The sequence below is a fragment of the Sorghum bicolor genome, chromosome 2 (assembly GCF_000003195.3).
Source record: "Sorghum bicolor cultivar BTx623 chromosome 2, Sorghum_bicolor_NCBIv3, whole genome shotgun sequence".
NCBI lineage: Eukaryota > Viridiplantae > Streptophyta > Magnoliopsida > Poales > Poaceae > Sorghum > Sorghum bicolor.
In genome coordinates this window covers 25792132-25936310 of record NC_012871.2, presented here as the reverse complement: position 1 = coordinate 25936310, position 144179 = coordinate 25792132, and the positions used below count along the sequence as shown (strand labels likewise).

Here is a 144179-nt window from a genome sequence, read left to right as displayed (position 1 = left end):
CAATCTAGAAGTGTCCAGAAGACACGAGAACGATCGGGAGACCGGACGGGCTCGGGGGCAGGGCGCCCGCCCTCCCCCCTTGGGTGCCCGCCCTGGCCAGGAGTCCAATCAGGACCCGTCTCATGGATTATGCTCCACCGACCTAAAGGATCAAGGAAAACCGTGCGATCAATGTCGGTTTGATCCGACGGCCCAAATTCACTTGAGAGGACTATATAATCAAGGCCTCTCCACCCTAGGGGGAGAGAGGAGAAATCATTATTAGAGGTAGCCATCAAAGTTAGGGTTTAGACATCTCTCCCACAGAGAATTAGAATTAGCTACTACCTAATCCTTCAAGTTTAGAGGATTGATTAGATAGCAATTAGAGAAGTAGAGCCTAGTCCTCTGGATTCGGATCTTCGCTAATAAAGATTGGTATTATTTCATATCTTTCTCTAGTACTTTGTTCTAATTGCATTATGTCTCTTTTTATTATGATCTTAGTTTGCTCTAGTTCTATATTTGATATAGTTATGATTGATAATAAGTTTATATATAAGTTTGCAAAGCGCTTAGCTCTTGACGCGCGGGAGTTAAGTGGTAGATCACATGTGGGCGTGGTGCTTAGATGTTATTTACCTACAACTATATCCTATTGGCCGGGTCGTGTGGTAGTTCGCGATAGTGACAGCTTCGTTGATTCTTATATAGTCCACCCTCTGTTGATAGGACAGGCAGAAATTGTATTGCGGAGTAAGTCTTGCGATGCTCTGATTTACTTTAGAAATGTTCCTTATACATGAATGAAGAGTCTTTTATGCTATATATGATCTTGTAGATAACTAGAGTAGGTTATGACTTAGTAGATAGTAGATAACTTAGAATCCATTCTCTAGCTAATCTGACGTCACCTTACATATATGAGGAGTAGTCTATTTTCTAATCGTTGTATTATTTACCAAAGAGCTTATACTTCATTATCATTATTATTATGGCTTACCCCCCTACCAAAGTATGTGACTGTGTGACGAGTTCCTCATTAGTAATCATATTCTTGCAAGTTTATCTCTAGTCTATGCCTTGATAGATTTTATCCTTATCTCCATTTAATCCTTTTTCTCTTAGGCAAAATTATAAATAACGATACCTGGAATACTTACCGGCTAAAATGCTACAATGATGTGTTTTATCTGTGCGCTTGCGGATAGAATAGATTATTTTCTAGAGAGCCTTTAATTCATAAATACCTTTGTACACTCTGGCGCCATGCTGGGGATGACAACCTAGTATCTAAGTGGTGTTAGCTAGTGTCAACAAGCATTTCTGGCGCCGCTGCCAGGGACCACACAAAAGGGGAACACATAGGGAGCGGTAAGGAAAGTCAGGAAGTCAGTCAAGGTTATTCACATAAAATATTAGACTAGACTATGGAGAAATAATTGCATAAAAACAGCTACTAAGTGAGAAATCATAACAAGGCACCTCTGCTTTGGCAGGTTCACCCTGTTATTTTTCTATGTTTATATTTTTATACAGGGTACATCAGGATTAACTTTGGTACATTCAACTCTTCATCATTAGAACCAAAGCAATCAAGAAAGAAAGAAGAAGCTATCTACCAACTGCTGAAGCTATGGCACAAAAGACCCTACGAGAATTCTCTGCTCCAAGACTTGAGAACATTCCAACTGGTCCAAGATTTGCAGTACAAGAAGGGAGCACCCGAGTTCGAGCTCAAGTCAGGCCTCATCAATTTGGTACAAGCTACTGTTGATATTTGGTAACGCAGTAAAGAAATGATCCGCAAGCGCACGGATATCGGTGAGCATTTCACCCAGGAGGTTTTTCAGAGTATCGTATTTATATTTTTACCACTGGGAGAAAGGGTGCATCTGACTAACCAAATCTATTGCTACTATCCCTTTAGGGTACAAAGAATGTTTCTCGATGTGAGTGATGTATAGAGAAGACTGCAACCGTAGTCTCGTTCTAACCTTGGTAAGGATGATCTACTGTTCTATTGGGGAGGCTCACGGAATCTAGACAACACAAAGGATGTTCGACCCGCACCTATAAACCTACCCGTCCTGCTAACAAGATATGGGATACAAAGGTAACTCGGAAATGTCACGTTCCTCACTACTACCACGGTCTAGCTAGTCAGAGGATATCTATGAGTACCCTAGCCTAAACACCACGTTTACGCTAGCAAGTGATTACTCTAATACTCAACCGAAAGAGGATTAAATAAACTCATAAACCAAATAACAATAAAACAAGAACATACTAGCATTAGAAGTCGAATTACTGAAGAATCTTAGAAGCAAGCCTCGGGTTAGGAGACTTGATCCCGTAGGTACAACTCGGAGTAGACACCGACAGGCCGGCCTTCCTCCGATCCACACCTCCACTCTATCTCTCTCAATCTAGTAGAAACTAGAAGATCTATTTCTACTTTACATTGGTTGCTAATCCTAAAAAGAAATATTATTTAGAGAAGAGGTTTTCCTTCGAGGGCACCCCTCAATCTATATGATAATTTCTTGTCTTCTCCAGGGGGCAGAGGGGTCTCCTTATATAGTCCTCCTCCTCTATGCGTTTTTGGGGCGGTAGGCGATGTGGTACTATGTTTTCCTTGATCCAATAGGTCGGTGGAACATCGTGTGCGAAGAGAGTCCCGAACAGGATCCAGCAGGGGGCGGGCGCCCTGGGCCTGGCCCCTTTCTGCCTCCGCTTCCTTCCCGTGGCTTCTGGAGTCTTCTAGATGGTAGAAAATTGCGCGGTGCGTTGATATCTCTATGTAATCCCGACATGTGGGCCTTTCTTCCTTATTTCCTGATAACCCCCTACAGAAATAGACAAACACCAAAACTCGTGGAATTCTGTCAGATAAAACCCTAAGTCTAGATGTTGATTTCATTTGGATTCTTTTCTTTGTTTATTTGATAATTAAATTTGATACTTAAGGACTGTCAACAAACTCCCCCAAGCTTACCTCTTGCTCGTCCCTGAGCAAGGTGAACTCAAGAGTTTCTGCAGTGGTTTCATGCCTTAAAAGTACACACGCATTCAAGTAAGATCTCATCTCTGAGTTAGAATAAACTGTTAAGACTTAAAACTTACTCATTTTACCTTTCACCATGGGGCTTGTAACCGTCACTTGTGTCTTGAGCAGTTAAAAGATAGAACAGTCAAGTCAAGCGCCATGTCTCTTATTCTTGATCAGCTATAGCTCTGGGGTTTTTGCAAATTTTCAAATAAAACTCAGAGATTCCTTATATGACTCTCTCAGATCTCTCTTTTGTGGTATTTCTGGATCCTTACCAAGACAGTAATGGTATATGCCTTCTCTCAAAGTATGTGGTATTTTTTGGTATGAGGCATAGTGATATTGCCTTCTCTCTCACCCTACTCTAATAAGGTTCTGATATCTGGAGCTCATAGGTGGGAGACAGCTAATACATACTTACAAGACATTTATTGCATAGTCAAACCATGGATCCAGAGAAATAAGTCAATAAGTCAAATCAAGATGTGCATGTGTGGCGAATGAATGGTGTATGGTGATGATGGTGATAATAATGGTGAAAGTCTAATTCTACTTTTGCTCTTTTGAGGGGATACATACCTTCCTTGCTTGTTGAACCTTTTTAGGGAGAATGAGATACTCTATATTTTCTTTTTCTTTCCTCTCAGGTGGGTATCTTGTACCCCTAATTCTACTGTCGGACACTTGTCCATTTTTACCTCTCGTCTTACTTTTTCTTTTCTTTCGAGGTTCCGGGCACTTGCCCCTTTTTATTTCCTCGTATTTTTCCTCTCTTTTTTTTAGAGCACTCATCTCCTTAAATAATATAGCAAGTGGTAGTAACAAAGATAACTCGAGCATTTATTTCACAGGGAATAACAGGGATAGGAAAATATTTTTGGCTATTCTCTCCGGATTAGGAGTAGAATAATTTCGGGTGAATGTGGAGATGGAAATGAGTGGATATATGTGGATGGTACTTCTGGAGTAGAAGTAGCATGTATGAGTGAAAGTGCAAGTGAATCTTGATTTTAACCACATGACAAGCTCCTAAGGGTCTACACAGCTTGACCACACTCAATGCTCATAAGCAGTAAAAAGTAAATATGTGGCTCAAAGTCTAGCCAGCATGTATATATGGCTATGGTAGGAATTTAAACTCTCATCATATAGGAACTCATCATGTGTTATTTTAAAGATTTTTCAAAGATAAAATTCTCCAGAATTCTAGCATCTCTAGGAACAGATAAACAGCAGCTCAACCTTCCCATATCATATCCGTTAACGACTTAGACTTTTAGATCAAGTACTCTTCCCACGAGTTCAGGTTTAGAGCAAATCTTACTTCATAACAGTCATGCCTAAACTTGATAGAGATTTCAATTTTTAGAACTAGTCATGGCAGAGCAACTATTCATCATTTCCATGTGAGAGTTTATCATGAGGGTTCATAGCAAATTTTATTTATTTATTTATTTAGCAAACTAAGCAAAAATATATAAAAGCATAAAATCTTTATTTGGGTTTTCATGATTATGCATCTTTTATTATTTGAGTAAAGTATAAACGCGAGTAGAAACACTTAGCTGGATAAATGGGGTGCTCTCCCCCAAGCTGGATTTTGACGTAATTTCTTCTGATGTAGCTAGTAGGTGGTGGAGGTGTATTTGAATGTCGGCAGCACCCTGACATCGATCAGGATGTCCTCCGTCTGCTAGTCTTCTTTGATCCTTGAATTCTGTGGAGCTCAAATATACAACAAAGCTTTGTGGAACTGGTTAAGTGTTAGCATAAATATCTAGCCTTTATCATGTTGAGCCTCCTCAATAAATGTTACTTATTTAGCAGGATCATGCACTTCTTATTTTTATATTTTTTATTGTAAGATGAAAACTTATTTATTTTATTTTTATGCCACCACAGTGAATGTACTTATGGGTTTTATGCCATGAGCATACTCACATGGGGCTTACTATTTTTTAACATTTTTATTTTCTTTTTAAGATAGCATGAACCTGATTAACTAAGCAAACTATTAAATGGAAAAGGATAACTACCAAGTTTACCTCCTGGCAAGGCGTTCGGTGTTTTTAAATCCTCCGAATGGGATTCCTTGTGTTTGTAGTCGGTGGTTCCGGCGGCGCCTCCTCTTTGTGTATAGCTATCTTCTCTCTCCACACCTGACTCGGTGCTACAGTCTCCTCAGGACAGTTCTGTTCAAGCTATATGTCTTCAGACCTTATCACTTCTCCTTCGTAGTCTACCTATCCGTCCTTGATGATTTGCTTCCTCTGGTTGCGGTTGTGTTGTCTTCTTCTTGTCCTGACCTGCTTAGAATCTTCAACTATATAGTTAGAATCATTAAAGTAGTGGCGTACCTTCTTAGAGGGGAAGTGCATGTGGACTTCTCCGGTTCCATTATAGATGATGGCTTTGATAGTATTTGAGGAACGGTCTTCCAAGGATGGTAGGTGGATCATACTCGTCTTCTACCATGTCAATGATCTAAAAATCATCTGGAGCTGAATATATATTGGTTGTAGGGGCATGGTTCCATGCAGGAGCTGATAAGTGACTGCGGCCATTATGTTATCATCAGATCCGGTGTCGTAGAGTGTCTTGTGAAAAGAGTATCCATTGATTGCGCACTCGATGCTTGGAACACTAGGGTCGTCCTTCTTGATCAAGAAAGGTGACTTGAGTCGACGATCTTGACCTCCTTAAGCTGCAGTGACCATCTTAGCTGACTCGGTCCACATTTGCTTGTTCCTGTTCCTCCTGTTGGTCCTCTTCCTTGGTTCATGTCGGGGTTGCTCTGAAGTTTGTGTAGTCTTGTTCTTGAAGGAAAGTCTCCTTCTTCCCCTTGATGTAGAAACTGATCTTGGCAGCATTAGCATAGATGACAGCTCTGGTGTTTAGGAATGGCCTCCCTAAGATGATGGGTGCCCTCTCCTCAGTACCAGTCTCTATCACCACGACGTTTGCTGGAGCGTACAAGGTACCAACTCGGACATAGAGGTTCTTCAATATTTCCTTTGGGAAACTAAGTGTCTGATCTCCATTGTGTTTGTGCTCGTAGATCCCGGTTCTTCACTTGGTGGAATCTTGGAGTTGTAAAACTCCTCCATATTTTGTTTGATGTGTACCTATTCATAGAGACAAGGCAGAGATCAAGTGCATGGGCCCTGTTGGTGGAAAACACCAACAGAACCAAAAGTGTATTTGTTCTTCTCTAACCTTAAGCATAGTGAGCAAGACAAAGTTGATGGATCGTGAGTGTAGTATTTGAAACATTTGTCAGATCAGATTGCTTGACCTAATGGAAAGATAATCTATCTATATATATGTTTTGTTTATATCTTCCAAAGATTGAATGTGCAACATATTAGCTTATATGATTAGGGGCGTGGGTTCACGAAGGTAATACTAAGAACAAAGATTAAAGGACTAAACATGTTGAATTAATTGGGTTGGTTAATTTGGAGTTACAAATCATACATGTTTGTCTCTTTATCTTACGTGAACGCCAGAACCAAGGAGAAGCTTATAAAAGCGATAGTCAAGTACCTTAAGATGTTACCTTACTTGAAGAGTGATGGTATAGTATCACCTTGTGGAAGCTTTCCTTTCTTAGCGGTTGTGCATCGTGTTTGTGGCACCCTCCATGAATCATCTCTTATGAGCTACGTCTTTCTTGTGCAAATTGTTAAACTTCATGTGTCTCCTTTATCTCCAATGAGTTTGTATCTCAGGACTTCCCAGGTCGATATTGAAAGTTTTCCTGCAGGGGTTAGTCCAACAAAATATCCAATATCTACTATAGCATACTATCAGCTCAAAAATCAACCTAGACACCATGTCTAATTTGATTTAGGAGGGCATTTTAACCTAAGCACCATGCTTAATTTAAAATCCCTTGGAAGTAAGATCATCATTCCTAAACTAAGCACCATGCTTATTTAATAGATAAATGAAACTATTCCAAACCTAGACATATACTAAAGCAAATAAAGGTAGCATGAGAGCATTTATAGAGATCTACTTAAGTGGAGATGAAGTAGTGTAATTAGTATTTAACAAATTGAGCATGTCTCAAAGGTAAGGACAACCAACATAGGAACATGGCAAATGTTGTTTTATGTAAAGTACTCCCCCAAGCTTGAATTTTGCAAAATTCAAGATTGGATGAATTTAATTCAATGTTGCATGATGATTGGTTGGGCATACCTTGCGCTTGTCATTCCTCGGATCTTCTTGCTCCGATCCTAGAAAGGTTAATGACACGAATACCCGAAGGAATATTTCTACAATTATCTTTATATGCTCAATACACAAGGCAATGTTGCAAAAAATTAGAAGTTCATGTCACAATCTGATAGGTGCTTGTTTTAGGACACTAAGCTTGTCCTTGGGAAACCATCAAGTTATGTTGGTGAAGTGGTTTCCCCTCCAACACCTACCTATATCAAGATCAACTCAACGAGATCTGCAATATTTATTATAGACATATGCATCGACAACCGCCCTTTCAAAGTTTTTATAAATAGAAAGGAAGAGGGGGTTGGAGATCTCAAATGTGGTAAGGATGGAGAGACCAATTGATTGGGGAGATGTTTTATATGAGCAAGGACTTGGTAAGGTATTTATGAAATAACTTCTATGCTCACTGTTGTTTCTCTCATTCTCAATCTCCAAGGATGATTCTTCATGAATGCTTAAAATTCCTCTAGGATTGTCTCTCAAGTTTGTTTTATCCATCCATTCAATGGTGATAGCACATGGATTTTTAATGCCCTCTAGCCATTAATGTTGCTCTTCTCGATCCTCCTTGTGGTCTTGGTGACTCTTATGCATGGGATGTCTAGAGAGATTCATAGGATCATCGGGAGGTTCAAGAGAAAGATCATAGTAGAAATTATTAGGCTCAAGGATGGATTGGATAGCCGAATCATGGGATTGGAATGTTTGGAAATCGGCTATTGAAACTTCCTTTCCTTGTTTGGGAGATGATTCCTTCTCTATCTCTAAGATTTTTCTATGAAGACTAGTGCAAGAAGGATGTCCACGAATGAAGACATACCTTCCTTTACTAATAGATAAAGAAAGAAGAACTCTACCAAAGGTTATATGATTAAGATCAATGTGAAAATATCAAGAAAAAACATGGTCTTGTAGGGCTAGGTCTAAACCAGAATTTATTGAAAGATTAAAAGATTCCCTGGGTGTAGCTAAAAGTGCATTATCTTCCTGATTAAAAGATAGGACCTTAGCTATAGAAAAGGGTTGGTTTTGACCTATTGCAATCAACTCCAGACACAGATCATAATTAGGGGCAGGACGTGTTGACTCCCATGGTCTATGGCTGGTCTCCGAAGGTGCAAAGAATTCAATAATAGGTATGGAATTTGAGTTATCCATAAAGATAAAAATAAAAAGATAAAAGAATAAAAGTATAAAAGTATAATACAAGATAATAGCAAGACTCAAAGTTATCTCAGCAAACCGTCTTTCTCCCCGGCAACGGCGCCAGAAATGCTTGTTGATATTTGGTAACGCAGTAAGGAAATGATCCGCAAGCGCACGGATATCGGTGAGCATTTCACCCGGGAGGTTTTCCAGAGTATCGTATTTATATTTTTACCACTGGGAGAAAGGGTGCATCTAACTAACCAAATCTATTGCTACTATCCCTTTAGGCTACAAAGAATGTTTCTCGATGTGAGTGATGTATAGAGAAGACTGCAACCGTAGTCTTGTTCTAACCTTGGTAAGGATGATCTACTGTTCTATTGGGGAGGCTCACGGAATCTAGACAACACAAAGGATGTTCGACCCGCACCTATAAACCTACCCGTCCTGCTAACAAGATATGGGATACAAAGGTAACTCGGAAATGTCACGTTCCTCGCTACAACCACGGTCCAGCTAGTCAGGGGATATCTATGAGTACCCTAGCCTAAACACCACGTTTATGCTAGCAAGTGATTACTCTAATACTCAACCGGAAGAGGATTAAAGTAAACTCATAAACCAAAGAATAATAAAACAAGAACTTACTAGCATTAGAAGTCGAATTACTGAAGAATCTTAGAAGCAAGCCTCGGGTTAGGAGACTTGATCCCGTAGGTACAACTCGGAGTAGACACCGACAGGCCGGCCTTCCTCCGATCCACACCTCCACTCTATCTCTCTCAATCTAGTAGAAACTAGAAGATCTATTTCTACTTTACATTGGTTGCTAATCCTAAAAAGAAATATTATTTAGAGAAGAGGTTTTCCTTCGAGGGCACCCCTCAATCTCTATGATAATTTCTTGTCTTCTCCAGGGGCCAGGGGGGTCTCCTTATATAGTCCTCCTCCTCTATGCGTTTTTGGGTCGGTAGGCGATGTGGTACTATGTTTTCCTTGATCCAATAGGTTGGTGGAACATCGTGTGCGAAGAGAGTCCCGAACAGGATCCAGCAGGGGGCGGGCGCCCAGGTCACCAGGGCGTGCGCCCTGGGCCTAGCCCCTTTCGGCCTCCGATTCCTTCCCGTGGCTTCTGGAGTCTTCTAGATGGTAGAAAATTGCGCGGTGCGTTGATATCTCTATGTAATCCCGACATGTGGGCCTTTCTTCCTTATTTCCTGATAACCCCCTACAGAAATAGACAAACACCAAAACTCGTGGAATTCTGTCAGATAAAACCCTAAGTCTAGATGTTGATTTCATTTGGATCCTTTTCTTTGTTTATTTGATAATTAAATTTGATACTTAAGGACCGTCAACAGCTACACAATTCCGTGGAAAGGCACATGAAGATGCTAGTGCACACTTGTAGAATTTCTTAGAGATTGGAAGCACAATCCGCATCAACGGAGTTGACAAAGACGTCATACTGCTTCGCCTCTTTCCATTCTCGCTAGAAGGGAAAGCAAGGAAATGGTTCTACACCCATCAAGATAACATCAACAACTGGATGAACTTGTCAGATGCCTTTCTATCAAAGTTTTTGTCGCAGAACCGACCAAATTATAAGAGTTCAAGTGTAGAAACGATCGGCCAACAATCAAGTTTCCAAACTTGAGCCCATATAATCCCGGTAGTCAATCGAAATCATGAAGGACTTCAAACCAACTTGCAACAAACCAAGATCATAATAATTCAGCACAACACAGCGAATGTTACATAGTCATTCATTGCCATCGAAGCGGCACCACATCGGAGTTATTAAGTTATTACAACACATGTTCGAAGTAGCGGAAGCAAAATAATTACACACACTTGTTCAAAGTTCAGTTCACAAGTTCTTGTTATTGCCAGAGTCTCATGCCATCCATCCAAAAGTAGCAGGTACGAGTTTGTTAGAGAACCGTGCCCAATAGTTAGTCCTCATCCCCAGCGGGATGGAGACAGGTCTTGCAGAAGCCGTCATAAAAGATGTCATCTACAACAGGTGGGAATAACCCTGAGTACGAGAATGTACTCAGCTAGACTTACCCGTCTAGTAAAAAAATAAAAGACGCCAAGGATCATGCAAGGCTAACATCAAGTGGAGTTGGTTGACTCAACATTTGCCAAAAGCTTACATTATAACTAAGTTATTGTGAGAGCCCCATATTTATTCAATATCAGCCTACCACTAGATTAGCACCTGTACTAAAGCACTTCACTTTATTATTACAAGCAATAATAACCATATCAAGTTCATCATATGTTCTTCCTTGCCATCATCATTATCATGAACCAAGTTCATTAGTGAATGCTATGTTTGCCGCTGCTCTGTCAAGTTCTCACTGACCGGGAGAGACGGCGATTCGAATCGAATTCCTATCCAGCTGGAGTGGTATTCCTAGCACTCACCCAAGCATCCCCCGTCGGAGAGCCAATGGGTCACCTTTTGTACGACTCAGGAATCGCGGCTCCGGTCAGCGCCGCACTCCCAGGGCTACCACTCTGCCAGGGAGGTCAGGAATTTTAACTCACCTGCCTTTGGGCTTACGCCAATGGTCCCCCGCACACCGCACTTCCTCCGGTAGTGCGCACTTTATACTTGCCGGTCTTCCGGCCTGAGTCATATTACTCGGCTTCGCGGTCGGAACGAGTTATCCGGCCAACTAAGTGTCAGGCATGCGTTCAACATGATAAGAGGACGTACAACGGTCGGTCCTTAGCTGCCACAGACGGAGTTACTACAACCTTGCAAAACTCCACCCGGCTTAAGTCAAATTAATCCGGTTTCACCCACGATAGCACATATAGTCTATCGTGATCCGACACAACCCTATATCACGCTGGTGACAGGAAATCACTCGGCTTCTACCGATTAAGCATGGCTAAGCTGCTACTCGATCCTAACTCTACAACCAGGGTAGGGTAAGTTATCTGGACAAGGATGGAGTAAAGTGCAGCAAAGGTTTCATCACAACTCCTATACTTAATGCATCAATAAATATAACATATTCAAGTAAACTTTTGAAAGTAAAGGGAGACTTAGGATGCTCCGGGGCTTGCCTTTCACGAACGAGGCTGGCTCGTGGTTCGGGCACTCAACTTCTTCTTCGGGCTCCTCGAGTCTGGCTGGCTGGACCTCCACCTCCTGGCTGCCCTCCTGGCCTTCGGGGTTCGCTTGGAGCTCGAAGGAAGCGGTCGCGTCCGATGCACCTATTGCATGCTCAACTAATAAGATGATGCATAAAAGAGGATGAATGCTTGACACATAAATAAACTCACTGGACACACATTTACGGAGTAACGGTTATAACAGTTCACACAAGGTAGTAAGTTAACTGATCAGAATCTACCAAGTACTAGAACAGCAAGCATCACATAACAGGATTAGCTCAGTAAACAGGTCATAACTAGTGCTAGACAGATCCAACAAACATGAGTGAAGACATGCTGGAAAGCTCATGAAATTGTCTACAAATCATCTTTAAACATCACAGCAAGATTCATAAGTTAAACAAGCCATTTAAACAAAGTTCCAGGTTCTGTCCCAGAAAAACAGACAGTACCCATTTCTGGAACCCAACTTGGCACAGCCATAACTTTCAAACTACTGGACCAATTGATCCCAAATTTAAACCACAGCTAGCTCATGAAGTTTACAACAACTTTGATTTAGACAAGCTCCCCAGAAAACTCAGATATCAATAAGTAAAAGTTGAATTACTCCCTTGCTGTCCAGAACAGCCTTTAACCCACCAATTAATTATTTAAAGACATAGCCAAAGCATAAACAGTGTCAACCACATGACTTATAAGCACAAGCATATCACAAGGTTACCAGATCAACATATGTTAACCCCTAGATATTTAATAATGATGCATTTAACCATTTAATTCTATAAAAGGACTTAATTATAAGATACTAGCAAATGTGCTCAGAAAAATCTACAAAAATTACAGAAGCACATGTATAGCATTGTGACATTCCCATAAAAATTTCAAAGCAATTGCACATACCAAATTAAAGATATGCATTTAATATGTGACAAGGTGTGTATTTCATAAATTCAGAAACATGACTTACATTGTGCCAAACAACAGATTTCAGATTATTTACATATTAAGAATATTTACCGCCAAAGTAGAGCACCAGCATAAGCACCAATTATTTTATATGATTTAATTAAGGAAACAAGACAAATCTCAAACATAAATTACATATCAAAGCTGCAGTACTCCACAAATCATGAAATATTTATCAAAGCCTTCTAGTACCACATAGAGACTACCATAAAAATTTCATAGCAAAATAAGCAGTATAACAAGAGATATGAATTTACTCATGAATAACAAGATTAAATCCTAATAAATATTTTTCTCAGAAAACATGGTTCATTTTATATTTTTATTAAATACTAGCCATCTCAAGGAATACCACAAAATTGGTTTCACAATTTTTGGATCTCAGAAACTGGAGATATGATTTTTGTAAGAAAGCCAAAAATTAGGATTTGAATAAAAGAAAAGGAGGGAAGTGAGGTGACACTGACAATGGACCCCGCATGTCAGGGTCATCTTCCTCACCGCCGAGGCGACTCTCGCCGGCGATTTCTCCGCGACAGTGAGGTCTCCGGCCAAACCAAGGGCACCATTGTGATCCCCAGACTCTAGCGACTCGATTGACCCCCTTTTCCCCACGGCGGAGCCACCGGAAATGGCTCGCCGTCGATCATGGCGGCTCGGCGGAGGTACTCGGCGTTACGCCGGAGCCCTCAGGCCGCTAGAGCGTGACCTAGGGTTTCCTACAGCACCAGCGGACTACGGCGAAGCTTCCTAGGTACGCGGCTTGGCTTGAAACGTCGTGGAATGTGCTGGCCACGGAAGACCCCAACTCCGACGGAAACACGGCGGCGCTGCGCATCGTGTCCGGCGACGGTGGGTGCGGTAGAGCGTCCACCGAGAGGTGCAACCGCTAGCTAAGGACCTAAGCTACCTCTAGAACCTAACCAAAGGAGATGGGAGGCTCCGAGGAGCCCAGCATTGAGTTCGCCGGAAAAGATGGTCACGGCGACCCGATTTGGGGGAAGAAGGAAATGGCGGCTCACCGGTGGGTTTCGCGGCGAGCTAGAGGGTGGAGAGTGGAGAGCGGCTCACGGTGGAGCTATGGGTGGAGTTTGGTGGACTGCGATGCAGCGAGGAGCGCACACGAGCTCGCCGGAGTGAGCTCGCGACGGTGAGCTCGCTGCGGGCGCGCTTCTGGCGAGAGAGGCGAGGCAGAGATTAAATGGACGCGTCCACTCCGCTCGGGGCGTCGCCGTGGAGGACATGCGCACGCTGGAAGCTGACGAGCGGGGCCAGGAGCGGCGTATGGGTGCCAAATGTCGCCGTTGCTCTGTCGCCGGTCGGCCACGTCGGCGAGCTCGCGTCTGATTCAGAGAACACGATGACCGACTGACAGAGCGACTTCAGCAACGAATAACTCCCAAACCAGCCTGAGTTAGAAGATGATGTAGTTGACAAAGTTGGAGTTCCAATCGAGTTCTACAACATTGTCAACTAGAGCAAAAGCCTGATCGTCCTTGATTGAGAGATATAGAGTTTTCAAAACCGATCGAGCAAACTGTTTTCATTCCAGGACTTAGAAAAATTTCCTAAGTGTTGGAAACAGCCCCAAATCTTCCTTGTGGGTCAATTTTGAGCTAGATGTGGTCATTTTCATGAGATGTCTATAAAACAACTTTTGTTCCTTATAAAATTTTCTACAACTTTTCTGTAGAAAGTTTTGACATGCAAACAATTTATGAAACACTTTTTAAAAGCCTAAGCAAAAGAGGTTTCTAGAGCCTATTTGTATAAGTATGACTTATGTGATTATTTTGGAGAAGTGATCAACATGAACATTGTTCCCAAGGTTGAGTTAAGCAAAGATAAACTAAGTACCAAGGCATAGAGCATAAACACAAGCATGGTTCACTCAAGCATAAGCATAGGAAGACTACTTAAACAATTTAAATCACATATTTGCATGGAATGACATGGCTCAAGATAGATGATGATCATGATATGCTTGAATAGATGATGATGCTCATGCTATGCATATGATTTATGCAACCATAACACTGGGGTGTTACAGTTTTCCCCAATGGGCAAGACAGCTGCCTTAAGAAGAAATATTGTCAGTTTCCAACAGCTGAAGACATAACCATTCAAGAAGCATGAGAGCGTTTTCAAGGATACATATCAGATTGTCCTCACCATGGAATGGCCACATGGTTACTTATGCAGACCTTTTGCCATGGATTAACCCAAGTGGCATCTTCTTCCTCGTGGTTACTCCACAACACTTTGTAGAATTTAACCACACGATTACGAGTCACCCGTTCCCTGCGGTCAAGAACCGCTACAGGTTTTTCTTCATACACCAAGTCCGACTTCAACTTGATATCCCGAACTTCCACTCTTTCCTCTGGAACACGAAGGCACTTCTTTAGCTGTGATACGTGGAAGACAGGGAAAATAGCTCGAAGCGCAACTGGAAGTTGAACTTTGTACGCCACATTCCCTTTCCTTTCGAGAATCCGATAAGGTCCCACATAACGAGGTGCAAGCTTTCGCTTGACTCCGAACCTTTGTACACCCTTCATCGGAGACACCTTGATATACACATGGTCACCAACTGAAAACTCAATCGGCTTCCTTCTTTTGTCGGCATAACTTTTCTGACGAGCTTGAGCAGCTTCTAGATGTTGCTGGATGGTACGGACTTGCTGCTCTGCTTCGTTCATGAAATTGATGCCATAATACCTTCGCTCTCCAACTTCTACACAATTCAACGGGGTTCGACACTTTCGACCGTACAGGGCTTCAAATGGAGCCATCTTGATACTCTCCTGATAACTGTTGTTATAAGAGAACTCAGCTAATGGCAACCACTTAACCCAGAACCTTTAGAAGAAAGAGCACACGCCCTCAACATATCTTCTAGGATTTGGTTAACCCTTTCAGTTTGACCTGCTGTTTGGGGATGATAAGCAGAGCTACGGACTAAATGAGTGCCAATCTGCTCATGCAGACATTCCCAAAAACGAGCAGTGAACTGTGGTCCACAATCTGATATGATTGTTCGAGGCACACCATATTGACAAACAATGTGTTCGAAATACAACTCCGCATATTGATGTGGACGATAGTCAGTTCAAACTGGAATAAAACGAGCAACCTTGGTCAAACGATCTACAATCACCCAGATAGAGTCGTAACCCTTAACAGAAGTTGGGAGTCCAACGATGAAATCCATGCTGACTTCTTCCCATTTCCAACCAGGAATTGACAAGGGTTGAAGCAAACCAGCATTCATGTGAACGACCTTCACACGACAACAATTGTCACAACGAGCGACAAAAGCAGCAATCTCCTTTTTCATCTTTGTCCACCAAAACAAAGGTTTCAGAACCTGATACATCTTGCTACTACCAGGATGGATAGACAATTTGGATGAATGAGCTTTAGATAAGATCTGATTTCGTAGCTCACGGTCTTTGGGGACCACTAGTCGATCCTTGAACCAAAGAATTCCGTACTCATCGACCCTGAAATGCTTGGTTTCTCCTTTATTTTTCTCTTTATATGGTGGATGCCTACATCTGTTTGCTGCAATTCGATGACTCGATTGCGAATAGTACTCTCTAGAGAAATCTGGTTGAGCACAAGTGGATGCATAAGATGTGACAACAACGGATCTTCCACTTAGATAGAGTGGCAGTGCGCTTTCCGACTCAAAGCATCCGCCACCACGTTTGCCTTGCCCGGATGATAGTGCACTTGTAGATTGTAATCTTTAATCAACTCAAGCCACCGTCATTGCCGCATGTTCAGTTCAGGTTGAGCGAAGATATACTTGAGGCTCTTATGATCGGTGTAGATATTACACAGATTACCCAGCAAATAGTGCCTCCAGATTTTCAAAGCATGAACAACTGCTGCCAATTCTAAGTCATGAGTAGGGTAATTGACCACATGCATTCGAAGTTGGCGTGAGGCATACGCGATAACGCGGCCTTCTTGCATCAACACACAGCCTAGACCAATGCCTGACGCGTCACAAAAGACATCGAAGGGCTTTTCGAGATCAGGTTGAGCTAGGACAGGAGCTGATGTCAGCAATGTCCTCAACTTGTGGAAAGCCTCCTCACACTCAGGCGTCCACACAAACTTGTCATCTTTTTGAAGTAGACGAGTCATAGGCTTGGATATTTTTGAAAATTCCGGAATGAATCGACGATAATACCCAGCCAGACCGAGAAAACTCCGAACCTCGTGTACCGAAGTTGGAACCTTCCAATCCAGCACTTCTTGCACCTTAGCTAGATCCACTGATATGCCTTCTTCAGATAAGACGTGGCCCAAGAAAGGTACTTTCTTCAGCCAAAACTCGCATTTGCTGAACTTGGCATAAAGTTGATGCTCACGCAAACGCGACAACACTATACGCAGATGCTCTGCATGCTCCTCTTCATTGCAACAATATATTAAGATATCATCAATGAAGACTACCACAAACTTGTCCAATTCGGGCATGAACACCAAATTCATGAGATACATGAAATGAGCAGGTGCATTTGTAAGACCGAAGGACATGACGAGATACTCATACAACCCATACCTCGTCGAGAAAGCTGTCTTAGGTACATCTTCAGGACGGATCTTGATCTGATGGTACCCAGATCGCAAATCAATCTTGGAGAATACCTTGGCTTTAGACAACTGATCAAACAAAATATCAATGCGAGGAAGAGGGTATTTATTCTTGATGGTCACCGCATTTAGGGGACGATAGTCCACACACATGCGCAAAGATTGATCCTTCTTCTTCACAAAGATAGCCGGACAACCCCATGGAGAAGAACTAGGACGGATAAGACCCTTCTTCAACAACTCATTCAGCTGGGTCTTAAGCTCAGCTAGCTCATTGGGTGGCATTCTATAAGGTCTTCTAGAGATAGGAGCGGTACCTGGAATCAATTCAATTTTGAACTCCACATCCCGATCCAGAGGAAGCCCGGGCAAATCATCAGGAAATACATCCGGGAACTCACACACCACCGGAACGTCCTGAATAGCCTTAGATGTAACTGCATTCATAGTGCTATGGATTTGAATATCACGAGGGAGTTGCACTAGAAATGCATCCTTGGTATTCGGGTCTTTCAACATCACTACACGAGTGGTGGTGTCGACAAGAACTCCATTACCACTCATCCACTTCATCCCCAGAATTACATCTATGCCCACACCGGGTAGAACAACCAAATTAGCAAGAAACTGATAGCCTCCTATTTCCAGAGTTGCCCCCAAAACCAATTGATTGGTGGAAATATCATTTCCAGCAGCACTAATACAATAACTGCCCTTATCAAGTGTAAATGCCTTGAGATTATGCTTAGACACAAATTTGGAACTCACAAAAGAATGTGATGCTCCTGAATCAAAAAGCACAAGTGCATCACATTGGTTAACCAGAAACTTACCAGCCGTAACTACCTCACCAGCAGGGATTGCTTCCACAGTGGTGTAGTGAACACGCCCCTGACAGATGTTTCGTTGATTGACCTTCTTTCGCGGGTAAGGACAGTTGCTCTGCCAATGCCCGGTCTGATTGCAGTTCCAGCACGGACGGTTGGCAGGTGGAGTCTTGGCATAGTTGGGACCTGTGTTACCCCTAGGAAGAGCAATGGAGTAACCCTTGCGGAAACCCGTCTTTGCCTCATTCTTCTTCACAGGTGGGCGATACCGCTAGTTAGGAGTTGGAGCACGAACCGGTGGTCTAGCTACCACTGGAGCCTTGGACTGAGATGCCCATGCCCCGGCTTCAAAAGCCCTCTTGCGAGTCTTGGTCGCAGTGTACACAGTATTATAGTTCTCTTGGGTAAGAGCATCACTGACAAACTCATTGAAAGTTGCACACTTAGTGCGGCCCATAGTCTTCAGCAACTTGGGGCCAAGACCCCGTTTGAAGCTAGCAATCTTCTTCGCCTCAGTGTTCACAAACTCAGGAGCGTATCTCAACAAATGATTGAAAGCATGCAAATACTCCTTCATAGTTTTGTTGCCCTGAGTCAACTGCATAAACTCGGTATGCTTCATCTCCATGACACCAGGAGGAATGAAATGCCCCTTGAAAGCCTCACGGAAAATATTCCAGTCAAGCACAGTGTCAGCTGGAAGAGCTTCCCGATACTGATTCCACCAGATGCCTGCTGGACCTTGCAGTTGATGAGGTGCATACTCTGCCTTCAAATCTTCCGTCAACCGCAGCAAGCGGAACTTTTGTTCCACCGTGTTCAGCCATTCTTCAGCTTGAAGGGGTTCTTCAGCTTCTCTGAAAGGTGGGGGTTTCGTATCCATGAAGTCCTTGAAGCTACTATACTGGTTAGAAGCTGGCCCTTCATGTGCATTACGACCACCCAGATTCGCCATCCGATTGATGGTCTCAGTGAGCATCCTCTGATTTTCCACCATCATTTGTATTAGCTCAGCTAGATTTGGTGGTGGAGGAGGGGGTGGATTCATGTTTGCACGCTGTTCCACACCTCGGGTGCCACGAGGCATCTGTAAAGACAAAGTCAGTGAGCATTGATGATGACAAGATTTGCCACAAAAGAACTTATATTTATGCCTGAAAGTATTCGAGAGAATAGCTTTACAGAAAAGGCACAATAATTCAATTCCACAAAACAACATCACCAATCCAACACATGACAGAGATATTCACAATATGCACCACAACGGAAAACATCATCATAACATAACGAACATGTTAAGATTGCACATTGGGTCCATAAAGTTATTACACCATCACAGCACATGCCATGAGTCAAGGTCAAAGTTCTGGATTACAACATTGGTACAAAAGCATCACCGCTAGCTGCCAGACTACAGAAGATCCTCACATAACACTACCCACTACTCCCTACACTCTAGACTCGTCGTCCGAGTCAGCGTCGAAGATCGCCTCTCCATCCTCGTCGCTAACTGGCTCAAGCTCCTCGTCCTCCACGTCCTCGTGCAAGGGTGGTGCAGCCGCTGCTGGTCCATCGACCTCCATACCATCATCATCGGCCACAATCACCTGAGGTCCCACCTCTAGATACACGGGTATAGGGCGAGGAATAGGGTGTAGCAAGTTGTTGAGACGGTGAATCTCCACAAGACCAGCCTCAATCTGATCCTACAGATAGTTCTCCCGCTCAAGAGACTGAATTCGGTGCATCTCCCATGCCCGGCGCCTATTCTCCAACACGCGGAGTGCAGTGTCCCTCTCACGAGTGATCTGCACCAAGCGCTCCTGCACTGTCTCCCTCTCTCGATCCAACTGACTCATCTGATCCTGCTTATGATCTCTCTCCCTAATGGCCTTCACCCACTGCTGCCTACAGTACTCCGCAATGTCTTCCCAGTCATTGCGGTCCTTCTGAGCTTGCTCCAAGAGTCTAGCTTGCTTGCGAAACTTGCGAGCACGCTTTTCAGCCTTCCATTGCATCTCCTGAGTCTGGTGAACAGCCACCATCACCTGTGCATAGGTGCCCTCTCGCTGACTGATCAGCTTGAGCACAGCCATCGTAGCACTCATAGCAGGACTAGAACTATCAGCTCGCTCTCCCCTGCCTCGGACCAAAGCACAACCATCAGTCTATTTCCACTCCGCTGCTGCTGGGTCAGCACGGGGAATTGAGGCCGCTGGTCCTCCTGTCAGCTCATCGCCACACCTCTGACAGATATCGAGTAGGATAGTCTGGGCTGCAACCTGAGCTGCCTCCCAAGGAGTCTGCCCGTCTGAGCTACAGGTCCACCCTGTCCATGCAGGCTTGCCCCCATGTGGAGGGACAACTTCCTGCACAGCAAACCACTGCAACTCTCCTGTCATATCCAACTCCCACCAAGAATACTGAGGTGGCTCAGTATACCCTACCGACTGTAGCACTCTCCAGAGCAAGGTAGGAGTGCCAAACTCGCTCAAGAAAGTGTCACTGGGACCGGGTGAAGCAGGTGCGTCCATCTGTGGAAAAGAATAGGAATACCATGGGTGAAAGAGGATTAGTTTAAGCAACATTTATTTAATTAAAAGGGATGACATTGTAAGGGAAGGAGTAGACAGAATGTAAGTGTGAATGTGACATGATGCATGCACGAACCGTACGTCCTCACAAACTTAGAAAATTAATATTCTAATGGATATACGGTGGCATACATTCGTCTCTCGATACGATAACTAGTGATTTACACGTGCGCTGTTAGAGTACCTACAGAAAACTTCATTTCAGCCCAACAGTTCCCAATATATCACTCAAGAAAGCAGTAAACTAAGTGTACATTGCTTGGACATGTCCAACATGCACAAACAATGACACCACAGCTACCCGAGAAATTAAATACTCCCCAATTAAGTTTTTTTCGTGGTTCCATGGTTTTGACATGTAACCACTCCAGAAGACCACCGCGAACACTCCCCTAGACCGCCGTTTGGACGATCATGCTCTCACAGCTCACACTTACCAGAGCGTAGGTGCGACGTTGCATAATTTAAATCTAGCGACATATGTGGCTAATTCATATATGAAGGCTACCTCCACCATTAGACCACAGGGTAGCGTAGTGCGGTCATCACACATCCATACCTGAGTACTGCCGGAGATGGAAAAATTAAACCCCCCAAGTCAGTACTTAAATAGCCACCTATAGTCCTTATATGGGCAAGGAGGATTCGACCACTGGCATAACATAAGTATTGTTTTACCATTTTATTTAGAAACTCTTATGTTTTCTTTTTAAATACACAACCACTGCATTTATAATGCTGAACTTGCTCCAATACCAGCTGTCACAGAACCGACCAAATTATAAGAGTTCAAGTGTAGAAACGATCGGCCAGCAATCAAGTTTCCAAACTTGAGCCCATATAATCCCGGTAGTCAATCAAAATCATGAAGGACTTCAAACCAACTTGCAACAAACCAAGATCGTAATAATTCAGCACAACACAACGGTTACATAGTCATTCATTGCCGTCGAAGCGGCACCACATCAGAGTTATTAAGTTATTACAACACATGTTTGAAGTAGCGGAAGTAAAATAATTACACACACTTGTTCAAAGTTCAGTTCACAAGTTCTTGTTATTGCCAGAGTCTCATGCCATCCATCCAAAAGCAGCAGGTACGAGTTTGTTAGAGAACCGTGCCCAACGATTAGTCCTCATCCCTAGCGGGATGGAGACAGGTCTTGCAGAAGCCGTCATAAAAGATGTCATCTACAACAGGTGGGAATAACCCTGAGTACGAGAATGTACTCAGCTAGACTTACCCGTCTAGTAAAAACATAAAAGACGCCAAGGATCATGCAAGGCTAACATCAAGTGGAGTTGGTTGACTCAACATTTGCCAAAAGCTTACATTATAACTAAGTTATTGTGAGAGCCCCATATTTATTCAATATCAGCCTACCACTAGATTAGCACCTGTACTAAAGCACTTCACTTTATTATTACAAGCAATAATAACCATATCAAGTTCATCATATGTTCTTCCTTGCTATCATCATGTAACATCCCTGATGTTACGGTTACTAAAAACGGATCATGTCATCATGAGCATTGCAAATCATAATTGTTAAAGCACATTAGTATGCATCAATTTAAAATAAGTTTACTTTGAGTGCTTGTGCTTAGGGAATTAAAGTGTACTTACATTGTGTTGGATGCTTGTGTTGGATGCTAAAACCCTAGGGTGAAAAATTTCCGAAGAGCTAAGGGGGGAAAACCCTGATTTTTTGAACCTTAGAACTGCCCCCTTTTGTGTAATTCAAAAACTAAGCCAAATTTGAGGTTGAGTTCAAAAGCAAAGTTGTAGCTCTTGGCAAGATGTACAACTTTGGTGTTTTGAGTTTTTGAAGTTTCAATACAAAATTCAAAGTAATTTTGAAAATACAGATTTCCGAAAAGTGTCCCCTTTTCCAAATTAAACCCCCAATTCAAAATCCATTTGGAATTTGGAAAAGTGGACAACATGAAAGTTGTAGAGCACAAAAAGTTGAGCAACTTTCATGTTGGGAGTTTTTCAAGTTGTTTAGGAAAAACAAAAGTAATTTTGGAAACCCTGTTTTGTCCCCAAATCAAAAATTTGAATTTCTTTGATTTGAGTTTGATTTTCAAACTGTTTTGGCCAAATTCACCCTGTTACACTCAAAATCAGCTCTGGTCACCAAAACATGTTTTGTAGCTTATAAAATTTGGAACAACTTTTGTTTTGACACAAATTTGACTCCAGTTCAAATTTCGGCTGAATTTCACAAAATTCAGAAAAGAGGGGATAAGGGTTGCTACAGTGACCCGATAGGGATCACTAGCTCCCTGTCCAACGCGGCCGCCGTGCGCGCAGCACCGCGAGCGCCCGTGCGGGCACGCAGCTGCCTGCTTGCCTGCGTCGCCAGGCAACGTGGACGCCCTCGGCTCATCTCCTTCTCCCCTTTGAGCACCAGCGTGGGCGCCGCCGCGCGTCTCCCCTGTTCTGAGCCAGAGAACCCGACGAGCTTCTCTTTGCAATTCACCGCAACCAATCCTTCCCGAGCTAAATTGACCGGTCCATAGCATCCGCCACCTCCTTGCGAACCCAGTGCACCTCCGAGCTCACTCCCTAGTCCACTCAATCGCCGGAACACCCCCTCTCTTCTCCAACTCCGGCCAGGGTCGCCGCCGAGGAATCCTTCACGTGGACACGCTGCTCCAGTCGGTACCACGCCTTGAAGGCGGTCGTTTCGAGCTCTTCTTGTTTCCCCGGTGCTCATGCGCTCGTTTTCCCTCCTTGGACGTGAACAGGGCCACCGAGACGACCTCACCGGAGCCAGAGCTCCCGCCCGACGACACTGCTCCCGTCACCAGCGGCTTCAGCTGCTTCCCCGCGCCTTGCAGCGTGAGCACCACTCTTTCCAATTCCCGCGGAAGCTCGCTAGGCCACCCGTTTACACTCTACCGGGCCCTAGTGGCCGGCCGGCGGTCGGCCAGGGCGGCCGCCGCCTTTCGCGTGGCCGAGGTAGGAGAAGGACGGTAGAGCGTCCTCAGGCCGTACCTCTGGAGTCGCAAGCTCAAGGCGCAGCCGATGCGCACCCTGGTGTGGGGCTGGGACCTCACCAGCGGCAGCCGGGAGCGCGGCAGGGCCGCCGTCTGCGAGGGAGACGGAGCTGACGAGCGGGGCCCGCTCGTCAGTGTCCACGAGAGAGGAGGGGAGCGCGCGCGCGACGCCCGCATGGGCCGGACCAGGGGTCCGCCTGCGCAGCGCCGTTGTGGGCCGCAGCGCGCGCAGGAGATCGCTCCCAGGCCGACTTGGGCTGTGTCCCAGTGGGCCGCCTGCGCAGCAGTGGTGTTTTTCTTTTTCCTTTTTGATTAAAATTGCTTGATGTTTGAAATTGTGTAATAAATCAGGTGCTAATCCAAAAATCATGGAAATTTTTGTGTAGATTCTCTGAAATAAATAGAACCCAAGAAAAATATTAAGTTCTGTTTTCTGGTAGTTTACATGTTTGTAAAAATTTGCTCTTTTAACTAATGAATAAAACTTCTAGGAATTTTAATAATTTATTTGTATGTCCAAAAATCACCAAAAATTGTGGGGAGCCTCTGGATATTATTCCCTGGCTCCACACAAAATTTGGTGGCATTTGGATAATGTTTGATTAGAATACTAATAAACCCTTATTTAGTACTTAAATAATAATTCCAAAATAATTAAATAGTGATTATTTAAATCCTCATAATTAGGGTTGAGTGATTTTGGGATTGTGTGATGACCTAAGGTCATTAACCCTAATGACCTTTGGCATTTAATTATTATTTAGCCTTAATGCTTAATTACTGTCATTAGTAATTAATTAAGAATTAATTAAGGTAAATAGGTTTAATAATTACTTAATGTAAGATAATTATGAATTAAGTAAAGTCTTAATTTACAGATGAAACCTCTTGGGTAAAAATATTAAGTTATTAAACAACTTTATTTAGTGACAATTCTGTATTGCATTAAATAGGCAAATCGTACTTAATTCGGTCCATCTTGCATATTTGCCATACGCATATCATAAGCATTCATCATTTTGCGTATAGTGTCCGTGACCGAAGGAGCGCCCGTTGAACCAAACCCTGAGGTCGGTGCTCCGTTCGAGGAAGTCGGATCCGAGACTTGGGAAGTCTCCGAGGGTCCCTCTCTGCCCTGCAACCAAGGCAAGCCCCGGATGCATTAACCCCTCCTTGGATGTTTTAAATCTTTTATCACTTATGAATTGAAAATGCTGCATTAGGTAGTTGAGAATTGGGTTAACCTACTTGCTGCATTTACTACCTTGATATTTGTTATCCTGTCCTTGACACCTGTTTTATTTTAAAACTGCGTAGCGATGCTTAGCCCTGCTACTAGATAGGTTTTCAAACAAGAAAGTTTGAAGGGTTGTTGTGGGATACACTTATGGCCAATGATATTTCAACTTGAGACCGGTCGGTGGACTTGCTTTAAGAATGGAGTCTTAAAGTAGTGTCTCCAACTGTGTCGGTTAAGGACCGGTCCGTTGATGGCCTGCTGGGTTGAGAATTTATAGTACTAGCCACTTGCCACGGGTAAGCCCGGTCTCGTGATCCCTCGACGCGAACAGCTACTCGCGCACTGGGAGTGGAAAGATGGCGAGAGTAGTGTGTACCCACCTTACGGATCTGAGATGACCGGAAAACATCTAGATCGGCTGTAGGATGGTGGGGTACTGTGCTCTCGGGTGCCGCGAACCTGGTCAAATTTGGGGAGAGCTTGATTTGGGTTGATATATGCAAGATTTGGTTCTACATATGTCGGGTGGTTAGGAACTCCAGCTGGATTGCTAAGCGATTCGAATCGTCGTTGCTCCCCGATTGGGAGACTCAATTCCTTCGACCCTCATCGTAGTTAAATATGCAACTAAGTGATATAATGAGAAAGGGGAAAATGTCTCATGAGGTTCGGATCCCAATTCCCGGACTCATAGCGACATGAAGCTATGACCATCAATAAATAATACTTAATGATAGGATTAGGAACTCACGGGTTCGTCTGTGGGGAACAACTAGTTAGACTATCCTCGAATTCTTCTGCCCCCGCAAGGGAGGAATTCAGGGTAAAACTTGAAAATAAGGATGCACTACTAGTAAGCTTTCCCGCAAAACACTTTGGCTCCTTGCTCAGCCACACCTTGTCTACCCTAAGCCTGCATCCCTAAATTCTCCTCTTTTTCTGTCGGATAAGTCTTGTTGAGTACTCCCGTACTCAGGGTTTCAATACCCCTGTTGCAGGTGAAGCTCAGGAGCCGACTTGTTTCGGACCCTGTTGTGTGACCGTCGTCGAGGTTGACGACGAAGAAGAGTGAGCGTGACCCATGGGTAGGGTCTGTAAATTTGTTTTGTCTCTACTAAAGTTTAAGTTGCTCCGCTGGACCAGGCTTGTAATAACACTCTGTTATTTGGAAGAACTCCTTTTGTAAATTATGTTATGTAATACTTCCGCTGTTTCACTCTGAAATACTATTTTGGTCTTGTGTCGTTGTGTTACTGCTTTATCTTCGCAACGAATGATCCTGGTGTTAAGGTGGCCACTTGCTATCCTGTAAGGGCGAGAAGAAGCAGTTCTCGTTGTTGACCATTATCAGTGGTCAGGACGAGTCAGCTTGGTACACCACAGGTAGCAGTGGAATGAGCGCACAGTAAGACTCATCGGACTTCTAAAGTGGGAGGACTCCCGGCATCACCGTCAGAGGTCCTTAGGACAATGGCAGGTGCCGGTGGGCCCAAACACTTAGGGGGTTCTGCCACACATCATTATCATGAACCAAGTTCATTAGTGAATGCTACGTTTGCCGCTGCTCTGTCAAGTTCTCACTGACCGGGAGAGACGGCGATTCGAATCGAATTCCTATCCAGCTGGAGGGGTATTCCTAGCACTCACCCAAGCATCCCCCGTCGAGAGCCAATAGGTCACCTTTGGTACGACTCAGGAATTGCGGCTCCGATCAGCGCCGCACTCCCAGGGCTACCACTCTGCCAGGGAGGTCAGGAATTTTAACTCACCTGCCTTTGGGCTTACGCCAATGGTCCCCCGCACACCGCACTTCCTCCGGTAGTGCGCACTTTATACTTGCCGGTCTTCCGGCCTGAGTCATATTACTCGGCTTCGCGGTCGGAACGAGTTATCCAGCCAACTAAGTGTCAGGCATGCGTTCAACATGACAAGAGGACGTACAACGGTCGGTCCTTAGCTGCCACAGACGGAGTTACTACAACCTTGCAAAACTCCGCCCTGCTTAAGTCAAATTAATCCGGTTCCACCCACGATAGCACATATAGTCCATCGTGATCCGACACAACCCTATATCGCGCAGGTGACAGGAAATCACCCGACTTCTACCGATTAAGCATGGCTAAGCTGCTACTCGATCCTAACTCTACAACCAGGGTAGGGTAAGTTATCTGGACAAGGATGGAGTAAAGTGCAGCAAAGGTTTCATCACAACTCCTATACTTAATGCATCAATAAATATAACATATTCAAGTAAACTTTTGAAAGTAAAGGGAGACTTAGGATGCTCCGGGGCTTGCCTTTCACGAACGAGGCTGGCTCGTGGTTTGGGCACTCAACTTCTTCTTCGGGCTCCTCGAGTCCGACTAGCTGGACCTCCACCTCCTGGCTGCCCTCCTGGCCTTCGGGGTTCGCTTGGAGCTCGAAGGAAGCGGTCGCGTCCGATGCACCTATTGCATGCTCAACTAATAAGATGATGCATAAAAGAGGATGAATGCTTGACACATAAATAAACTCACTGGACACGCATTTACGGAGTAATGGTTATAACAGTTCACACAAGGTAGTAAGTTAACTGATCAGAATCTACCAAGTACTAGAACAGCAAGCATCACATAACAGGATTAGCTCAGTAAACAGGTCATAACTAGTGCTAGGCAGATCCAACAAACATGAGTGAAGACATTCTGGAAAGCTCATGAAATTGTCTACAAATCATCTTTAAACATCACAGCAAGATTCATAAGTTAAACAAGCCATTTAAACAAAGTTCCAGGTTCTGTCCCAGAAAAACAAAGAGTACCCATTTCTGGAACCCAACTTGGAACAGCCATAACTTTCAAACTACTGGACCAATTGATCCCAAATTTAAACCACAGCTAGCTCATGAAGTTTACAACAACTTTGATTTAGACAAGTTCCCCAGAAAACTCAGATATCAATAAGTAAAAGTTGAATTACTCCCTTGCTGTCCAGAACAGCCTTTAACCCACCAATTAATTATTTAAAGACATAGCCAAAGCATAAATAGTGTCAACCACATGACTTATAAGCACAAGCATATCACAAGGTTACCAGATCGACATATGTTAACCCCTAGATATTTAATAATGATGCATTTAACCATTTAATTCTATAAAAGGACTTAATTATAAGATACTAGCAAATGTGCTCAGAAAACTCTACAAAAATTACAGAAGCACATGTATAGCATTGTGACATTCCCATAAAAATTTCAAAGCAATTGCACATACCAAATTAAAGATATGCATTTAATATGTGACAAGGTGTGTATTACATAAATTCAGAAACATGACTTACATTGTGCCAAACAACAGATTTCAGATTATTTACATATTAAGAATACCATAAACAAGTTTACCACCAAAGTAGAGCACCAGCATAAGCACCAATTATTTTATATGATTTAATTAAGGAAACAAGCCAAATCTCAAACATAAATTACATATCAAAGCTGCAGTATTCCAAAAATCATGAAATATTTATCAAAGCCTTCTAGTACCACACAGAGACTACCATAAAAATTTCGTAGCAAAATAAGCAGTATAACAAGAGATATAAATTTACTCATGAATAACAAGATTAAATCCTAATAAATATTTTTCTCAGAAAACATGGTTCATTTTATATTTTTATTAAAAACTAGCCATCTCAAGGAATACCAAAAAATTGGTTTCACAATTTTTGGATCCCAGAAACTGGAGATATGATTTTTGTAAGAAAGCCAAAAATCAGGATTTGAATAAAAGAAAAGGAGGGAAGTGAGGTGACACTAACAGTGGACCCCGCATGTCAGGGTCATCTTCCTCACCGCCGAGGCGACTCTCGCCGGCGATTTCTCCGCGACGGCGAGGTCTCCGGCCAAACCAAGGGCACCATTGTGATCCCCAGACTCTAGCGACTCGATTGACCCCCTTTTCCCCACGGCGGAGCCACCAGAAATGGCTCGCCGTCGATCATGGCGGCTCGGCGGAGGTGCTCGGCGTTACACCGGAGCCCTCAGGCCGGTAGAGCGTGACCTAGGGTTTCCTACAGCACCAGCGGACTACGGCGAAGCTTCCAAGGTACGCGGCTTGGCTTGAAACGTCGTGGAACGTGCTGGCCACGGAAGACCCCAACTCCGGCGGAAACACGGCGGCGCTGCGCATCGTGTCCGGCGACGGTGGGTGCGGTAGAGCGTCCACCGAGAGGTGCAACCGCTAGCTAAGGACCTAAGCTACCTCTAGAACCTAACCAAAGGAGATGGGAGGCTCCGAGGAGCCCAGCATTGAGTTCGCCGGAAAAGATGGTCACGGCGACCTGATTTGGGGGAAGAAGGAAATGGCGGCTCACCGGTGGGTTTCCCGGCGAGCTAGAGGGTGGAGAGTGGAGAGCGGCTCACGGCGGAGCTATGGGTGGAGTTTGGTGCATTGCTATGCAGCGAGGAGCACACACGAGCTTGCCGGAGTGAGCTCGCGACGGTGAGCTCGCTGCAGGCGCGCTTCTGGCGAGAGAGGCGAGGCAGAGAGGAAATGGACGCGTCCACTCTGCTCAGGGCGTCGCCGTGGAGGACATGCGCACGCTGGAAGCTAACGAGCGGGGCCAGGAGCGGCGTACGGGTGCCAAATGTCGCCGTTGCTCTGTCGCCGGTCGGCCACGTCGGCGAGCTCGCGTCTGATTCAGAGAACACGATGACCGACTGACAGAGCGACTTCAGCAACGAATAACTCCCAAACCAGCCTGAGTTAGAAGATGATGCAGTTGACAAAGTTAGAGTTCCAATCGAGTTCTACAACATTGTCAACTATAGCAAAAGTCAGATCGGCCTGGATTGAGAGATATAGAGTTTTCAAAACCGATCGAGCAAACTGTTTTCATTCCAGGACTTGGAAAAATTTCCCAAGTGTTGGAAACAGCCCCAAATCTGCCTTGTGGATCAATTTTGAGCTAGATGTGGTCATTTTAATGAGATGGCTATAAAACAACTTTTGTTCCTTATAAAATTTTCTACAACTTTGCTGTAAAAAGTTTTGACATGCAAATATTTTATGAAACACTTTTTAAAAGCCTAAGCAAAAGAGGTTTCTAGAGCCTATTTGTATAAGTATGACTTATGTGATTATTTTGGAGAAGTGATCAACATGAACATTGTTCCCAAGGTTGAGTTAAGCATAGATAAACTAAGTACCAAGGCATAGAGCATAAACACAAGCATGGTTCACTCAAGCATAAGCATAGGAAGACTACTTAAACAATTTAAATCACATATTTGCATGGAATGACATGGCTCAAGATAGATGATGATCATGATATGCTTGAATAGATGATGATGCTCATGCTATGCATATGATTTATGCAACCATAACACTGGGGTGTTACAGTTTTTCCCAATGGGCAAGACAACTGCCTTAAGAAGAAATATTGTCAGTTTCCAACAGCTGAAGACATAAACCATTCAAGAAGCATGGGAGCGTTTTCAAGGATACATATCATATTGTCCTCACCATGGAATGGCCACATGGTTACTTATGCAGACCTTTTGCCCTGGATTAACCCAAAAGGCTCGTGAGTGCCTAGATGCATCTGCTAAAGGATCATTCTTGGAGCTTACAAATGGAAAAGCAGAGATACTTTTGGATAAGATAGCAGAAAACCAAAGCTGGTTCCAAGATAAAGCTCAACAATGTCATCAAACTGAAGAAATACCAGAAGAAGTAAATTCACTATCAACCAAGATGGAAAATTTGCTCCATTGGATTGACCAGAGGGCCAAGTTCAAAGAAGATCAAAGGGCCATTGAGACAGCATACAAATATCAACCTACCTCAAGTCAACCCAATAGCAAAGGTATGAATTCAGGTAATACTTTCAAGCAACTTTCATTAAAAGATATAATTGCTCAACAAATAAAAACTAATGATAGAGTTAAACAAAGGCTAGATAACAAATGTATCATCTCTAAAAGATATACACAATAAAATGGATTTTCTATTAACTGCCTTTGATGAGCAAAACATTCTTAATAAAAGGGTAGAGCTTAAATTAATAGAGCTAGCTGCTGCATTGCCTGTTGCCACTAACGTTGAGCAGGTAAAGAACATAACTACTAGAGGAGGCAAAGCCACCAGGGATCCCCCATACCCAAAAGAAAAATAGAGAACATCAGCACCAGTGCAACCAGCAGTAATAGAAGAAGAAAGCCCAGTTGAAGCAGAAGATCTGCTACAACCACCAAGTACTAGAGAAATGAGGAAAGATTTTTATGACACCAACTATTTGCCATTTCCCAGAAGAAACAGAGGACTGCAGTCGGATGAGCAGTTTGGTAAGTTTATAGAGGTCATTCAGAAATTATATGTCAACATACCTCTACTTGATGCCATACAGGTACCCACATATGCAAAGTACATTACAGATATTCTTAACAAGAAGAGACCACTGCCCACCACTAAGGTTATCAAGCTGACAGAAGAATGTAGTGTGGCCATCCTCAACAAACCACCAAGGAAGAAGAAGGATCTAGGATGTCTCACTATTGATTGCTCAATCAGAAACCAACACTTCAACAATGCACTTTGTGATCTCGGAGCAAGTGTCAGTGTGATGCCAACATCAGTCTACGAGAAGCTTGAGCATACGACCCTAGAACCAACATCAATGTGCCTACAACTAGCAGATCAATCAGTTCGACATCCGTTGGGCATTGCCAAAAACATTCCAGTCAAGATAAGAGATTTTCTTGTGCCAGTAGACTTCGTGGTACTGGACATGAGTCCTGACTCAAAAGTGTCCATCATCCTTGGAAGGCCATTTCTGAGCACTGCCAATGCCCACATTGATGTCGGGAAGGGAGAAATCAAGTTCAACATAAATGGAAAAGAAGTACACTTCACAGCCCAGACCAGAGAGAGACTCTACAGTGAAGGAAGTTCATGAAGAAGAACCACTGGAGACACCATATCCGGAGGAAGGTAATTCATAAGATTAAAAGATTTGGAGGTCTAGCTTGGGGGACCTAAAAATCCCAAACCCTCACCATGAGGTAAATCGGTATTTATCTGCATCATCAAATTTCTGCATATTTAATTCTTGCATTATCCATATTTATTCATAGCATTATCAAAAAGCCCCATATAAGTAATATTTGTGGTGTGTAACAACCCACATTTATTAATTATTGTGGAGGCACAAAAATATTTTTCCATGATCATTTTCAATAAGTTTTAATTCTCATAGCTTTTCCTGCATTATATTTAATCAACCTTCTAGAAACATGACCCATACCCCTTGGGTCCCACATGTCATACACCACACCTCACACACATCCCATCACATTATTTGATCCACCAACATATCTCCACTCACCAGCACTTTTCCACCGACTAACCACCACCATTAAACTATTATTCTGCGTAAGAGCCAAGCAAAGGAGGGAGTGGAGAAAAGGCAGCCAGGATGGCCACCAAAGCTGGGCGCCCACCCACCTATAGAGGGCGCCCGCCCTGTCCCCCTTTCCTCCTATAAATTACCACCTCCTGCCTCCATCTCCATCACACTAGCCTCCTAGAAAACCACGCAAGTTTCAGTTTCCAGAGAAGGAGCTCTTGTAGTGAAGAAAGAAGAGAGTAGAGGGGAAGAGAAGAGTGGAAGAGAGGTTGGTAGTCTCTGAGTAAGAGAGTGAGGTTCACCTAGTAAGTAGTGATCCCGCTGTCCAAAGCGGAAGTAAAAGTTGTTTAGGGGGAGGTGCTGCCAAAATAAAAACTTATCTTAAGCGACTAACCCCTGGACTACTGACATTTCGGACAGCTGACCCCTAACATTTTCTCTCACATTTTCCACTAGTTGTGTGTGTGTCAACTTTTGTCTACAGGATGTTTAAGAAGGTGAAGAACGCAGGGAAGGTCCTCAAGAACATAGGTACAAGGAGTTCATCCCGACACTCCTCAGAGATCAGCGTCGACCCAACACCCACGCAAGCTCTGCCATCTTCATCTAATCCACAAGTCAAGGTCCTCCTCAAGATATGAGACATTGGACTGAAGACCCGCAGAGAAAAGGAAGTTTACCAGCAGCTAAAGAACAAAGATTTCATTCACACCCCCCCTCTTGATCCTATCTTGCTACAAGAAACAGGTATGGATACTGAATTCGATTTGATTTTCTAGATGGTGGGATGGACAAATTTTTGGAACATAACTGAGCTGGGTTCCCGTCTTCTCACCCTTGAATTTCTTTGCACATTACAATACTATGAGGGGGAATTGCTTTTCGGATGTTTAAACAGGACATTATGTTGTCTTGGAGAGAACTGAGCGACCATCTCGGTTTGTCTTCAAGATGCATCTTGAACATTGACTCCGACTTACCCAATTTTGAGAGACACCAGTTCTGGAAAGGGATATCTAGAGATGAGTTTTATAGTCAAGCCCGAACCAGTGACATGGAACACCCCACTCTTAGGATGTTCCACAAATGACTTGGATACAATCTTTTCTATCGTGATGATATTAGAAAAGTAAGAGTAGGAGATTTACAACTTCTATATGCTGCTATAAATAAAGTACCCACTTCACCTGTTACACTTTTGGTTTCTCATTGGCTTAGTGTACCTAGACTTCTGGGACCAGTAGGGTGTACTTCACTTATCACTCGTCTAGCCTCTAGTCTTCATTTGCTAGAAAACTCATCATTGGAATTCATAGACGAGTTACGAATATATCATGGATATGACACTTTTAGGCAAGCTTGGATGTTAAAGAAAGAGGGGAACATAATGTATATGTTATACGATAATAAAGGCAAGATTCGGTTACCTAACCCGAACCTTGGCCTCTATGTTGTTCAAAATTATTTGATTGAAATTGCAGTGACACCGGTAAACCAGAGAGCTCCACAACGAGTGGCATCCGAAAGCATGACCACCCATCAAGAACGCACCTGGTATGGAGCTGATCCCGGGCCGGAAGAAGCAGCGCACCTGCATTATTGCGACTACAACCCTTGAGTCCTTCGGGACACACGGGTTCGACATGCTCAACCACAAGAGCCAACACAAGAGACATGGTAGGAGAGCCAAGATCACCAGTGGACAAACCCGCCTTTCCATACGGGCAGGTACTCCACTGATCCATATGGAGCTTCAGGATCCAGATCTCCGCTCCAATTCGATGCAGGACGATATTCCGACGCCTCTTATGCTTTCACAAACGACTACTACCAAGAGGCCGGCACTTTCTTCACCCGTACCGACAACACCCTCCTCGACATCTAGAATACGCAAGCAGAACATGGACGACTCCTGGAACAGCAACAAAAATGGAACCAGGACCACGCCACTGCAGTACAAGAACTGAGACAAGACACCACAACAATGAACGACAACATCACCACCATGATGCAATTCTGGAACATTAGGTAAGACCGACAACAACATCCAGCTTGGGAGAGTTCTTTCCCATTTTGTCAAGTAAGTTTTTATTTGCTCTTCTTATTTATTCTTTTCTGTTTTAGTGTCTTGATTATATATAAGAAAAACTTAGAAAACCCAATAAATATTTTCTTGCTTTAATTTACTGCATTCTATAAACATGAAAACAAAATAAAAAGAGTGTGTGGACAAGTGTGCTTATTTATCTGCCAAGAGTTAATCTCTAGAAAAATAAAAAGACCAAAAAGATGCTTGATGGAAATGATGAACAGTTGCTTTGTTTGCTTACTTTCAAGTACCTAGCTTTTATATTAGAGTTCTTCTAGGAATTACTAAAACTAAAATTGCTATCTATGGGAAACATAAAACTAAAGTCTAGGTAAGAGAAAGGCATGATATAAATTTGAGCTACTGTTTATCTTGTTCCTAATACACTAAGTTCTAGAGATTTATTTTGAAAAACTTGCAAATCACATGATGAGTTCCTAGCATGACAAAATTCCTACCATAGCCATACTTGCTATAACATCTTTTACTATATTCACATTGAGTTTGATCGAGCTGTGTAGACCCTTAGGAACTTTTCATGTGGTTAAATTAAGATATTCACTTGCACACATCAACTACACCATTCACCACCATTCATTAAAACTGCTAAAAATATTATCACTCACTGTCCCAAGTGTTGTTATTCTCTCTCTCTAAAAAGATTCAATGCAGAAGAGGCATGGGTTATGCAAAAATATGCGAGGAAATAAAAAGGGGCAAGTGCCTGGGAACCTCGATAAAGAAAGAAAAAGAGTGAGACGAGAGGTAAAAATGGACAAGTGTCTGGAGTAGAATTAGGGGTACAAAGATGCCCACTTGAGCGGAAAAAATGGACAAGTGTCCGATAGTAGAATTAGGGGTATCTACTACCCACCTGAAAAAATGAGAGAAAAAGATAGCCCATGTTCTCCCAATGCAAAGATCAAAGAAGAGGAGAGATAGCAATATAAGGAGCAATGAGAAGTAAGTTTTATCATTACTTATATATTTTTACCATCACTATCATTTACTCCACCACACATGCACATCTTGATTTAATTATATGCTGAGTTCCTTTGGATCCATGGCTCGATTAGACAACATATGAGCTGTTTTTCACTCCTATGAGCTCCACTTAAATATTCCATTAGCTATAGGTAAGTGAAATTTTGGTAAGGATCCACAAATACCACATATAGAGAGACTTGAGAGAATCATTGCTGGGGACTCTGAGTTTTATTTTTGAAAACTTATGAAAAATTCTGGAACAAAAGTGAAGTATAGATAGGAGGAATAGTGCTTGACTTAATTATTTTGTCTTTCGATTACTTAAGACTTAAGTGCAGGTACTAAGCTCTATAACACTTCACTCTAATCTGGAAGAATTTTTATGTGAAAGCATGTGTGCCTGTCAGAAAAGAAAACATCGAAGCAACTCCTGATCCATCTGAGTTTAGCTGTTTGCTCAGGGACGAGCAAAGGATAAGCTTGGGGGAGTTTGTTGACGGTCCTTAAGTACTAAATTTAACCATCAATTATACATGGAAAAGGATCCAAATGAAACAAACATCTAGAATTAGGGTTTTATCTGACAGAATCCCACGAGCTTTGGTGTTTATCTATTTCTGCAGGGGGTTATCAGAAAATATGGAGAGAAGGCCCACATGTCATGTTTACATCGAGATAATTACGTGCCGCCTAATTTTCCTCAATCTAGAAGAGTCCAGAAGCCATGGGAATGAACGGGAGACCGGAAGGGCTCGGGGGCAGGGCGCCCACCCTCCCCCCTTGGGTGCCCGCCCTGGCCAGGAGTCCAATCAGGACCCGTCTCGCCGATTATGCTCCACCGACCTAAAGGATCAAGGAAAACCGTGCGATCAATGTCGGTTTGATCCGACGACCCAAATTCACTTGAAAGGACTATATAATCAAGGCCTCTCCACCGCAGGGGGAGAGAGGAGAAATCATTATCAGAGGTAGCCATCAAAGTTAGGGTTTAGACATCTCTCCCATAGAGAATTAGAATTAGCTACTCCCTAATCCTTCAAGTTTAGAGGATTGATTAGATAGAATTAGAGAAGTAGAGCCTAGTGCTCTGGATTCGGATCTTCGCTAATAAAGATTGGTATTATTTCATATCTTTCTCTAGTACTTTGTTCTAATTGCATTATGTCTCTATTTATTATGATCTTAGTTTGCTCTAGTTCTATATTTGTTATGGTTATGATTGATAATAAGTTTATGTATAAGTTTGCAAAGCGCTTAGCTCTTGACGCGCGGGAGTTAAGTGGTAGATCACATGTGGGCGTGGTGCTTAGATGTTATTTACCTGCAAATGTATCCTATTGGCCGGGTCGTGTGGTAGTTCGCGATAGTGACAGCTTCTTTGATTCTTATATAGTCCACCCTCCGTTGATAGGACAGGCAGAATTTGTATTGCAGAGTAAGTCTTGTGATGCTCTGATTTACTTTAGCAATGTTCCTTATACATGAATGAAGAGTCTTTTATGCTATATATGATCTTGTAGATAACTAGAGTAGGTTCTGACTTAGTAGATAGTAGATAACTTAGAATCCATTTGTTGACGGTTCTTAATGCTCACATTTAACCATCAACTAATCATGGAAAAGGATCCAAATGCAACCAACACCCAAACTTAGGGTTTTATCTGACAGAATTCCACGAGTTTTGGTGTTTGTCTATTTCTGCAGGGGGTTATCTGGAAATACGGAGGAAAGGCCCACACGTCGGGTTTACATAGATATATTAACGTGCCGCAAAATTTTCTATCATCTAGAAGACTCCAGAAGCCACGGGAACGAAGCGAAGGCCGAACGGGGCCTGGCCCGGGGCGCCCGCCCAGCTATAGAGTCCAAACAGGAGCCGTTTCGTGGATTACGCTCCACCAACCTAATGGATCAAGGAAAACCATGCGATTAATGTCAGTTTGATCCGACGGCCCAGATTCATCTGAAAAGACTATATAAGCAAGGCCCCCTGGCCCCTGGAGATCATACCTCTTCTACAGAATCAAAGGTAGGGTTTCAATTCTTCATCCAAGTAGAGAGGATCCCTCTAGTTCATCTAGTTCTAGCTCTAGTTCATCTAGTTCTAGTTCATCTAGTTCTAATTCTAGTTCCTCTAGTTCTAGTTTTAGTTAGTTCTAGTTGTAATCTAGAAAATAGGGAGAGAGAAGAGGAGAGCGGAGGAGGAGCCGGATCTGTCGAATCTTTCTTAACATTATTCTTTTGCAGCAACTGGTTCGTTCTTCATCGTTCTCCAAGTTCTTCAATTCATAATTCCTGAGTTCTTTAATTACTTTTATTTACATTCAAGTTATTTATTGGATTCCTGCTTGCATCAAGTGCTCTAGTCTTTATAACGCTAGAGTAGTAATTAATAGATTAGACGTGGTGTTTAGTCTTGCAATTACCTGGAATTGCACCCAATCCTACGGATTGTTGTGGTAGCCCTAGGGTAATGATAGCTCTAACGGTCGACGTATTCCACCTCGTTCGGATCGGTGTTTGTAGGACCGTTGTCAGAGCCTCCTAGTCCCCTTCTCATCTCTTTCTGTGGTTAGTGTTCTGATGTCCCGAAATAAATAATCTTTGAAGTAATTGTTGATTCTTAGATCAACTAGAGAACTCTCAGGAAACTTCCTCTCTTCCCACCAAAAATAATTATATAGTTATCCTTGGGCGATCTTGATTCTTAATTAGTATACTCATGTTCCCTGTGGAAAATCGATACTCTGGAATACTCCCGGGTGAAAGCTACATCGGTATCCGTACGCTTGCGGATTTTTCTGTTTACGTTTAAAATACCGAACAAGCTTTCTGGCGCCGTAGCCGGGGAACTGTAGCTGTGCTAGTTTCGAACCAAGTCATCCGTGTATCCTTTTTCTTTTCCTTTTTTACCACACTCACCTTACCATTTTCACCACACCACATGGATTTCTCTCTAAGCATTAATTAGCATGGAATTTATTTCATAGACACTTCATTTACTCCATGCTCATATGCAACATCTTCCCAATCTTTTAGTCTCTCCAACATCACCACATTTGAGATCTCCAACCCCCTCATCCTTTCTATTTATAAAAACTTTAAAAGGGCGGTTGTCGATACATATGTCTATAATAAATATTGCAGATCTCGTTGAGTTGATCTTGATATAGGTCAGCATTGGAGGGGAAACCACTTCGCCGACATAAATTGATGGTTTCCCAAGGAGAAGCTTAGTGTCCTAAAATAAGCACTGATTAGATCGTAACATGAGCTTTTAATTATATGCAACATTACCTTGTGTATTGAGCATATAAGGATAATTGTAAAAAATTCCTTCGGGTATTCTTGTCACTAACCTTTCCACGATTGGAGCAAGAAGATCGGATGAATGACAAGCACAAGGTATGTCCAACCAATCATCATACAACTTTGAATTAAATTCATCCAAACTTGAATTTTGCAAAATTCAAGCTTGGGGGAGTACTTTACATAAAAACATCCTTTGCCATGTTGCTATGTTGGTTGTCCCTACCTTTGAGACATGCTCAATTTGTTAAATACTAATCACACTACTTCATCTCCACTTGAGTAGATCTCTATAAATGTTCTCATGCTACCTTTATTTGCTTTAGTATATGTCTAGGTTTGGAGTAGTTTCATTTATCTCTTAATTAAGCATGGTGCTTAGTTAGGAATGTTGATCTTACTTCCAAGGGATTTTAAATTAAGCATGGTGCTTAGGTTAAAATGCCCTCCTAAATCAAATTAGACATGGTGTCTAGGTTGATTTTTGAGCCGATAGTATGCTATAGTAGATATTGAATATTTTGTAGGACTAACCCCTGCAGGAAAACTTTCAATATCGACCTGGGAAGTCCTGAGGTAAACACACATTGGAGACAAAGAGAGAGGCACATGAAGGTTAACAATTTACACAAGGAAGGCATAGCTCACAAGAGATGATCCATGGATGGTGCCACAAACACGATGCACAACCGCTAAAAAAGGAAAGCTTCCACAAGGTGATACTGTACCATCACCCTTCAAGTAAGGTAACATTTTAAGGTACTTGACTATCATTTCTTTTTATAAGCTTCTCTTTGGTTCTGGCGTTCACATGAATAAAAGAGACAAACATGTATGATTTACAACTCTAGATTAACCAACCCAGTCGATTCAATATGTTTAGTCCTTCCACCTTTGTGATCCCACACTCCTAATCATATGAACTAAAATGTTGCACACTCAATCTTTGGAAGATATATATATAAAAAATAATAATAATAAGTATAGATAGATTATCTTTCCATTAGGTTGAGCGATCTGATCTGACAAATACTTTAAACACTACACTCATGATCTTATTATCCATCAACTTTGTCTTGCTCACTATGCTTAAGGTTAGAGAAGAACAAATACACTTTTTGTTCTGTTGGTGTTTTCCACCAACAGGGCCCATGCACTTGATCTCTGCCTTGTCTCTATGAGCAGGTACACTTCGAGCAAAATATGAAGGACTTTTACAACTCCCAGACTCCACCAAGTGAAGAACCTAGATCTACAAGCACAAACACACTGGATATACTAGACACTCAGGCAATCACTGCCCTGAGATGCTTGAGGACGTAGCTACTGGAGTAAATCCATTGTGGAAGTAATTACTGACCTTCTCCCGGTCAAGAGAGACAATCTAGGATGCCCCGTCATCCCGATCTCCATCGGCATGGTGGACTTCCTAGAAGCACTCTGCGACTTTGGCTCCAGCGTTAACATTATGCCTAGGGTACTCTATGAAAAATTATTTACGCATCCTTTACTAGAAACAACCATGTGTTTGCAGCCTGCAGATCATACGCTAAGTTTCCCAAAGGGAATATTGAAGAACCTCTGCGTTCGAGTTGGTACCTTGTACGCCCCAGCAGACTTCGTGGTGATAGAGACCGGTTCTGATGAGAGGGCAACCATCATCCTAGGGAGGCCATTCCTGAACACCTCAGGCGCTATCATCTACGCTAGTGCTGCCTAGATCAGTTTCTACATCAAGGAAAAGAAGGAGACATTTTCCTTCGAGAACAAGATTACACAAATCTCAGAGCAATCCCGACATGAACCAAGGAAGAGGACCAACAGGAGGAACAGGAACAAGCAAATGTGGATCAAGTCAACTAAGATGGTCACTCTAGTTCAACGAGGTCAAGATCGTCGACTTAAGTCACCGTTCCTAACCAAAAAGGACGACCCAGTCACCTATCAGCTCCTGTTCGGAACCATGCCCCTAAAACCGACATACATTCAGCTCGAGTTGGTAGATCAGACATTCCAAAAGGTTGAAGGTTATTGACATAGGAGAAGACGAGTACGATCCACCCATCATCCTTAGGAGACCGTTCCTTAGCACCGTTAAAGCAATCATCTACATTGGAACCAAAGAAGTCCATAGGCACTTCCCCTCTGAGAAGGTACGCCACCATTTTACTAACCCTAAATATATAGTTGAAGACTCTAAGCAGGTCAAGATAAGAAGAAGACGACGCAACCGCAACCAGAGGAGGCAAATCATCAAGGACAGATGGGCAGACCACGAAGGAAAAGTAGTAAGGTCTGAAGACATACAACTTCAACAGAACTGTCTTGAGGAGACCATAGCACCGAGTCAGGTGTGTAGAGAGAAGATAGTTATACATGAAGAGGAGGCGCCGCCGGAACCACCGACTACGCCATCCAACGAATCCCAGGATGACTGAGAAAACGAAGAGTCCCGTTCAGAGGACTTAAAAACACCGAACGCTTTGCCAAGAGGTAAACTTGGTAGTTATCCTTTTCCTTTCAATTATTTAAAATAGTTTGCTTAGTTAATCAGGTTCATATCATCTTGAAACGAAAATAAAAATGTTAAAGATAGTAAGCCCCATGTGAGTATGCTCATGGCATAAAACTCATAAGTACATTCACAGTGGTGGCATAAAAATAAAATAAATATATTTATGTGCTATAAAAATGAAAATATAAAAATAAATTTATGATCCTACCAAAGATAGTAATATTTATTGAGGAGGCTCAACATGATAAAGGCTAGATATTTATGCTAACACTTAACTAGTTCCACAAAGCTTTGTTGTCTATTTGAGCTCCACACAATTCAAGGATCAAAGAAGACTAGCAGACGCTAATCGCTGTCAGGGTGCTGCCGACATTCAAATATACCTCCGCCACCTGCTAGCTACATCAGGAGGAATTATGTCAAAATCCAGCTTGGGGGAGAGCACCCCCATTTATCCAGCTAAGTATTCTACTCACATTTATACTTTACTCAAATAATAAAAAGATGCATAATCATAAAAACCCAAATAAAGATTTTGTACTTATATATATCTTTGCTTAGTTTGCTAAATAAATAAATAAATAAAGTTTGCTATGAACCCTCATGATAAGCTCTCACATGGAAATGATGAATAGTTGCTCTGCCATGACTAATTCTCAAAATTGAAATCTCTCTCAAGTTTAGGCATGACTGTTATTAATTAAGATTTGCTCTAAACCAGAACTTGTGGGAAGAGTACTTGATCTAATGTCTAAGTCGTTAACGAATACGATATGGGAAGGTTGAGCTGATGTTTATCTGTTCCTAAAGATGCTAGATTTCTGGAGAATTTTATCTTTGAAAATATTTAAAATGTTGTATGATGAGTTCATGTATGATGAGAGTTTAAAATCCTACCATAGCCATATATACATGCTTATTAGACTATGAACCATCCATTTACTTTTTACTGCTTATGAGCATTGAGTGTGGTCAAGCTGTGTAGACCTTTAGGAGCTTGTCATGTGGTTAAAATCAAGATTCACTTGCACGTTCACTCATACATGCTGCTTCTACTCCGGAAGTACGCATCCACATACATCCACTCATTTCCATCTCCAGAACTACCCAAAAATATTCTACTCCTAATCCGGGAGAGAATAGCCAAAAACATTTCTGTTTTTCCCCTATGAAATAAATGCTCAAGTTATTTTAGTTACTACCACTTGCTACATTATTTAAGGAGATGAGTGCTCTAAAAAAAAGAGATACGAGGAAATAAAAAGGGGCAAGTGCCCGGAACCTCGAAAGAAAAGAAAAAGTGAGGCGAGAGGTAAAAATGGACAAGTGTCCGACAGTAGAATTAAGGGTACAAGATACCCACTTCAGAGAAAAGAAAAAGAAAATATAGAGCATCTTATTCTCCTCAAAAAGTTTCAAAAGAGCAAGAAAGGTATGTATCCCCTCAAAAGAGCACAAGTAGAATTAGACTTTCACCATTGTTATCACTATCATTACATACATCATTCATTCGCCACACATGCACATCTTGATTTGACTTATTGACTTGTTACTCTAGATCCATGGTTTGACTATGCAATAAATGTCTTGTAAGTACGTATACTTTATCTCCCACCTATGAGCTCCAGATATCAAAAGCCTTATTAGAGAGGGGTGAGGGAGAAGGCAATGCCACTATGCCTCATACCAAAAATACCACATACTTTGAGAGAAGGCATACACCATTACTGCCTTGGTAAGGATCCAGAAATACCACAAAAGAGAGACTAGAGAGAGTCATACAAGGAATCTGTGAGTTTTATTTGAAAATCTACAAAAACTCCAGAGCTATAGTTAATCGAAGAACAAGAGACATGGCGATTGACTAGACCGTTCTATCTTTTAATTGCTCAAGACACGAGTGACAGTTGCAAGCCCCATGGTGGAAGGTAAAATGAGTAAGTTTAAATCTTAACAGTTTACCCTAACCTAGAGATGAGATCTTGTTTGAACGCATGTGTACCGTAAAATTTTAAAAGGTATTGCAGCAACTTCTGATCCATTTTTAAGTCTATCCTTGCTCAGGGACGAGCAAGAGGTAAGCTTGGGGGACTTTGTTAATGGTCCTTAAGTATCAAATTTAATTATCAAATAAACAAAGAAAAGGATCCAAATGAAATCAACATCTAGACTTAGGGTTTTATTTGACAGAATTCCACGAGTTTTGGTGTTTGTCTATTTCTACAGGGGGTTATCAGGAAATACGGAAGAAAGGCCCACACGTCGGGATTACATAGAGATATCAACATGCCGCGCAATTATCTTACATCTAGAAGACTCCAGAAGCCACGGGAACAAAGCGGAGGCAAAACGGGGCCTAGCCCTAGGCGCCCGCCCACCTCTAGAGTCCAATCAGGACTCTCTTTCGGGATTACGCTCCACCGACCTAAAGGATCAAGGATAACTGTTCAATCAATGTCGATTTGATCCAACGGCCCATATTCACTTGGAGGGACTATAAAACCAGACCCCCTAGCCCCTGGAGGAGAGAGCCTCTCAACCCTAATTCATTATTCATCAAGGGAGAAGAAGCCTCTGATCAAGCCTAGAGCCACCACATCAATTAGACATCTAGATTAGCATAGCTACATAGGATTAGAACTAGAAGGAGTCAATCTTCGATTGGTTTCCAGATTTGTCAAGAGGATTCTTGGTAATTCTCTAATTGTTCATCTTTGTTCTTCAATATTATGAATATGACTTTGTTCTACTTCAATATATTGCTTATGACTTTGCTCTACTTGTTTATATTCAAGATTATATTGTTCTTAGTTTATCATAGTTATATACTTGGCTTAGTTAGATTGGATCTATATATATGTTTAGGATCGTATAGCGTTTATCCATCGGATCCATGGGTAAATGATAGATATTGTGTAGGCGTGGTGCTTATACCGTATTTATCTGCGATTGTACCCAATATGCCAGATCGCGGGGTAGTTCGTGATAGTGACAGCTTCATTGATTCTTATATAGTCCCCCTCTCGTGTATTGGACTGGCAGAGCAACATTATTACAGGGGAGTGATTAAGATGTTTCTCATATTCCTTGCTAATATCACTATGCATGGGTGTAGTCTTGTCTCACAATGATTGCTAAGTATGCTTGCACTAACTATGATAATGCTAGACTGTATAGTTGAGAATAACTTAGGAAATATTCTTGTAGTTCGTTCTAATACCATGCTAATGACTTGCTAGAATATCTAATTGAGGTGCTTATCATATTTATTATGTGGCTAAGTTATGCTGATCAGATTAATTACCTTTGTCACTATTCATTACTTCATATATCTTTCAAGTGACACTTATCCCTGTATGAAAGAGTTAGATAAATGTTCTCAATTATACATGCAATGATAGATACTCAATCTCGTATTCCATTCTATAATCAACGTTGATGATTACTAGTCCCTTCCCAGTGGTAAAAATATAGATAACGATACCTGGAATACTTCCTGGTTAAAATGCTACATCGGTATTAATCTGTGCACTTGCAGATCCCATTCATTATTTATTTAGATGAGCAATTGCATATTTCAATACCGCGTCTCTCATGTCATGCTAGGGATGACAACTTGGCTTAAGTGGTATGAGGGATAGGTTTGGCATTTTTGGCACCGTTATCAGAATTAGAAAACTAAGTCTACTTTTGGTAATGATGTTAAGAATACCCAACAGCTTCTGGAGTCTTCTAGATGTAAGATAATTGCGCGGTTCGTTAATATCTCTATGTAATCCTGACGTGTGGGCCTTTCTTTCGTATTTCCTGATAACCCCCTGAAGAAATAGACAAACACCAAAACTCGTGGAATTCTATCAGATAAAACCCTAAGTCTGGATGTCGATTGCATTTGGATCCTTTTCTTTATTTATTTGATAAGTAAATTTGATACTTAAGGACCGTCAACAAACTCTCCCAAACTTACATCTTGCTCGTCCCTGAGCAAGGATAATCTCAGCGATGAACCAGAAGTTGTTGCAATACCTTTTAAAAATTGACGGTTCACATGTTTTTAAATGAGGTCTCATCTCTGAGTTAGAGTAAACTATCAAGACTTAAAACTTACTTACTTTACCTTTTACCATGGGACTTGTAACCATTACTTCTGTCTTGAGTAGTTAAAAGATTGAACAGTCTAATCAAGTGCCATGTCTCTTATTCTTGATCAGCTATAGCTCTGGAGTTTTTGCAGATTTTCAAATAAAACTCAGAGATTCCTTGTATGACTCTCTCAGATCTCCCTTTTGTGGTATTTCTGGATCCTTACCAAGGCAGTGATGGTATATGCCTTCTCTCAAAATATGTAGTATTTGTGGTATAAAGCATAGTAACATTGTCTTCTCTCTCACCCTATTCTAATAAAGCTTTTGATATCTAGAGCTCATAGGTGGGAGATAAAGTATACATACTTACAAGACATTTATTGCATAATCAAACCATGGATCCAAAGAAACAAGTCAATAAGTCAAATCAAGATGTGCATGTGTGGCGAATGAATGGTGTATGGTGATGGTGGTGATAACAATGGTGAAAGTTTAATTCTACTTTTGCTCTTTTGAGGGGATATATACCTTCCTTGCTCTTTTGAAACTTTTTTGAGGAAAATGAGATGCTGTATATTTTCTTTTTCTTTCCTCTCAGGTGGGTGTTGGGCATTCTTAACGTCACTACCAAAAGTAGACTTAGTTTTCTAATTCTGATAGCGGTGCCAAAAATGCCAAACCTATCCCTCAAATCACTTAAGCCAAGTTGTCATCCCCAGCATGACATGAGAGACGCGGTATTGAAATATGCAATTGCTCTTCTAAATATATAATGAATGGGATCTGCAAGCGCACAGATTAATACCGATGTAGCATTTTAACCGGGAAGTATTCCAGGTATCGTTATTTATATTTTTACCACTGGGAAGGGATTACCAATCATCAATATTGATTATAGAATAGAATATGAGATTGAGTATCTATCGTTGCATGTATAATTGAGAACATTTATCTAACTCTTTCATACAGGGGTAAGTGTCACATAAAAGATATATGAAGTAATGAATAGTGACAAAGATAATTAATCTGATTAGCATAACTTATCCACATAATAAATATGACAAACACATCAATTAGATATTCTAGAAAGTCATTAGCATGGTATTAGAACGAACTACAAGAATATTTCCTAAGTTATTCTCAACTATATAGTCTAACATTATCATAGTTAGTGCAAGCATAATTAGCAATCATTGTGAGACAAGACTACGCCCATGCATAGTGATATTATCAAGGTAAATGAGAAACATAGCAATCACTCTCCTATAATAATGTTGCTCTGCCTGCCCAATACACGAGAGGGGGACTATATAAGAATCAATGAAGCTGTCACTATCACGAACTACCCCTTGATCTGACATATTGGGTACAATCAGAGATAAATACGGTATAAGCACCACGGCTACACAATATCTATCATTTACCCATGGATCCGATGGATAAAGTCATACGATCCTAAACATGTATATAGATCCAATCTAACTAAGCCAAGTATATAACTATGATAAACTAAGAACAATACAATCTTGAATATAAGCAAGTAGAGCAAAGTCATAAGCAATATATTGAAGTAGAACAAAGTCATATTCATAATACTGAAGAACAAAGATGATTAGAAGAACAATTAGAAGAACAATTAGAGAATTACCAAGAATCCTCTTGATAGATCCGGAAACCAATCGAACATTGACTCCTTCTAGTTCTAATCCTATGTAGCTATGCTAATCTAGATGTCTAATTGATGTGGTGGCTCTAGGCTTGAACAGAGGCTTCTTCTCCCTTGAGGAATAATGAATTAGGGTTGAGAGGCTCTCTCCTCCAGGGGCCAGGGGGTCTGGTTTTATAGTCCCTTCAAGTGAATATGGGCCGTTGGATCAAACCGACATTGATTGAACGGTTATCCTTGATCCTTTAGGTCGGTGGAGATCTTTCCCGAAAGAGAGTCCTGATCCAACTCCAAGAGGGGGTGGGCGCCTAGTGCCTGGCCTCGTTCGGCCTCCGCTTCCTTCCCGTGGCTTCTGGAGTCTTCTAGATGTAAGATAATTGTGCGGCACATTGATATCTCTAGGTAATCCCGACATGTGGGCCTTTCTTCCTTATTTCCTGATAACCCCCTGCAGAAATAGACAAACACCAAAACTCGTGGAATTCTGTCAGATAAAACCCTAAGTCTAGATGTTGAGTTCATTTGGATCCTTTTCTTTGTTTATTTGTTAATTAAATTTGATACTTAAGGACCGTCAACATACTCACCCAAGCTTACCTCTTGCTCGTCCCTGAGCAAGGATAATTTCAGTGATGAATCAGAAGTTGTTGCAATACTTTTAAAAATTGACGGTACACATGCTTTTAAATAGGATCTCATCTCTGAGTTAGAGTAAACTGTCAAGACTTAAAACTTATTCATTTTACCTTTCACCATGGGACTTGTAACCGTCACTTCTGTCTTGAGTAGTTAAAAGATAGAACGGTCTAGCCAAGTGCCATGTCTCTTATTCTTGATCCGCTATAGCTCTGGAGTTTTTGTAGATTTTCAAATAAAACTCAGAGATTCCTTGTATGACTCTCTCATATCTCTCTTTTGTGGTATTTCTGGATCCTTACCAAGGCAGTGATGGTATATGCCTTCTCTCAAGATATGTGGTATTTGTGGTATAAGGCATAGTGACATTACCTTCTCTCTCACCCTACTCTAATAAGGCTTGATATCTGGAGCTCATAGGTGGGAGATAAAATATACATACTCACAAGACATATATTGTATAGTCAAACCATGGATCCAAAGAAACAAATCAATAAGTCAAATCAAGATGTGCATGTGTGGCGAATGAATGGTGTATGGTGATGATGGTGATAACAATGGTGGAAGTCTAATTCTACTTTTTCTCTTTGAGGGAATACATACCTTCCTTGCTCTCTGAAACTTTGTGAGGAGAATGAGATGCTCTATCTTTTCTTTTTCTTTCCTCTCAGGTGGGTATCTTGTACCCCTAATTCTACTATCGGACACTTGTCCATTTTTACCTCTCGTCTCACTTTTTCTTTTCTTTTGAGGTTCCGGGCACTTGTCCCTTTTTATTTCCTCGTATACTTTTTTTTAGAGCACTCATCTCTTGAGATAATATAGCAAGTGATAGTAATAAGATAACTTGAGCATTTATTTCATAGGGGAAACAGAAATATTTTTGGCCATTCTCTCCCGGATTAGGAGTAGAATATTTTTGGGTGGTTCTGGAGATGGAAATGGATGGATATATGTGGATGGTACTTCCGGAGTAGAAGTAGCATGTGTGAATGAATGTGCAAGTGAATCTTGATTTAACCACATGACAAGCTCCTAAGGGTCTACACAGCTTGACCACACTCAATGCTCATAAGCAGCAAAAAGTAAATGTGTGGCTCAAAATCTAGCAAGCATGTATATATGGCTGTGGTAGGAATTTAAACTCTCATCATACAGGAACTCATCATGTGCTATTTTAAAGATTTTAAAAGATAAAATTCTCTAGAATTTCTAGCATCTCTAGGAACAGATAAACAGCAGCCCAACCTTTCCATATCGTATCCGTTAACAACTTAGACTTCAGATCAAGTTTTCATCCCACAAGTTTAGGTTTAGAGCAAGCTTTAAAATATAACAGTTATATCTAAACTAGTGAGAGAACTTCAAATTTGCAAATTAGGCAGAGCAACTATTCATCATATCCATGCTAGAGTTTTATTATTAAGATTCAGATTAGCATAGCCACTTTATTTATTTATTAAACATACTAAGCAAAAGACATATATATAAGCATAAAATCTTTATTTTGTTTTCCATAGTAATGTATATTTTAATATAGTATAAGTATAAAGATTGAAATACTTAGCGGGATAAATGGGGGTGCTCTCACCCTAGCTGAATTTTGACGTAATTTCTCTTGATGTAGCTAGCAAGTGGCAGAGGTGTATTTGAAAGTCGGCAGTATCCTGACAGCGATTAGAATGTCCTCTGTCTGCTAGTCTTCTTGATTCTTAAATTCTGTGGAGCTCAAATAGACAACAAAGCTTGTGGAACTGATTAAGTGTTAGCATAAATATCTAGCCTTTATCATATTGAGCCTCCTTAATATACTCGCTATTTTTATATTTTCGTTTTATAAAGCAGAAAAGAAATATTTATTTTACTTTTATGCCACCACAGTGAATGTACTTATGGGTTTTATGCCACCCGTATACTCACATGGGGCTAACTGTTTTTTAACATTTTTCTTTTCTTTTTAGGATAGTATAAACATAACTAATTAAGTAAACTATTTTAAATAATTGAAAGAGAAAGGATAACTACCAAGTTTACCTCTTGGCATGGCGTTCGGTGTTTTTAAGTCCTCCGAACGGGACTCTTTGTTTTCTCAGTCGTCCTGGGAGTCATTGGGTGGCGGAGTCGATACTTTCGGCGGTGCCTCTTGTTCATGTATGGTTATCTTTTCTCTCCACACCTGACTCGGTGCTACGGTCTCCTCTGGATAATTCTGTTTAAACTATACGTCTTCTGACCTTACAACTTCTCCTTCATAGTCTGCCCATCCGTCCTTGATGATTTCCCTCCTCTGGTTGCGGTTGCGTCGTCTTCTTCTGACCTACTTAGAGTCTTCAATGATATAGTTAGGGTCAATAAAATAGCGGCGTACCTTCTCTGAGGGGAAGTGCATATGGACTTCTCCAGTTCCAATGTAGATGATTGCTTTAACGGTGTTGAGGAACGGTCTTCTAAGGATGATGGGCGGATCGTATTCGTCTTCTCCCATGTCAATAACCTGAAAGTCTGTGTAGACAAAATGATCGTCTATTTTGATAGGGACATCAGTTACTATTCCTTTAACTTCTTGAAATGTCTGATCTGCCATCTGGAGGTGAATGTATGTTGGTTTTAAGGGCATGGTTCCGAACAAGAGCCGATAGGTGACTGCGGCCATTATGTTGACGCCCGATCTGGTGTCGCAAGTCGTCTTGTAGAAGTTGTATCCATTTATGGAGCAATAGATGCTTGGCATTCTTGGGTCATCCTTCTTGGTCAGAAACGGTGACTTAAGTTGGTGATCTTGGCCTCCATGAACTGCAGTGACCATCTTAGCTAACTCGGTCCACACTTGCTTGTTCATGTTCCTCCTGTTGGTCCTCTTCCTTGATTCACGTCTGGATTGATCAGGAATTTGTGTAGTCTTGTTCTTGAAGAAAAATGTCTCCTTTCTCCCTTTGATGTACAAACTGATCTTGGCAGCGCTAGCATAGATAACAGCTCCTGAGGTGTTTAAGAATGCCCTTCCTAAGATGATGGGTGCCCTCTCATCATTTCCGGTCTCTATCACCACGAAATCTGCTAGGGCGTATAAGGTACTAACTCGGACACAAAGGTTCTTCAATATTCCTTTTGGAAAACTTAATGCCTGATCTGCAAACTGCAAACACATGGTTGTCTCTAATAAAGGATATGTAAAGAACTTTTAATAGAGTACCCTGGGCATAATGTTGACGCTAGAGCCAAAGTCGCAGAGTGCTTCTGGAAAGTCCACCATGCCGATGGAGATTGGGATGACGGGGCGTCCTGGATCGCCTCTCTTGACCGGCAGAAGTTCAGTAGTGAATTCAGTGACGGGGTTACTCCAGTTATTACCTGCATCAAACATATCTACAAGATTTGCAGATTCTAATCCTTTCGGTTGTGATGGTATACCGGGGTTAGTAGCAGGAACAGCAGCAGCTATTTGATTTAACTGAGATTCAATCATTTTATTAAAGCTAATTTGATTCTTGATGGCAGTATTGAAATTATCCATTCTATTATTTATAATTTCTAGCATTTATCATTAGATGCCAATTTCTTAGATAGGTTATCCATTAGCTTTCCTTGATTAGACAATAACTCTCTCAGAGGTGGAAAATTATTATTATTGTTGTAAGAATTATTACCTTGATAATTACCTGAGTAGTTAGGCCTCTGTTGATTCCAACCTTGATTTTGTTGAGGACGGTTATAGTAGTAGTAGTTGTTGTTGTTATTGTTGATGTAGTTCACATCATCAAGCATCTTAGGGCAGTGATTGCCTGAGTGTCCAGTATCTCCACACTCCTCACAAGTCATGTGACAGTCGTAGATGTGCATAACTTCCTTCTTATCTCCAGCTCTATCGTCGAGCTTCTTCATGAGCAGGTCTAGCTTTGTAGACAGCATGTCTACCTCCTTGAGCTGATGCATACCTCCACCTTTCTTGCGTGTCTGGGTCGTCTCTTCATTCCAGCCTTGGTTGGACGCCATCTTCTCCACAAGAGTTGTGGCTTGTGATATGGTAAGTGATAGGAATGCTCCTCCAGCTGCAGCATCCATGGTTTCTCGGGCACTGTTGCCGAGCCCATGATAAAACGTCTGCATTAGTAGCCAACTCTCCATTCCATGATGGGGACATTCTAGGATGTAGTCTTGGAAGCGCTCCCATGCTTCTAGAATATATTCATCATCTTGTTGCTGAAAACTTGTAATCTTCCCACGGAGAGCATTGGTCTTGCCCATGGGAAAGAACTTAGCCAGAAAGTTTGTTGAGCAGAGTGCCCATGTAGTATTCTTCTCCTTTGTAGCATAGAACCACTGCTTCGCTCTCCCCAACAGTGAGAATGGGAAGAGGCGAAGTAGTATACATCTCTAGGGACTCTTGATATGGTGAATGTGCTGCAAATCTCCAGGAAGTGCTGGAGATGAGCACTAGCATCTTCGTGTGCCTTCCCACAGAACTGGTTGGATTGCACCATGTTGATAAGTCCAGGCTTGAGCTCAAAGTTGTCATCGATCTCTGTAGCAGGTCCAGTGCGGATGTTGTCCGTAGTGGGAGCTGAGAACTCACGGATCGATTTGTTCGCCATAGCTTCGAACTCTGAAGACAAGTTCCAATGATCTTCTTGATTGGATGAAGCTTCTTGCTTTCTTGAGCTTGGCTCTTGTTTTTTTGAATAATGCTTCAGGATTGTCAACAAAATTTCCTAGAAGATGTCTTCTATTCATACATTCCCCTGCATAAGATAAAATAGAGAAATATCGGGGTAAAACTGTTTGAGAGAATTAATAAGCTCAATCACATTAGTGATGCGAATGATAACTCAAAATTCTATATCCATTCCTGATTAGTAATCAACCTTCCCCGGCAACGGCGCCAAAAATGCTTGTTGGGCATTCTTAACGTCACTACCAAAAGTAGACTTAGTTTTCTAATTCTGATAGCGGTGCCAAAAATGTCAAACCTATCCCTCATATCACTTAAGCTAAGTTGTCATCCCCAGCATGACATGAGAGACGCGGTATTGAAATATGCAATTGCTCTTCTAAATATATAATGAATGGGATCTGCAAGCGCACAGATTAATACCGATGTAGCATTTTAACCGAGAAGTATTCCAGGTATCGTTATTTATATTTTTACCACTGGGAAGGGATTAGCAATCATCAATATTGATTATAGAATAGAATATGAGATTGAGTATCTATCATTGCATGTATAATTGAGAACATTTATCTAACTCTTTCATACAGGGGTAAGTGTCACATAAAAGATATATGAAGTAATGAATAGTGACAAAGATAATTAATCTGATCAGCATAACTAAGCCACATAATAAATATGATAAGCACCTCAATTAGATATTCTAGAAAGTCATTAGCATGGTATTAGAACGAACTACAAGAATATTTCCTAAGTTATTCTCAATTATATAGTCTAGCGTTATCATAGTTAGTGCAAGCATACTTAGCAATCATTGAGAGACAAGACTACGCCCATGCATAGTGATATTATCAAGGTAAATGAGAAACATAGCAATCATTCCCTTGTAATAATGTTGCTCTGCCAGCCCAATAACAAGAGGGGGACTATATAAGAATCAATGAAGCTGTCACTATCACGAACTACCCCACGATCTGGCATATTGGGTACAATCGCAGATAAATATGGTATAAGCACCATGCCTACACAATATCTAACATTTACTCATGGATCCGATGGATAAAAGCTATACGATCATAAACATATATATAGATCAAATCTAACTAAGCCAAGTATATAACTATGATAAACTAAGAACAATATAATCTTGAATATAAGCAAGTAGAGCAAAGTCATAAGCAATATATTGAAGTTGAACAAAGTCATATTCATAATATTGAAGAACAAATATGATTAGAAGAACAACTACAAGAACAATTAGAGAATTACCACCAATCCTCGTGACAGATCCGGAAACCAATCAAAGATTGACTCCTTCTAGTTCTAATCCTATGTAGCTATGCTAATCTAGATGTCTAATTGATGTGGTGGCTCTAGGCTTGATCAGAGGCTTCTTCTCCCTTGAGGAATAATGAATTAGGGTTGAGAGGTTCTCTCCTCCAAGGGCCAGGGGGTCTGGTTTTCTAGTCCCTTCAAGTGAATATGGGCCGTTGGATCTAACCGACATTGATTGAACGGTTATCCATGATCCTTTAGGTCAGTAGAGATCTTTCCCGAAAGAGAGTCCTAATCCAACTCCAGGAGGGGGCGGGTGCCCAGTTCCTAGCCCCGTTCGGCCTCCACTTCCTTCCCGTGGCTTCTGGAGTCTTCTAGATATAAGATAATTGCGCGGCACGTTGATATCTCTATGTAATCCCGACGTGTGGGCCTTTCTTCCTTATTTCCTGATAACCCCCTGCAGAAATAGACAAACACAAAAACTCATGGAATTCTATCAGATAAAACCCTAAGTTTAGATGTTGATTTCATTTGGATCCTTTTCTTTGTTTATTTGTTAATTAAATTTGATACTTAAGGACCGTCAACAGTGGGTATCTTGTACCCCCAATTCTACTGTCGGACACTTGTCCATTTTTACCTCTCGTCTCACTTTTTCTTTTCTTTCGAGGTTCCGGGCACTTGCCCCTTTTTATTTCCTCGTATCTATCTCTTTTTTTTAGAGCACTCATATCCTGAAATAATATAGCAAGTGGTAGTAAGCAAGATAACTTGAGCATTTATTTCACAAGGAAATACAGAAATATTTTTGGCTATTCTCTCCCGAATTAGGAGTAAAATATTTTTAGGTGGTTCTGGAGATGGAAATGGGTGGATATATGTGGATACGTACTTCCGGAGTGGAAGCAGTATATGTGAATGAACGTGCAAGTGAATCTTGATTTAACCATATGACAAGCTCCTAAGGGTCTACACAGCATGACCACACTCAATGCTCATAAATAGTAAAAAGTAAATGTGTGGCTCAAAGTCTAGCAAGCATGTATATATGGCTGTGGTAGGAATTTAAACTCTCATCATACAGGAACTCATCATGTGATATTTTAAAGATTTTGAAAGATAAAATTCTCTAGAATTCTAGCATCTCTAGGAACAGATAAACAACAGCTCAACCTTCCCATATCATATCCGTTAACAACTTAAACTTTAGATCAAGTTTTCTTCCCACAAGTTTAGGTTTAGAGCAAGCTTTAAATTATAACAGTTATGTCTAAACTTGAGAGAGAACTTAAATTTGAAAATTAGGCAGAGCAACTATTCATCATATCCATGCTAGAGTTTAATTATTAAGATTCAGTTTAGCATAGCCACTTTATTTATTTATTAAACACACTAAGCAAAAGATATATATAAGCACAAAATCTTTATTTGGTTTTTCATAGTTATTTTAATACATTATAAGTATAAAGATAGAAATACTTAGCGAGAAAAATGGGGGTGCTCTCCCCCAAGCTGAATTTTGACGTAATTTCTTCTGATGTAGCTAGCAGGTGGCACAGGTGTATTTGAAAGTCGGCAGTATCCTCACAGCGATTAGAATGTCCTCCGTCTGCTAGTCTTCTTGATTCTTAAATTCTGTGGAGCTCAAATATACAACAAAGCTTTGTGGAACTGATTAGGTGTTAGCATAAATATCTAGCCTTTATCATGTTGAGCCTCCTCAATAAATGTTACTCTCTATTTTTATATTTTCATTTTATAGAGCAAAAAAATATTTATTTTATTTTTATGCCACCACAGTGAATGTACTTATGGGTTTTATGCCACTTGTATACTCACATGGGGCTTACTATTTTTAACATTTTTATTTTCTTTTTAGGACAGTATGTGCATAATTAACTAAGTAAACTATTTTAAATACTTGAAAAGAAAAGGATAACTACCAAGTTTACCTCTTGGCAAGGCGTTCGGTGTTTCTAAGTCCTCCGAATGGGACTCTCCGTTTTCTTAGTCGTCCTAGGATTTGTTGGATGGCGTAGTCGGTGCTTCCGGCGGCGCCTCTTCTTCGTGTATAGTTATCTTCTCTTTCCACACCTGACTCGGTATAACGATCTCCTCAAGATAATCTTGTTCAAACTGTATGTCTTCAGACCTTATCACTTCTCCTTCATAGTCTGCCCATCCGTCCTTGATGATTTCCCCGCCTCTGGTTGCGGTTGCGTCGTCTTCTTCTTGTCCTGACCTGCTTAGAGTCTTCAACGATATAGTTAGGGTCAGTAAAATAGCGGCGTACCTTCTCTGAGGGTAAGTGCATATGGACTTCTCCAGTTTCAATGTAGATGATTGCTTTAATGGTGGTGAGGAACGGTCTTCCAAGGATGATGGGTGGACCGTATTCGTCTTCTCCCATGTCAATAACTGAAAGTCTGTGTAGACAAAATGATTGTCTATTTTGACAAGGACATCAGTTACTGTACCTTTAACCTCTCGAAATGTTTGATGTGCCATCTGGAGCTGAATGTATGTTGGTTTTAGGGGCATGGTTCCGAACAAGAGCCGATAAGTGACTGCGGCTATTATGTTGATACCTGATCCGGTGTCGCAAAATGTCTTGTAGAAGTTGTATCCATTTATTTAGCAATAGATGCTTGGCATTCCTGGATCGTCCTTCTTGGTCAGAAACGGTGACTTAAGTCGATGATCTTGACCTCCTTGAACTGTAGTGACCATCTTAGCTGACTCGATCCACACTTGCTTGTTCCTGTTCCTCCTGTTGGCCCTCTTCCTTGGTTCATGTCGGGATTGCTCTAGGATTTGTGTAGTCTTGTTCTTGAAGGAAAACGTCTCCTTCCTCCCTTCGATGTAGAAACTGATCTTGGCAGCACTAGCGTAGATGACAGCTCCCGAGGTGTTTAAGAATGGCCTCCCTAAGATGATGGGTGCCCTCTCATCATTACCGGTCTCTATAACCACGAAGTCTGCTGGGGCATACAAGGTACCAACTCGGACAGAGAGGTTCTTCAATATTCCCTTTGGGAAGCTCAATGCCTGATCTGCAAACTGCAAACACATGGTTGTTTCTAATAAAGGATATGTAAAAAAAATTTCATAGAGTACCCTGGGCATAATGTTGACGCTGGAGGCAAAGTCGCAGAGTGCTTCTGGGAAGTCCACCATGCCGATGGAGATCGGGATGATGGGGCGTCCTGGATCGCCTCTCTTGACCGGCAGAAGGTCAGTATTAACTTCAGTGACGGGATTACTCCAGTAGTTACCTGCATCAAACATGTCTACAAGATTTGCAGATTCTAATCCTTCCGGTTGTGATGGTATACCGGGGTTAGTAGCAGGAACAGCAGCAGCTATTTGATTTAACTGAGATTCAATCATTTTATTAGAGCTAATTTGATTCTTGATGGCAGTAGAGAAATTATCCATTCTATTATTTATATTTTTTAGCATTTTATCATTAGATGCCAATTTCTTAGATTGGTTATCCATTAGCTTTCCTTGATTAGACACTAACTCTCTTAGAGGTGGAAAATTATTATTATTGTTATAAGAATTATTACCTTGATAATTACCTGTAGTTAGGCCTCTGTTGATTCCAACCTTGATTTTGTTGAGGACGGTTATAATAGTAGTTGTTGTTGATGATGTAGTTCACGTCCGCAAGCTGAGTGTCCAGTATCTCCACACTCCTCACAAGTCATGTGAGAGTCATAGATGTGCATAACTTCTTCTTATCTCCAGCTCTATTATCGAGCTTCTTCATGAGCAGGTCTAGCTTAGCAGACAGCATGTCTACCTCCTTGAGCTGATGCATACCTCCACCTTTCTTGTGTATCTGGGTCCTCTCTTCATTCCAGCCTTGGTTGGACGCCATCTTCTCCACAAGACCTGTGGCTTGTGGTATGGTGAGTGATAAGAATGCTCCTCCAGCTGCAGCATCCATGGTCTCTCGGGTACTGTTGCCGAGCCCATGATAAAACGTCTGCATCAGTAGCCAGCTCTCCATGATGGGGACATTCTAGGATGTAGTCTTGGAAGTGCTCCCATGCTTCTGGAACGGATTCATCAGGTTGTTGCTGAAAACTTGTAATTTTCCCACGGAGAGCATTGGTCTTGCCCATGGGAAAGAACTTAGCCAGAAAGTTCATGGAGTAGAGTGCCCACGTAGTATTCTTCTCCTTTGTAGCGTAGAACCACTGCTTCACTCTCCCTAACAGTGAGAATGGGAAGAGGCGAAGTAGTATAGCATCTTTGGGGACTCCTGGATATGGTGAATGTGCTGCATATCTCCAGAAAGTGTTGGAGATGAGCACTAGCATCTTCATGTGCCTTCCCACAGAACTGGTTGGATTGCACCATGTTGATAAGTCCAGGCTTGAGCTCAAAGTTGCCATCGATCTCTGCAGTAGGTCCAGTACGGATGTTGTCCGTAGTGGGAGCTGAGAACTCATGGATTGTTTTGTTCGCCATGGCTTCGAACTCTGAAGACAAGTTCCGGGTGAAACTTCAGCGATCTTCTTGATTGGATGAAGCTTCGTGCTGAAGTGTTGATGATCTCTTCTTGAGCTTGGCTCTTGTTTTTCTTAAAAATGCTTCGAGATTGTCAACAAAATTTCCTGGAAGATGTCTTCTATTCATACATTACCCTGCATAAGGTAAAATAGAAAAATATCGGGGTAAAACTGTATGAGAGAATTGATAAGCTCAATCATATTAGTGATGCGAATGATGACTCAAAATCCTATATTCATTCCTGATTAGTAATCAACCTTCCCCGGCAATGGCACCAAAAATGCTTGTTGGGTATTCTTAACGTCATTACCAAAAGTAGACTTAGTTTTCTAATTCTGATAACGGCGCCAAAAATAACAAACCTATCCCTCATACCACTTAAGCCAAGTTGTCATCCCCAGCATGACATGAGAGACACGGTATTGAAATATGCAATTGCTCATCTAAATAAATAACAAATGGGATCTGCAAGCGCACAGATTAATACCGATGTAGCATTTTAACCGGAAAGTATTCCACGTATCATTATTTATATTTTTACCACTGGGAAGGGTTTAGCAATCATCAATGTTGATTACAGAATGGAATATAAGATTGAGTATCTATCATTGCATGTATAATTGAGAACATTTATCTAACTCTTCCATACAGGGATAAGTGTCACATAAAGGATATATAAAGTAATGAATAGTGACAAAGATAATTAATCTGATCAGCATAACTTAGCCACATATAAATATGATAAGCACCTCAATTAGATATTCTAGCAAGTCATTAGCATGGAATTAGGACGAACTACAAGAATATTTCCTAAGTTATTCTTAACTATACAGTCTAGCATATCAAAGTTAGTGCAATTATACTTAGCAATCATTGTGAGACAAGATTACGCCCATGCATAGTGATATTATCAAGGTACATGAGAAACTTAGCAATCACTCCCCTATAATAATGTTGCTCTACCAGCCTAATACACGAGAGGGGGACTATATAAGAATCAATGGAGCTGTCACTACCACGAACTACCCCGCGATCTGGCATATAGGATACAATCGGAGATAAATACGGTATAAACACCACGCCTACACAATATCTATCATTTACCCATGGATCCGATGGATAAATGCTATATGATCCTAAACATGAATATAATTCCAATCTAACTAAGCCAAGTATATAACTATGATAAACTAAGAACAATATAATTGCGAATATAAACAAGTAGAGCAAAGTCATGATCAATATATTGAAGTAGAACAAAGTCATATTCATAATATTGAAGAACAAAGATGATTAGAAGAACAATTAGAAGAACAATTAGAGAATTACCAAGAATCCTCTTGACAGATCCGGAAACCAATCGAAGATTGACTCCTTCTAGTTTTAATCCTATGTAGCTATGCTAATCTAGATGTTTAATTGATGTGCTGGCTCTAGGTTTGATTAGAGGCTTCTTCTCCCTTGATGAATAATGAATTAGGGTTGAGAGGTCCTCTCCTCCAGGGGCCACGGGGTCTGGTTTTATATTCCTTCCAAGTGAATATGGGCCGTCGGATCAAACCGACATTGATTGAACGGTTATCCTTAATCCTTTAGGTCGGTGGAGCGTAATCCCGAAAGAGAGTTCTGATTGGACTCCAACAGGGGGCGGGCGCCCTGGTCCCTAGCGCGGGCGCCCTGGGCCAGGCCCTGTTCTGCCTCCGCTTCGTTCCCGTGGCTTCTGGAGTCTTCTAGATGTAAGATAATTGCGCGGTACGTTAATATCTCTATGTAATCCCGTCGTGTGGGCCTTTCTTTCGTGTTTCCTGATAACCCCCTACAGAAATAGACAAACACCAAAACTCGTGGAATTCTGTCAGATAAAACCCTAAGTCTGGATGTTGATTGCATTTGGATCCTTTTCTTTATTTATTTGATAATTAAATTTGATACTTAAGGACCGTCAACAGGTAGCACATGAAATGAGAAAGCTTCTTTTGATGGAGCATCTTTATTTTCTTTTTTTGCTTTCTCTCGCCCTTTGTCATCTTCTTCTTGAAGCCAAGGCCACACTTGTCACCATAGTTTCTTTGAGTCTTCAATATATGCTCAAAGGTGACTTTTGAGTTGTAGCACCTCTCTAACTTGGTGCTCCAATTCTGAACTTCATTTTTGAGCTCATTGTTCTCCTTCAAAAGGTTAGTCTCACAAGACATAGAAGTAGAACAAGCATATAATTGAGAAGAACATAACATAGATAATAAATCATCACAAGAGGTGGATACATGCTTCTTTCATACATCATAAGGGTTAGTAACAATATATGATTGATCATTTGACCCAAATGATGAGCTCTCACTAGTTTTAATTTCTTTATTGGAAAGCTTCTTAGTGAGAAAAGCATGATCTTTTACCAAGTTGTCATGAGCAACACAAAGTTTCTCATGAGCCTATTTTAGCTCCTCATGTGAACAAGTAGTAACATAAAGTAGATGTTTTGTTGTTCACATGTGGTCTTTAGAAATGAGTTTTAATTTTCCAGTTTACTTGTTTTTGCTAACTCATTTATTAAAGCTTTTGAGAGTCTACATACAAGCTCAAAATTTGGATCATCACAATCAACAATTACATCGCCAATAGATACCTTAGTGTCACCATGTGACATGAAGCAATGTGGTGATGTAGTGGATGAGCTTGTAGAAGCATCACTCTCATATCCATCATCTTCACCATCAAGTGTGCATGGAGTAGCATCATTGGTTGCATCACTTGTGGCATCATCATCGTCCTTGTCAAGTCATCTCATGGAATGATCATCATCACCATCACTTGACCATGAGGTGGAGCAACCCTCCACAACCACCATGTTGTGGTCATGCTCAACATCCTCATGTTCATCCACCTTTAGCATATTATCTTCTTGGGAGATTGCCCCATATTTCTCATTAAGAAATACCCAAATCTCATGGGCGAACTTCATGTCCATGATCTTACCAAATATGCTATCATCCATAGATTGATAGAAAATGTTAGTAGCTTGGCAATCGAGATGTAGGCATTTCTTTTGTGCTTGAGTTGCAACCTTTTTATCAATTGCACAAGAAAAGCCCACATCTACAATCCACTAAATTTGAGGAGAAATAAACTTAAAATTGCATACCATCCAATTTCTCCACTGTGCAAAGTGTGTGCTAACAAAAACATGTGGACACTCAACATCTAGCCCATAAGTCGCCATCCTCTCGAGTCGGTGAAGACCACAAATGAGAGACCTTGGCTTTGATACCAATTGAAGGGTTGAGATGGCAGACTAGAGGGGGTTGAATAGTCCTTTCTAAAACTTATTACGCCGACTAACCGAAATAAGTGCAGAATTAAAACTATCAGTCTAGCCAAGACTACACCCCTCTATCTAAGTTCTCTAGCACCATATAAAAGACCCGAAACAAGGTGCTACCTTAGCAAGAGCTCACCTAATCAATTCTAGGAGCAAGGTCACACAAATCTATGCCACTAATACTTTGTAGAATGGGGAGTTCCTACACAACTAGTAAGTAAAAGCACAAACCTCCTAAGCTCACTAGCAATGCTCAATAACAAGGCAACCAATGCCAAATTAGAGAACGCAAATTACTTAGCTACACAAACTAAGCAATGTGACTAACAAGGTTACACAAACCAAATTAGTCATGCAAGAGGAACTACTTCTAGCTATGCAAGCTAACTAATTACAAGAGCAACTACACAAGAACATGTATATGAAAGTAAATACAAGCTTGTGTTAGGGACTTGCAAACCAATAGCAAGAATAATGTTGACACAATGATTTTCTCCTGAGGTTCACTTGGTTGCCACCAAGTTATGCCCCCATTGAGATAGGCCCCAAAGTTGCCGCTGGTCCTCTTGCTAGTGGTGACCCGCAAGTCACACTCGCCCACTTGGAGTGCTTACCACAAGCTCTAGCACTTGACCTGCCCGAACCACTTGTCACCCTTCATGTCTCACTCTAATAGAGTTGCTCTTCGTGATCCCCGTGGGATGAGCACGGTACCCCTCACAAGTCCTCCACATCACTGTACAACCTTCTCACGTGCTTCAAACGGAGTCATAATCCACCAAACCATCTAGGTGATGGCAAACACAAAGATTTCCTAGGGCCACCAATGCAAATCCTGAATGCACACACTAGGCTCTCAGTCCCTCACTTGAAATAGCACCAAGGAACAGAGGGGAGGAAGGGGAGATAGTGGATCTACATCCTCTCATCCACACCCACAAAGGGCTCTCCATCTCTCTAAGAAATTTCAGCTCAAATCCATGAGAGAGAGGAGAGGAGGAACCCCTAGCTTGCTTGATTCTCCATTGTAAGAAAATAATGGGAGAGCCCCCTCTTGTGTGTTCCCGAGAGTTGGACAAAGGAAAGGGAGCGCTCGGCTCTTCAATAGGCAACAACAGTGTTGTTTGCCATAACAGGCAGCAGCACAGACACTGAGTGGCCCTCCGCATTCTCTTAGCACTGGGTCCCATCAAATAAATGAGCGAGTGGCAAAGAGCTGCAACCTCTCAACAATCCACGCGCATGCACTCCTACCAATCTCCTTTCGGAATGGATGAGCAGCACCTCAAAATAATTAAGTGCCTCCTTGTGTTTGAGTGGACCCCACGCTATAAATAGCAAAGGTCAATGGCTGCCTCCTTTTCTCAAAGCGTGTTCACATATGTATGCAAGCATGCAAAACACCTCTCTCTTTCTCTCTCTCATTAATTATGGCAAGAGCTCCACAATATGCAACGTATACAATCATGGTCTCTACGGGCCTTTTCCTTCTTACACATGAGACGGACAACAAGCTGCAGTTGTAAATTCTTTTAACTGATTCCAACTAGCTGCAACTGCTTCCAACTTTGTTTCACCAGCTTGATTTTAAACTACACACTAGTTTTAATTGGTTGTGACTGGTTGTGACTATTTCCAACTTCTTGCAATAATCTTCACTTGCTTGCTATTGAATTGTGCACTGGTTTTAACTGGTTGTGACAGGTTACAGCTGCTTCTATCTTGTTATAGCTGCTTGTAAATCCTTTCAGCATGTTTCAGCTGCTTGCAAAAACTTTCTACATGGACAGTAATTCGCCTTCTATGAATATCCAGCACTTAAGTCTTTTCAAGTAGCTAACTTCACCAAAATATTCCAAAATAAATTAGACACTTAAGTTAGCTTTTCACAAATATTTTTCTATAGCTTTCTCATGCATCTCACTACGTCACTAAGCGCTAGGTATATGCAAATGAGATTCACATTTAGTGGCACTAGATAACCATTGTAATTAAAGATTTCCCCTCTTTATAGTATGGTTATCTATCCTAAATTCGGTCAAGCACTTCTCTACTCAACTTAGACCGGTGAAATAAAATGCCCTATAGGTTACACCTTTGCCTTGTGCATTCTATTCCATCTCCTCCAATGTTGATACAACACATACACCAAACAATCACCAAATGATATGATCCACTTCATATCATCATGTGACCATATTGGTTCATCGATCTTGACCACACTTGCTCTTCACCATTGCATTGGTCCATCGGCGCCAAGTCTTGCTCAAGCTTCACCGTCACACGCAGTCCCTCACTTCAAAGCATCTGACTTGCCCTTCACACTTGCAACTAGTCCATCGAGCCAAGCCTCATCTTGATCTTCTCCACCTTGGTCACATGACTCGATGTCATGTCTCATATGCAATGATCTCCTCCATCATCACATATTCACCTGTGGACTAATCTCCTGTGTATCTCACATAAACACTATTAGTCCATCTAAGTTGTCACTCAATTACCAAAACCAAACAAGGACCTTTCACTTGTGGGACTATTGGTTTCTTTGAAGTGCATGTTTTGTTGTCCCACACATGGGAAAAAGGAGGATGGATGGTTCAAATGGATTCTCTTAGTGCTTCATAATTATTCTAGGGGTCTTGGTCTTTATAAACCAAGTGCTCCTAGTTTAGTGTCGAATGCCCCAATCCTTTAGTCGAATTAAATTTGAATGAATTGGAGAAAAGAATTAAAGAGTGGGCTTTCATTTTTTCTCCTCTATAGAGCCCATCAAGTGTTCATGACTCATTTCATTGATCACCTAGGATCTTGTCAATAAAGAGTGGTAACCCTAGTTTATAATTTGCAAGTTTCATGAATTTTACCTTTTGCTCTCTTTGTGGGTTGCCTTAGGAAAAGAAAGAACTAGGAACATAATTTGTATCTTGGATGACCACAAGAGCTCTATTTCACCACATGTTATCAATTGAGAAATATATGGCCATTGTTGGGCATTCTTAACGTCATTACCAAAAGTAGACTTAGTTTTCTAATTTTGATAACGGCGCCAAAAATGCTGAACCTATCCCTCATGCCACTTAAGCCAAGTTGTCATCCCCAGCATGACATGAGAGACGCGGTATTGAAATATGCAATTGCTCTTCTGAATGAATAATAAATGAGATCTCCAAGCGCACAGATTAATACCGATGTAGCATTTTAACCGGAAAGTATTCCACGTATCGTTATTTATATTTTTACCACTGGGAAGGGATTTCTAATCATCAATGTTGATTATGGAATGGAATATAGAATTGAGTATCTATCATTGCAAGTATAATTGAGAGCATTTATCTATCTCTTTCATACAGGGATCAATGTCACATAAAAGATAAATAAAGTATGAATGGTGACAAAGATAATTAATCTGATCAACATAACTAGCCACATATAATAATGATAAGCACCTCAACAGATATTCTAGCAAGTCATTAGCATGGAATTAGAATGAACTACAAGAATATTTCCTAAGTTATTCTTAACTATAAAGTCTAGCATATCATAGTTAGTGCAATTATACTTGGTAATCATTTCGAGACAGGACTACGCCCATGCATAGTGATATTATCAAGGAAGATGAGAAACATAGCAATCACTCCCCTATAATAATGTTGCTCTGCCTGCCCTATACACGAGAGGGGGACTATATAAGAATCAATGGAGCTGTCACTACCATGAACTACCCCACGATTCGGCATATAGGATACAATCGCAGATAAATACGGTATAGGCACCATGCCTACACAATACTTATCATTTACCCACGTACACATGGATAAACGCTATATGATCCTAAACAAGTATATAATTCCAATCTAACTAAGCCAAGTATATAACTATGATAAACTAAGAACAATATAATTGCAAATATAAACAAGTAGAGCAAAGTCATAATCAATATATTGAAGTAGAACAAAGTCATATTCATAATATTGAAGAACAATGATGAATAATTGAAGAACAATAGAGGAATTACCAAGAATCCTCTTGACAGATCCAGAAACCAATCGAAGATTGACTCCTTCTAGTTCTAATCATATGTAGCTATGCTAAACTAGAGATCTATTGATGTGGTGGCTCTAGGGCTTGATCAGAGACTTCTTCTCCCGAGTTGGATAAATGAATTAGGGTTTCAGGGCTCTTCTAGATGTTGGATAATTGCGGTGCACGTTAATATCTCTATGTAAACCCAACATGTGGGCCTTTCTTCCATAATTCCTGATAACCCCTTGCAGAAATAGATAAACACCAAAACTCATGGAATTCTGTCAGATAAAACCCTAAGTCTGGGTGTTGGTTTTATTTGGATTCTTTTCTTTGTTTATTTGCTGAGTATATTTGATACTTAAGGATCGTCAACAGCCATCTAAATTATTGGAGTCTCACTTATGATAGTCATATTAATGAAAATCTATGTGGTGATCTATCTTTCCTTGGCATAATTTTAATTGTTGTAAATTTATGATGCCTTGACCAAGATATAGGATGAACTCCTCTTGACTCTTAAACCAATTCAAATGCACTTCACAAGTAATTCGAGTACTTGTTGCTTATATTAAGGGGGAGCCCATTCTATGTCTTGTGTCTTTGAGACTAACCTTTTCTTCTAGTAAATTTGTGTAGTCTCTTAGTGAGAATGAGTTTCTCATGGGTATGCTACATTAACTCAATCCAAATGGGTAAACTTATCTCTCATATTTACTTGGATTGCAATTTTACTTCTTAAGTAGCTACTCTCCATAATATAGCTTGAATTCCCTTATTTGGACTTAATTAACCAAAAGTGCATATGTTCTTGCCTTCCACATATATATGTATGCACTATAAAAAAGGGGAATTTAGTGTATGTTGTGAGGTTTTGCGATTAGTGACTTACATGCCTTCTACATCCAAAAGGTTGCTAGTTGTGAAACTCTAGCTTATGTAATTTGATGCTATCTTTTGCCTTTGTGAGCATTATCTAGGTCACAATATGAGATACAAGCATCCATCCAATTGGTATCACCTTTTGAAGATTCCTTCAGTTGGTGTCAAACCTGTGAAGATCATATTTCAATTGGTATTGGTGGATAATCTTTCAATCTGTCATATCAATAAATATGTCTTCAATTGGTATCTCAAAATGACAACAAGAGCTGGCAATAGACTTTCAATTAAAATCAAGTACAAGGTTGTGATACCTATGATCAAGAGAGATGGGCACAAATGAAGTATTTTTGCATTTTTCCAAGCCCAAAAAAGCAGTAAATTAATAATATCATGATCACAGTGGAGATTATGAGGTTTAGAACAAAGGTTTATCGCTGCATGAACTCTTGTATTACCTTTGTGCATCTAGGCCCTTACATGCTAGTGTGTGCATGTGTGTGCAATATTTGAATCACACCATGAGTTTGTTCTTATGGTGGTAATTAGAGAATGAGCTAGATATTTGGTTGATACCTCTTGTGGTGATGAAGTGAGTATGTCTCATGTTAAAACTATCATATAAGTGAGGTATGAGCTAAATATGCTAACTTCTGAAGAATCTTGACTTAAAGTGTTGCATACTTGGTTTGGTAGAAAACTTAGGAGAGGAATCCTATATGCTAAACTTTTACCTACCTTTTGCCCTCACTTGTCTACTATTATTTCTTCCTTTTGATGGAGAGATCCTTTTTGGATATTAATGCTAAAGGGGAGAAATATTAGGAGAGAGTGTAAGGGAAGTGAGATTGATATGTGGATTAAAAGGGGTAAAGGAGAGGCATATAAGATTTTTCCATTTTTTTTGTGTGGTGTGTGCAAGGATAGTTTGTGCTCTTGATAAGGACCATTCATGCTAGTGTGTGATGTTCTTGCCTTGAGTGGTGGTTGTATTTACTTCTATGATGTTTTGGCAAGTGCGACAGTGCTGCCCTTTGTTGGCCAGCAAACCTTGAGTGCATGAACTAGCATAAGCATCATGTTTATCATGGTGACACCTTGCACCCCACGGATACTAAGATGTAGGAGAGTTCTCAAACTTCACCTTGAATATGTGCATTTGGCATTTGAGGCTAAAAATTGGAAATTCCATTCCATGCACATATTTAAGCGCATCTCACTATTTCATAGGATTCAAAATCTTAATGTTTATCAATCTCTTGTAACAGTGTTATCCTCAATCACCAAAAAGGGGGAGGTTAAAAGTGCATCTAGCCCTTTGTGGGTTTTGGTGAATTGAATGACAACATAATTAAAGATCTAATAAGTTTACTAAGTGTTTAACAGCATATTGAATCTATTGCATATACTTGTGGATTGTGTATTAATAAGTATGTTCAAGGCTCAACAAGCAGGCAAACTTCATGATATGCCACAGTGTTGAAATGAAGGCTAAATTGTTGTATTAGAGGATTATGGAAACAATCTAGCTCAAACAAAGACAACAATATAAATGGAATCAATGAAATGGCTTCTATGTTGTGGGATATCATAACATCATGTGAAAGCAAGCATATTTGGCAAATAACAAATGAGACATGAGTTGATGATTTTGGATTGGTCTCTATAATGGCTTGCTTTTCATGAACAAGAAGAGATTGATAGTGAACTAGCTTTGATCAAGGTTGAAGAATGAATCAAGAATGCATAAGTGAGAAAATGTCAAGCAAATGTCAAAAGACAAAGGATATAACTCATATTGGATACAAGTAGGTCTCTATGATTGTTTTGCTTGTATGGATAAAGATTTGGTAAATCACTTTGTAATCGTTTTGATCAAGCTAGAAGTATGACGATAAAGATTGAAGTGAGTATTGAGTGTCAAGCCAAAATAGAAAGGATATAAATAACCATGAATTGGCTTGACCATATTGATGCTGATCCATATATGTCTCTATGTGAGTCATACTGAAGCTTGATTGATCTCATTATCTATATCTAGAAGATATTCATGCAAGGATCACAATATTGAATAAATGGTTATTCAATTGATGCTTAATGTGATATGACTTGAGTATCGCTTGGTAAGGTGAAGATAGCAAGAAAAGGGCTTTGAGGGACTAAGCGGAGGTGAAGGGACAAGCAATGGCTTAAGGACCGAGGTACCATGGCTAAGGCGAAGAAGAGAGTACTTGCATTGAGTCGAGGAACTAATTAAGCTATGAGGAGTCATATTATGTTGAAGATCAAATCATTAGTGGAAGTGACTTGAAGCCATAGAGGTGAACTCATGTGTTTGCTCATGTGTGTTGAAAAGGTTCAAGTCACATACTCAAGGTGTGTTTGCTCAAAGAAAGAAGACAAAGTTGATTGCAATCCTTTATGGAGTAATATGGAGAAAAAATGGCATATGAAGATATTGAAGACTCAAGTGGTTCAATTAGTTATATTATCTTATTCTTGAGTGTAGTTATGTTGTACTGTCAAGGGGGATGCGATAGAATGATAGACAAGTCTCAAGTGCTCAAACTAACCAACTCAAATGCTGACATGAGTGAAAACACTTAGCACTACACCTGCACAAGTTGATCTTGGAGCTTGTTCTCTGCAAGGTTGGCTAGCCCTCGAAATAAGCTTTCTGAAAAGTTCAAGATCACAGCAAACAAAGTTTGGAGTAAAAAGTTATAACTTTTTCCATAAGGTTACCTATGCTGTTTTTAGGAGGGCGGCAGTGCCACAGTTCATGGGTGGCAGTGCGGCCCCTGTACAGTCACAACAGCTAGTTTTTGAATCCTAACGGCTAGTTTAAGTGGGATGAGTATATATACCCATCCAATGGCTTCTCGTCGTGTTGCTGATGCTCCAGACATTCCTAACCTTTCCAAAAGCCATTTGAGAGCTCTCTCTAACACCTCTCTTTGTGAGAGTGAGTGATTAGTGTGTGATTAACAGTTAGAGAGCTGATTAGAGCAAGATTATTCTTAAGCACTTGCTGGGCTTCATCGATCTTCATTGTGCATTTGTTACTCTTGGAGGTAAAGCCTCCTAGAGGGCTAGGCGTCGCCCGACAAGCTCCCGTGCTTGTGGTAAGCAGCGGGAGAATTTGTAATCTTCTCTTGCAGCTAAGAAATCACCCCACACTTCAAGAGTTCATTCTCTTGATTTAAGAATGAGGGTAAGACAAGCCTTGGTAGGGAGCCAATTTTTTTGTGGATAACTCAATAATGTGGACTTAGGCAAACCTTGGTGGCGAGCTGAACCACATGATAAACATTGTGTCTTTGTGTGTTTGGTTTACTTTCTTGTAAGTTCATATTGTTGTTGAGGTGCTTGTAGAGTTTGCGGCTGATCTACTTGGTTGTACGTGTTCTGCTGCATATAACTACTATTCAGTGACACGAAGCTGAGAACTTTACTTGATCTAAATTTTCTTGGTTAAATTTTGAATTGTGCTAAGTCCCCTAAGCAAGGGCGGCAGTGTCACCCTGTAATCTAATAGAGTTTTGAGTTAAAACTTTATAGATTTGTCACTGGATATCTCTAGTGTATCTTCACCAAGTTTGGGCTGTATTAGACACACGGTTGCAGAAAAGATAGTGTCGCCCTCAAAGGAAGGTAGTGCCGCCCTGAGTTTTAATTTTTGTAGGCCTATTCACCCCCCTCCAGGCCTCCTAGGCGACATCAAGGTGCTTTCAATGTTACATAGTACATCAACTATTAGTGCCATATGTTTTAATGATCTATTTAGTTGTTGGGTATGCAAATCAAGTTCCTCTCAAAAACACATATTAGTCGTATTTTTTGCTATATGTCCATACATTTGTGATATATTTGTTTTGTGATTTACTTATATCACAAGTTTATAATGTAGCTCCATTATCAAAAACATACTCCTAAACTTTAGAAGTTAACATCTAAATCCATGTGTATTTTTTGTTGAACAACTACAACAACACCCGAAGAATCTTCTAGTATGTTATATTTACAAACCCTGCTGACATGTTTATCTCTGTATGTAAGCTATTCACGATAGTAGTTCACTAGCACATGTAATTATAGTAATTATCTCCATAAGATTATTCATGGCAAGGAATTACACCATCCACTAAGATACATTTAGCTATCCACATCGTATGACACTATTTACTAACAGTTTAATATTCATTTATGATAGTCAATCCTTAGTTCACTGGCACATATAATTATAGTAATTATCTCCATAAGATTATTCATGGTAAGGAATTTCACCATCCACTAAGATACATTTAGCTATCCACATCGTACAACACTATTTACTAACAATTTAATAATCATTTATAATAGTCAATCCTTAGTAATCATTTATAATAGTCAATCCTTAGTAGCACGAGTATCCTTCTTTTTAGGTCAAAGTATATCTGGAGCTAGAAGTAGTGACTATGCATTTCTTTGCTTCTTTTGGATAGCCAAATAATGTTATCTTTGAGTTTTAAGTTGAGCATGTTTTATTATACTAAGGCCCTATTTAGCATAACTGAACTTCACTAGTAAAACTGTTTTTTTAGAAAATAGCTTCATAAGTAACTTTCTAGATGAAGTCAAGGTATTTTAGAAAAAGTGTTTGGTAAAATAGCTTTACCAAATATTTCTTGCATAGATGGAAGAGAGAAATGAGGAAGAGAGTTGCAATAAGTTACTTTTTCAGCTTTATCTCAACTCATATATTTGTAAGAGGAGAAGAAAAATACCTTCACTCATAAAGCTATTTTAGAAATAAGTGTTTGACAAAAAATATAGCTCACAACAACTTTAGTGCTAAGAGATGAAGCCAGTTTTAATTTCTTTATTAAAAAAATCGTCCTTATTAGAAGGTCAAACAAAGCTTTCATCGTAGGAGAAATTTAGATAAAAAATGATTTGCAGTGGAAATTATGGAATTCGTAGGGAGTAGCTGCGATAATGGCAAAGGGGTATATTGGTTTACCCGTTAAAGTTTAAAAAGTACTATAATATTTTCGTTTTATTTGGTAATTAGTGTCTAATCATAGGTTAATTAGGCTTAAAAGATTTGTCTCCTAAATTACTCTTTGGCTCTGTTTTAGTTTTTATAAATAATCTATGTTTAATATTTTGTCAAAAAAAATCTATATTTAATACATATGTGTTCAAATATTCTATGTGACAGAAGTTAAAGTTTACCGTAACAAACAGACCTAAGGGGTGTTTGGTTGGCGGTGTTAAAGTTTAACAGTACTATAGCATTTTTGTCTTATTTGATAATTTGTGTGGAAACGTGGGCTAATTAGTCTTAAAAGATTCATCTCGCAAATTACTCTTTAGCTATTTTATTTCGTAAATAGTCTATATTTAATACTTCATATATATATATTTAAATATCCGATTTAACGGGAGTTAAATTTTACCGGAGAAACCAAACGGGACCTAAGCCTTGTTTAGATGTGATTTTTTTTCGATTTCTGTACTGTAGCACTTTCGTTTGTTTGTGACAAATATTATCCAATCATAGACTAAATAGGGTCAAAAGATTTGTCTCGTGATTTAAGGGTAAACTGTGTAATTAGTTTTTGTTTTGGTCTATATTTAATACTTTATACATGTGCTGCAAGATTCGATGTGATAGAGAATTTTGAACACTTTTTGGTTTTTGCGTGAACTAAACAAGACCTAATGTCATTGTTTTACCCAAATCGCACGCGACTACCCTGGCAAACCACAGAAATGTAGTGATTAATGGTAACAATAATAATAGTACAAAGAAAAAAGAAAAAGAATACAGAAATGGGTGCGCGCAGCCCAGGGACAGCAGCATTTAATCGGGTTGAATCGCTTGGTGGCGTCCGCAGCGTCCTGAATCCCTGACCTTCCCCACCCACCCACTCCGCTGTCCTCCCCTTCCTCCGTTCCTCGGCAGATCCGCCGCCGCCCCGTGCCGTGCCCCATGGGCCAGTGCCCCTCCGTCCCGCGCCGCCGCAAGCCCCCGCCCCTGCCTCCGTCCCCCGCGCTCTCCGCGCCGCCGCAGGTCCTCTGCTCCATCGCCGAGGCCGCCGGGGAGGACCACACCGCCGACCTCCCCGAGGAGCTGCTCGCCCTCGTCTTCGGTCTCCTCGGCTCCGGCGACCGCAAGCGCTGCTCCCTCGTGTGCCGCCGCTGGCTAGCCGTAGAGGCCGCCTCCCGCCTCCGCCTCGCGCTCGACGCCAGGGCACCTCTGCTCGCCGACTCCGCCCTCCCCCGCCTCCTCGCGCGCTTCCCCGCCGTCTCCAAGCTTGCGCTAAAGTGCGACCGCCGCGCTGAGAGCGTGGGCGACCCGGCCCTCGCGCAAGTTGCCGACCGCCTCGGCCCGGGCCTTCGGCGCCTCAAACTCCGCTCCCTGCGCGCGGTCACCGACGATGGGGTCGCTGCGCTCGCCGCCGCGGCCGCTAATCTCCGCAAGCTCTCCGTCGGCTCCTGTGCCTTCGGAGCAAAGGGAATCGAGGCTGTCCTCCGCTCCTGCCTCCACCTCGAGGAGCTGTCCGTCAAGCGCCTCCGTGGCCTCGCTGAGTCAGAGCCCGTTTCCGTCTCCGGCCCGCGCCTCCAATCTCTTTCGCTCAAGGAGCTCTACAACGGCCAGTGCTTCTCCTATTTGATCACCCAGTCGCCCAACCTCAAAACCCTCAAGATTATCAGATGCTCGGGTGACTGGGACATCGTGCTCCAGGACGTCCCGAGGGATTCCCTCCTAGCTGAGCTCCACCTTGAGAAGCTGCAGGTCAGCGACCGGGGTGTAGCCGCCTTAATTGGGCTCGAGGTACTCTACCTTGCCAAGGCACCTGAGGTCACTGATGTTGGATTAGCCGAGCTTGCTGCCAAGTCGCCATGCCTCCGCAAGCTGCATGTTGATGGATGGAAAGCAAACAGGATTGGTGACCGGGGGCTTGCTGCCGTTGCACAGAAATGTGCCAGCTTGCAGGAACTGGTCCTCATTGGTGTGAATTTGACATCATCCAGTCTTGAATTGATTGCTGCCAACTGTTCCTCCTTAGAGCGGCTTGCGTTGTGTGGGTCAGACACGTTTGGTGATGCGGAGATCTCATGTGTTGCTGCCAAATGTGCTGCATTGCGTAAGCTGTGCATCAAGGCATGTCCAGTGTCTGATGCGGGGATGAATAAGCTTGCTGAAGGCTGCCCACGCCTTGTCAAGGTTAAGGTGAAGAAGTGCCGCCGGGTGACCTTCGAGTGTGCTGAGCGCCTCCGGGCTAGCAGGAATGGAACTCTCACTGTGAATTTTGACACTCCTGGTGGAGCTGGTGAGTTGCAGGATGGTCGGAGTGTGGATGAGAGTGGTGTGTTAGACAATGCTGGGAGTGATGTGCTGCCAGAGGATTTGGATGATCGGATAGTACCAGAGCTTTTGAGTGGAAGCAGTGGCAGGCCGTCAAGATGGAAAGCACGGATGGGTTCTTTGATATCGAGGAGCTTGTCTGTTTCCATATTCCGAAGGCAACCACGTGGTGGCTGCTCTACAAGTCATGAGTCATGAAAATTGGATGCCATGGTTGCTCCTTGAGCCCCTTAAATTCTTTTATATGTGTGTTAAATTAATTGGTGCTGTTATTTGTTGTATTACTGTTTGTCGTTCTGGATGGTACCATGCTGTCTATTCTTATTTCGGTTAAAGAATTTAGTTTGTATTGCTAGACTTTTCGGTTGGAGGATACTTATTGTTGATTTTCGTCCTAATTGTAGGGATTCATGCAATTGCATGATGTGATCTTCTGAGAAACAATTGTTTGGTTTGAAAAGTATAATATGTAAACAAGGCCATGAGGTCATCATTTCAAAGTGTGTGGATGTTACTGTCCATTGTTGAAAACATTTACATATAACATAAATACCAGTATGCTTACATATCAACTGCTCTACATAGCAAAGAAGCTCCGAATAGTAAATTTGGAAGGTGAAGATGCTTAGATATCTTTGTCTGTGTTCAGAAGTTACATTGACATCTATTTTCTTTCCATCCATAAACTATTGATTATGGAAAAAATGGCATTGGATATGAAGTCAAATTACCTTGTCATTTCATTCTCTGTACATATTGTAGCTTCAGATGGGATGTAATGCATCAACCTTTTTTTTCGAGACAGGGTATTACTGGTGTTAATTACTCATCTTCATACACTAAAGAGGTTGTTCTATGTTGATGTGATTGTGATGTCTGATATGGATCCTAATTATGGGATGTGTACTTTTAGCGTAACTAGAACAGGGTCATTAAGGGTCTGTTTGGTTTCCTTTGTTAAATTTTAGTCAGCTAAACTTTAGTCATTTTAGGCCTTGTTTAGTTCACCCCAAAAACCAAAAACTTTTCAAGATTATCTGTCACATCAAATCTTGCGGCAAATGCATGAAGCATTAAATAAGGATGAAAACAAAAACTAATTTCACAGTTTGTTTGTAGATGACGAGATGAATCTTTTGGACAATATTTGTCAAATAAAAACGAAAGTGCTACAGTGTCAAAATTCAAAAAAAATTTGGATCTAAACAAGACCTTAGTAGCTAATCTTTCAAACACGCTGATTAAAAAGGAGCTAAAATATTTTAGTCCCACTAGTCACCTAAGAGTAGCTAAAATAGTTTTAGCTGGCTAAAATTTAGCAAGGGAACCAAATAGGCCCTAAATCAAATAGTATCACAGTAAGATGCAAACACGGGAAATATGAGTGGAGTGTAAAAGTTTGATCTGCAGATACTAAAGTGGGCATGCTTGCCTGTGCACTTTTACAGATTTGGTTGCATTCTCTTCTGTAGTTAGTAAGACAATCTATGTAAGGAAGCGTTCTGATGATATGTGGAATATCAATTCATGTTATTGAATTTTATTAGATGCTGTTCAATTCATAGACTCGGCAGGAGGGCTTCAACTGATGGGTTTTATTCTTTTGTTTGTTCTGTGACACGCTAGTTTGTTGGTTGGGAACAACATTCAGCCGATCTTCATTCAATCTGAAATCTTGTTCTGGTGTTGGCTGGGATCTGAATAACATATATACGCTAGATGGTCTGAGAAATAATCAAGGTCGTACCACAGTCTGTTTACCGGCAAGCCTTATCTTTTCCAATTTGTTTTTGAGGTTTGATTGCTTCTCTTTTCCTACATACCGTGTTCTTGTCACTTGTAAATGTTCCTGTCGGACTATTCTGCTCCACTGACTTCGTTGACATGGACCTGAATGGTTTTCATGACGTCTTACACACGGTGTTGGAATAAAAGGGTCTTCTCAATCTTGCATGTAGACTGTTCAATGCGGTGGAGCAGGGGCACGAGTTGGAATCGTTTCTCCTCTCTGGAAGTTTGGCCATTTCCCAGGCCACTCACCGTCGGTTGACTTTGAAGCTGACCAGGAGACACCAGTTCCCTGCTCCTTCAACTAAGATTCTTCCTTCTGGAAGATGCAACGATGTTGGTCAAATAATTTGGTGAGTACCGGTGGCGCTTGATTACTTGCAACTTGTATTCATGGTGGTTTTGGGAATTGAGAATGTGGTTAAGGTTGTTGCTGACAGAAGTGCATCGTAAGTAAATATCTTTGTGCCTACAGCCTGCCACTGCTTCAAGTTTAGCAAGTGTGTCACTATTAGCTTGCAGCACAACAATTATTTGGACGGATGTGAACAGTTTTTTCTGAAATGCATTCTTCATGTTTGGAATTTTGGCACTGTGGGTTTATTTGATTTGTAAAGATACGAGCGAAACCAAAATTTTGCAATGCCAAATCCAGGCAAGGTTCAACAAGAAGAGGTGATGTTTGGATTGTGGTCAATGCCAAATCAAGGTAGTGCCAAAACTAAGAGAGTAAAAATGCATTTGGATTGTATTTGGGGTCCAAATGTCACTAAATTTCTTTTCCATCAAAATATATCCAACACATGAATCATACTTTATTGATAAAATTATGGTGCAACCTATTTGGAATTTGGATAAACAGCTCTGAGCTGAAGAGATATTGTACTGTAAAGTTGATGAACCGACTATGCCCTTCGACGACATCATTCCTACTAATATGCAGGCAACTTAAGTCTTGCCGCCAAATTGCTTGGCCGTGTGCTACCGTAGCTTAGCGTGTTCTCCTATTAGTTTTGCTAAAATTGGCTTAACATAATGTTCATGCTGAAATGCTATGAGTTTCCCTTACAACATTTCAACATAAGTAAGAGCATCTCCAATAGTTTGTCATCCGGTTTTCTCACCATTAATCTTTTGGCAAAATAAAAAAACCATCTCTAATAGTTTAGCATTTTCCCTTCGCATCTTTTCCAATCTCGCAAAAATGTTTCCCGATCGCGTATATATGGTGGAGTTTCCTGGCCCGTCTAGTGAGCGTGAAGAAAGACTGGGTTCCAGGTGAGAAAAACACAAGAGAAAAAGATCTAATACAAGGAGTTAAATGCGTACAAAAACAAATTCAAGGTTCATGATACAAAACATGAGACCAGGTCATAGGAAAAGGTGCGGAGAAAAAAATTTTAGGATAGAAATATAACAAACTCTTGGAGATGACTTCTTTTTTTCCTAATACTAATTTAGGAGTTGGCAAACGCCATATTTTGGAGAACAAAATATGAGAATCTCTTGGAGATGCTCTAAATCATTATTTACGGAGCCATTTGTATAAAATTCATTTTCTATATCTTTTCCCTCCCTAAAAGTTTTTTCTATATCTTACTTGCGCTTTAGAGAGTTATTCTTGTTTTATATATGGCTAGCGAAAAGTTTATAATAAATTATTTAGATAACCAAATTGGTGTCTAATTGGTTTTTGAGCATATGGTACGTTCCATGCAAACCTTGATGGCCCAGACAGGTGTACGCTTACCGTGTCCTTCGCTTGAGATACAGCAGGCGCTGCAAGTACACCACTCGACCTACGCCTCGATGACGGAAGATGGCTCGAGCGAATGCCTAGGCCTTGAATCCGTATACTCCCCGATTACAGAAATGGGGTCGAGCGGATGACGTGGCCTCGAGCGTAGAACGCGTCTCGACTCCCTGCTCCAAGTACGGGTTCTAGGGCATTTAATGCATCTGACAAGTTTCCATCTAACACCATGGTCGCGACAGCTGTGATGATGAATCTTACCCCCATCATTTCTTACTTTTTACCGACTCTGCCAGGGAGTTGGGGAAAGGTACAGGGCAGCTCTACCACGCCCGGTGCAATGTCCCGTCAAGCGACCCCTTGAGGCACCATTGTCAACGCCTCCTCCATCTTTTATAGGGCACACCCTCACCCCCTCTAAGACTTGAGATCATTGGATCCCACAAGATCAGTCAGCGCTCCAACAACTCCTCACACGACATCTGAGGAAATACGTACGCATGCGTATAAGCACTGGTCTCCCGTCAAGTGTCATACACTACCTCACGCAAAAGGACGCATGTGCCATCATCGCCAAGTATGTTGCTACAAGACCCATCGAGCCATGCTGGTACGGATGCCTCGGCTTGACAACGTCCTCTCCCATGCCATAGTCCATGTTAGTCCTAGCGCCATGTAACCCTGTGCCTCCCCTTGGCCTATAAAAGGGGACGCCAGGACTTAGAATAGGGCAAGTGCTCCAAGCTAAAAACAACGCTCGCATGCACAACATTTCCTAAACCCTAGCCGCATACTGCTAGGACTTAGAACCCCATGTTCCTACCCTCCTCGGTACAACCCCGCACACATCTACTTGTATTCACCCCTGTACAAGCACTTCGGTGCGATAATACAATCTCTCCCCCCGCTGGACGTAGGGCCTTCTTTGCCCGAACTAGGATAAATTGCTTGTGTTCTTCTTGCATCACCATCCAGAAGAGGGAGCACACATATAAATTCACTAATTGGTGCTAGCCCCCCGGGGGCAAAACACTGACAATTGGCATGCCAGGTAGGGGTGCTGCATGTTACTAATGATCTTCTGCCTTGCTTTCGGATGGCCGACCCTGTTTCCCTGCTTTTGCACACTACGGTGATCTGGTTCGGGAGTCTGGAGTTCATGTCCACTGGCTGTGACTATGACATGGTCTTACTCTTGGTCAGGGACCCAAGCGGAGCTCAAATTGAGCCCCCATACATAGGAGGGGCCACACGCCGACCTCATCATCATGCTTCCACACCCAGGTGGAGGTGCGATCGGTATCATCGTCACCACTCCACGATTGTTGTACGGTCATGATCCTAGGTAGACCACCTGGAGCCCCGGGTTGGGGATCCATTTGGTTTACGCTTAGGGATAGAGGACGAGCCAGCGACCCTCTACAGGAAGCATGACTTCGCCTTCGTGCCACCAAGGGATCCCAACTCCGCTCCTATGGAACGCGTGGCTTCGTCACCTCCCACCTTGCTGCTGCATGGGCTGTTCACCGCTCGATGCTGGCCCCCATTCAGCCTCAACAATGCCGCCTGTTGACGGTAGATAACTCCTAATTTTAACCGTCAAATTAACATGAAAAGAACCTATTTGCAAGCACTCAGTAGAAATAGGGTTATCACTAACAAAATTCTATGAGTTTTGGTGATTGTCTATTTCTGCAGGGGGTTACCGGAATATTAACAAAAGAAGGTCCACATGTCAGGTTTACATAAAGAGAAGACCAGAAAGTCAACTCAGGAAGACTCTAGAAGACTTTAGGAGCCACCACCTGAAAGGTGGGACCCACCTGCCATATGTTAGGAGCGGGCGCCCCACCCTGTCAGGGGCGGCCGCCTGGGGCTCTCGACCAATCGGAGCGAACCTCACAGATCCTGACTCCACCAACTTTGAGGATTAATCTTAAGCGCATGTGTAAGTTGGTTTGATCCAACGGCTGGGGTGATTCCTACGGGACTATAAATAAAGACCCTACCCCCCTGAGATGTAAGTCTAAAACCCTAATTTATATTTTCTAGAGAGAGTTAGATAGAGAGGGGTCCCTCGAATGGATCTATCACTTTAGGGTGATAGCAACAAGAGAGATTGAGATAGTATAGGGTGAAGATAGGAGTTGAGGAAGCCCGGTCTGTCGGTGCCTTCTTCTTCGTATCTTTAAAGTAAAGTCTCCTAACCTGAGGCTTGCTTCTAGAATCGTTCAGCAATCCAACTTCTGATACTAGTAAGTTATTGTTCTTATTGTTCTTTGGTTTATGAGTTCACTTTATTCGCTTCGCCTAGGGAATAGAGTAATTATTCATAGCATAAGCGTGGTGCTTGGGCTAGGAATACTCGTAGATACTCCCTGCTTGGCCGAATTTGTGGTAGCCTTTTTGGGGCAAGTGACAATCCTCTTGGGTCTCAGTAATCCACGTCTTGTCACTAGGTAAGGTAGGGTATATGGTACTAGGGTTAAGCACTCTCTGAGGTGTCTCTTTTCTCTAGTTACTCCCCTTAGAATGATATCTACACACTTACCATTGGTTAGAAGAAGACTAAAGAAAGAGTTCTCTCTATATCGCTTATATCTCACTATCTTGTCTTGCAACCCGTGGGTAGTAGGTAGGATAAAAGGTTAGTCTTTTGCACACTTTCTCCTAGAGGTAAAAAAATAAATATGATACTCTAGACTTATCTCCGGGGTGAAGTGCTCACCGATATCCGTGCGCTTGCGTATTATTTCTCTTTGATTCTTTTATGTGAGTAACTAATATCAACAAGCATTTCTGGTGCCGTTGCTGGGGAGAAAGACGGTCTGCTTAGATAACCTTGTCTTACTCTACCTTGTATCACACTTTTATCTTTTTCTGTTACCTCACCTTTTCTTACATCTTACCTTTTCTTTTATGGATACCTTAAATTCCATTCCTATCCTTTAGTTCTCTGCACCCACGGAGACGAACCTAGTGCCACATGAGTCATCACAACCTATCCAAACATGTAGCTATAGGCTGAGTCCATGGTTGATTTCATTGATCCAAAGCCTATCCTTTTTAGGAGAAGGAGATGAAAATCGTTACCTACACATTAGAGACTTTGAGCAAACATGTGATTGTATTTGCATAGAAGGCATATCTGATGAAACTCTCTCTTGGAAGCTATTTCCTTTTTCATTAAAGGGAAAATCAAGACAATGGTATAATAGAGCCGTAGGTAAGCGACAAGGAGATTGGGGATCTTTACGTTCCAACTTTTGCCTAGATTTCTATCCCATCTCCCAAATCATCAACCTTAGAGTCAAGGTTCTTACTATAAAGCAAGAATCTAAAGAAACCTTGGCTTCAGCCTAGAAACGATTTACTACACTTTTAGCATCTGGCCTGGACCTTAGTCTTTTACAACATTTTTATAAAGGTCTGAGTAGAGAAAGTAGAAAGTTGCTCGACACTACATCAGGAGGATCTTTCTTGCATGTCTCTTATGAGAAAGCAAGATTAATCCTAGATCAAATCCTATCCACTGAATTAGATTACCTCCTCGAAGTAGAGCCTCAACCCCATTTAGCTGAAACCAACCCTTTGCCAGACACACCATCTACTTTAGTTAACACATGTCTAGAGCAAGAAAAAGAAATTATGTTTCTAGATTTTATGCTAGACATAGAACCTAATCTCGTTACCGAATTTGGAAACATTTTGAATTATCACTCTATGAAGAGGCCACAGAGAAACTCTAGAGAGACTTTTAATCCCCCTGAGGATATTCCATCTAGAAGAACCTCAGGATAACTAGTATCGGTTATAAGTAATGAATGGTTAGAAGAATCAGAGCTTTCTAGTGAAATAATCCACTTAGATTCATCTTCTATTCCTATTCATTGCATAATAAATATAGATCAAATAAAAGCTCTCAATAATCCAGTTGTAGGGATAAATATCATGCCTATGTCTCTTGCAGAACATTTAATACAAGACATGGCATTAATCCCAACAATAAAATTCATGAGAAGTCTCTCGAGATATATTATCCCCAGTTTAGAAATGCTACACATCCTACCCATCTAGGTAGAAGGAACCCAATGCATTTAAGCTTTTATATCTTTGACACATGGGACTTTGACCTGTTGATAGGACAACCTTTTAGGCAACTTCTCTATGAAGGACAATCTGGGAAGCTTAAAATTCGCCTAGGCAAGAAACTTCAATTCCATTGTCCATCTCACATTCTTTAAATTCTAGGACCAAACCATATCCACAAGAAGACCCACTCGAGGAATTTAGAGCTGCATCCTTAGACTTTTTAGCCAAACCAGGATTAGAAGATGAAGCTAGGTTCTTCGTAGAAGAAGAAACAGACCCTTCTGAGGAAGAACCTTTAGATGAGTTTGCAGTACCACCGAAACCTCCTATTGAGCTTAAACCTTTACCAACCGGTCTTAGATACGCTTTTCTAGGTGACGATCCAGAGTCTCTTGTCATTATAAGTGATAAACTCACTTAGGAGCAGACTCTTCATCTAATGGCAGTCCTAGAAAAACATCACTCAACTTTTGGCTACTCACTCTAGGACCTCAAGGGAATTGGTTCTGCTCTTTGCACCCATCACATTCCTATAGATCCTAATATACCACCATCTAGAGAACCCCAATGTAGACTCAACAATGCGATGAGAGAGGTTGTAAAGAAGAAAGTTTTAAAACTATTGCATGCAGGCATCATTTATGCCGTGCCGCATAGTGAGTGGGTAAGCCCAGTTGAACTTGTACCTAAAAAGGGTGGTATGACTGTTGTCCAAAATGAAAGGAATGAGTTAATCCCTCAACACACCATCACAGGATGGCGGATGTGCATAGACTATAGAAAACTTAATAAGGCAACTAAGAAAGATCACTTTCCAATGCCTTTCATTGATGAGATGCTAGAGCGATTAGCCAACCATTTCTTCTTTTTTTCTTAGATGGATATTCAGGGTATCACCGAATCCCTATCCATCCTGATGACCAAAGCAAAACCACTTTTACATGGAACCTATGCTTATCGTAGAATGTCTTTTGGGTTATGTAATGCACCTGCTTCTTTTCAAAGATGTATGATGTCTATATTCTCTAATATGATTGAAAAGATCATACAAATTTTCATGGATGATTTTTCTGTTTATGGAAAAACCATTGATGATTGTCTAGAAAACTTAGATAAGGTTTTGCAAAGGTGTGAAGAAAAGCACTTAGTCCTTAATTGGGAAAAATGTAATTTTATGGTTAGAGAAGGAATAGTGCTAGGACACTTAGTGTCTGAAAGAGGCATTGAGGTAGATAAAACTAAAATAGAAGTAATAGAACGTTTACCTCTGCCTGTTAATGTAAAAGAAATTAGGAGTTTTCTTGGCCATGCTGGTTTTTATTGTAGGTTTATTAAAGATTTTTCATTTATTGCTAGACCTCTTACTCGCTTATTGGCTACAGGTGTTCCTTTTGAATTTGATGATGCATGTTTACAAGCTTCTGAAATTCTTAATAAGCACTCATCTCAGCATCAATCATTCGACCCCCTGATTGGTCTTTGCCTTTTGAAATTATGTGTGATGCTAGTGATTATGCTGTCGGGGTAGTATTAGACAAACTAAAGATAAGAAGCATCATGCAATAGCTTATGCTAGCAAAACCTTGACAAGACCTCAACTTAATTATGCTACTACTGAAAAAGAGCTCCTACCTGTTGTTTTTGCTATTGATAAGTTTAGATCTTACTTAGTGGGAGCTAAAGTAATTATTTATTCTGATCATGCTGCTTTAAAATACTAGCTCACTAAGAAAGATGCTAAACCCTGTTTGATAAGATGGATTTTATTACTCCAAGAATTTGACTTAGAAATAAAAGATAAAAAGGGAGTAGAAAATCCTATTGCCGATCATTTGTCTAGAATACAATTTGAGAGTCCACAGAAACTACCCATTGACAACTCACTCCAGGATGACATGCTCTATGGAATCAACCGATCTACCCCCTAGTATGCAGATATTGTTAATTTTATGGCTACAGGTTTTGTACCACCAGGAGGCAACAAAAGAAAGCTAATCAAGGAGAGCCGCTCTCACATATGGGATGAACCATACCTCTTACGAGTATGCTCTGATGGCTTACTCAGAAAGTGTGCTAGCTAAAGGAATCAAAATAATTCAAATATGTCATTCATCACCATATGGAGGTCATTATGGGGTGTTCCGAACACACGCCAAGATATGGCAGTGTGGATTCTTCTGGTCAACAATGTATGAAGACACAAGAGAATTTATTCGGAGATTTGGCCCGTCTCAAAGACATGGCAATATCAATTCAAGGGATGCCATGCCACTCATAAGCAATCTCAAGATAGAGCTATTTGATGTCTAGGGGATTGACTACATGGGGCCATTTCCAACATTAAAGAAGTATGAGTATATCCTGGTGGCAGTGGATTATGTCTCCAAGTGGGTTGAAGCCATGCCATGCAAGAATACTAACAATATGCATTCAAAGGAGATGTTCGAAGAAATAATATTTTCAAGATTTAGAGTTCCAAGGATAGTATTAAGTGAGGGAGGTTCTCACTTCATTGACAAGTGCTTCGAGCAATACTTGTCGAAGCATGGGATACGTCACAACATTGCTACTCCTTAGCATCCTCAGACAAGTGGTTAGGCTAAGACATCAAACAAACAAATTAAGAATATTCTATAGAAGATAGTAAATGAGATGGGGAAAGCTTTGAAGGACAAGCTTCATGATGCACTTTGGGCATACCAGACAACATACAAGACACCCATCAAGATATGACCTTATCAACTTGTCTATGGAAAAACTTGTCACTTACCAGTAGAGCTAGAATTCAAAGCTCACTGGGCTATCAAGAGATGGAACATGGACTTGGAAGCAGCCAGAGACAAGAGGAAGATGCAACTCTCTGAGCTAGAAGAGTGGAGAGAAAAAGGATATCACAATGCTAAGATTTATAAAGAGAGAGTAAAAAGATGGCATGACAAAAGGATCAAGAAGAAGGAGTTCACCCTAGGCAATAAGCTATTACTTTTTAATTCTAGGGTGAAGCAATTCGGGCATGGAAAACTTTGAAGCAAATGGGAAGGACCGTTCGAGATGGTGAGCTCATCGTCGCATGGAGCCGTCACACTTCACAACAACGAAGGTATGTTATTCAAGGTAAATGGTCAACGGCTTAAATTATTTTTAGAGTCCAACAATGAATTAGAGGAAGTAGACGTAATTACTTTCTTTCTCAATTGAAATATTTTGGCCTGACCTTTTTATTTTATGAACTATCGGAGAAAATCAACATTTTCTGAATAAGAATATAATTATTAAAGTATAAGAAAAAGTTGAGGCAGAGCGGGCTCGAAGGTCGGGCGGCCCCCCAAAACCCTAGGGGCGCCCGCCCCTCCCCCGAAGTGTGGGGGTATAAACCCCTATACCCTTACGGTTAGACATGGGCTAGGATATTTGACCCATTATGAGATAGCTCGAGGCTTGATCCAATTACTCGGACTTTCACCCAAGGAAACAAGACATGGAGATCAAGTAGGATTCTAGTCGGTTATAATAGCAATTGATATTATATTATCTATGGCAATTGTAACCGACTAGGATTAGTTTCTAGATTTATATCCCTGCCCTCTGGACTATATAAAGAGGGGCATGGGACCCCCTTAGGTCAATTCAACACATCTCAGATCAATATAATCAGATGTAGGACATAGGTATTACGCTCACCGAACCTGGATAAAAGCCTTGTCTGAGTTTGCGTCACCATCGGGTTCGTAGCTTGCACACCTGTCTGGCGATAAACTACTACCATGGGTATACCCCAAGGTAGACTACCGACTAGCTTTCGTCGATAGTGGCACACCAGGTAGGGAGTGTGCGTACAGCTCTCTAGACGAACAAGATGGTCACCTTCCCCACTTCCGCTACTGTGGCAGAAGGCCTCACGTTCACCGTTGGCCAGATCACCTAGATGACTCGCGCTGGTGGCCTCATTACCATGGCTTTGGAAGAAAAGTAGATCCAATCTGCGGCGACGACAGCAGTGGCCCCGATCACGTCAACCACGATCACCCCTACTCTGGCAACATCGCCGACAACTCCGACAACATCGCCGACCACGCCGACAACTCGCCCTCTGCTTCCCCGCTACAATGGGAAGCGCATTGACAACTCTGACCTTCTCGAGGACATTGATCGTACCGATCACAAGCTTTCTGAGGCCTTCGATCCAGTAAACTCGATCTCGGGCCAGACCACCTAGACGACACCATCTGATTGCCACGGACTACTTGGCCAACTCGTGTCACTACACACGAACGGTTGGGAATGGGCCTAACAATCACAGCTACCATAGAAGGACGGACCGTTCAGAACAAGACAACCTCCCAGAGTAGGCGCCGTTCGCTTTTCCCTCACGGCTTATACATCGCAGCCAACTTGGTTTCGCATCATACTCGGTGGCTATTCACGAACTCTGAGCCAGTAGATTCGACACCGAGTCAATGTGTGCAACCAACATGGCACTTCGTCAACATGGTTTCCATCCGCACGCTGCTAGAAAATAATACCGCTAGCACACACTCTAGCACTTGCCCCGTCCCTAATGAGGTTTTACACTCGGAGAACGAGGACTATGATATGGATCTACCCCCATACCTCCCAGGTTTCTCTCACTTCCTAGTTTTTCCACCTTGATGAGGAGATCTGGTCCTCAATGTGAGCAATGATGAACCTGTACTCGATGGAGAAACTTATGATCAAAGACAATAACGCGAGCAGCGCAACACTGATCGTGCCCAGCGACGCGAGCACGAAGAAGAGCAGCAGAGGCAACTGGTCCCACAGAATCTTGATAATGCTTTCGACATGGTGGGAGACCAACATGTGTTCAAGACCCCGAGTGCCAATGTGGCTGTTGTTATGGTGAATCTCGAATGACTCCCGAATATGCCAGAGTACCAGGACATTTGGACCAGCATACGAGCACACCTGATCGCTGCCATGGGACAAACGACAGACCTCCTCCGAAGGACGCAAGCCTTCTCCTATACGGAGGTCACTTCCGACTGGAGCCACCGAAGTCAGGCCTCACCGCGACCCAGCGGGCATCGCCGCAATTCATCGCCAGATGCTTTCCAACAAAAGAACAACAACGACCACCGCAATAGAGAGGCCCATCATAATGGTCGTGGTCGGGACGCCGATCGCAAACATCATGCTTATAGGCCGGGATACGACCGTGACCAGGAAGTCGATCAGGGAGAAGGCTATGATCTCTGACGAAGCCTCTCCCCCGCAAGGACGTCCATGATCATATTAACAAACACATCAACAATAGAGCCGCGCACGAGAATGTCCGCTGTATCAAATATGATGCTGTACACAGCCCTACTAGGTTGAAGCAGTTCTCCTCGCACCTTCGACAAGTCATCTGGCCATGCAACTTCAAGCTAGAGAAGCTCAAGAAGTACGATGGTAAGGAGAACCCTGAAAATTGGATCACCCTCCATGAGATCGCTGTTCGATCAGCAACGGGGGATGAGCACGTAATGGCAAATTATTTCCCCGTCGTCCTTGATCAAGCCGGCCACCAATGGCTCCTCGAGTTGCCGAAAAACTCATTTGCTTCATGGGAAGAGCTACGCCAGGCATTCATCAATAACCTCATAGCTACTTGCAAGCAACCATGCAACAAATACGACCTTGTGAGAATATGGGATCGAAAAAACGAACCACTACGCGACTATATTCGATGCTTCTCGGATATGCGTCTTAAGATTCCTAAAATCTACCACGACGAAGCAATTTCCGCTTTCATCAAAGTTCTTCGATTTCACAAAGCCCTTCGGAGCGAGCTACTTTGTAAGAGGCTGAGCATGGTCGCCGAGCTCCTTGCTACTGCCAAAAATTATGCCGACACCGATGACATGGAGAAATTGATCAGAGAAGACGTCAGAGGAAGTCAATAGAGTGACTAGCCTCTCCAATGAGATGACAACCGCGACAACTGTAGGTGGTCTGACAGTCGCAATTCTCGAGACAACGACAATTGGGACCTCCGAGAGGGGTGGGACAGGTGCCACGACCACCATGATGAATTCAGGGGTAAAAGACCCCGTGACAATGACCATGAGGTCAAAATGGTCAAACGATTCACTAGTCGTCACGACTATTAGGAGGACTACAACATAACCTTGAAAGGACCATGCCAACTCCATCCCAAATCCAACCACACAATGGAAGAATGTCGTGTCCCCAAGAGTATTTACACGCAGCGGGCCATCCAAGGTGACACCACTAAATCCATGGGCAAACACGACAGGCGTAACCAAGAGGACAAGAATGAAGACTAGGACCGGGATCCATGCCACTAGTATGTCAATCCAACTGATGTTGTCCACTCCATCTTTGGTGGCAAAGTGTTAATCGAATCCAAGAGAGAGCGAAAACTCCTCAGGAGGGCATGCCTGAACGTGGACAGCTCCCATGGTCTCGTCGCTGATCAAAGGTTCCAGCCTAGTCTCATTGGGAGATATCCTTCAGCAGACAAGATCAATGGGCTGCTATCCCTAAGCTAGGACGTTTCCCTTTGATCCTAGATCCATGCATCAATAGTGTCTGATTCGAACATTTGCTCGTGGACGGCGGTAGTTCCATCGACATCCTGTTTCGTAACAGCCTCCCCGCCCTAAAGCTAACTCAAACAGAGTTGAAGCCATACAAAGCCTAGTTCTGGGGCGTTCTGCCGGGCCAGAGCTTAATCCCTCGCCTAGATAACGCTTCCTATCTAGTTTGGAACTCTAGACCACTTTTGCACTGAGTTTGTAAACTTCATGGTCACCGATTTTGATGGAACATACCACACCATTCTGGGTCGACCGTCACTCACCAAATTCATGGCAGTTCTGCACTATTTATATTTGGTGCTCAAGATGCCAACAGAAAAATGGGTCCTCACGGTCAGGGGCAACATCTACACAACATACACCGTGATTAAGAAAGTTTTAGGATCACTGAAGCCATCGACCTCTCGATCCAGATGGCAGAAACCACAACCCAAGCAGCACAAACCCCCACCGACCAACTTGAGATCCCCAAGCAGCAGGTCCTAAGGAAGAACATTAAGTCCATGGAGCAGACAGAAGTCCAATTGGTCGATAATGATCTCGAGAAGACGGCTCTCATTGGAGCCACTCTGGATCCTAAATAGGAAGACATGCTCGTCAGGTTTTTGAGGGACAAGTAAGCATTTTCGCATGGAAACCCGTAGATATGCTCGGAGTCCCCTGCCACCTGATCGAGCACTCCTTGAACATCTCAAAGACCGCAAGACCCATCAAGCAGAAACTATGATAATTCGCTCGCGACAAAAGGAGGCCATTAGGACAGAGGTAACATGGCTTTTAGCAGCCAGATTTATTAAAGAAGTGTATCATCCGGATTGGCTCACCAATCTAGTACTTGTAAGAAAAAAGAATAATGAATGGAGAATATGTGTTGATTACACTAAGCTCAACAAACACTATCCTAAGGACCCCTTTGGTGTCCCTCATATTGACGAGGTGATCGTGTTGTCTCAACGGTGCTCGTGGTCGAGCGTGAAGAACCAGGCCACATTTATAAGGTCCAATGACCAGTATACTTCGTAAGTGAAGTCCTAAATGAGTCCATGACTAGATATCCCTAGATATAGAAGCTGATCTATGCCATTCTAATTACTTCCAGAAAATTAAAACACTATTTTGATGGCCACCACATCATTGTAACTACAAGTTTTCCGTTAGGAGATATCCTGCGCAACAAGGATGCAAATGGTCGGATAGTAAAATGGGCCATGGAGTTGTGTCCCTTTTCGATGGTTTTTCAGAGTCGAACAACCGTCAAGTCACAAGCTCTTGTTGACTTCATAATGAAATGGACTGACCTCAATGCACCCCCAACACAGGATACTACCGAGCAGTGGTAAATGTTCTTTGATGGATCACTGAACATCGACTGGGCTAGAGCCAGAGTTTTTTTCATATCACCAAACAAGGACATGCTTCGTTACGTCCTTAGGATCCACTTCCCCGTGTCCAACAATGTGGCCGAGTACAAGGCATGCTTACACGGCATATGACTAGCCATAGAGTTGGGAATCTAGCGTCTCTACGTCTACAATGACTCTACTCTAGTCATCAACCAGCTCAACAAAGATTGGGATGCTACTCACAAAAACATGGTTTTATACTGCAAGGAGATCCGCAAGTTGGAAGCAAAATTTTATGGTATCTTATATGCACACGTGGTCTGGGACAAAAACCAGGCAGCGGATGTGCTGTCAAAATTAGGTTCATCCCGGGCTGAGATCGCACATGGTGTTTTTGTCCAAGATCTTGTCAAGCCAAGCATCGACAAAAATCTGGTCGGATCAAGTGAAATAGTGAAAAGTGAGGGACTATTCGTCCACACCATTCAGGGCACCAATAGCAATGACTGGCGGACACCCTTCATCAGATATCTCACAGACGGCACTGGTCTCCCATACAAAACAGAGAACAAACGTCTCCTACGACGATCTAAGCATTATTTACTGGTCGACGGCCGACTCATGCGCAAGAATGCAAGCACATAGATTTTGATGAAGTGCGTTACCCAAGACGATGGTGTAAAACTTCTCGAGGACATACATGCCGGATCTTGTAGCAACCATGTAGCCTCCTAAACACTGGTCAAAAAGGCTTTCCGAGTAGGGTTTTACTGGCCGTCTACGGTAGCCGACACCGAAATGTTGGTGCGACACTGCAAAGGTTGCCAGTTCTTTGCCAAAAGGATCCATGTGCCAGCCCATGAAATCCAGACCATACCTGCATCCTGGCCATTTTCCTGTTGGGATTTAGATATGATTGAGCCATTTAAGCCTGCCCTGGGCAACTTCAAATTCGTGTTCGTACTAGTCGACAAGTTCTCTAAATGGATCGAGTACATGACTCTAGTAAAGGCAACTTTAGAAAAGGCAATTGAGTTCCTTAATTAGGACATACATGGTCGGCGCCACCTGGTCTCCGTCATCGTCGCTGCTGGTGTATTGATAACAGCAAGCAACGTTCTCCATTGGCGGGTCTACCCCCACCGGTTGCTCCATGCCAAGCGCTAGCGAGACATACACTGACACTCGGTCGATATCTCCAATATACAAGGAAATAATCACAATTGTTTAGTGGTCAAGGATGACAATGAACAACTTGGAAATTGCAAAATCTTACAGCTTACCATTGGTGGTGGTCAGGCAAGCTTGTATGAGTGCATCCGATCTTCACTCCAAACAAAGCCACTATCAACAAGATTGAAGAGCTCGCTGATCTGGTGATGGATTTCTGTCTTCTCTAGGTTTTCCTTCTTCATCCTGGTCATGTCCTGGCTCCCCTAGTATTTGTACCAAGGGTTCACTCTCCTCTGGCACGGCTACACTCTACGGCTGAGAAAGTTTCCGACCATGCCAGGCCCGTCTAGATGAGACCACTGGATCAGGTTCATCAGCTCTTCAACTTGTCCAGCACACTCTAGTCGGTCTGTTTAGCTCACCCTCTTCTCTGGCACATAGCCCACGTCACAGAAAGTTGCACTATCCGGCTCCTCCCGGATGTAAAACCATTTCTTGTACCATTTTGATAAAAAGGTCGTCCAAGGGTAGTTGAGGTAGTGGTTCTTCATCCCATCTCGAAGATTGAGGTATACTCCACCAGGAATCTTTGATGTGCCAACTGCTCCTTTTTTCCTCAAGCAGAACACATAACGGAACAAATCAAAGTGCGGCTCTATTCCCACAAAGGCTTCACACAAATGGATGAAGGTGGCAACAAGAAGGATGGAGTTGGGATGCAAATTGCATATCCCAATCTCATAATAAAGAAGAAGACCTTGGAGAAAGGGATGAACTGGAACCCCGAAACCCCTCTTAAAGAAAGCTTCAAACACAACAAACTCACCAGCTCTTGGATCAGGGAAGCTTTCTCCAATCAGCACCCTCCAGCCGTCGAGCTCTTGATTATGCAGATGTCCCATCTCGACAAGCTCGTTGATGGACTTCGTGGTGGACTTGGATTTCTTCCACTCCTTCGCCATCATCTCGGCCCTTTTGTTCGTGTCACTCTTGGCCATTTGGTTAAGGCGGATGTGATTTGGATCTCACTTTTTGGCAAGGCACAAGGAGGAAGAAGACGAATGGCTAGAGGGAGCAACTACTGGGTGGAAATCTCATGGTACACCACTTCAGCTATTTATTAAAGAGCAACCACCTCTTCTACTTCCTGCATCTTAGGGAAGTGTGCGATTTTTGCGACAGGATCGTCATTTCAGTTTTCAATTTTGTCGCAATAAATCTGCTGTGTTTTTAAATAATTGTTGGGGCTACTTTTGCTTTGGTTCTTGTGTTGGGCGGCCGGGTTACCAGTGGCACTTATTTTCACACACCAGGCTGACATTTTGATAGCTTTGAATAGATGGGTCGACGTCACGTCACTAGGAAGGAAATTCTTTCTTTTAAAAATAATTGGAGGAAGACATTCATCACAAATTAATTGACAGAGGGATGTCAAGATTATAAGTTCAAGTCAAGTGTCAGTTAAGCTTGGGGACTCACCGACCAGTCAGTATGCGGTGCTCGGGGACTGTACCGACCACCGAGCACGTTTACGATTACCAACAATGCTCGAGGACTAGTCGACCAGTCTCTATGTTGTGCCCGAGGACTGTACCAACCACCGAGCACATTTATGATTACCAACCATGCTTGGGGATTGGTCAACTAGTCTCTACGTCGTGCCCAGGGACTGTACCGACCACTGAGCATGTTTACAATTCCCAACCACGCTCGGGGACTGGGCTATGTGTTGATATTTGGGAACGCAACAAGGAATTGATCCGCAAGCGCACGGATATCGGTGAGCACTTCACCCGGGATGTTATCCAGAGTATCGTATTTATATTTTTACCACTAGGAGAAAGAGTGCATCTAACTAACCCAGTCTATTACTACTAACCTTTAGGCTACAAAGAATGTTTCTCGATGTGAGCGATATATAGAGAAGACTACAACCGTAATCTCTTTCTAACCTTGGTAAGGATAATCTACTGTTCTATTAGGGAAGCTTACGGAATCTAGACACCACAAAGGATGTTCAACCCGCACCTATAAACCCTATCGATCCTACTAACAGGATATGGGCTGCAAAGGTAACTCGGAAATGTCACGTTCCTCGCTACTACCACGGTCTAGCTAGTCAGGGGATATCTATGAGTATCCTAGCCCAAACACCACGTCTACGCTAGAGATGATTACTCTAAACTCTACTCGAAGAGATTAAAGTAAACTCATAAACCAAAGAACAATAAAACAAGAACTTACTAGTATTTAGAAGTCGAAATACTGAAGAATCCTAGGAGCAAGCTTTGGGTTAGGAGAACTTGATCCCGCAGGTACAACCTCAGAGTAGACACCGACAGGCCGGGCTTCCTCCGATTTACACCTTCACTCTATCTCTCTCAGTCTAGTAGATCTAGTCTACTCACATTAGATGCTAAGCCCTAAGTCTATTTAGAGGAGAGGTTATCCTTCGAGGGCTCCTCTCAACTCTATGATGAACTTCTCCTCCTTTAGGGGCCAGGGGGTCTGCTTATATAGTCCCCTCAGGTAAACGTGGGCCGTTGGATCAAACCGACATTGATTGAACGGTTATCCTTGATCCTTTAGGTCGGTGGAGCGTGATCCGCGAAGTTGGACAGGATTGGTTACAACTCTAGGGCGGGCGCCCTAGGGGGGTGGGCGGGCGCCCTGCCCCCGGGCCCGATTGCCTTCCCGTTCATTCCTGTGGCTTCTAGAGTCTTCGAGATGGTAGAAAATTACGCGGTGCGTTAATATCTCTATGTAATCCCGACATGTGGGTCTTTCTTCCCTATTTCCTGATAACCCACTGCAGAAACAGATAAACAACAAAACTCATGGAATTCTGTCAGATTAAACCCTAATTCTAGGTGTTGTTTGTATATTGGTCCTTTCCCTTGTTTATTTGATAATTAAAATTGATACTTAAGAACCGTCAACAAATACCCCCATACTTAGGCTTTTACTCGTCCTCGAGAAAAGGATGGTTAAGAAGAATATTGGGGTTAAAACATTGTAAAGCATTCTCTTCATACCTGCAGGGTGTTGTAAAAATTCACTGTGTACCGTAGTCAGGGAAATATATGGTCAAAGGTAGAGATCCTTTCTTCTTAATCCTGGAGTTTTTGTATATTCTTGAAAAGAAATTTAGCATACCTTTATCCTCATAGGTTCTCTCAGATCACTCTTTATATATCTCACTGAGGCTGTTTTAATTTGCAAAAATTCTCAAGCATACTTACCTTGTATTTATTGCCTGATCAAAATGGGATCCGAGGTGGGGAATGTCATACTCTTAGATCAAAGACTTTGGAAATTAAAAACTTGTCAACTCTTACTGGCATATTGCTTATTAGAGGGACCACGGGCTATCATTTTCTTTCTTTTCTCTTTTTTAAGTGGATACCGAGGTACCCCTAATTCTACTGCAGGACACTTGTCCATTTTTTCTACAAGGTTGTCGAGCACTTGCTCCTTTTTATTTCCTTGAAATATTCATATTTTTGCATAGCCCATGCCTCTAATGCAATAATACTTCGAAAGAGTGAATCTTTCTGAATAAGTGTCTTGATCTTAGGAGTATGATAAATCTCTCAACTAGGGTCTAACTCATTTTGAACAAACTCAATACAGAGTAGATAGCTTTTATAATCATAATTAATTTTTTCAGTTTTATCAGGCACATAAAACACTGAGGATGGTAGCTAGAATTTTTGAAGATTTTGAAATAAATTCTCCAAGCAACAATGATATCAAGAATAAGGTACTTATACTCTACCATCTCACATTCCACAATGACTTAAGCAACACAGGGTTTTAAAATTATTTTATAATAATTGCAAGTTTTCAGGAAATATCACAGAGTGAGATTGATCACGATTAGAGATATTTTAATCTTTTAATTTATCATGTCGGAGACAGTATTCTGCATAATCCAAGAAATATGTGTATGTGTAAAGTAAAGTGTGCAGAGTATGTACATGAATCGTGGAGTGGTGTAGTCGAAGTATGTTTGGCATGTCGAGGGATCTCCCCCATACTTGTTTTCTGTTTTCTTGCATAAAAATAAAGTAGAGACACACAAGACATAATAATAATAATAATAATAATAATAATAATAATAAAAATAAAAATAATAATAATAATAATAATAATAATAATAATAATAATAATAATAATAATAATAATAATAATAATACTCTTTATTACTCTTGAGGCATTTATTACAAATGACTAGTAATGAACTGAAGTTAATAATAGATCTAAACCGAATTTAAAGATGATAACTAAGATGCATTGCCTCAAGATCTAATCTAGATAACTTAGCGGCGCTCTAATTCCCTGATCTTCTTATTAGCACTAGCAAGATCATGCCTAAGACCTAGTATAACGGTGTTGTGGTTAGAGAGCTGCCTAGTGATGGAGTTAACCGAGGACTGGAGGTCTATGATGACTCTATCTAGCCTGCGAACGTCCTCATCAATATCTACTATAGTCTTGCGGCGCTTAGGAGGTGTCTCGAAAGTATTGAGAGCGTGCTTCGGGGCTGCCTTTGGAGGGATGAAACGAACTCTGGCTGCTCTAATCCCCTCAAAGTAAGGCCTCTCTTCCTCCGTAGTGTAGCAGACGCTGCTGATCTCGCCGCTCCGGTTGGTCTTGACTCCAACGACCCTCTCATTGGGTCTAGGTGGAAGGATCTTAGTGCCGGCTGGCACCTTGATGGTGGCCTCCTTCTTGGCTGACGGTCCCTTGAGAAGTAGGGGCTATGGCAGTGCGATGAGAACTGGTTGAGCATGGTAGGATTGGGTGGAGCTGCGCTGGCATAATGGCATGGCTTCTAGCTGTCGCTCTGTGTTGGCTGGGACGAGAGCATGGGCGTCGGGATCTTCCTTGCGCTTCATGTTGAGGTTGAAGGGGGCGACTTCCAATCGTCGTGGAACTCTTCGGCCATTGGAGCAGCGAGGGACTAAACAAGCTCTAATTGAAGAAGGAGAGAAGGCTTGAATAGATTGGTGTTTGAAACCTGATGTCAGGGGTCTGTTTATATAGGGGTCAAAAAGTGCCTCTAGGGTTTGCTCGGGCTACTCCGGTCGCCGTGCGTGCGAAACTTTCCATCTGAAGGATTATTTGGTTTACCATAAATGTGTTTACCGTGACGGAGGAAAACGGGACTGAGAGGGGGCAGGGGCTGGGCGCCCGCCATCTTCATCAGGGCGCCCGCCCTGTGCCTGGCCCCTCTGTGGGCCCGCTTCCTCGAGCGTGCTTCTAGATGCAAACTTAATTAGGAAAATATATACGTGGCTCAAAAACGTTAGATTAAAAGGTCGGGCTCTAAATCTCCATGGGAAGGTAAAAATGGATCACGTCTATTTCTTCTAATTATTTATTGGGTTCTAAAAATAATTTAAGACGTTGACCATTTACCTTGAATAACGTACCTTCATCATTTTGAAGTGTGATAGCTCCGCGGGATGATGAATTGATTACCTTGAATGGTCCTTCCCATTTACTCTGGAGTTTTCCATGCCCAAAAAGCTTCACCCTGGAATTAAAAAGTAATACCTTATCTCTGGGTGTGAACTCCTTCTTCTTGATCCTCTTGTCATGCCACCTTTTGACTCTTTCTTTATAGATCTTCGAATTGTGATATGCTTTCTCTTGCCATTCTTCCAATTCTGATAGTTGCATTCTTCTATGATCTCCAGCGACATCTAGGTCCATTTTCCATCTCCTTATGGCCCAGTATGCTTTGAATTCTAGTTCAACAGGTAGGTGGCAAGTCTTCCCATACACCAATTGGTATGGGGACATTCCAATTGGGGTTTTGTATGCTGTCCGGTATGCCCATAGTGCATCGGGTAACTTATCTTTCCATGCCGTTCCCATTTCATTGACTGTCTTCTAAAGAATATTCTTGATTTGCTTGTTGGAAGTCTCTGCTTGGCTACTTGTCTGAGGATGGTAAGGGGTAGCGACATTGTGACGGATTCCATGTTTTGATAGATATTGCTTGAAGCGTTTGTCGATGAAGTGTGCTCCTACATCACTTATCACTACTCTGGGAACTCCAAATCTTGGAAATATAACTTCTTCAAACATCCTCTTTGAACTGATGTTGTCAGCGTGCTTGCATGGTAGTGCCTCTACCCACTTGGAGACATAGTCAACTGCCACCAAGATGAACTCATACTTCTTTGATGGAGGAAATGGACCCATGTAATCTATTCCCCAAACATCAAAGAGCTCAATCTGAAGGTTGTTGGTGAGTGGCATGGCATCTCTTGTGTTTATGTTTCTGTGACTTTGACATGGCCCACATCTTCTGATATATTGCTTCGTGTCTTCATACATTGTAGGCCAGTAGAATCCACACTGAGAGATCTTTGAAGACAACTATCTAAAGTTTTTCCATAAACAGAGAAATCATCCATGAAAACTTCCATAATCTCTTCAATAATATCAGAAAATATAGACATCATGCATTATTGAAAAGAAGCTGGTGCATTACATAACCCAAAAGACATTCTACGGTAAGCATAAGTTCCGTATGGGCATGTAAAAGTGGTTTTGCTTTGATCATCAGGATTGATCGGGATCTGGTGATACCCTGAATATCCATCTAAGAAACAGAAGAACGAGTGGTTCGCTAATCGCTCTGGCAACTCATCTATGAAAGGTAAAGGAAAATGATCCTTTCTCGTGGCTTTGTTTAGTTTCCTATAGTCTATGCACATCTGCCACCCTGTGACGGTGCGTTGCGGAATTAGCTTGTTCTTTTCATTCGTAACAACAGTCATGCCTCCCTTTTTAGGCACAACTTGAACTGGGCTCACTCACTCACTATGCGGCACAAGATATATAATCCCTGCATGCAGTAGCTTTATAACATCCTTTTTAACCACCTCTCTCATCACGTTGTTTAGTCTACGTTGGGGCTCTCGAGAAGGTGAAACAGAAGGATCTGTCGGAATACGATAGGTGCAAATCATAGGACTGATTCCTGTAAGATCTTGGAGTGAGTAGCCGAAAACTGAGTGATGTTTCTCAAGAATGGTCATTAATCGCAGAGTTTGCTCCTGAGTGAGTTTATCACTAATGATCACAGGAGACTCTGGATTATTGTTTAGGAAAGCATAGATAAGACCGGGTGGTAAAGTTTTAAGCTCTATGGGAGGTCTAGGTGTTTCTGCAAACTCATCTAAGGGTTCAGGTCCAGAAGGTTCAGCTTCTTCTTCTATGAAGAAAGGAGCTTCGTCTTCTAAGTCTGATTCATCTAAAAGCTCTAGAGATGCAGCCTTTACCTCCTCCATAGGATCAAGCAAAAGATATGATTCGGCCTTATTATTTAAGGAATGAGAAATTGTTATTGGAAATTTAAAAGTTTTTCCAAAATAAATGTGTAGCTTTCCAGTATGACCTTCATAAAGGAGTCTTCTAAAAGGTTGTCCTATCAACAGGTCAAAGTGCCATGTATCAAAGATATAGAAGTTCAAAAGGACCATGGAGCCTTCTACCATAATGGGTAGGACATTAATAATTCCAAGACTGCGGACTAATCGTCCCGAAGATTCCTTTATGACCTTTGTTGTGGGGGTTAAGACAAAATTTTTAAATAATTTAAGTGCAAAAGATTTAGACATGATGTTGATCCCCACAACAGGATTATAGAGAGCATCAAATCGATCAGAATCATAAGCACAACATATAGTTATAGGAGGTGTGTCCAAACGGATCATATCAGAGGAAAGCTCTGACTCCTCCAACCATTCGGTACTCATGACTGAGATAAGCTCTCTCAATTGATATTCAGTTGGCAAACAAATGCTAAATTGGTTGTTTTGGGGTCTGTCTATAGAGTGGTAGTTTGAAATATTTCCAAAATAGGCAAAAAGATCAGATTCTATATCCAGCATGAAATCAGGTGGTGGAATTTATTCCTTTTGTGGCTCAGAACTTGGGATAGCTAAAGTAGATGGAGAATTTGACAGAGTGTCTACTTCGGCTTCGAGGTTTCATCATGAAGGGTATTATCCATCTCAGCTTCTAGGATTCTATCTAGGATCACTCTAGCATCATCAGTAGGGATGCGAAAGAAAGAACCTCTAGACATTGTATGTAACATTTGTTTGTGATCTTTCTGAAGACCTCGAAAAAAGTGAAATAAAAGAACAGGGTCTTCAAGATTAAGGTTTGGACCAGATTCTAAAATATCAGAAAAACGTTTCCAGGATTTTCCCAAAGTTTCATTATCTTTTTGTTTAAAAGATAGGACTTCGAGTGTAAGGTTGCCGATACGGTCGAGGGAATAAAAATCTAGACAAAAGTTGGCTTGTAAAACTCCCCATTCACCTCGTTGTTGACTTACCTTCTCATTATACCATTGTCTAGCTTCTCCCCTTAAAGAAAAAGGAAAAAGCTTCCAATGTAAAGTTTTATCAGAAATGCCTTCAATGCGAAGACAATCACATGTTTGCTCAAAATCTATAATATGAAGGTAAGGGTTTTCGTCTTCCTTTCCTGAAAAAGATAGGTTTTGAATCATGGCAATTAACCTGGAACTTAACCTATACTGGGATGTTTGGATAGGCTGTGATGACTCCCGTGGTAAAAGGTCAGTTTCCGAAGGTGTTGCAAATTGATAGATTGATTTATAATCTTGGTTTTCGATAAGGTAAGAATAAAGAAATAAATAAAGAATATAAAAGATAAGAAAAGATAAAAGTATAGATAAAAGCTAGTAGTAAGACTCAAGGTTACCACAGCAAACCGTCTTTCTCCCTGGCAACGGCGCCAGAAATGCTTGTTGATATTTGGGAACGCAATAAGGAATTGATCCGCAAGCGCACGGATATCGGTGAGCACTTCACCCGGGTTGTATCCAGAGTATCGTATTTATATTTTTACCACTAGGAGAAAGAGTGCATCTAACTAACGCAGTCTATTACTACTAACCTTTAGGCTACAAAGAATGCTTCTCGATGTGAGCGATATATAGAGAAGACTACAACCGTAATCTCTTTCTAACCTTGGTAAGGATAATCTACTGTTCTATTGGGGAAGCTTACGGAATCTAGACACCACAAAGGATGTTCAACTCGCACCTATAAACCCTATCGATCCTACTAACGGGATATGGGCTGCAAAGGTAACTCAGAAATGTCACGTTCCTCGCTACTACCACGGTCCAGCTAGTCAGGGGATATCTATGAGTATCCTAGCCCAAACACTACGTCTACGCTAGAGATGATTACTCTAAACTCTACGCGAAGAGATTAAAGTAAACTCATAAACCAAAGAACAATAAAACAAGAACTTACTAGTATTTAGAAGTCGAAATACTGAAGAATCCTAGGAGCAAGCTTCGGGTTAGGAGAACTTGATCCCGTAGGTACAACCTCGGAGTAGACACCGACAGGCCGGGCTTCCTCCGATCTACACCTCCACTCTATCTCTCTCAATCTAGTAGATCTAGTCTACTCACATTAGATGCTAAGCCCTAAGTGTATTTAGAGGAGAGGTTATCCTTCGAGGGCTCCTCTCAACTCTATGATGAACTTCTCCTCCTCCAGGGCCAGGGGGTCTGCTTATATAGTCTCCTCAGGTAAACGTGGGCCGTTGGATCAAACCGACATTGATTGAATCGTTATCCTTGATCCTTTAGGTCGGTGGAGCGTGATCCGCGAAGTTGGACGGGATTGGTTACAACTCTAGGGCGGGCGCCCTACCCCCGGGCCCGATTGCCTTCCCGTTCGTTCCCGTGGCTTCTGGAGTCTTCTAGATGGTAGAAAATTGCGCGGTGCATTAATATCTCTATGTAATCTCGACATGTGGGTCTTTCTTCCCTATTTCCAGATAACCCCCTGCAGAAATAGATAAACAACAAAACTCATGGAATTCTATCAGATCAAACCCTAATTCTAGGTGTTGTTTGTATATTGATCCTTTCCCTTGTTTATTTGATAACTAAAATTGATACTTAAGAACCGTCAAAACTATGCTTGGGGACTTGTTAGTTGGCCTAGATCACTCTCTGACCATAGCTTGGGGACTACTCTTTTCAGTTACATATGAATCGGACCCATATACAACTAAGGGGTGATTTTTAACTTTTGACCATGCTACATGGCTCATACTTCACCTTCCAGCAAGCTCAGGGACTACATTGGTACAATGCATCTGGTGATGCATCTCAGTATCAGAATTTCCACGTGGACTTTTCTTTTTAGACCCTGGCACCATGTGCCTACGTCACCTACTACCAGGCTCGGGGACTAAGTGGGCACACTTCACCTTACGGTGAATATGCTTGTTTTTTTGAAAGACTATACTTTTTTGAAAACTGAAGTGGGCACACTTCACCAGGAAAGAAATATTTTTTCTCAAGAGCACCATGAATTATTCAAACAACCTACTTCTTCGGTGATGTCATTAGTCAACTATCAACTGTTTGAGCGACTTTCCCACTAGTCGAAGACGTCAAGCCTCATTGGTTGAAGAAGCTCAAAATGGCGTGTTACATCACAATACATGGTGCTCGGGGACTAGCTGTGGGGGTATAAACCCCTATATCCTTACGGCTAGACTTGGGCCTAGAGATTTAGCTCATTACAAGATAGCTCGAGGCTTGATCCAATTACACAGAGTTTCCCGCAAGGAAACAAGATGTGGAGATCAAGTAGGATTCTAGTCGGTTAGAATAGGAATTGATATCGTATTATCTATGGCAATTGTAACCGACTAGGATTAGTGTCTAGATTGTATCCCTGCCCTCTGGACTATATAAAGAGGGGCAAGGGACCCCCTTAGGTCAATTCAACACATCTCAGATCAATACAATCAGACGTAGGATGTAGGTATTGCGCTCACACGGTGGCCGAACCTGGATAAAAGCCTTGTCTCAGTCTTGCGTCACCATTGGGTTCGTAGCTTGTGCACCTGTCTGCCGATAAATTACTTCCATGGGTGTAACACCCCAGGTGTTTGTCACTAGTTAGACCTTAGGTTTTGAGCTCAAACATGCCAAGATAATTGGTGATGATCATGTTAAGGTCAATCCATGAATGTGAGCCTCAAGTTAAACTTGGATAACACACCCTTGCGTACATATAGGCCATTTTCAATGTGCATCCTTGGGTGACCTTAATGGAACCTCCTTTCATGTGTCCCACATCCATCACTATCTATAGTGATCACTCAAAAAGTTTCATGAAGTTTGGATTCAAAAGGTCACATGAAATGATAAGTTACATGCTTGTTGAAATGACCTCATTAAGTGAATGGAACCATGGGTCATCAATCCATCCTTGCAACCTTACCCAACTGACTCTAACTGAACTCTACAATAATAGTCATGAAGGGTTTATGTTGAGCTTGTGCCCAAAAAATGCTTCAATTGGCCTAAAACCTTAGTTTGAGCTTTATCAAGTTGCTGCATTGACTAAAGCGAAAGTTTGACTTCATTATCAGTTATGAGGTTTGACCTTAAATAAAAGTTATAGTTTAGCTTCTGTAGAACAAACTTTGTTTAATGGTCAAGAGCTTGTCTAGTCCCTGACCTAGTCAAATTGAGCTTACCAGATTCAATGCAGTGCTGTTTTGTCACTCAAGAATTTGGCTGTCAGAAACTGTTTTAGTTTCGGATATCCTAGTTGTAAGCTCTGTAACTTCATAACCAAGCTGAAACGGTCAAGGATCCTTTAACAAAAGTTATAGTTTAGTTCATCTTCTACAAACTTTGTTTAAGGCCTCATGTTTGAATCATTCTCTAACCATGTCAAATAATGGTCACAAGTTTGAATCTGCTGTAGTTTCTAGCACATCGATTTCTAGGTCTTGGATTGCAGTTCATCACGTTGGCATTCTGCGTTCTCCAAATTCTACTCAATAACTTGTTTGGTTCCCAAAATAGAAGCTGAATTATATATTGTGGACAAGAGTATACAAAAAGATAGCACATGTTGAACTTCATTTTAGCCAACATTTTTGAGTTTTGCTAATTATTATCAAGTCATTGACACTCGTGGGTTGACATCAAATTATCTGTCTATAACTCTAATGGTTATGATCCTTAAACCAAATATGTAGAGCAACCACAGATTAACAAGTCTTCTTTAAGGCCCATGACCTAGTTCGGAGCAGATCAAGCTTAAAAATGCGTTACAACCGGTCCACTATATCACCTGCCACCTGTTCGATAGAATGCCCCAACAAAAGACGCGGTCTGTGCATGGTGACCATGCAGCAGGGCACTCCCACCATGGCTGCCACCTCCACCTTGCCTTTTTCATCTGTGTGTGCCATTGTTGAGGAGCACCAGAGCAGCCTCCCTGTCCTCCTCCACTCCCCTGCACTCTCCATTCTCCGTCTCGCTCAGCTCTCTGCCTCCGACTTCCATGGACAGCCAAGCAAGCCGCCGTTCGCTCTTCCATCCTACCATAGCTCGGCCCCAAGCCAAGCACCGTCAATGTATTAGCCACCATATCCTCCATCGCAGACGCTGCTCGCAGCCCATGCAGCACCCTTCATCGGCAGTGCCATCACCATCGCCATCTGCAACACCGAAGGGGCCGTAGCCCCATCTTGCCATCTCTGCACCATCACTGGCCGGGTTGGAACCTCCTGGAGCCGTGCCCAACAGCAGGCAAGCTGCGTCACGCCTCCCTGGTCGCCACCGCCACCGATTCCGGCCTCCCGAACCGGCTCTATCCCACGTCCCATCGAGCAGAGGATGAAGAAGAGCCTCGGGTTCAAATTAGAAGAAAGTCAGGGTTCCAGATGCGAAGTCAAGACTCATATAAATAGTATCCTTAGGACCTATTTGTTTGAGTAGATTTAAGTTTCTTTCAGGGTCCCTGATGCAAAGTTGTTTTCCTTCATGCAGTTTTCTGGATGAATGCATACTAAATTAGAAAAATCGTAAAATAGCAAATGAGTACTTTTTGGAATCCTTATTAAACTCTGCAGCAAGTTTTTTAATGCTAGTTAAGTTTGTCTTTCATAACTGCTACTGTGGAGCTCCAAATAAAGTGAAACTTTTGTGGCATGCTACTCATGTGATGTTTAATGTATGGTAAAATTTTCATAATTTTTGGTTGCAGTATGATTGAGTTATTGATTTAACTTTCATAGGTCTTGATAAATGGTTTATATTTATAAATAAAATGTACAAATGGAAAATGTTGTTCCAGTACAGTTCTGTGATATTGCTGTATCATGTTAATACATTATATTGTCATGTGTTTGAATAAAATATGATTTGTGCATTTATCTTGCTCTCACATGGTTAATTGCAATAGCAATTTGCCTTTTTCATAGATGTTGCTATGTTTATTCAAATGCAATGAAATTTGGGCAGTAGACTATGGATAGTATGTTGAAGCTACTGTGATTTTGGTGGAATTTACTAAGCAATTTTGGTATATGTTCTTTAATTCGCCTTATTATCCAAATAAATTAAGAAAGATATTAAATAAATTTATTTGGTAATGACCAGATGTTTTCTAGTGTTCTTTAGATATATGCAAACTGTTGGTAATAATGGTTTTGCTCAAATGCATGTTTGAAACATAAGTTTAATTGTTTGCAATTGTTGTTTGTGGACAGTTTCTGGAACTGTTTGGATTACAATATGTAAATGATGTTTTCTGGGAATATTGTTTATAGCAAAGTTGTAGATAATTCATCTATCTAGCTGCTGTTAAAACTTGGTGGCATTTGGCCTTGTGGTTTGTGAGTTATGTCTGTTCAAATTTTGATTCCAGAAATAGCTGCTCTCTGTTTGTCAGGGAGAGATTCTGGATCATTATAATTTCAACCAGCTTAAGTTGAGAATCATGCTTTGTTGTCTAAATATCAAATGTAGCTAATTTCTTAGTCTTTCCAGAATGTCTTAATTCATATCCTTTGGAGTTGTGTAACTCCAGTTATGATTTATTTACTTAGCTGCTGTTAACAGTCCTAAAAATAGCATATTCCTTTTATTGCTGTTGCTTGGTAGTTTGCTATGTGTGACTCATGCTTTTGATAATGGCCAAGTTAATATACCTGAGCTCTTGTAAAACATGTATGCCATATCTAATATGGCTAGTGTTGTATTATTTGCTATCTTAGTATGTTGGTTGTGTAATCTTTAAGTTGAGCAATGAGAAGTGCTTAAGTATATTTAGTGGAACCATGCTCGTGCCTTGCTTTCTGTGTGTGATACTTTGTCTATCGCACTTCTATGTGTTCATACACTTGCATCTTACATCTCATTTAGGTATGCTAGATGAACTACGTGAAGAACGTGATGGTGGACCTATCTGGACGATGGAAGGACTACACAAGTGTTGTGCCCTTCGATGTCATCAAGACGGAGCAAGCTAACTTAACTGACTTGTGTCGGATTCCAGGAAAGCCCCGGAGCATTCTAACTATCCTACCCTCCCTTTTTATAAAAGCACAAGAGTATCTCTTTATATGATACATTAGGTGATAGGAGTTGGATGAAACTGTTGGTGCATATTTCCTACCTTGTCCACAATATGAAACTACCTGAACCCTTACTAGTAGAAGGATGACGTTCTATGCTTAGCTATGCTTAGCACGGTAGAAGCCAGATGATTTCCTATCACCTGCGAGATATTGGTGGATACCTGATCACAGTTGGCTATATTGGCTATCGTGGAAATAACAACATGTTAAGAATGAATGAAGACCGGGCGGGATGACGATAGTGAAACAACAAGGCATGGAGGTCTTGGGTGTGAATCTATCCCCATCAGTGTCGTGTAAGGACCGATACACTGTACATCCTCTTGTCATGTTGAACGCATGCCTGACACTTAGTTGGCTAGATAATTCGTTTCGACCGTGAAACCAATGAGTCAACTCAGGCCGGATACCCCGTTCTGTTTGAGTGTGCACCCCGGTAGGTAGTAAGGATGTCCAGGGAGTCAATGGCGTAAGACCATAGTGTCAGGTTAGAGTCCTGACCCTTGCAGATTGTCGTCCCTTCGGGTGTGCCGCTGATCGGACCTGCGACTTAGTCCTAAGTTGTACTAAAGGTGACCTAAAGCTGCCTTCGTGAGGTATGCTTGGGTGAGTGCTAGGAATACCCCTCGAGCGAGATAGGAATCGATTCGAATCGCCGTCTCTCCCAGATAGTGAGAACTTGACTTGAGCAGCGGCAATGTAGATACACTAAATGAAACATAATGGTTATGATGATGATGATGGCTACATGATAAACCAGATATAGTTATTAGTGTGATGCTTATTAATCAAGTGATTGCTATAGAATAGGTGCAAATCTAGCTATGGTAGCTTAACTGAACTTGATGCTAAAATATTGACTAAAAGATTGAATGTAAGGACTCATAATAGTAATGCTCTTTTTGGCAAAGTTATGCTATCCAACCAACTCCACCAAATAAGCCTTGCATATCCTTGAGAGTCTTTTATTTCTGTCCTGTCGGGTAAGTCTAGCTGAGTACATTCGAGTAATCAGGGTTTATCCCACCATATTGCAGGTGAAATTTTCAGTCTGCTAAAGATGGTGGCTAACCGCCGGTGGGCTCGGTGAATCTATATAGTGTTCTTATCTATATGCTTTTATCAGAGGATGTCACTTATGCTAGCAATGTATTTGAAACTTATGTTATTGTAATCATTTGAAAGCTATGTTGTTTTTTAATCGATTTGGAAATCCAAACTTGTATTATTATTTGTGAACTCTTTTATAATATTATTTCCGCTGCAAATCTCCATGTATTTGATGTGTATTTGCTTAATCATGCGATCTTGGTGTATCGTTGTGGCGTTGCAGCTCCTCTTGCAGCAGCTAAAGGCAAAAATATTGTCTTAATTGGTACGTATTCCTTTTTATTATTGTTTTTTCTCACTATATTTTTAATTAGAATCTACTCTCCCTTTTTTATATCATGATGACAAAGCTTTCACCTCCCTGGATCGTCCTGCTACACAATCCATTATCCATGGGCATGCCAATTCTGAGGAACGGTCAGAGCCACGCTCCAATGACGCTAATGGAGTGCAGCCTGATGACCGAGTATAACACTCCAAATTTTTGAATTTGAAATTTAGCTTGAATTTGATTTAATTTTGGCATAGTTTGAAATTTTTGGGAATTATTAAATATTTTACAAAATTAAATAAAATGAAATATAAGGTAGAAAACTTGTTCGTGTGTATTTATGCGCTGCATTTATTTGTTTGCTTGTGCTTGAATTATTTTGTTGGAAGAAAGAAATAAATAGGAGAAATCTATTTTTTTAAATAAATAAATAAAATAAAATAAAAGGAAAGAGCTTTTCCCCTCTACCTGGGCCGGCCTTCCCTCGGCCCATCGCCCGCGCCTCTCTCCCGCTCCGCCTCCTGGGCCGCGCGGCCCAGCTCGCCCGCGGCAGCAGCGCCTCCCACTCGGCCCAAGCCGCGGCAGCGGCCCAGCCCAGCGCCCCCGCCCCCTTTCCACCCGCAGCCGCTGACCAGGGGGCCCCACCTGTCAGCGGGGTGGTCATCCCCTACCTCCGTCCGAGTCGGAAACGGCCGCCGCCGTTCGTTCCGATTTCCGCGCCACGCGCAATCCGAAGTTCCCCGGCTCGCCCCAGCCTATTTAAAGGCACCCCTCGGCCGCCCGCAACCCCCCTAGAACCCTAGCTTCGCTCCCGAGCCGCCGCGTGTTCGTTTCGCCGAAACCCGCGCCGCCGCCGTCAACCTCGCCGCCGCCGCCGTCGCACTCCTCTCCGCGCTGCCGGTTTCGCGAAGGTGAGACGCGCCCCGTCCTCGCCGCGTCGTGCCGACCTCGATGGTGCCCTCGGCGTGCTCCGTCTCGCCCCGTAGGGCCGTGCCCGCAACCTCGCCGGCGGCGGCCATGGCGCCGCCATCCCTGCCCGCCGCGCCGCCGCGGCCCCGCTGCTCGCCTCGCCAAGGGCGCGGTCCACCGTGGACCGCGACCCCAGCGCCCCCGCACGGCCGGTCCACATGGACCCGGTCCATGTCGCCCCGCGCCGCACCCCCCGGTCCACCGTGGACCGGTGCACCCCGCGCCGCACCCGGTCCACCGTGGACCCGCCAATCCCGCGCCGCCACGTGGCCGGCCAGATCGGCCAACCCGCGCCGCCACTGTTGCTTTTGCAGAAAAGCCCTCGGGCTTATTCAAATTTAACCCGCGGTCCAGCTCAGTTCAAAAATAATTAGAAATATGCCCCTGGTTTTGCATAATAGCCCCTGCAGCCGTTGGTTTTTATATATTTAATCCAAATCCCTTTTTAATTCAGTTTTAATTAGTTTTAATTATGAAAAATAGTTCAGTTTATCTACAGAATTGCCATCCAACTTGTTTTAGCCATAACTTTTGCATCTTAACTCCGATTTAGGTGATTCTGGTCGCTATAGTTTCGTTTTGTCGAGTAGAATACAGTAGTACAGTTGCTTTCTGTTTTCGCATGCTTTGGTGTACTGTTTCTGATTAAGCTTGTTTGCTTGCATGTATTGTTCCTATGGTTGATGATTGTCGCGTATAGCCAACGAGACGTTCGTGAAGGAAGAGGTTCAGGATCCCGCTGAGTTTGAGCAACCCGACATCGATCAAGGCAAGTGCAGACACCGTTTGATCATTTTAAACCTACTCATTAATGTCATTTACTTTATATGCATGTGTCCAATGAATGCAAACCCTAAGGACATGACTAGCTTTACTTACTATTCCTTGTTCACCTGGGGTTATGTATATGGGTAGACTAGGCTATACTAGGTTTGCTTAGCGGCTCTACTCATCTTATACACATGTTTAAACAAGAATTACTCTCCACTTAACTTGATGCTTAAACTGTGCTGAACCTTTGGTCACTGCGGTGATGGCGATGATGGATGCTTACGAGCATCGTGATGATGGTGGTGACAGGGGGAGCGGGTACCGTTGGTGGTCTGGTTTGCCGGGCGTACCCGTCTCTGCTCTCCGTAAGGACTTAGTCAGGGAGCTGCCCCCTGGGACTTACAGTGCAGCTCCAAGCTATATGGCTCTGGCTTGACTAATTAGCAGGACCTCCACTAGTAGGGTGTTACTTTCCGGGTAGGCGTGAGGACGTAACTTGGGTAATGAATATTAAGTTGTCGGTTGATCGGTACGCCATGGCTATGGGTATCGACTGTCGAGCGCCCCGGCAAAAACTTGCGAGTGGCATCCTATTAGTTGGACCCTGTGAAAGGTCTCGTAGTGAGACCCTGCCTGCTCACCTTGGAAGTGTTTTGGGGAGTCGCGACCCCGAGCAAATGGGAATCACGACTTGGAGTGAACGTGCACACCTCTGCAGAGTGTAAAACTGATATATCAGCCGTGCTCACGGTCACGAGCGGCCCAGACCCTCACTTGATGAGCAAATTGGATTCACTGGATACTTGGAGATGGACCTTGGCGAGGTTGCTACCTCGTGTTTTGGCGGAATGGCTATTCCATGTTGGCAGGATTGCTATCCTGTGTTAATATTTGGGGTTTATCCCTGGACTTCTATAATAATTAGGATAGTACTTTAAAAGATGCTAATTACTACTTACACTATTTAAGGGTTGGGTTTATGCTACTCATAATTAGTAATAGGTTGTTCTTATAATAGTCATAACTAAAAGTGATTGTTGACACCATTTTTGGGCACGTGTCTAGGATGGCAGGATAGGGTGGCAGTACGATGCGGGTTGCTGATGAGGATGGTTGCCGATGAGGGAGAGGTTGAATGTGACTAAGTCCACAGGCAGTAATATGGTGCCGATGGCTGGATAAAAAGGTCTGCCGATGACTATGGCAAGGGGATTGCCGATGATGCGAAGGAGGAGTCCGGAAGCTGCCAGTTGTCATGTGGAGGAGTTTCGGTTTGTCACGAAGGATAGTTTTATTATTTCCTTAGTTATTTGCATCGTTTTGTATACGGATTCCGTGTAATTTGGAATTCGAATTCTAATCGTGTCTGGTTGTAGCTCTTTGAGCAGGGTATAAATATAAACCCTAGGACCTTGTAATAATGAATCAAGAAATCAATCAAACACACGTTTTTACTCATATTCCAGCATCTACTTTTCGACGACTTCGTCATACTTTTTTCTTTTTATTACGAGTTCTTAGGAATTCGTCGACTTAAGCTCGGCGTGTTCTCGAGTTCCGCGTGAGAACCTCTTAGCCGTGACATCCGGGCGCATCGCTGTTGTCAGGACTAAAGTATTCGAGTTATCACCTTTGCCGATAGCAAGGTCAAATCGGCTGGCACGCTTTAACGTTTGAATCGGGTATTAGCCCTTTGTGTTTGCAGATCAGTTTTGCATCAACACATCTTTTGGCACGCCCGGTGGGACAGATTCAAGATCAAGATCAACATGTCGATCTCTGACCTCGATCAAGAGAACGTCATCCCCGTGACGGAGGCCAACCTCAAGGATGAGCAAAAGCAAGCTATTGCCCAAGCCATGGAAGAGTTCAAGCAGCAATGCCTGAGGTCTTTCAGCATAAACAGGAGCGGCGAAGTGGTCCAGAAAGATGCACTGCCGGCACCACGGCAGGTCACCTTTGACGCCAATCCTGGCAAGCTTCAAGATATGGTTGACAATGCCATCAATCGAGCGTTGATCAACCAAGCTGGTGTACTGTCTAATACGGTTTTCAACGTCGTGGCAAGAACTTTCAAGGAAGGACAAATCCCGCCAGATTATGTGGGGCCCTCCCATCATCAGCCAACGGCACCAGAGGTCACGGCTCCATCGGCTGCCTTGACGAATGCAAGTGCACAGTCTGCCGTCCCTCCAAGTACATTGGGGACTACTGGTGCACTATCTATGCCGATGGCAACCAACCCACAAATTTCAGTTGGGCAGCATAAACTAACAACAGATATGTTGGCATCGGCAATGTCAGGGTTAACTCTTCCTCCCAACTGGTGGGGTTATGGTATGCCTCCAGAGTTGACGCCGGGAACATCACAAATAACTGACATGAGGGGCAAAACTCCTATGACATCGGCACCTCCCAATGCGCCGGTGAACCAGAGTCCTCGGTATACCACAACTACTACTGCAAGGCCTCACACTAGGAATCCTCAAGATTCAATGTTTCAGATGCCCAACGCATCGGCAGAGTCAATGCTGATGCAACAGAGGCCTATGGCCCAGTCGGGGTATGTCAATTCAACGACGGTACCCAATTACCAATCATCGGCAGCACCTATGCCGATGAACGCTAATAATGGATGGCTTGGACAGCAAGCCTTTCCACAATCGCCCCAGCAGGGTTATCAGACTACAGGGTTCCAGCAAGGGAAGGTCTATCCCGGGTTCCAAGGTCAGGGGATTCCCAACCAGCCAATAAATTTTGGACAGCAACTCGGAGGACAGCCAATCGGTGGACAGCAGTTTGGTAGTCCGCAGATTGGAGGACAGGTGACCAATACAATGTTTCATGCAGGTCACGTCCCGAACAGACACGTGGAGGTTCGCCACCAAGTGCCAGATCCGCAGTCGCCTCATCGGCAAGATGCCGATGCGTATTGGGCCGATAAGATTGCTGAAGTAATGAGGGAACAATTTGGGATAAAACCCAAAGTCAACACTTATTCTTATCGGACACCGTATCCTCCAGCGTATGATTTGATCCCGCTTCCACATCGGTACAAGGTACCGGATTTTACAAAGTTTTCCGGACAGGACGACACGTCAACCATGGAGCATGTCAACAGGTTCATTATTCAATGTGGAGAGGCTGGTAACAGGGACGAATTGAGGGTTCGTCTATTTTCATCATCATTGTCTGGATCGGCCTTTACTTGGTTCATATCATTACCTCCCAACTCAGTAATTACTTGGGCCGATCTAGAGAAGCAATTCCACAAATACTTCTTCTCAGGGGTTCATGAGAAGAAGATCACCGACTTGGTCAAGTTGAGGCAACGTAATGATGAGTCGGTTGAGGGATTTGTGCAGAGGATACGAGAGGTCAAGAATAAATGCTATAGCCTGGTTCTGGATGATCGGCAGCTAGCCGATTTGGCGTTCCAGGGTTTGTTGCCACATATCAGGGATAAGTATGCCTCTCAGGAGTTCGAAAGTTTAAGTCATTTGGTGCAGAGGATATCTGATCAAGACATCAAGCCTTTCGAGCCTAAGAGGGCATGGAATAAGAAAGTGTCATTTGTTGATGAAGCAACAAGCTCAGATTCCGATGAGGAACCAGTAATCGGTTTGGCAGAGTGGGTAAAAAACAAGAAGCCGATGTCTTGTCCTTTTGGGCAGAAGGAACCAGAGAAGTTTGCCTTTGACACCGCCAAGGCCGATAGGATATTTGACTTTCTACTTCAGGAAGGTCAAATCAAACTGTCACCTAACCATGTGATCCCATCGGCAGAAGAGTTGAAGAGGATGAGATATTGCAAGTGGCATAATGCAACTTCACATGACACCAACGAGTGCAAAGTATTCAGACAGCAGCTGCAATCGGCTATAGAGTCCGGGAGAATCAAGTTTGACAGTTCCAAAGCCCAGAAGCCGATGAAGATAGACCAACATCCTTTCCCGACAAACATGTTGGATGCTAAGGGGAAGGCTAAGGTCTTAACGTCGGAGACAGCTGAGAAGAGTGCATCGGTAGATCCTCAGCATCAAGTTACTACTGCCGATGCAAGAAGTAAGGGCTTGGTTCAGGAAGGAACTAGCTCAGGAAGGCTTCCTCGATCTGGCATCGTCATAACTCATAGGAGGCCTCGAGAAAAATGGCAACAACGGGAAGATCGGTATCGACACCAGCAGGAAGATTATCAACGGGAAGAAGAAAGACGCCGACAGGAGTGGAATCGGCACAGGGATCATTGGAATTGCCCATTCTTCATCCATTGTTGGGAGGAAAATGTCAAGCTTCCTACTGTCAGAGACTGCCCTGAATGCAACGGTTATGATCGGTACGATAGGAACGATCGGCGTTATCATGATGATGAACGGCGAGCTAATGGGCCGATCAGAGGAAGGGTGTCAGTTCATGACCGGCTGGGGGGCAGGTTCAGTGGGCACAACAGACTTAGTGACCGTGTCTAGTATTTTCCCAGGAACCAAGAGGAGCTTGAAGGAATGGCTGATGCGCGGGTTCCCGATGAATTCATATTTTGCAGGGATGCTAACACGCATCGCATGGAGTCAAGGGAGAACCGACGCCCGACGGCAAGGCAAAGGCCACTTCCTCCATGGTGCCCTCGAGGATTAACCAAGACACAGAAAAGGAGATTGCAACGAGAAAGGCAAGAGGAGCTAAACAAGGGAGAGAACTCTGGAAGTCGGCAGCCGTCAGACACTAAGAGGGAAGGTCCATCGGCAGGCGTCAACATGGTCTTCATGTTGCCTATGGAGTTTCTTGCACCAGCCAGTGACGATGACTTGGAATTTTCTGATCAGATAGCTCAGTTGGCTCTGGATCCGATGACGGCTATCTTTGAGAAACCTGCCGATGACGAGAGGCAGCATCTTAAAGCTTTGTTCCTCAAAGGAAGGGTTGATGGGCAGCCAATGACTAAGATCCTAGTTGATGGTGGAGCTGCTATTAATATTATGCCATATGCAGTATATCGGAAGCTTGGGAAAGGGGATCAAGATTTGACCAAGACCGATATGATGCTCAAAGACTTTGAAGGAAACGTGTCTCCAGTCAAGGGGGCGATATGTGCAGAGTTGACCATCGGCAGCAAAACCTTGCCGACAACTTTTTTCGTGATCAGCGGAAAAGGTGCCTACAATTTATTATTGGGGAGAGATTGGATTCATGCCAATTGTTGTGTCCCATCTACAATGCATCAGTGCTTGGTTCAGTGGGTAGGTGACAAGATTGAGATCGTCCCAGGGGATTCTTCTTATGTTATCGCATCGGCAGAAGCGGATACTTATGAAAGGACTAGGTGCATTTCAGGAGAAGTTTGGGAGAAAGATTTTCTCAAAGTTGCCGATTATGAGATTCCACCGATCCAAGCAGTCGGTTCTGACGACGGTTTTTAATGGATAGATTCGCCGATGATGGAAAATTAGGCCAGGGATTCACATCGGCCGATGATTTGGTAGAAGTAGATATAGGTAGTGGTGATAAGCCTAGGCCTACTTTTATTAGTGCTAAATTAGATCCTGAGTGTAAGCGACAATTGACTAGTTTGTTAAAGGAATATAAAGATTGCTTTGCATGGGATTATACAGAGATGCCTGGTTTAGACCGATCAATTGTCGAACATCGGTTACCCATCAAGTCTGGATTCCGGCCACATCAGCAACCAGCCCGTTGATGTAATCCTAACATTCTACCTGATATTAAGGCCGAAATCACTAAACTTATTGAAGCTAAGTTTATTCGGCAGTGTCGGTATGCCGAATGGATTTCCAATGTTGTTCCGGTTTACAAGAAGAACGGGAAGCTTCGGGTGTGCATTGATTTCAGGAATCTCAATAAAGCTACACCGATGGATGGATACCCAATGCCTGTCGCCGATCTACTGGTTGATGCTGCGGCTGGCCATCGGGTCATCAGCTTCATGGATGGTAATGCAGGTTACAATCAAATATTCATGGCAGAGGAGGATATTCCAAAAACCGCATTCAGGTGTCCTGGTCATGTTGGACTATTTGAATGGATAGTCATGACTTTTGGGTTAAAGAATGCTGGTGCTACTTATCAAAGGGCTATGAATTTTATATTTCATGAGTTCATCGGCAAGCTCGTAGAGATTTATATTGATGATGTGGTGGTTAAGTCTGGAGATTTCTCAAAGCATCTTGCCGATTTACGAAAAGTGTTGGAGTGCACAAGGAAGCATGGATTGAAGATGAATCCCAACAAGTGTGCATTTGGCGTATCGGCAGGGCAGTTTCTTGGTTTCATGGTACATCAGAGGGGTATTGAAATTAGTCGAAGATCTATTGATGCCATCAATAAAATAGTGGCCCCTACCAATAAAACCGAGCTCCAATCCTTGATCGGCAAGGTAAATTTTATCAGAAGATTTATATCGAATTTATCTGGGAGGATTCGTGCGTTCAGTCCTCTTCTTAAATTGAAAGCCGATCAAGAGTTTGTTTGGGGAGAAGAACAGCAGTTGGCTCTGGATGAAATCAAGAAGTATCTAGTAAATCCTCCAGTTTTAGTTCCACCTCAACAAGGGAAGCCCTTCAAATTGTATTTATCTACCGATGGATCGGTTATCGGTTCGGCTTTAGTTCAAGAATTTGAAGGGAAAGAGAGGGTAATTTATTATTTGAGTAGGAGGTTGATTGATGCTGAAACCAGGTATTCGGCCATTGAGAAACTGTGCTTATGCTTATATTTTTCATGTATCAAGCTGAGACATTACCTGTTGTCGGCCGAATGTGCTGTTGTTTGCAAAGATGACGTGGTCCGATACATGCTATCTATGCCGATTATGAGTGGTAGGATCGGTAAATGGATTTTAGCGCTGTCGGAGTTCGATTTGGGTTAGGAATCGGCTAAGGCAGTCAAAGGGCAGGTTATGGCCGATTTTGTGACTCAGCATTGCGGTCTAGTGGAAACCTTGGAAATTGTACACTGGACGCTCTTCTTTGATGGATCTACCTGTGACCGGGGGCAGGAATCGGCATTGTATTAGTTTCTCCTAAGGGGAGGAAGTATGAGTTTTCCTTGCCGATTGTTGCTACATCAACAAATAATCAGGCTGAGTATCAAGCTCTGATCAAGGGATTGGAGTTGTTAAGAGAAGTTCGTGCTGATGCTGTTGAAATATTCGGGGATTCTATGTTGGTTATAAATCAATTGGCCGGAAGCTATGAATGCCGAAGTGAAGTTCTCATAACCTATTTCGAGAGAAGTATGCAACTGTTAAAGGAATTCAAGGACTTCCGATTGGAGCATGTTCCCCGATTGTATAATGAAGACGCTAATCGGTTAGCTCAGCATGCCTCGGGATATCAGCCAATGATTAATGCGACATCGGCAGTCGGTGCCGGTGATTGGAGGAAAGAAATTGTTGATTATCTAAAAGATCCATCCAAAAAAGTTGAAAGACGGGTTCGATTTCAGGCAACCAAGTATGTGCTCCTTGAAAATGAATTGTATTATCGAACTATCGACGGAATTCTTCTTCGATGCTTGGGTGATGATGAAGCCAGAAGTTTGATGGGGGAAATCCATGAAGGAGTGTGTGGAGCGCATCAGTCAGCTTTTAAGATGAAGTGGATGATTCGAAGGAATGGATATTTTTGGCCAACCATACTTGAAGATTGTTTTAGATATTTCAAGGGATGTCAAGGTTGTCAAAAGTTCGGTAATATCCAGAGAGCACCCGCATCGGCTATGAATCCTATAATAAAACCTTGGCCGTTCCGGGGATGGGCCATCGATCTGATCGGCCAGATTTATCCACCATCTAGCAAAGGGCATAAGTTCATTCTAGTTGCCACTGACTATTTCACTAAGTGGGTCGAAGCTATTCCTTTGAAGAAAGTCACATCGGCCAATATGATTGATTTTGTGAAGGAGCATATTATTTACCGATTTGGGATTCCCCAAACGATTACTACCGATCAGGGCACCATGTTCACGTCGGGGGAGTTCGATGAATTCGCAATCGGTATGGGAATTAAAGTGTTGAATTCTTCTCCTTACTATGCTCAAGCCAATGGGCAGGCCGAAGCGTCTAACAAAGGAATTATCAAGCTTATTAAACGAAAGATTGAAGAAAATCCTAGGCGGTGGCATACATTGTTAAATGAAGCACTATGGTCTTATCGGATGGCTTGTCATGGATCAACCAAGGTGTCACCCTATCAATTGGTGTATGGACATGATGCAGTGTTGCCTTGGGAGATTAAGGCTGGATCTAGGCGATTATCTTTTCAAGATCAATTGGCTGCCGATGATTATGCCACTTTGATGACCGATGAGTTAGATGATTTAGCAGGGCATCGGTTAAAGGCTTTAATGAGTATAGAAGAAAATAAGAAGAAAGTTGCTAGATGGTATGATAAGAAAGTAAAGGCTAAGGAGTTTGCCGATGGGGATTTAGTATGGAAGTTGATTTTGCCAGTCGGGACTAAAAGTTCGAAGTTTGGGAAGTGGTCTCCTAATTGGGAAGGTCCTTATCGGATAAGACACTCGGCTCCTGGTAATGCCTATATTCTAGAAACTCTCGAAGGAGTTGAATTTCCCAGAGCATTAAATGGCAAATATTTAAAGAAGTACTACCCCAGCATATGGGTCGATGCATAAAAGTTTAAGTGCCGATAACACTCCTATCGGCTGGATTTAAATGTTTGGGGGCAGACTTAATGTTTCAAAAGATGCCGATAACAGTCTTATCGGCTAGACTAAAAGCTAAAAGCGGGAAAACAAAGGTGTGTTGCCGATGAAAGCTTCAGATGTTCAGCAGCGCTTGGATTGCCGATATGGCGCGCAGCCGGATCTGATTGGCTGTCTCTATCTCTTTGATATCATCATCGGCAGAACCTTCTATCGGCTTCAGCTTCCTCTTCAACTGCAGCGCTTTGCGACCGTGGACGTTTCGTTCTTGTTCAAGGTGCTTGATGGTCTCCGGCAGTTGACTCTCTTCTTGCTGGGCTTGGGACAGAGCATCCTCTACTTGCTTGAGTTCGGCCAGTAGAGCTACTCTTTTTGCCGATAGATCAGATACTTTCTGCTTTAGTGCATCACCTGAGGACTTTAAGGTGCCGATGTTCTTATGTTTCTCATCGGCTAAGAGTTTTTCTTTCATCATCTCCTCAGAAAGCTGGATTTGAGCGGCTCTATCGGCAAGGCGTCGAGTGGCTCTCTGGTACTGTAGCTGGCGGCTTTCTAGGTGTGCAGCATGGAAGAGGGTTTCTTCAGCATCGGCAGGAATTTGGCCTCTAAGGGTTTTGAACAGGGCCTTGGCTGGGTCAGAATCGTTGACCAGTTGAGCTGTGTCTTGATGAAGTATGGCCGATAGCTCCTCCAGCTTAGCCCTGGTTTCTGCCGATACAGTCCCAATTGCCCGAGAGGAGCTTGCTTCCTCACCTTCTTCTTCGAAGATATCAATGGCGAAGGAGAATAAGCTATCGGGAGAATCTTGTTCCTGAAAATAAGAATGAAATAAGTCATTTTTATGGTCAAAGCTTCGGCAGACGATACTGGTGGAAAAGTTGGATGACTTACTTGTTTCAAGGCAATTTCTTGCCTTTGACTCAAAGATACCGATGGAGCTACAGGTTGATCGGCAAATGTTGCCGATGGAACGATATCGACTGAAAGAAGACAGGAAGGGTTATGAGACTAAATGAGAATAAGTTTATCGGCGGAAGTATTGTTGAAATATGTTACCCGGAGGAGGAACAACAGTTGTCTGAATCGGGGAAACCGCCGATGATATAACTGGACCTGCCGGGCCAGTTGTTTGTTCACCCACGTCAGCTGATGTACCTTCTGTTTGAGGTTCTTCCTGCTGGGGTTCTTCCATCTGTGGTGCTTCCTGCATTGGTTGGGGAGATGGTGCTTGCTGTGTCTAGACTTCTGGAGAAGAAGGGGAAGATTCCACCGGGATTGGAGACACCGGAGGAGGAGGGGGAGTTGCCACTTTCTGGCGCTTTGTTCCAGCCTTAGCACCTTGGGTGCCCTTCCTCTTTGGCTGGCTAGACTGGGGGGCATCGGTACCTTGGCGTTTGGCTTTTGCCGATACACCAGTTTGCTGCAACAACAAAAAGGAGTTTATGAGCACAGATAGCCGATACAAAGATAGTCAGCATAAATGAAAAGGGTTTGGCAAATTGCCTTGAAAGCTTGCGCCAGAGTGGAAGCAGCTACCGTTGGCGATGTCTGAGTTTTCCTGGTGGTAACTTTCTTGAGGCGCTCACCCCGATGCACGATGGAAGCCAGAGTGGGAGCATTGTGGCCGATTGAGGAGATCGGGCCTGATGGGAACAAGTCGATCGGCTTGCCACTCCTGCTAACCGATGGGGGGGTGTTGTCAACCTGCAAAAGGAATACAGGGGTAAGTTACCGATGGAAATAGTATTGGAAAATGAGACATCGGTTTAAAATACTTACAGTGTCATCAGGGACTTCGTATTCGGGGTCGATCATGCCACGGTATGAGAGGGCCGATCTACAGAATAGATTCTCTTTCCATTCTGCCCACCATAGCTTGTATGCCTGAGTGATAAAGGCAGCTGGAACCCATTCTGACAGATCTACATCTGTATCGGCATTTGGTGGTAGCTGGGCTACTCGAGTCCACTCGAGAAGGTTGGTGATGGGTTCTCTGGGCTTTATCACATCGGCATAAGGAAGTGCAATCGGCAACTGGCCGAAAGCTAGCTGGCGAGCTAATGCCGATGGATTGTAAAATTCATAGGTTTGGGGAGAGGTTTTTGTGCTACCGAAGAAATTCACTGGTATGGCTCTGGGAGTCACAATTGCCATCATCACCTCATTATCCCTGTCAAGAGCTTCATCAAATGGATTGAAGGTTAGAGGGAGCATGCTGTCTGGGTCATCATAGGCCAACCATGGTCGTTCATCTCTGGCCAATCCCTCATACAGAGTCTCGAAGAATCGGCCGATCTGATCCGGATTGTTCCCTGAACCGGGTAAGACTATAACGGCTTCGCCAAAGTTCAAGGGGGCACGCGTTGCCGATTCCTCTTCACCCAACACATGATTTTCGGCTATATCTCTTGGGAAGTGCTGTGAGAACAAGTTGAAATCAAGGCGCTTATGCAGGTGCAGATTGAGCCACATATTAATAAACCACCAGGGGCCTCCCAAGTTGCCGATGGATTGGCCAAGCAGGAGTTTCTGGGCTACCTGATGAAGAAGGTGGTAAACAGCGCTGAGCAAATATCGGCCGAGAGGAAATTGGCCACCGCTAGCCAGTCTTTCTGCTGCCGATAGATAGAGAGAAGTTGGTCCTGCCGATCGACCATAGAATACAAACTTGTCCAGCCACATGTTCAGAAAGGTGGTTTGCTCCTTTATGGTGACAGGCCCTCTCCCGCGGTACTTCTGGATGTACCCTGACCAACCGCCGATAGCGCGAGTCTCCACTTTGGCACTGGGGGCAGTATCAAAAAAGTGGGTGCTATCGGCAGAAGATATATCTAGCCCAGTGAGCATGGCTACATCGGCAAGGGTAGGAGAAGCAGGGCCGTGGCAAAAAACAAAAGCATTGAGAGTGTCTGACCAAAAGTAGGATGCAGCTATCAGCAGTGACTCGTTCCTGTGCATATCGGCAATGGATAGCCTAATGCATTGAGCTAGCTTCCTCTCACCCCACTGGACTTCATAAGAATTGCTGACCCTCAAGAACCAGTCTTTCCACCCTATAGTAGGGCTAGGCCAAGAACGAAAAGTGTCTTTCCATAGATCTACAGAAAAGTTTTCAGCCCTAAAGGGGATTCTATTGGTTTCTGCGTTGATAAGATTGGTTGGATCTGAATCCCCTAGAGGACCGAGACATTGAAGGTGTGGTTGATCGGTGGGGATGACAATTTTATTGGACAACTCCTAGTGATTTTGGGGGAATAAAAATACAAAGAAAAAGGAAAAGGGGAATATTCAGTAAGATGAATCGCGGATGAATAGGAATATACACAGAAGATGAGATGGAAGTCTGACCTCAGGGACGACGAAGCCAATGGCCATCTTGTCGTGAAGAGGACGTTGGAGGGCACCGGAGTTGATGAAGAGGAGTGCTTGTCGGAGATCTTGAAGGATGTAAATGGCACCGCCGCTGGAAAATTAAAGTTGGATAGTAGAATGGTGTAATGGGGGAGGAGTACCCAAGAAGGAACTATTTATAGGACAAGATGGGCAAGGGCAAATCCGACTTATCTCTTTGCCGCATCCGAGAAGCCCGAGGGTACTCAGGTGGATATGGTAACTGTTCGCACGGTAATCCAGGGATTGTGCAGGTGATTTGACGGGAAGCGGTCATTATCTAAAGATATTTTACTGTGCGAGATCTCCTGGTCGGTCCATCGGCGATATTCTATAACGGTCATCTTGCCGATGGGCGGATAGAGGGGAGGTAACCGTTTTTGCGAATATCCTGGTCAGAGCATCGGCAGATATTTGTAACGATATTGTTGCCGATGTACGACCAAGAAAGATGCCCGTTTAGGAAGTTGGGGATTTCGAGGAATCTGCGGAGGATTAGGATCAGAGTTGTCCAGATTGAGGTTGTCGGTTACCAGATTAGGAGCATTAATTGCGGAGAAGGCATCATTACTGCAGAGAATTTCGGAGCATTAATAGTTTTACACTCCGAAACTGGGGGGCATGTGTTGACACCATTTTTGGGCACGTGTCTAGGATGGCAGGATAGGGTGGCAGTACGATGCGGGTTGCTGATGAGGATGGTTGCCGATGAGGGAGAGGTTGAATGTGACTAAGTCCACAGGCAGTAATATGGTGCCGATGGCTGGATAAAAAGGTCTGCCGATGACTATGGCAAGGGGATTGCCGATGATGCGAAGGAGGAGTCCGGAAGCTGCCAGTTGTCATGTGGAGGAGTTTCGGTTTGTCACGAAGGATAGTTTTATTATTTCCTTAGTTATTTGCATCGTTTTACGGATTCCGTGTAATTTGGAATTCGAATTCTAATCGTGTCTGGTTGTAGCTCTTTGAGCAGGGTATAAATATAAACCCTAGGACCTTGTAATAATGAATCAAGAAATCAATCAAACACACGTTTTTACTCATATTCCAGCATCTACTTTTCGACGACTTCGTCATACTTTTTTCTTTTTATTACGAGTTCTTAGGAATTCGTCGACTTAAGCTCGGCGTGTTCTCGAGTTCCGCGTGAGTACCTCTTAGCCGTGACATCCGGGCGCATCGCTGTTGTCAGGACTAAAGTATTCGAGTTATCACCTTTGCCGATAGCAAGGTCAAATCGGCTGGCACGCCTTAACGTTTGAATCGGGTATTAGCCCTTTGTGTTTGCAGATCAGTTTTGCATCAACAGTGATCAACTAAAATGCTACCGCAGTCAAACCAAGTCAGCTTTACCTTGTTTTAAGCCTTGCATGTCATTACTTTCCGTCTGTGCTTGCTGAGTTCGACATGAGCTCACCCTTGCTATAATCATTAAAGGTTGCTCGGACGATCAGGAGTACAATTGCGATTTCCCTGAGGACTACCCTGAGTCTCCTGGTTGTTAGGCTCGTGTGGTTCTGTCGTCGACCTTCCTGTGGCAAGGTGGTCCTGCTACGTCGGCGTCTAGTTTCCCTTTTATTTATGGAACAGTTTAGCTTATGTTTCCCCTTCGCACTTTGATAAACATTTGGCTTGTAATAATGGTACATTTACTCTCATTTATGTAATTCGTTTGAACACTATGTTTTGTACCATTGATGATGTCGGTCCTTGTGTGTGAATTTGAGATCCTGGCGCACATGTGATTTGGCACCCGAATGCTCTTTTACATCCGGGTGTGACAGAAGTGGTACCAAAGCCGTGTTGACCGTAGGATCACGCAGCCTAGTTAGAAACAGCCGTTTAGATTGTCCCTTTTGGGTGGAATACACCATTGGATCTATTAACTACCTTACTAACCTGTCTCATTAGACTTTATCTATTAGCCTTATCTACTTACTTTTACTAACAGTTCAGTTTTATTCACTCTACTTCCTGCATTTATTACCTTGTCATCATTTATTACTTCCTGCTTCTCATATTGCAATTATATTCTTGTTTCAACTTTTATTGCTTATTATTTGAACCTTTCTTTTATACCTTGTCTTTTATTATCATTCTACTCATATTACCTTCTTGTTCCTTGTTTTTCATTTATTACTTGAGTTATGTTTTATTTCTGCCTTGACAATAAATTTCATTACCTTGTTTTTACTTTATACCTTCATTACTTGTTTCCATATCTCGCCATAAATACCACCAAAGTTCATATTGTCCATCCATGGTATAATCTTGGTTCATCTTCATTACACATACACTTTTACCTTCATTTATATTATTCATTTATCTATCATTGTCATGATCGATTAATCGTTTCCTGCATCTCTATGATCTTATGCATAAGTAGATGACTCGCCATTTGACCTGCCGCAAGAGCGTCATTCGTTTTCGTCCCGTTCAAGCTGTGGAGTTCTCGTTGACTGGTCGCGTGGATAACATCGTGTTCCAGCCTAACTAGCATCTTGATGACGGTGCTAACCTCCAAGACGCGGAACCCTATGAAGGACAGCAACCACCTCAAGCTCGGGTGGTGCATGGAAGGGTGCCTTGCTGGGTCGCTGGAGGAGATGATCCCTTCGGTGATGATGATGACATGGATGATGATGATGAGGATGCACCTGGAGGACCTGGAGGACCTGGAGGACCTAGTGGACCTGGAGGACCTGGAGGTCAAGATGGACTTTTCGCTGCTGATGATGGGTGGATTGTGACAGTCTGCACAAGGGATGGTGGAGAGTGTTTCTTCCACAACGAGCTGAAGCGTCTCCTTGACCAGCAACTAGGACATGACATGTTCTCAGTGGAGTACCGCAGTGAGCACTGGAGTCACCCAGACTACCCGGCGTACTGGAAGGTCTGGGCACACGTCGGCAGGCCTAACCCGATGCCGAGGGCACTGAGGATCATGTCCATACATGAAGCTGTGGCAGAGAGGTCTACCCAGATGGCGGGCATTAATGATGCTGCTCGTTAGGCTTTCTACGCAAACCGTGATCACTTCTTCGAGGAGATCAGCCAGGATGAACGTCGCTACTACCCACGCCGTCGCCGTGGAGAGTTGGCAATGACTATTGCTTCCACCACTGAAGAGCAGGACCCCCGCATGCACAGGACTGTCAAGCTGGTGGCGGTCACTAACACCGAGCTCAACAGTTCACTAGTGGAGCTGAAGCAAGTGAGGAAGGAGCTGGATGACACCAGGAAGAGGATAGCGCAGCTGGAAGCTCAGATCACTGGAGTGCCACCGCCTTCACCTAAGTGGCCTGCTTTCTCTCCGCCCCGTGAAGATCCAGCCTATGGAGATGCCAGCGCTCGTACTACTATAGAATAGGAGCTGTTCCCATCTTAGTAATAAATAGTGCCACGCTTAGAACGTTAGCACGATCTTAGTTATGCGAGTCTAGTGTGAGAACTTGATTTATTATTGTGTTAATGGTGTGATTTGGTTTTGCACAGTGTGCTTTGCTTGGTCTGTGTGAGAACTTGATTTATTATTGTGTTAATGGTGTGATTTGGTTCTTTATAATGAGTGCGATGAGTTGTGGGTTATGTCCACAACGCATCAAGAACAAGATTAAGTATTAAGTTTATATGAGATAGTTAGTTTGGGTTATCATTGGTCTCCTTTATTTGTGCTTTATCATATTTCATATCGCTTTATCTTATCAGTCTTACTTTATCATGATCAGTTCATTATCTATATATTCCATCTGTTATGAATACTGTGTTTATCAACTGAAAAAGGGAAGTTACTACCAGCTGGCTCACACTTTGAGGAAAGAGTATAACTTTGCAGTTTACATTACAACTCAGGTTTACACATATGAACTACATCTGATTTTATTATATTATTTCTATACATCAGATGCCTGTCAACACTAGGAGCAACACCAATGGAGCAAACAATGGGCAGTCCAACAACAACAACAACAACAACAATGATCACAGCGGGACTAATGCCAACCCTCCTCCTCTGAATCAGCCCATGACCATAGAGCAGTTGATGACATGCAGACTCAATTGATGCAAGGGATGGCACATATTATGAACCACATGCAGCAGAACCAAAATCAGAATCAGAACCAACATCAAGGAGGTAACAACGCGTTTGCCCCACCTAGGGACAAGCGTGGAGAGTTCATGAAGGGACGTCCACCGTTCTTCTCTCACTCAGCTGATCTTATGCAAGCTGAGGATTGGCTTAAAGCTGTGGAGAAGCAGCTGGTCATTGCTCAGTGCAATGACAGGGAGAAGGTTCTGTATGGCTCTGGGCAGCTTCAGGGAGCCACACAGGACTGGTGGGATTCGTACTGCTTTGCACATCAGGACCCGGATACTATCACTTGGGATGAGTTCAAGGTCGCCTTTAAGACTCATCATGTGCCTGCTGGATTGGTGAAGCTGAAGAAGAAGGAGTTTCTGTCTCTGAAGCAGGGCTCCATGATAGTTTGTGAGTACCGTGACAAGTTCACTCAGTTGTCGCGGTATTGCCCCAATGAGGTGGAGAATGATGAAGACAAGCAAGACCACTTCCTGGAAGGTTTGAATGATGGTCTGTCCTTCATGATGTCAAATGTCAAGTATGCCAGTTTCCAGGAGATGGTGGACAGGGCATTGGTGCTTGAGAGCAAGCGCCGCAAGATGGAAGACAATAAGAGGAAGTATAACTCCTCTCAGCAGCAGGCTAGTGCCATTCGTTCCCGCTACAACAACCAGCAGGGCCCTCAGTCTCGCCCTGCATATCAGTCTGGTAACCAAGGACAGCAGCAGAATGTCAGGTACAGCAACCAGAGTCAGCAGACGAGCCAGCGCTACAACAACAACCAAGTGTAGCGCCCCGCTAGTCAGGCGCCTCGTCAGAATGCCCCAGCACCATCAGGCTCTCGCCAAAACTCCAACACTGTCCCAGCAAAGCCCAATGCCAACCCCACCCCCACTGGAAATACCTGCTTCAAGTGTGGTCAGCTTGGACACTACGCGAATGCTTGCCCCCAGAGGCAGAAGAACAACAATGGAAGGGTGAATCATGTGAAGCTAGAAACTGCTGAGGAGGCTCCAGATGTGATAGTTGGTACGTTCCTTGTCAACTCTTGCCCAGCTACTATTTTGTTTGATACTGGAGCATCACATAGTTTTATAAGTGCACAGTTTGTTGAGAAACATAGTATAGCCACCTGTACCATGCAAAACACCATGATAGTTAAATCACCTGGGGGAAAGATGCATACTAATACTTTGTGTCCGGGAATGAGCATTAAGATAAGGGGGGTAGATTTTCCTGTCAATCCTATTGTGTTGGGTTCAGAAGGTTTAGATATGATATTGGGAATGAGATGGTTGTCCAAGTTTAAGGGTACTATTCAGTGTGCTGAGAAGTCAGTTGCTCTAACAGCACCTAGTGGGAACAGAATTGAGGTCAGAGTTTCTATGTCACCTAGAAGTGAAGGAACAGTTTACCATGTGAGCAGTGGGTCAGTAGAGGATATTCGAGTTGTGAAAGAATTCCATGATGTGTTTCCAGAGGATTTGCCAGGTATGCCACCAGAACGTGAGATTGAATTTGTTATTGATTTATTACCTGGTACTGCACCCATATCTAAGAGACCTTATAGAATGGCTGTTAATGAGTTAGAAGAACTTAAGAAACAACTAAGGGAGTTACAGTCTAAGGGGTATATTCGTCCTAGTTCCTCGCCTTGGGGAGCTCCAGTTATCTTTGTAGAGAAGAAGGATGGGACACAGAGGATGTGTGTAGACTATAGATCTTTGAATGAGGTCACAATTAAGAATAAATACCCTTTGCCTAGAATAGAGGACTTGTTTGACCAGTTGAAAGGAGCTTGTGTGTTTTCCAAGATAGATCTGAGATCAGGTTATCACTAGTTGAGGATTAAAGCTAGTGATATTCCAAAGACTGCTTTCACCACCAGATATGGACTTTATGAGTATACAGTTATGTCTTTTGGGTTAACTAATGCTCTAGCTTACTTTATGTATCTGATGAATAAAGTTTTTATGGAGTATTTGGATAAGTTTGTGGTAGTCTTTATTGATGATATCTTGATCTACTCCAAGACTGAGGAAGAATATGAGGAACACCTGGGGCTTGTGTTGCAGAAATTGAGGGAACATCAGCTCTATGCCAAGTTGAGTAAGTGTGACTTTTGGTTGAAGGAAGTGTCTTTTCTTGGTCATGTTATTTCAAATGGTGGAGTTGCGGTTAGTCCAAAGAATGTGGCAGATGTTCTTAAGTGGTGTCGGTGTTTTCCCCACGGGGGGTTACACCAACGAGTAAATTTGTATGCGTGCTCCCTTTCCCAGATGGTGATGCAAGAAGACACAGAGATTTATCCTGGTTCGGGCAAGAAAAGGCCCTACGTCCAGTGGGGGAGGGAGGTTCGTGTTATCTTGCACCTAAGTGCTTGTACAGGGGTGAATACAAGCATGGTATGAAGTATGGGAGTTCTACTGCGTATGGGCGTAGTGTTCCTGTCCGTTCTATTCCTGAGTCCCTCCTTTTATAGCTCCAAGGAGAGACCTAGGGTACATGTGTAGATGTCAGAGTAGGGGTCGATAGCAGCATGGAGCGCTAACCTACTCGAGGCTTCCGTACCGGCATGGCCTCGAGCCGTCCCGTCTGGATAGCCTGGTGATGATTACGCGTGCCCCTGCATTCTGCTCTGCGCGCCGTCTTGGACTGGTTTACCGGTCGCACGCCTGTACGACATGGCGGCAAATCCGGCGGAGTGGTTGAGATGTAGTCAGTCGACGCCCAACTCGTCCCCAAGAAGGAACCCTGTCCGGTCGAGGGTCGGACACCGTGTAACGTGCTGATATCCGGAGCGCTGACCCTTGATGTCTCGAGGGGGTCCCGATTAGACGTTCCATCCTTGTTTTCCGCGTCGTGACACATCCTGGGACGTTCGGTGGGGAAGGCTGCAAAAAGAACGATGGGACGGGTGCCTGTTTCCTATCACGCTTCCCGTGACCAGTGTGTTAGGTGGGAAAACGGCAGGTGCATTAAATGCCCTGGCTCTCGTGCGTGCGTTAGGCGGCGGACATTGTCCCTGCGCTCGACGCTTTCCATTTCGCTCGAGCCCGCTCCCATATTCGACGATAGCTAGTGCTCGACCCCTGATCGATTTGTTCGATGCTATTTCCGTCTTCGAGGCTACGGCCGTCGATGGCTGCGCATGTGTACGGCCAGAGCGTTGAGTCGAGGCCCTCGTCCTGCGTACGGATAGTCTCATTACGTGCATCGGTGAGGGTACCCCTTATTGATACCCTCGACAGTAGCCCCCGAGTGTCCATTTGAGCGCTGGCGCTCGAGTGGAGGCTTTTACTCTTGGGTCGAGTTTCCGTGGGGGCGCGCGAGCGACCCCGCGGGGGTAGCCCCCGAGCCCTTGAAGGAGGGTTATATCGCCTATTTTGCAGAAACACTATCGACACTAGTGGTGGAAGGTTCTGATTGGCTTGCTTTGCGCGGAGGTTTCGACGTACTCTCGATAGAGCGAGCGTCTTCCACCCCAGATCGAGTTCCTAGCGGGTAGTCCAAGTGAAAACCTGTGCCCCTTTCGAGGGGGTCAGCTGTAGCCCGGAGGCATTCTCATAGAGCAGGGTCGACGTGGTCGGGGATACCGGTCTCATTCGATAGAGTCTAGCGGCTCGATGCCTCCCGTCGGGGGGATTCCTCTCGACTGTCTTGACCCTACCTTGGACATCCCCAGTGAGTCTTCGAGGCAGGCCTCGATCTTCGACCGCTCGCTCTGGATCCCTGACTCCGGTGCTCGAGATCGGCTGTCGAACCCTTTCGGTGGGCCAGCCTGCGACCTCTCGAGGCTTTCGCGGGCACGCCTCTTGGCTTACAAGGGAAGGAAGCTGCCGCGGCGGTTCGCCTTTTTGCCCGTTGGGCGTGCCTTTTTAGGTGGATGACGTTACGACACTGCGTCGGCGTGGAATTCGGAGCGCCCCGCCTGTGAGGGGGGAGAGACTGTTAGGTTTCGCATTTAAGGGGGGGCATTACCTCATTTCTCGGATCTGTCCGTTGGCGGATCGTTGCCTATAAATACGCCGTGGCACCGCCACCGCTCTTCCTTCTTCCTTCCGCCTCCTTGCCTTCATCCTTTCGTCGCCTTAGTTCTCTTGCTGTCTTACTCACGCGTGCGCCCCTTCGAGCAGTAGCGAATCCACCGTTCTTTCAGCCAAGATGCCAGTGACACTCGTCGCCGCTGACGACTGGCGCCCGTCGTCGATGACGGAGCGCCGGCTGCTAGAGCTCGAGAGCGAGGGACTCTTGCGTCGCCGCACCTCGCTGTCGTCGCCAGAGTGGATCGCGCCGTCGGTGGGCCACAGGGAGCCCCAGCCGCCCGAGGGCTACGTGGTGTCGTTCGCCAAGTTCCACCGCCACGGCCTGGGCACTCCCCTGAGCCGCTTCATGCGGGCCCTCTGCTTCCACTATGGGGTGGAGCTCCAGCATTTCTCCCCGAACGCCATCACCGTCGCGGCGGTCTTCGCCGTGGTGTGTGAGGGCTATCTGGGGATGATGCCCCACTGGGATCTGTGGCTCCACCTCTACAGGGGCGAGCTTTTCAATGCCCCCACCGGAACCACCGGCGTGAGGAAGCACGTGCGGGCCGGGTGCCTCAACCTGGTGCTGAAGACGAAGAAGACGGAGAGGCCGCGCGAGTATATCCCGGTGGGGCTATCGTCAAACCACGCTGGTTGGGACTCCCAATGGTTCTACTTGAGGAACGACGACGGTCTCTTCCCCGCTTACACGGGCCGTCTGATTACAGAGCGCCTGGACAACTGGACGTACGGTGTCATCCAAGAGCACCAGTCGCGGCTCGACCCCCTCCTCGACGCCATGAAGAAGCTGCGCCTGGAGGGCCTGTCCGCCGCTCTCGTCCTCTCGACCGTCCATCGTCGAAGGGTCCTCCCTTTGATGTCTCGGCCGTTGAGGATGGACGAGATGGGGTCGGGCGTCTCGTCCCGGGATCTCGAGGCCTGCCGGATGTCTAACGTGGCTCTGGCGGACGATGAGATTGCTGCCCGGGTTAGGGCGGCCATCGCCGGTGACTTTAAGTCGAAGCACGTCAACGGCTTCCCTATGAGGCCCGAGGAAGGTTCGGTCGACCTGGTATATTCCTTTCTCGCACATAGCTCCGATTCTGGATTTTCCTCGATTCTTTTTTTAAAACCTTCCTTTACTCTGGCAGGGACGTATTGATGTCCGGTCCTCGAGGCCCCCCTGTGAAGGAGGATGAGGTCGATCGTGACAGGCAGCGCCAGTCCGCCGAAAAGCTGAAGTCCGCCAAGGACTCCGCAAATAAAGGGGAGAAGAAGAAGAACCTCGACCGCCAAGCTTTGGAGGCGCGTCGAGCCAAATCCAGGCAGAGGGGGGAGCCTGAGGAAGAATCTCCCAGCGACGACGACGATGACAACGAGGACAGCGACGACTCCGAGGGGATGGCGTCACGTCTTGACCGGATCCTCGAAGGCCCGCCTCGAGGTGACGTCGACGTCCCCCGGACGGAGACTCCGAAGGAGGGCCCGAGCGGGTCCCACCGCCCTCAGGCCGACATGCCTCCTGCGCCCTCGACTGGCCAGGTCGCGCCGCGCCCTCCCCCCGCGCCCAGGGGTGGTGGCCATGCTAGGTCCCAGGCGACGGGGCCACTGACTCGTGGTCGCGCTGCGGCCTCCGAGAAAGGGGAGGCCGGCCGCAGGAGCACCAGTCCCGGCGCCCGCCGCGCGGGAATTGCTGCGCCAGGGCCAGTGTCTACGCTCGAGGGGCCCGGATCCTTGACGCGGGGTGGCTCGAGGCCCACCGGTCGGGGCACCGGTAGGCGAGCTGTTCTTCCCGTAGTGTAAGCTTTTGGAAGTTGTGACTTCCATTCCCTCGCGTTTCCTTGTATTCTGGTCTTTTCATGCTCGTTCCCTTCTTTTTAGGCTAAAGCGGACGCTCGAGCAGCACCAGCCCTCAATGGCGAAGAGGCTCAAGGCAGGAGCAGCCTCCAAGGAGCCAGGTTTGTAGTTTGTTTCTGGATCTTGTGACGTTCTTGTGTCGGTTATTACAGTGACCGACCTTTATTCTTTACTTCGCAGGCTCCTCCGACTCTCAACCTTCGGCCGACGCTGGGAGTGCCCCGTCTCGCTCCGAGCCTACTCTGATGCCGTCGATGCGTGACGAGGCGCCCCAAACTCAGGGGCAGGAAGGAGCCCCCGAGCCTCCCCGATTGGGGGTCGAGGCGGACCCCATCACCATCAGCGATACGTCTGGTGGTAACGAGGCGTCTGGGGACGCCCAACCTATGGAGGAGTAGGCGTCGTCCTCTCTCATCTCGGGATGAACTCCCTGGCCCGCTGGCCTTCGAGCCCTCGAGGAGCAGAAGGAGAAGGAGAAGGAGGGGGAGGAGCGGGAGCGCGAGGCAACGCGGCTACCACAGGAGCAGCAACAGCAACAGCAACATCAGCAGGAGGAACAGCAGCAGCAGCAGGAGCAGCAAATGCCTGAGGGGCAGCCACAGCAGCAGCAGTGGGGGGAACAGCAGCAGGAGCAGCAACAGCGACAGCAGCAGGTGGAGCACCAACAGCAAGCGCTCGAGGTGGAGCGGCAGCAGCATCAGGGGGGCCAAGAAGAAAAGCCGCTTGAGCCCCTGCCTCAAGATCTGCCTCAACCAGTGCCGCCGACGCCGCAAGAGCCTGGCGAGCAGGAAGAAAATTTGCCGGTGTACGGCCCCCCGACCCCAGCGTGGCTCCTTCCGGGAGCACCCGCCGCGATCCGGGCAGAGCCGGGGCGAGCGGATGGTGTGGTGGCGCTTGCCGGCCTGACGCGCACCCCCACCGACCCCGAATCCGAGATCAAGAGGACGATCTACGGCATGGACGGGATCGCCCCAGGGTTCCTCCGGGAGCGTCGGGCGTGGGAGGATCGATTTCCCTCTGAGGAGGACGAAATCGGGACGTCAAGCAAGGACGGTACCTACAAGACGGTGGATGACGACGGGCGGTTCCCATGCCTCGTCGACCTGTTCTTGCGCCACAGGGGCTCCCTCGAGACCGTCGAGAACCTTATCCGCGTCGTCAAGGCATGGGCTGATCGGGAGATGGAGAACTGGTGTCCTGATCGGATTCGTATCCGAGCTTCCACCGACCCGTCTGAGCCCAACATCTTCCTCGACGACAAGAAGGAGGCCGAGAAGTGGGAGCATGTCGAGGAGCTCCGCCTTTGGATGAAGCACGTGGTGGGGCTCCTATCGGACATCATCAACAACGGGCTCGGGCCGGCTTATTTCGTAAGTGTTTTTCAATCTTTTATCTTCCTGGAACCTTTTGGTTTTGTGTTCTAACTATTCGATCGCCGGCTCGCAGGACATGAAAGAGACCTCCCACATCAAGTTGAGCTTCATTCACGCCACAAGAGGCGGCTGGGAGCAGCTCCCCGTCCTCAAGGACCAACTCCTCGAGTCGCAGGAGAAGCTGCTCAAGGCTTATAATGACCTTATAGCGCTCGAGGAGGAGAAGAAGGCGAGGGAGGCTGCTTTGGCCGAGGCTCGAGAGGCCTCAAGAAAGGCGGAGGAGGAGACGACGCTGCTGCAGGAGCGGGCTCTGACGGTTGAGGAGGCCGCGTCCAGAGCCCGGGAGGAGGCCCTGTCCTACAAGAGCGTTATCGCGGACCTGGACAGAGAGAAGGGCCTTCTTAAAACCGACCTAGACTCTCTTCGAGAGTCCTTCCAGAAGATGAAGGTGGAGCACGTGAACGGCGAGATCGCTAGGAGCCCTCGGAGGAAGCCAAGAGGAAGGCCCTCGAAGATCTCGAGGCGGAGCGGGCTCAATCCCGCAGGCTCTCTGATGACGTCGAACGTCTGAAGGGATAGCTGTTGGAGAAGAGTGGGGCCATTGCTCAGGCTGGCAAGGCGATCGAGGATCTCCGCGTTGCCAACACTGAGCTGGTCCGTTCCAACAGAGAGATTGAGAGGGCCAACACCAGATTAGTCGGCGAGAACACGGCCCTGGAGGAGAGCGTCCGAGGTACGTTTCCTCTGTCGGATTTTCTCTTTCGAGGTGTGTTTGGTTTTTCCTAAGGTTTCTTCTATTGGCATTTATAGGGCTTAAGGACGAACTCCTAGCCGCCCAAGTCGAGGCCCGTAATGCTAAGGCTCAGCTCGAGGTTGAGGTTGCTTTGAACCGTCGAGTGCGGACGGCGATAAGCGACCTCTCGACCTCCTGGGAGATGGATGAGTCGAGGGAGGACGCTCGAGGCGACGCACTGGTCGACCAGCTGTGCTACATAGGCATGACGCTACTGTTGATATTTGGGAACGCAATAAGGAATTGATCCGCAAGCGCACGGATATCGGTGAGCACTTCACCCGGGAAATTATCCAGAGTATCGTATTTATTTTTTTACCACTAGGAGAAAGAGTGCATCTGACTAACCGGTCTATTACTACTAACCTTTAGGCACAAAGAATGTCTTTCGATGTGAGTGATAAATAGAGAAGACTGCAACCGTAGTCTCCTTCTAACCTTGGTAAGGATGATCTACTGTTCTAATGGGGAGGCTAACGGAATCTAGACAACACAAAGGATGTTCGACCCGCACCTATAAACCCTATCCTTCCTGCTAACGAGATGTGATCTGCAAAGGTAACTCGGAATTGTCACGTTCCTCACTACTACCATGGTCCAGCTAGTCAGGGAATATCTATGAGTACCCCAGCCTAAACACCACGTTTACGCCAGCAATGATTACTCTAAACTCTACGCGAAGAGATTAAAGTAAACTCATAAACCATAAGAACAATAAAACAAGAACTTACTAGAATTTAGAAGTTGAAATACTGAAGAATCCTAGGAGCAAGCTTCGGGTTAGGAGAAGACACCGATAGTCCCGGCTTCCTCCAATCTACACCTCCACTCTATCTCTCTCAATCTAGTAGAAACTAGAAGATCTATTTCTACCTTACATTGGTTGCTAAGCCTAAAAAGAAATATTAATTAGAGAAGAGGTTTTCCTTCGAGGGCACCCCTCAGTCTCTATGATAATTTCTTCATGTCTTCTCCAGGGGCCAGGGGGTCTCCTTATATAGTCCTCCCCTTCTATGCGTTTTTGGGTCGGTAGGCGAGGTGGTACTATGTTTTTCTTGATCCAATAGGTCGGTGGAATATCCCGAGCGAAGAGAGTCCTGAAAGCAATCCAGCAGGGGGCGGGCGCCCAGGTCACCAGGGCGGGCGCCCTGGGCCTGGCCCCTTTCGGCCTCCGTCTTCTTCCTGTGGCTTCTGGAGTCTTCTAGATGGTAGAAAATTGCGCGGTGCGTTGATATCTCTATGTAATCTCGACATGTGGGCCTTTCTTTCTTATTTCCTGATAACCACCTGCAGAAATAGATAAACAACAAAACTCGTGGAATTCTGTCAGATCAAACCCTAATTCTAGGTGTTAGTTGCATATTGGTCCTTTCTCTTGTTTATTTGATAATTAAAATTGATACTTAAGAACCGCAACAAATACCCCCATACTTAGGCTTTTACTCGTCCTCGAGAAAAGGATGGTTAAGAAAAATATTTGGGGTAAACATTTAAAACATTCTCTTTATAATTGCAGGGTGTTAAAAATTCCACTGTGTACCATAGTCAGGGAAGAGTAAAGATCCTTTCTTCTCAATCCTGTCACTTGGAGCTTTTTGTATATTTTTTTTGAAAGAAAGTTAGCATACCTTTGATCCTCATAGGTTCTCTCAGATCACTCATTATCTTTTATATATATCACACTGAGGCTGTTTTATTTTTGCAAAAATTCTCAAGCATACTTACTTTGCATTTATTGCCTGATCAAAACGGGATCCAAGGAGGGGAATGTCATACTCTTAGATCAAAGACTTTGGAAATTAAAATCTTTGTCAACTCTTGCTGGCATATTGCTTATTAGAGGGACCATGGGCTATCATTTTTTTCTCTTTTCTCTTCTCTTTTTTTAGTGGATACCGAGGTACCCCTAATTCTACTGCCGGACACTTGTCCATTTTTTCTGCGAGGTTGTCGAGCACTTGCTCCTTTTTATTTCCTCGAAATATTTCTATTTTTGCATAGCCCATGCCTCTAATGCAATAATACTTCGGAAGAGTGAATGTTTCTGAATAAATGTCTTGATCTTAGGAGCATGATAAATCTCTCAACAAGGGTATAACTCATTTTGAACAAACTCAATACAGAGTAGATAGCCTTTGTAATTATAATTAATATTTTAGTTTTATCGGGCATATAAAACACTGAGGATGGTAGCTAGAATTTTGAATATTTTGAAATAAATTCTCCAAGCAACAATGATATCAAGAATAAGAAACTCATACTCTACCATCACATATTCCATATTGACTTAAGTAACACAGGGTTTTAAAATGATTTTGCAAGTTTTCAGGAAATATCACAAATTGAGATTAATCATGATTAGAAATATTTTAATCTTTTTATTTTATCATGTCGGAAACAATATTCTGCATAATCAAGATAGTTGTGTGCGTGTAAAGTAAAGTGTGCAGAGTGTGTACCTGAATCGTGGAGTGGCGTAGTCGGAGTGTGTTTAGCATGTCGAGGGATCTCCCCCATACTTATTTTCTGCTTTCTTGCACAAAAATAAAGTAGAGACACATAAGACATAATAATAATAATACTCTTTATTAATCTTGAGGCATTTATTACAAAAGACTAGTAGCAAACTGATAGCAAACTGATGATAATAGTAAACCTAAACCGAATTTAAAGATAGATGACTAAGATGCTTTGCCTCAAGGTCTAATCTAGATAACTTAGCGGCGCTCTAATTCCTTGATCTTCTTGTTGGCACTGGCAAGATCCTGCCTAAGGCCTAGTATAATGGTGTTGTGGTTAGAGAGCTGCCTAGTGAGGGAATTAATCGAGGACTGGAGATTTATGATAACTCTGTCTAGCCTACGAACGTCCTCATCAATATCGACTATAGTCTTGCGACGCTTGGGAGGTGTCTCAAAAGCATTGAGAGCGTGCTTCGGGGCTGCCTTTGGAGGGATGAAACCGACTTTGGCTGCTCTAATCCCTTCGAAGTAAGGCCTTTCCTCCTCTGTAGTGTAGCGAATACTGCTGATCTCACCGCTCCGGTTGGTCTTGACTCCAACGACCCTCTCATTGGGTCTAGGTGGAAGGATCCTTGTGCCGGTTAGCACCTTGATAGTGGTCTTCGTCTTGGATGATCCTTTGAGGAGTAGGGGTTGTGGTGGTGCGGTGAGAACTTGTTGAGCATGGTAAGATTGGGCGGAGCTGTGTTGGTGTAATGGCATGGCTTCTAGCTGTCGCTCTGTGTTGGCCGGGACGAGAGCACGGGCATCGGGGTCTTCCACAGGCTCCATGTTGAGGTTGAAGTGGACGACTTCCCAATCATCGTGGTACTTCTCGGCCATTGGAGCAGCAAGGAACTAATCAAGCTCTAATTGAAGGAGAGAAGGCTTGGTGGCTTGGTGTTTGAAAACTGAGGTCAGGGGTCTGTTTATATAGGGGTCAAAAAGGTGCCTCTATGGGTTGTTCGGGTTGCTCCCGTCGACGTGCGTGTGTAACTTTCCATCCGAGGGATTATTCGGACTACCATAAGTGCATTTTCCATAACAGAGAAAGTCGTGACCGAGGGGGAACAGGAGCTGGGCGCCCGCCCTCTCTCTGGCCCCTCTATGGGCCCACTTTCTCGAGCGCGTTTCTAGATACGAAATTATTTTAAAGAATATATATATGACCCAAAAACATCAGACCAAAAGTGTCGTGCTCTAATTCTCCATGGGAAGGTAAAAATGGACTACGTCTATTTCTTCAAATTCCTCATTGGGCTCTAAAAATAATTTAAGACGTTGACCATTTACCTTGAATAACGTACCTTCGCTATTTTGAAGTGTGATAGCTCCGTGGGATGATGAATTAATTACCTTGAATGGTCCTTCCCATTTGCTTCGGAGTTTTCCATGCCCGAAAAGCTTCACCCTGGAATTAAAAAGTAATACCTTATCTCCGGGTGTGAACTCCTTCTTCTTGATTCTCTTGTCATGCCACCTTTTGACTCTTTCTTTGTAGATCTTTGAATTGTGATATGCTTTCTCTCGCCATTCTTCCAATACTGATAGTTGCATTCTTCTATAATCTCTAGCAACATCTAGGTCCATATTCCATCTCTTTATGGCCCAGTGTGCTTTGAACTCTAGTTCAACAGGTAGATGACAAGTCTTCCCGTACACCAATTGGTATGGAGACATTCCGATTGGGGTCTTATATGCTGTCCGGTATGCCCAAAGTGCATCGGGTAACTTGTCTTTCCACACCGTTCCCATTTCATTTACTGTCTTCTGAAGAATATTCTTGATTTGTTTGTTGGAAGTCTCTGCTTGGCCACTTGTCTGAGGATGATAGGGGGTAGCGACGTTGTGACGGATTCCATGTCTTGATAGATATTGCTTGAAGCGTTTGTCGATGAAGTGTGCTCCTCCATCACTTATCACTACTCTGGGGACTCCAAATCTTGGAAATATAATTTCTTCAAACATCATCTTTGAACTGACATTGTCGGCATGCTTGCAGGGTGATGCCTCTACCCACTTGGAGACATAGTCAACTGCCACCAAGATGTACTCGCACTTCTTTGATGGAGGAAATGGACCCATGTAGTCTATTCCCTAGACATCAAAGAGCTCAATCTGAAGGTTGTTGGTGAGCGGCATTGCATCCCTTGTATTTATGTTTTCGTGTCTTTGACATGGCCCACATCTTCTGATATATTGCTTCGTGTCTTCATACATTGTAGGCCAGTAGAATCCACACTGCCAGATCTTTGAATGTGTACGGAATGCTCCATAGTGACCTCCATATGGTGATGAATGACATCTGTCGATGATCTTCCATCCTTCCTCAGTGGTCACACATCTCCTGAGTAAACCATCAGAGCATACTCGGAAGAGGTATGGCTCATCCCATATATGTGAACGAGTTTCTTGAATAAGCTTGTTCTTGTTTGCTCCTGGTGGTACATACCCTGAAACCATAAAATTAACAATATCTGCGTACCAGGGGTCAGACCTGTTACTCCCATAGAGCATGTCGTCCCGGAGTGAATCATTGATGGGGGTTTCCTGTGGACTCTTAAAATACATTCTAGACAAGTGATCAGCAACAGAATTTTCTACTCCTTTTTTATCTTTTATTTCTAAGTCAAATTCTTGGAGTAATAAGATCCATCTAATCAGGCGAGGTTTAGCATCTTTTTTAGTGAGCAAATATTTTAGTGCAGCATGATCAGTGTAAACAATTATTTTAGCTCCAACTAAATAAGATCTAAATTTATCAATGGCAAAGACAACAGCCAGAAGCTCTTTTTCAGTGGTTGCATAGTTAAGTTGAGCTCCTGTCAAAGTTTTACTGGCATAAGCAATTGCATGATGCTTTTTATTTTTAGTTTGTCCCAATACTGCCCCCACAGCATAATCACTAGCATCACACATAATTTCAAAAGGCAGCGACCAATCAGGGGGTTGAATGATTGGTGCAGAGATGAGTGCTTTCTTTAATAAATTGAAAGATGTTAGACATGCATCATCAAATTCGAAAGGAGCATCCTTAGCTAGCAAAAGAGTAAGTGGTCTAGCAATAAATGAAAAATCTTTTATGAATCTACGATAAAAACCAGCATGGCTAAGAAAGCTTCGAATTCCTTTTATATTCACAGGTGGAGGTAGTTGTTCAATTACTTCAATTTTAGCTTTGTCTACCTCAATTCCTCTTTCAGACACTAAGTGTCCCAGCACTATTCCTTCCCTAACCATAAAATGACATTTTTCCCAATTAAGGATTAAGTGCTTTTCTTCACATCTTTGCAAAACCTTGTCTAAGTTTTCGAGACAACTATCAAAAGTTTTTCCATAAACAGAGAAATCATCCATGAAAACTTCCATAATCTCTTCAATCATATCAGAAAATATAGACATCATGCATCTTTGAAAAGAAGCTGGTGCATTACATAACCCAAAAGACATTCTACGATAAGCATAAGTTCCATATGGGCATGTAAAAGTGGTTTTGCTTTGATCATCAGGATGGATCGGGATTTGGTGATACCCTGAATATCCATCTAAGAAACAAAAGAACGAATGGTTCGCTAATCGCTCTAGCATTTCATCTATAAAAGGTAAAGGAAAGTGATCCTTTCTCGTGGCTTTGTTTAGTTTTCTATAGTCTATGCACATCCGCCATCCTGTGACGGTGCGTTGCGGAATTAGCTCGTTCTTTTCATTCATAATAACAGTCATGCCTCCCTTTTTAGGCACAACTTGTACTGGGCTCACCCACTCACTATGCGGCACAGGATATATAATCCCTGCATGCAGCAACTTTATAACTTCCTTTTTAACTACCTCTCTCATAGTGTTATTAAGTCTACGTTGGGGTTCTCGAGAGGGTGAAACAGAAGGATCTGTTGGAATACGATGGGTACAAATCATAGGACTGATTCCTGTAAGATCTTGAAGTGAGTAGCCGAATACTGAGTGATGTTTCTCAAGAATGGTCATTAATCGCAGAGTTTGATCCTGAGTGAGTTTATCGCTAATGATCACAGGGAACTCTGGATTATTGTTTAGGAAAGCATAGGTAAGACCGGGTGGTAAAGTTTTAAGCTCTATAGGGGGTCTAGGTGTTTCTGCAAACTCATGTAAGGGTTCAGGCTCGGAAGTTTCGTCTTCTTCTTCTGTGAAGAAAGGAGTTTCGTCTTCTAAGTCTGGTTCATCTAAAAGCTCTAGAGATGCAGCCTTTACTTCCTCCATAGGATCAGCCAAAAGATATGACTCGGCCTTATTGTTTAAGGAGTGTGAAATTATTATTGGGATTTTAAAAGTTTTTCCAAAAGAAATGTGTAGCTTTCCAGTATGACCTTCATAAAGGAATCTTCTAAAAGGTTGTCCTATTAACAGGTCGAAGTCCCATGTATCAAAGATATAGAAGTTCAAATGAACCATGGAGCCTTCTACCGTAAGAGGTAGGACATTAATAATTCCAAGACTGGGGACTAATCGTCCTGAAGATTCCTTTATGACCTTTGTTATGGGGGTTAAGACAAGATTTTTAAATAGTTTAAGTGCAAAAGATTCAGACATGATGTTGATCCCCACAACAGGATTATAGAGAGCATTAAATCGATCAGAATTATAAGCACAGCGTATAGTTATAGAGGGTGTGTCCAAATGGATCACATCAGAGGAAAGTTCTGATTCCTCCAACCATTCGCTACTCATTACTGAGATAAGCTCTCTCAATTGATATTCACTTGGCAAATCAATGCTAAACTGGCCGTTTTGGGGTTTGTCAATAGAATGGTAGTTTGAAATATTTCTAAAATCGGCAAAATGATCGGATTCTATATCCAGCATGAAGTCCGGTGGTGGAATTTCCTCCTCTTGTGGCTCAGAACTTGGGATAGCTAAAGTAGATGAAGAATTTGGCAGAGTGTCTACTTCGGCTTCGTAGGTTTCATCATGAAGGGTATTATCCATCTCAGCTTCTAGGATTCTATGTAGGATCACTCTAGCTTCATCAGCAGGGATGCGAAAGAAAGAACCTCTAGACATTGTGTGAAGCATTTGTTTGTGATTTTTATGAAGACCTCAAAAAAAGTGAAATAAAAGAACAGGGTCTTCAAGATTAAGGTTTGGACCAGATTCTAAAAGACCAGAAAAACGTTTCCAGGATTTTCCCAAAGTTTCATTATCTTTTTGTTTAAAAGATAGGACTTCGAGTCTAAGGTCGGCTATACGGTCAAGGGAATAGAAATCTAGACAAAAGTTAGCTCGTAAAACTACCCATTCACCTTGTTGTTGACTTACCTTCTGACTGTACCATTGTCTAGCTTCTCCCCTTAAGGAAAAAGGAAAAAGCTTCCAACGTAAAGTTTTATCAGAAATGCCTTCAATGCGAAGACAATCACATGTTTGCTCAAAATCTCTAATATGAAGGTAAGGGTTTTTGTCTTCCTTTCTCGAAAAAGATAGGTTTTGAATCATTGCAATCAACCTAGAACTTAACTTATACTGGGATGTTTGGATAGGCTGTGATGACTACCATGGTAAAAGGTCAGTTGCTAAAGGGATTGCAGACTCATGGATCGATTTAGAATTTTGGTTTTCCATAAGGTAAGAGTAAATAAATAAAGAATATAATAGATAAGAAAAGATAAAAGTATAGATACAAGCTAGTAGCAAGACTCAAGTTATCTCAGCAACCGTCTTTCTCCCAGGCAATGGCGCCAGAAATGCTTGTTGATATTTGGGAACGCAATAAGGAATTGATCTGCAAGCGCACGGATATCGGTGAGCACTTCACCCGGGAAATTATCCAGAGTATCGTATTTATTTTTTTACCACTAGGAGAAAGAGTGCGTCTGACTAACCAGTCTTTTACTACTAACCTTTAGGCACAAAGAATGTCTTTCGATGTGAGTGATAAACAGAGAAGACTGCAACCGTAGTCTCCTTCTAACCTTGGTAAGGATGATCTACTGTTCTAATGGGGAGGCTAACGGAATCTAGACAACACAAAGGATGTTCGACCCGCACCTATAAACCCTATCCTTCCTGCTAACGAGATGTGATCTGCAAAGGTAACTCGGAATTGTCAGGTTCCTCACTACTACCACGGTCCAGCTAGTCAGGGAATATCTATGAGTACCCCAGCCTAAACACCACGTTTACGCCAGCAATGATTACTCTAAACTCTACGCGAAGAGATTAAAGTAAACTCATAAACCATAAGAACAATAAAACAAGAACTTACTAGAATTTAGAAGTCAAAATACTGAAGAATCCTAGGAGCAAGCTTCGGGTTAGGAGAACTTGATCCCGCAGGTACAAGCTTGGAGTAGACACCGACAGGCCGGGCTTCCTCCAATCTACACCTCCACTCTATCTCTCTCAATCTAGTAGAAACTAGAAGATCTATTTCTACCTTACATTGGTTGCTAAGCCTAAAAAAGAAATATTAATTAGAGAAGAGGTTTTCCTTTGAGGGCACCCCTCAGTCTCTATGATAATTTCTTCATGTCTTCTCCAGGGGCTAGGGGGGTCTCCTTATATAGTCCTCCCCTTCTATGCGTTTTTGGGTCGGTAGGTGAGGTGGTACTATGTTTTTCTTGATCCAATAGGTCGGTGGAATATCCCGAGCGAAGAGAGTCCTGAAAGCAATCCAGCAGGGGGCGGGCGCCCAGGTCACCAGGGCGGGTGCCCTGGGCCTGGCCCCTTTCGGCCTCCGTCTTCTTCCTGTGGCTTCTGGAGTCTTCTAGATGGTAGAAATTGCGCGGTGCGTTGATATCTCTATGTAATCCCGACATGTGGGCCTTTCTTCCTTATTTCCTGATAACCCCCGGCAGAAATAGATAAACAACAAAACTCGTGGAATTCTGTCAGATCAAACCCTAATTCTAGGTGTTAGTTGCATATTGGTCCTTTCTCTTGTTTATTTGATAAATTGATACTTAAGAACCATCAACAGCTACAAGATCGGGTGCGGGATGCCCTCCACATCGGGGTGAAGCGGGCGATGGCAGTTGTCTGCTCGGGCTTCTCCTATGACATGGAGGTAGTATCCCACGGCTTCATCACCGATATCTCCAAGACCGACGTGGAGAACGAAGAGAGGCTCCACGCCTTGATCGACGACGCGGAGGCTCCTGGAGAGAGGTTGGCCAAGCTATTTGAGCCTGAGGTGCTTCCTCCTGAGACTAGCTCGGGCGGAGGCGAGGGTGGTGAGGACCGTGCCACGGACTGAGGCCTGCGAGCCTGCTCAGGGTGCCTAGGGCCCCTTGTATAATACTTTGTTAATCCTGTTATTAAGCGATACAGTATCTTTTTGTAATTTTTAAATGCTTATTTGTCTTTCCGCTCGAGGTTCTTTTATTTCTCTTTGTTCCTACGTTTGTATTCCTTGTTCGATCTTTCGTAAAAAACAACCTCGATCGTCTCAAGGGTGAGGAAGTGAGTAGAGTTTCCGTAGCCCGGGGGCGTAGGAGTTCTCAGGCTCGTTGTCCCTCGACCTTTGAGGGGCTCGAGGTGCCTTAGCTACTCGAATCGTGCAAGGTTTACTAAGTAAGAAAAGAAAATTTCTTGGCTTTTTTCGACGTTTGGGGGGGGTCGTCCCCCTGGTAGCCCCCGAGGGGGTGTTGACTATGATGGGTCATAGTCGGCGCCCCCTTCTAACGTCGAGATTATGACTTGTAAATCCTTGATGCAAAAAGAAGTTGCTCGAGGGAAAGACTTCGTTTATTCATTCATTCGTTTACAAAGTCTTGGTACAAAATGTACGCAGGAACATAAGTTTAGAGCTTCTAGGGGTAGAATCGACGTAGCTGTTCAATGTTCCATGCGTTGGTGAAGATCGCTCCCTTCTCGTCCGCTAACTTGTATGTCCCTAGCTTCAGGACCTCGGCCACCACATACGGGCCCTCCCAAGGTGGAGTCAGCTTGTGGCATCCTTGATTGCTTTGCCAGTGTCGTAGGACAAGGTCACCCACGCTGAGGTCCCTCTTGCGCACATGCTTGTCGTGGTAGCGTCGAAGTTTCTGCTGATATCTGGCAGAGTTGAGGAGGGCCATGTCTCGAGCCTCCTCGAGTTGGTCGACCGCGTTTTCTTGAGTCTCCTTATTTGATCGCTCGTTGTACGCTTTGAGTCGAGGTGACCCATACTCGAGGTCTGTGGGGAGGACAGCCTCAGAGCCGTAGACCATGAAGAATGGGGTGTACTTTGTGGCCGTACTTGGTGTTGTCCTTAGACTCCATAGGACTGAGGAAAGCTCCTCGACCCATTTCTTGCCGAATTTCTTCAAACGATTGTAAATCCTTGGCTTGAGTCCTTGCAAAATCATGTCGTTGGCACGCTCGACCTGGCCGTTAATTCGAGGGTGGGCTACTGCAGACCAGTTCACACGGATGTGATGCTGATCGCGGAAGTCCAAGAACTTTTTGCCGGTGAACTGAGTGCCGTTGTCGGTGATGAGGACGTTGGGAATCCCGAACCGATGGATGATGTCGGTGAAGAAAAGGACGGCTTGTTCGGAGCGGATGTTGGTGATGGGTCGAGCCTCGATCCATTTGGAGAACTTGTTAATGGCCACCAACAAGTGGGTGTACCCTCCTTTCGCTTTTTGTAGAGGTCCTACTAAATCGAGCCCCCACACCGCAAACGGCCAGGTGATGGGGATCATCTGAAGAGTGTGGGCGGGCAGATGCGTCTGCTTGGCGTAGAACTGGCATCCGTGACACGAGCGTACGAGCTCGATGGCATCTGCCACGGCCGTCGGCCAGTAGAAACCTTGCCGAAAAGCGTTCCCTACGAGGGTCCGTGGAGCAGCATGGTGGCCGCAAGCCCCCGAGTGTAAGTCCTCGAGGAGTTTTCGGCCTTCTTCCACGGTGATGCAACGCTGTAAGACCCCCGTCGGGCTTCGTCGATATAGCTCGTTGCCTTCGCCATAGATCACATATGACTTGGTTCGTCGAGCGATACGACGGGCCTCTGACCGATCTTCCGGTAGCTCGCCGCGGATTAGGCAGTCGAGGAACGGTGTGCGCCAGTCGAACGGTCGACCAGGCCACCGCTCTACCACCGTCACTTTGGCCGCCATCGAGACCGTGTCGACGGTGTTGGTTGGCTGGGTAGGAGCGGCATCGATGCCAGCCCCCGGGCCTAAGTCGACGGATGGCTCGTGAAGATCTCTTGAGAACGCATCACGTGGCACCGTGCCTCGAGTCGATGCGATCTTGGCGAGCTTGTCGACTGCCTCGTTGTAGCGTCGGGCGACATGGACAAGCTCGAGACCATGGAATTTGTCTTCGAGTCGACGGACTTCTTTGCAGTACGCCTCCATTTTCGGGTCGTGGCAGCTCGAGGTTTTCATTACTTGGTCGATGACGAGTTGGGAGTCGCCTCGGACGTCGAGGCGTCGGACTCCTAGCTCAATGGCAATCTTGAGACCGTTGATGAGGGCCTCATATTCAGCGATGTTGTTAGATGCGGCAAAATGAATCCTGATGACATACCTCATATGGACGCCCAAAGGTGAGATGAACAGCAGGTCGGCCCCGGCCCATGTTTTCATGAGTGACCCATCAAAATACATCGTCCACAGCTCCGCCTGGACCTGAGTCGGGGGAAGCTGGGAGTCTGTCCATTCCGTGATGAAGTCTA

General features: G+C 43.4%; 1 protein-coding gene across 1 annotated transcript; it reads left to right on the top strand.

Annotated features, from left to right (window-relative positions):
* LOC8063875 (F-box protein At1g47056) lies at positions 72032-74089 on the top strand. Its single transcript, XM_002462002.2, has one exon. It carries the CDS (start codon positions 72138-72140, stop codon positions 73713-73715), a length of 1578 nt encoding a protein of 525 aa, XP_002462047.1. The 5' UTR covers positions 72032-72137; the 3' UTR covers positions 73716-74089.

Bases quoted from the DNA above. Each gene is read 5' to 3' on its own strand.
- LOC8063875 (XM_002462002.2), top strand. From the start codon at position 72,138: ATGGGCCAGTGCCCCTCCGTCCCGCGCCGCCGCAAGCCCCCGCCCCTG.